Genomic DNA, 144,179 nt, shown 5'->3' on the forward strand with positions numbered 1-144,179 from the left:
TGGCAGAATGCTACCCAGGCCTTGGGACATACCTGCATGGACTACAAGACCTGACAGTTCCTACATGTGTTTCCATGCAGTCCAGGCTACTGCATCACAGGTCCTGCACAACAACATGGAATATGCCAGAGCCATGTGTATAGTTCAAAAGGTGGTCTGAGTGTATGGGTATGTGGCTAATCATGGCAGACAGGCAGCTGACAGTATGTATGCCCTCGTATAGGTTGGTGTGTAACATAGTGCTAGAGTTTGCATTCACAAATGAGTACTGTTGGGCATGTTTCCAGTCACGTGTTCTGAGGTGTGGCACAATTATGCAAACTATGTCATACAGTTTCTGTATTTTGGTGTCTGTCTCTTCCTGCTTGGGGGGTCACTTGTTTGGCCAGATACTTATACGCGTCTGTGAATGTGTGTGATTTCTGGTAGTATGTGCGGCTGTCCTTACTGTGTTCTGGTAAGGGTATGTGTTGGTTGTGTTGATGAGCTGCATGTGTTAACCTACACCTCATGACTGTCCAGTCCAGTCATGGCTGTAGACTGGGCTGTCTTCCAGCTTACCCCTGTAGCTGCATCGCAAACAATGTGTGGGGCATGGTGTTAAGTGGGTTTGGCAGTGTATCTGGCATAGAGATTACATTACCCCAGAATGGCCACATACACAAAGCTGACATTAGTAAACACCAGTAGCTGGCTAGTGGACATGCCTGTATGAGCATTCAGTACTACAAGTACCAAGTACTGTATTTCATTTATGTATTGCTTATGAAGATGTTTTAGACAGTGATGCTCACATGAAAATATCTGTTATGGACGTGGCAACACTGGCTATTACGGAAACATAGTAGCTACCTTTAGCAGCAATCCTCCTCTGAGGAACACATTACATCCTGTTAGTTGATTACAGATGATGCAAGTGTCTACAGGTCTGTTTCCTTCTCTGGGTATATACTCACATATCCACCAGGACCATGAGCTCTGTTGGGCACAGACACTCACTCTTCAAACAGTCATGTATCAGTAGACTCTGCTGCCACTATCAACATGATCAGGATATAATCAGATAGTGTCAGCCATCTCCTATGAAGTGGCTATTACACATGGGCAACTGTCTCCTACATCTTACACTCCTACTACAGATGTTACACTGGAGTTAAAGATGATATGTGACCTGTTTCATTACCAGTGCTGCGCACTACTTTACATACAGTATGTGCAATCAGCTGTTAGGTTGGCAATGAGAGGTTGGGCTACACAAACCTGGTAGTTCAACCAGTGTGTCTGTACTCTCAATATCCACTCTATGTAGGTGGGCACATAGACATTTAGCCCAGCTCTGTAACAAGGGTCACTACACATTTGCATAACATGTACACATGCACAGCTGTTATTGCTTGCAAATGATACTAGAGATGTGGATATAACATGTGTTATGTGCATGGATAGTTACCTGGCTCTTCCAATTATCTTTGCTATCATGCTGCTAAACTGTCAGATGAGTACAAATGATATGTATCCTGTCATTGAGTATTGTAATTGCCAATAGGCATAACTACTGCTTGCATAACATAACAGAACTGCTATGTAGAATAGAATACAGATCTGCCTAGAATACTATACATTACAAAGTTATTGGCACAATATCCCACAATGCACACCATATTTGCACAGTAAGCCCACCTTTAACATGTTCATCTTACTTATACACCCATACATATCTCAACTGTTACAATATATCGATATATACTATCCCCTGTTATAGCACATACTTGTTGTACCAATCCTGACACTGACAGTGGCTGGAAGTGAATTGGTGGGTTCCATGCCCATATTATCCCTTGTGGTGTATGCGGAGTTTATCGTGTGACCTACAGCAGTACACTCATAGAATACTACAAGCATTACTACTGCTCAACAATACATCGCTACAAGATAGCTATTTCCACTATAGGCATTGATTACACTGTAATACTTACAGTACAGGTACTACATACACAGACATACTACATGTTATACATACCTTCTTAGTAATCAGAGGTGTTATTGACTAGTATAATACTCATTTTCAGTTCGTCTTTCAGTGTTTTGTATTGTCCTACAGGTAGATACAGATGGTTTGAATGTGTGACAAGGCAACCTTTTATAGTTACAGATCAGTAATGTGCTATCCCGATGACCAATTGGTGTTCCTAAGTAGCTAATTACATGCACATCAGCTGCGCTGCTACTGCCTTAGCCAATACCATGGCTACAGTGGAGTATAATTGAGTACTCCACTTGGGCATTGTCCCTTTACCTTACTTGTGAGGAAGACAGCGTGGAAGTGTTGTTTGGAATCTATTGCAACAGCTATATGGAAATGAACAGCAATATATTAAGTGTAATGCCTAGAGGATTTGGTCTAAATGTGAGTACTGCTGTTATATTTTTGAACATTGGTACTTGTGCAGGGTTTGTCCATACCTAATATTTCTGCATATGTTTCAGTCTGGCCAGGATGTTTGACCGGCTCAGGGCTGAATAGCTATGCATATAATGTTAGGGGGTTTACAGTGTGCTTACCAGGCATATTTAGTTTGTTGTTACTGTGTATACTGTGTTGATAATCAGTACTTGGTAACACTTCCTGGTGTACGAACCTTTCACCCTTCTAAAACGGAATTAGTTCATACAAACCCTGTTACATCAGCAGCTGTTCAATTGTATAACGGCAACTATTTCACATAGGGCTATGTTAGTGTGTCTGTGTCCAGGTATTTTAAGGTTTCAGCAGATGTACGGTAGTTGAATAATTGGTTATGATATGACAGTATGTATTGATGTAATTATTTTAGTTGCTGGGTAGATGTTGGTGGGTGTACATAGCACATGCACCTATCCCTTAGTGGACTAATATGATGGCAGATGCAGGCTGATTCATTAAGGCACTATTAAATGCTTCCTGTATAGCATGCGGGTACTGTTAGTCCTTGAATCCTTTTGGCAATACATCGGAATGTAATAAAGTTTTGTAAAATGAAAGCTGTCTGTGTATTTCTGTCATGGATATTTGCAGTCATTGCAGTTGTGTTGGTGACTGTGTCCATAGAACATATTTGTAATAGTGTATTGGCATATACTCTTCGTATGTTATGTTCATATTGCTTGGGAGGGGGGCAGAATGTGTGATTGCTATGGTCCATGTTATACTCAGATATGACCACTTCGGATGCTGTCTACAGACATGTATGTATGTGTATATATACATATATAGATATATATATATATATATATATATATATATATATATATATATATATATATATATATATATGTGTGTGTGTGTGTGTGTGTGTGTGTGTGTGTGTGTGTATGCGTGTGTGTGTATGTGTGTGTGTGTATAGATATATATATTATTGTATACGTTTATCTGTACCTCCGTAGATGTGTAGATGTTTTTAACCTATCTATATATCTATATAAATGTAGACCTGTCTCTATGTATCTCTCTCTCTCTCTCTCTGTCTCTCTCTCTCTCTCTCTCTCTATATATATATATATATATATATATATATATATATATATATGGCGGGTTGTCCTATTTCAACACATCCCTCCCTTTTGTGTTTTAACCTGTCTGCATACTCAAATGGGATAGGTACATCCCAGGTAGCTTAGTGTTAGGTTTCTCTGAGGATGGAGTACATGATTGTGGGTACTACTCCTGGAAGGTGTTATTATTTTACCTCTCTGAGTCAGCACTGGTAGGGAAAGTGTGAATAACACACATTTACGTGGTTGTAAGCATGTTTGCCCCATGGTCTGAGCGACGATAAGCAAAGGTTAAACCTGTGAAGTGATTTTCTGTTTACCGTGTTTCAGCATCGCTTACCGTTGCGCAAACCCATGGAAACCCACGTACAACTGCTTAAGAGTGCTTTAATCCACCTGCATCCAACAGCCATTGTTCTGGCCCTCAAAATAAACTAACAGCTCTTGAACCTGGGACCATGAACACCACAGTCACTGACATTACCACTAAGGCATCTGAGATATGGACAAATGTTATGGTGTTTAGAATATACATTGTACTACAAACATTCCTCACTACTGAAAACAAATGTGGCAGTTAGTTGGTGTACATATGTCTGATACATGTTAATGTTCATATGTTTGTGAAATTAGGTGTTGCAATGTGACATGACAGGGTGTATTATGAATGAGAAAGATTCATGCTTTGTGTCCTTTTTATATTGTCCCCATACTCCATGTATACCCCTCCAGTTCACTTATTGTGCATCCAACCTAGGCCCTCCTTGACGCATGATTGCAATACCTATCATTCCTCCCCCACCCCAATCTTCACATACACAACATCTACCCCTTCTATGATGAATTAAGTTAATATTGATTGTTATAATACCAGAGCTGCATGTGTTTTGTGTACACTCCAAGTCCTTTGGAGTGCTTCTGTGTCAGGAAGTGTGTTCATAGCTGTTCATATATATGGCTATTGATGTAACTGTATAATATATATATATATATATATATATATATATATATATATATATATATATATATGTGTGTGTGTGTGTGTGTGTGTGTGTGTGTGTGTGTGTGTGTGTGTGTGTGTGTGTGTGTGTGTGTGCATGTGGAGACATCACTGACATGCATAGATATATATATATATATATATATATATATATATATATTTCACATTAGTTTGTAACAGTAATACATATATATATATATATATATATATATATTTCACATTAGTTTGTAACAGTAATACATATGTAGACTGGAATGTGTTGGCTCACAAACTACAGTACATTACAATGTACTATTCATATGCACACATAGTGACTGCCCCATTTGTGATTATTACAGTGAAATACATATGATATAAAGTGTAGTCTCAAGACCATGAAACATGCATACACGTCGGATGGCTAAGTGGTAAGTCCCATGACTATAGTGTCCATGGTCCAGGGTTCTACACCCACAATGTTTTACAAATGTTTTTTACTGCAGAATAAGGCTCATTTAAGCAGTTGTAAGCATGTTTAAAAGTGTTTGTGTGACATTATAGCAGAGGTTAAACACAGTTAAACAAACTTTGCAACGTATAACCTGTGCGCGCAATCATGGCCACATCCACTAACTACTCAGGATACATACATGTCAGTGAAGTAACATCTCACTATGTGCCAATATAACATTACATTCTCTGTTGACTGTACTCTCCAGCACACATGGGTTTATATTGGTGTTTCGAATGTTTATTATACAGACGATTGCTACCTATATATGCAAGCTGTGGTTAAGGTATTCTTTTGCACATGATAAACATCCCTGCCTTTATTGGGATTGTAACCTCGAATGTACAGATACTATGCAGATGCTGTAACCATTACACTGTTGACATTAATGTTGCTTCTGCCTATTTCCTATTTAAATGATTTCTATGTGTAAGCTAGAGTAAGCAAAGGGCGGAGGCCCCCAAACTCACTGAGCTTCACGTACTCTTGAAATAACATATAACAAATGTACTGTGAGACAATACATTACATTCCTAACTACATTAGGCATAGTCCCTCACTGACACACTTCAAGGGAAACCTTGTTGTGTCAGTGGGAACCATACTATACACCCCTGGGATCATGTGTCCCAGAACAATACAGCCAAGGGGTGGGGGAGCCTTTCCAGTTTGATACTGTGAGACCTGTTGGGGGAATTGAATGGTGTTGAATTGTCACATTAACATGCCCTCTTTAGATCACTAAGTGTCCCTATCATCCTCCACAACCCCAGTCTTCAACTGCTTCCATCAACTCTGCCTGGAATTGCTTCATAGGCTATGCTTGCCAGAGGCTCAGTTACTTCATCAATGGTGCGGGGAAAGCCAACTCACTGTAGCTATGCTTCTAATTGCCCTTGGGCAGATAGGTAGTAGGCTATCTGTGAACCTCTAACGTGGAGGCCATCACAGCCATAATATGTGAATAAACAGACATACAGATCACAATATACAGTGAGAACTCACTATGTAGTCAGGAAACAGTTGAGTACAGCAAGAACATACAAAACACTGATACTTAGTCATTCCAAAAGCCTATCTTGGAAGCTAGAAGACTTGTATACATTTAAGGCTTTCTATTCTTATCAGTAGGTTACCTACAGGGGAGATGAAAAACAAGCACAGATGGGGAACATGCATGCAATGATACCATACCGGCCTATGTGTCAGCCTTAGGCTTTGGAATACTGGCCAAGGCTGTTAGCGCCCCCATGGTGCCTTGTTTTGGAGAGTCTCGAAGGTGAATAACAGCTCTGTAAACAGCACAACAGCAGATTCAATGAGGGTTATGCTACTCAACACCAGGAGTTGTGATCACAACATGCGTGCACTCACAGCACTCCTCTGGATGGGCAACATCAACATCTGCACAGTAACTGACATCTGTCTTAAGACTCCTGAGAGCACACCAGCACTACCAGACTACAATCCATACCACACATTTTCAGCCACAGAACATGGACTGACAGACATGGAGGGGCTGCATCCATGTTCATCAGGGATACCTACACCTCCAGGTTAGTGGGGCAGCATGATACCTCTGAGCTCATCCATGTGAGCTAACATCAGCCACAACTGCAATGTAAACTGTGGCCTGTTTTGTATCACCCTCTATGACTCATGACCTCCACTCCACCTACCTGGAGACAGTAGAGAACATGACAGTCCTAATGCACACCCTGGCATTGGTCGATGTCACCTCCCATACCATTAACTGAGAAACTTACTCCGGTACTCACTTCCAGACCCAGTGCTTCCTGGAATTTATCACCTCATATGTCCTGTATCAGGTGGTAGTCTCCTTAACGTGGGGTGGAATCTACTAGAAGTGGTCATCACCAACATGGGCAACAGGTGCACCACAGCGCTGGTTAACCGGTCACTGGTTAGATCTGACCATGAACTATTCACTGTTTCCACAGCCAAGCATCTCCCCCACCCACGGATACCACAGTTTATACCTTTTCTACAGCTAAATTTACACTACTAGTGACAGGGGTGGGAGTTTTACAGCCCCCACACTCAGGAGAAACACTGCTCAAGATACAGACAGATTTACAAATGCAGTCTATAAGCACCTACACGGATATATGAATTGTGCCATCACTGGTAAACCAAGACTCACTCCTCCTAAACAAGGACACTGGTCTGGTGGACCTCTGCAATAAACAGGCTATACTACAGAAGTAGGACAGTGTTCCAGACACACAGCAAATCCCACAAAGGGCAGACATCCGTGACCACTATTAGTATGATACGTACGTCTCTCATGACATCATCCAAGGCTAACATCAGCAGGAGAATACGCAGGGATTCAAAAGATAACCACAAAGCCTTCTTTGGCTATGTCAAGGATCTATGTGGTGACACACAGATTTGCACTGTGCAGGTGAAATATAGCACACATTATGCTGACCCTACTGATATCACCAACAGTCTTGCATATACATACAGTGCATACTTCACCCCCTAAAGAGCCCACAACACTACCTGAAAGGTACAGTATCCCAAACATCAGAGACACACAGGTGGAAATGGCCCTCTCTAACAGCAGAACACAGCATCAATGGAGGCAGATGTTGTCCCAGACTGAATCTTGCAAACTGTACAAGACAACCTGCCACACCACCTAATTAAGCTTTCCTACCTCAGACTCTCCACAGGCTACATGCCCATGAAATGGTGCATGGCAATGGTTATTCCACTCCATCAAGGTGGAATCACAACTGATAATGGTAACTACCACGCCATAAGCCTGACTAGCCTGGTCTGCAATGGTATGGTTCACATCCTCATGGCACTCATTAACAAAGACATTGGTAACCTCCGAACACGTGACCCAACCCAGGTCAGCTTGGATGAGTGCAGTTCATGCCTACTGAACTTGTTTGATGTCTTATATACAGTCACCAAGACATTAGATGATGGGGGAGGTGGTTCACACATACTACCTGGACCCCACCAAGGCTTTTGACACCATGCCCCACTCAGATTTTATTGATAAACACACCAACCTGTACCTACACCCATACATCACAGGTTGGGCTGCCAATGGGCTTACACACAGAACCCACATGGTACAACTAGCAGTCTCTGGGTCCAACTCTTGACCAGTCATGACTTGTGTCCCACAAGACTCAGTCCTGGGAGCCCTACTGCTTGGCATATACATCTCAGAGGTACAGGTAAACACAGGTGGACTACAGCAGACCATGTTTGGCAATGACTGCGAACTGGGAGCCATGATTGATAGTCCAGCTGACACAGACATCCCTCAAGGGGCCTCACGGAGAACGTCACATGGTGCCAATGACACATAGCCTCCAGCCAAGTGCCACTAACTGCACGGTCATTCCATTGTGGAATTGGCACCCATATATTAACACATAAGTGGCAGGCACTCTAACACGGATGAGGTAATGGGGTATCTGGGGACTAAGGTAGATAGTGATCTCCCCTTTGACAATCATATCTTCACAGTAGTTAGGACATCCTTCTATGTAGGCCATCTGATTACTAAAGGATTCCCATCTAGACATACTGGGGTTATAGTGCCTCTTTACTCATCACTCATCAGTCCCATCATAGGGTATAATACCCATGTGGGATGTACCCCAGAAGACACTTCCAACAGCTGGGGGGTCCACAAATGCACCTCACCAAGGGGACTACTGGCCTCCAACATATGGCCTATGCAGCCAGACTGAATAAACTCCTGCTTTACTCAGTGGCATCTCGTTTACTCAGAGATGATCTCCACTGGCCAACACAGCCATGTTGATGTCAGGCTTGATGGATATGCTCCACCTATGGGAATCCATGTCATAGTGAGCCACACACTGTAGTGAGCTGAACCTTGCCACAACAATAACTGGGAGATGCTGGAGGTACAGCTTCCTGTCACAAACACTCCCCATACTTTGGAACAACATCCCTAACTACATTATACAGAGCACCTCATTAACACTCTGCAAGAGAAACCTTGAAGAGTGGATGGGGAACTGTAGATGCACCCCAGGGATCCCACCATTGGCTCTGCTTCACAGAGGGACAGTTAATGAATCAATGGGGTGGCAAAAGCAGACACATTTTGGCTGGGCTTATGAATGGCCTCTGGCAGTTGGCCAAGTACCTGCCTATGAATCTATATATATATATCTATATATATATATATATATATATATATATATATATATATATATATATATATATATATATATATATATATATATATATATATACAGTATCTGCATAGGCTGATAGCTTACTTTACTGTTCAGGGTTGACTTACCTTGTGCCAATGGCAGTTGTGTGTGCAATAGATGAGGGCTGCCTATGTTGGATGCACACAGTAGACTGCCTATACATGACAATTTACAGGTAGTCTTGTGTGTGTGCCATCCATTTTTACTGTGTGTGTGGGTGGAGAAAGGTCTCATTCCCTAGGTTCCTACACTTTCAGTGTGTGTGCTATACGTTCCCTCTTTGCCAAGGCATGGGCATACTGGGCACGCCTCCATTTGCCTACTGGGGCTGGCTCAGGGTGTTCGTGGTCTGAGTACCTCTGTGCCTGTGGCGCCCTTGGCAATGGTGGTGGGCTGTGAGGGCCTTCACCATTCTGTCCCTGCTGCAGCTGTTTCCGCAGGATTATATTGTGTAGCATGGCACACACTATGGAGATGTGGGCACATGTGCCTGGACAGTACTGCAAGGATCCACCAGATATGTCTAAGCAATGGAACCATGATTTCAGCATCCAAAACACATGCTCTGTGATGATTCTGGTTTGTTCATGTGCCTCATTGTGCCGTTCCTGCATGGGTGTGTGTGCATTTCTGATGGGAGTCATCATCCATGGTTCCAGTGCATAGCCAGCATCCCCCACCAGGTGGCCATTTGGGATGTCCCCCCTGGCAAATAACTGATACAGCTGTGAGGCATGCCAGATGTGGGAGTCATGATAGCTTCCAGGGCTGCCAGCACACGCATCCATGATAATACCCTGGGCACTGCACACAACCTGGCAGTTGATGGAGGGGTATCCCTTGCAGTTTATGCGCCTACCCTGCTCACCGGGTGGTGACTTGATGTGTATGTGCGTGCAGTCTATTGCACCCAGTACCTCCGGGTATTCTGCCACATGGTGGAAGAGACGCATATTGCTGGCCAACTCCTCCTGCATTCAGGGGAAGTATATGTGCTCATTGGCATGTGGTAACATGGCATCCAGGAGCTGGTGTGGTACCCTGGATGCTGATGCCTGTGAGATCCCCATGATATCCACAATTGGTCTTTGAAAGGCACCTGTAGCTAGTATTCTCAGGTTTACACATACTTTCGTATCCACTGGGATGGGTTCCCCTCTGTTTGTTCTGGCTCTGAGGTGTGGCCAGCACAGCTCCACAAGTTGCTGTAGGATGTCCCTGTCCACCCTATAACACTCTACTATCTCCAGATCATGTAGCCCCTGCTAGGTTACCCTGGGTATGAACACTCTCCTCCTTCTCTGGTGCCTGAAGTGGTCATGTGCATCATCCTTCACACCACCTTCAGTCTCCAACACATGCTGGTGGATCAAAGCTATGGCAGCCCCTAACATGTACATAATAAAAGTTGCCTGTCTGTATACACCAATGGTGCAGAGTGTATGGGAATACACAACTGTGTGTGAGGTGCTTTCACACTTTATAGTATTGTGCTATGGATGCTGCTGATGTCACTGGGTGTGTATGAGCTATTCCAGCTGCAGTGTGTCTTAATTATGGGTTTTGCAATGAGTACTGCAAGTGTGGGACCTTTACTGTGGAGATCTACTTGCCTGCCTTGATTAATCTGTTGCCCTTTAATTCACTTTTAGACCTGGATCCCCTCCCATTATTAGGCATGCATCCACCTGCCGTCTTTCTTGTTTTGTACTTTCCCTACCCAGTCATGGCAAAATGTGCCTTGTAGCTGATATACTGCATATCGGCTTTGTTCTGCTTTGACACTTTACTGTTTTCTTTGCAGTACAAACCCTCCCCTTCCCTGTTCTGCAGGTAGCTGCTTACAGCCTTGTTGGCTGTTGTCAATGGCCCACTGTAGGCTCCTAGGTGTTAATTAATCATTTGTACTCCAATTTCACTGATGCAGCATTTCCTTATTTCATTCTTATATCCTTCCTGTTTCAGCTGCAGTGCGCACTGCCCATACCTTTTTACCAGGTTTACACACCTTTTCATCTCTGTTCACATGCATACTCGGTTACCTTGTGTACTCTCAGCTAAGCACAGCTATGGCCAATTCGACACACCCCTATCCTGCAGCTTTGCCTAGCTAGGGGCAGACCGGTTTAGCAATGCTCCAATGTGCTTACAGCAATGGCGACACACCCCTCTCTTGATGTCATCTTTATCTCAAGGGCGCACCTTGGTGTTATAATGCTATGCTGTGAGGTGCATCCTTACACCAGCGGGGAATCTGTGATTCACTATTACTCCTCTCATTTGCATGGCATTGCCTACTAATTCCTAGTTACTGTGCATAACACTGTCACTGCCCCTTAGCAACCCTTGCGCCATAAGTATGGTGTAGCATGCCTGCCATTGACTATTATGGGGAAATTGTGATATGTGTTTCATTGCGGTTTTATTCTATATTTATATATATTCCTTGCGATCCCCTTTGCGCACCGCTGCCCTGCACTCCCACATCACAATAGTGCGACTATATAAATTAAATGTTAATTTTATATTTTGTACAAGTTTTTTTATGCCAGTGGCTATATATTTAGCCATTTGCATATATTAACATGTAACATCTTATATGTCTATAAAATGATTTCCTATGATGCTGACCATCTTTATATACATTTTTCTGATTTTATTTCATGCTATGTTTAACATGTCTTTCCAGATTGTTAATTTGAGTTTTCAAAGTTATACTTCAACTTCATTTCCATTTCTTACATAATTTATCTCTTATCTTAAACATCCTGACCTTATGGACATATAATCTCCTGACTGACTTTATGTGCCTAGATCGCTATTATAAATATGTGTTATTTTTATTTTATTATTATTATATATTATTTATTTATTTATTTTTGCATTCAGACAATTTCCATTTCAAAACATGACAAAGTCTGTCTGCAGTCTTTCCACTGAATGCATCACTCTAATTATTTTATGGAGTTATTATTTTGCTTCCATATAAACTGTTAGTACTCATCTGTGCACTGGTTTAGATTTCAGTTTAACAGCATTATGTATCAGTAATATAACCCTTATAATCCTTTGATCACTGTATATCAAAAGTGATAAAATCTGATATGAGGTAACAACCATCTCCTTAGGATTGCAGACAATTTTCAGTATGCTCTGCTTCCTGTTGGGTTTGTTTACAATCTGCAAAAATTATTATTCATAATATACATTGTAAATAATTTCCTTACTAGTGCTGAAGAATCAGTATTATTCCAATCTGTTTCTGGCAAGTTTAAGTCCCTAGCCCCTATTTTTCCCTGCAATGTTTCATGGAAGAAATGTATGAATTCCTATAGGTTATCAACACTCAACTTTGGTAGTCATATACTTCAACAATTGTAATCTGGTCAAGAACCAAATGAAATGCATCAGAGTCGCAGGCCACATGACCCACTCTCAAGAATTCTACAAAGTATTGAAATAACTAAGAAGTTTGTTAAGTTAAACATTTCATCTAAAAATCAGGACTTCATCAGAACTAATTTTACAGGACATCACTTGTTTAAATAATCCATTTACTAGTCATATGATTAAAACATTTTCTAGGTTTAAAGGGAACTTGCCCACTAAAATAAAACATAAATAAAAATGCATTTGTTTGTAATACAAATAAAACACTTAAGTTAATTATAAAAGTGACATTCTGACAGAAAAAAAATGCTTCTGTTTTTGTTAACAACCAATCATTGCAAAGAACTTAACATTTAAAATCAGGTAAGCATGTATTAAAAAAAACCTAAAAAATAAAAAACACACACACACCCACATAATGCAATACAAGTTCCACATTTGTTGAAATTAATAATTTGTCATAAATATTTTACATTTGTGCCTGCTAGAAAAAATTACATTGCTAACACCAAGCTTGAATTCACCAGGAAGTTGAATTTAGCTTTTTATTTTAAGAACAAAAAGGAAAAAAAAATACTAGTAACATACTGGGTATGGTACTTTTGTTAATTGCAGTACCTTTGTCCTCCCACCCCCACACTGTTGTCTTCCTGTTTGAAATGTTGTGTGAACTAGCACATACAAAAAGGAGTATTATAGTTACAACATAACTAAGGATGAAAGACAGCTGATCGGATTTACTAATCTTCCGTGCAGGACTAATGTAGTCCTGCATAGAAGTGGCAGTTTAAGAGGAGGATGTCAGTGCACCATGCATATCAATGAAGGCACGCTGCCTGAACTCCTAATGCTACATGGAGCGTGGACGAGTGCAGGGGGTGTGGCCGTGAGCAGAGCTCTCAGAATAAGTATGCCCCTGCAAAGTAGAACAGAAGAATGTGTAAATAAATGAGCGAGACCGTTCATACATGTTCGCATATCCTCAACAACAGCCCCCCATGTGTACAACAGGAACAGTACATAATAATAAAATGAAGAAACCCTTTTATTTTTTTTCTAAAACCCTGAGTACAGCTAACCATAGGTACGTGGGTTTGCCCATCACTCAGCTATGGTTAAAGCAGTTTAAAAGGCTGAAGAGGATAACAAGGAAGATATAGGCAACTAAAGCAGCATAGCAGTAGTGTAGTGGTCAGAGCATCCACCTACGGAGCAGACATTCCTGGTTTGAGTCCCACTGCCGCACATTCCATTTTCAATGTGAAATCTCTATATGAACATTCTTTGACATTCCTTTGCAGTATAACCTAGAAATAACATTTAAATGTGAACTGGAAGACTGCATTAAATGCACATGTGAAATGTAAGTGTCATAATGAATAAGGCACTAGTAAGCAGGTTTAAGCACAAATAAGCAGTAGTAAGCATATATAAGCACTACTAAATGTGTTTAACTGCATTTGCATGGGAATAAGCAGTGCCTATACAGATTAAGCAAAGTAAAAGCTAACTGAATGTAAGAAACTGTAACCGGAGGTTAGCATTGCTGAGCTCCACGCACACCCACTTACAACTGCTTTAAAGTGCCTTAATCACTCTGTACCCAACGGCCCGTGTTCTGCCCAGCAACAAGATAAACAGCTTCTGTGAGGCCCAAACTCAGGACCCTGTTCACCACAGTCACAGTAGTTAACCACTAAGCCATCATAATAATACATATACATGAGGTATCAGCAAACTAATCCTCACCACAGGAAAATCAAATCAAACATGTGAACTGAATCTATGTACAGTGTGATGTTTATAACCTGCCACAGAACATAAATATGTGAACTAGAGTACTGCAGTAAGCATAGATTTGAGGTGTTATTGTAATAAAGTGCAGAAGTCCCCAGGTTCACATACAGTGTTTGTACACATGAATCACGGATACCAGACACATATATAACCTGTAATGAATAATAAATCACTGCGAAAAGGCAAACATAGTACAAATTAACTATTAAGCAATGCTAACCGCAGCACATCTTAACTTAGTAAGTGTAAGCAATGTGTAGGGAAGCCAATTCAATCTACCCAGTGGTACACTTCTTTAAGCAGTGCCAACCTTAGGTAAGCAGGTGTGCCCATAGCTTAGCCTTTTCAAAACTGGCCAATCATGGAAAAGTGCAGGAAATTGGCCCTACTTAAACTCAAGAGGCGGGAATACAGCTCATAACTGGTTGTAGCTACCCCTTGCAGGCACTATGGCAGCAAGGGGAGAAGGAGTGTGCTTCCAGGCGCAGCGCTGGTGCATCCAGGAGTCCAAGTCATGGTTGCACTCCTAGTTAAAGACCATGCACAGTGACTGCTGCAGGGCCAGTACCAGGGCTCCCAATATAAGGTGGAGGCCTGGGACTGTCTCGCCCGCGACCTCACCAGTGCCACTGACATACCCCGAACTGGTGAGCAGGTGAGGCACCACTATGCTGACCTGAAGTGGTGGAAAGGGGACCTCTTGGAGGAGTGGCTCAGAAAGGCTAGAGCAGCAGGGGATGTCCCAGCCATGTGTAAGTATCAGTCCATGACCTGTGTAATAATTGCCATCTCAGGTATATCATGGATAGGTATGGCTAAATATTCTTCTTATGTCCCCCACAGCTGCAATGGAGTGGGCCGCGAACCAGGAGGCCCAAATCAGCTGCCTGGCATGGTTGCAATGTGAGGCAGGTCAGTAATAGGAAATAAAAAATAAAAGTAGTAGTAAAGTAATTGCTAATATAAAACCTGTATTGTTCAAGGCAAGTGCTCATACACTACAGAATATGGCAGGAAGAGTCTGATATCGTTAGTATGACAAAACAGGTCCAACTGCAGGACTATATATCTATACTCTGGTATCATATGGTAATATAGATTTGCAATCATGTAATAGTACTGTTGTATTAAGCACTGTTACCCACGCCATGCACCATAAATCAAATGTGTAGGAATGCCTGTATATGACAGATGCAATCCCCAAAGGCCAATTAGTACAACTGGGAGACACATAGACAGAAAACAGGTAAAAAAAAGACAAATAAAACAAAACAAAACATGACATGTATGTGAAGTGTGTTGTTTTGGTTTGAATTTTAGCAGTGGTGAATCCTGCCAGTGGTAGTAGTCTGCATAAAGAATCATACACCACAACTGTACAGATATGTCCAGAATGTCTATTAAAGTGGCCCATATCAATTGCCTATCTACCTGTCCCCTTGAGAAACCAGTGGGATAATCCCAGACGTATAAGCAGCAAATGGGAAATACAACTGATTGACGCACATCTATGACAAACATCTGGCACACTAGCAACTCCCAATACCTTATGTGACTAAGAAGCCAGGTATGTCCCATTCACACCCCAACTTGTTTAGCTGTGGTAAGAGTATGTACAGTAACAGAGTGAGTAGTATGTGTAGAATATTAATGTGTAATCTGAAACTTTGTGTGGCAACAGTCAGGTATTGCTAACAAGCATTGATCCCACAGGTATGTTGGATACGAACAATGTGATAATAAATACAGACCAATATAACCTTCAGTGGTACTGTCCACCCTGGTATTGTAGGGGATTGTAAGTGTTGCAGTTTCTCCGAATAAGAAAGTGTCACTGGTCACTGTCGCCCACACTGTGCTACATAATCTAACTGTGTAGGAAAGCATGTATATGTGTGTGTCAGGTCACTAAAGGTGGAAGAGGGCAATATTCTAGATATGTCCAGGCACACCAGCATGTGATCAACACATGGCCAGAGTCTGTGCAGAATGAGTTGGATAGCATAGTGCAAATCATCAACCCGGAAGCCGAGCGTATGTGTACAAACAGTTCGTCAGTGTTAACAAGCATTCCCTCCACAGGTATACCAGGTAAGAGGTGTATACCACAGGTAAGACCGGTTCGTGTGTAATGATGTTGACAGCCATATCAGTGTCCAGTACAGGTCTATAGGGTAGCGTAGTAAGACTTGTAAGGTACAGATAACAGAACTGATTAGGAAAGTACTGTTGAGTACAGGAATGTAAATTGACATCTTTCTCTCCCCCCACCTTATCTCCAACAATAATCACCATACCCACCCCAACTGGTATGTACTGACTGATAATGGCTAATCATTTGATAAATAATCTAATGGTTCCCATGCATGTGCCATATTGAATTATTCCAACATTGCTGGCATGGTGCCATCAACCTACCTGCTTGCTGTTCTTATTACCACTCTGGTCCCATATATGTATGTGTTCTGTTTTCTATGCAATTGTTCCATATCTGGTGTCTGGGTTAATGGGAATATCTATGCTTGCTGTTATACCTAACCCTGGAATGTGTTGACTATAACTACCCCATATATGATGATTGAATCTAAACACTATAGCACGCTTGGGAAGGCTGGTCCCAGTGGACCCACCTGTCCCACCTCTGCTGGCTGAGGCACCAGGCACCAGCATGTCTGGGGCCCAACCCCACACCTCCCTGTCCGTAGGTCTTACACCACCTTCGGGTAGAACTGCCCAAGGGGGATGTGGCTCACCCCTCTGGGAGTGGGCACGTGCAGGCACCTGTCACCCATGGGCAGGTCGGGGTCTGTGGTGCATAGAGCGATCAATGCCCATCTTGGTGATCTTCTACGCCAGCTTGAGGGCCGTGTGTCACAATTAGAGAGTCAGGCTGGCTCTGAGGCTTAACCCCCAGTGCAGCCACCTTCAGGGCTGTGAAGGTGCAGTGGTGACTGCCCATGGGTGGGGACCTCAGTCACACTGTTATCACTAGGGGGCTTATGGGCTTCTGATATCCTAACACACCTCTCCATCAAGGTGTTTACCCCCCACATGTGTCATATACCGCCCCTGTATGTGTCTGGTGTGTCTTGTCTGTTAACCTACCCAACCTCCCTCCCCAAATATACCCACTACCCCTCCCCAACATCCCACTCTCACCTGAAAAAAAGGGCAATCTGTTCCCAAAAAAAATCTCACCCCATACATAGCTGTCCATTTTGCACATGTGTCCACTGGACACATGTAATCTGGTCTAACTGGCATCACAATGAATATATGATGTCGTCACCCCTCTCCCAGGGGTTTGAGGGTCCAAATGTAGCTGCAAATATAGTGTATATGCACAGCTGTTGCTGTAGAAGAAATGGGCAGTTACGGACCTTTCCTATACCCTTCCAGCACATGCCTAGCTATTTTCCCAACTCTCTTTCCCTTTTTGTGCCCCATTTTTCACCATTTTCCTATCAACCCCTTTTTCTTTTCTTTTAAAGGAATTAGCATGGGGGTAAGCGGTAGTAAGCACTGTTAAGCAGGTTTGCATGAGGGTAAGCTATGCCTACATAGGTTGAGAAATCTGAAGCTAACTGACTGTAAGAAACCATAAGCGGAGGTTGGCAGTGCTTACTGTCACACAAATCCATGCAAACCCACTTACAATTGTTCAAACTGCCTTAATCACACTGTATCCAATGGCCCTTGTTCTGCCTAGCAACAACATAAGCAGCATCTGATAGGATCAAACCCAGGACCCTGCACACCATAGCCAAAGCAATTTACAACTAAGCCATCTCAGATATGCATACCCTTGATGTATTCACAAACATATCATCCAGCCCAGTCATTCAACAGTACAGAGAATGTATTCAAACATGTAGCTGTATGTGTGTGAGGAAATATCTTAATGTCTAAATGGTTAGAACATATTAATATATGTATATAGAAATATATCAATATATATGAACATACAGACATGCAAATGCCTACATCTATAGATGTATATGTCCACATCTACATGTCTCAATATATACAGCAGGTTATAGATATATGTCAGCATATCTCTCTCTCTCTCTCTATATATATATATCTATATATATATATATATATATATATATATATATATATATATATATATATATACATATAGGTATATACAGACATACATCTACAGATAATGGGGAAATAACAAAACATAAATATACTCATGCAACATTAATGGGGTAGGGAGGCCCCACACAATATATGTCTGGTACGAATAGGTATACCCCCCAGCCAAGCACAGCCCCCCTGTAATACAGTACCAAGTGTTGCAGATCCCATAACCAGGACCAGACACAACATGGCCATCCCTAGGATACATATACACAGACACATATATGCAGATACGGGTATATATATATATATATATATATATATATATATATATATATATATATATATATATATATATATATATATATATATATATATATATATATATATATATATATATATATATATATATATATATATATATATATCTCCCTACACATGCACACACAGAGATTTGTACAGTAATATACATATGTAGTACATGCACACAATATGGAGCAGCCAGTATTCCTACAGTCACCACCGTACCAAATGGAAACCTTATTAGCCACCCATACAAATGACATTCATAGCCTGCAACATATACCCACAGACATATCAAAGGGTATAACACCACACACAGGTGTGCCTAAATTAATGTGAAAGCTTTATTTGTGTACTAAGACAGTTGTATATGCCATGTCATATAGCTGTTTAGACACTGACATCCATATGAACAGTGTAATGCAACTGTGAAACAGTTATACTAAGACAGTAGTCTGGAAAGATTGACATATGTTGCTGTCCAGTCTGAGGCCTACAAGCAGTACATTAGTAATGACAGACTGGGCCACAGCATAACAGACAGCCAACAGTATGTAATGCAGACGTATAGGTCAGCAGCCTCTATCTACACTCTCTGCACAATCCCTACGAGGGACAGACCCCAGTTGATACAATGGGATGTATCCGTTACATAACAAGGCATACCTGACACCATCACAATCACACTGACAAACAGAACATCCCATATAGCCGGAGGCATTAGGCTTGCATTTACCCAAGGTGTATTGTATGGTAAATTACATCCAGATACCTTAAGGCAGCCTATCCCAGATACCCACTCATGTTGTAACAGGCTAGGTTAGTCATGGTGCACCCCCCCCCTACACTCACTAATACTGGGCCAAATGCCACTGTTACATACACTGGCCTCTGGAGTGCATTAGGGCACACATGTATTGTGTAGGTGAAACCCACACATATATGGCCCCAACCCCCCACTATGTGTGGGGAACACAACAGCAGTGGAGTGATGGCAGGAATGACAGCATGGCATACACACAGCCCACTACATAACAACCCCTGACAGCATGTCATATGTGCATAGCCTAGTATGTAGGTGGAGAACAGAGGCTGGAACATAGGCACATATGTGTAAAACTGTTGTCATACAGTAGGCAAGATATGTATATGTGTACATATATATATGGATATATCTATACTTATTTATACATATATGTTTGCCATATGTCCTACACATGGAGTGGAGCCCTACCTCAGCCCCAATAGTCCGAACCTCTCAGTGCAAGGGGATGTCACGTATGTAGTGCAGCTATATTTGTAGACTATTGCTACTGTAATAGGTTTTGTCTTCACAGAAATGGTGTGTGTGTGGGAGGCCAAATATGCTGTTAACATGTGCGCCATTGGCTACTTACAGAGATTCTAAGGTCATCATATTACAGTACCACTGCTAGCACAGTAACGTCCCTGTAGACTACAGCTGCAAAATGGCCAATATATGTGGACATTCTGACACACTCGGGTCAGTCCAGGGGTATACACAGAACCCCGTCATGCAAGACATGTGGACCAGGCCTGTCAATGTGGATATTAACAGCCATGTAAATGGGTATCACACATACATACTGGTATACATTTGCCCTCATAGGTTATGCTTTCATACACCCCTGTCTGTCCTGACACATATTAACCACTGGTACAGAGGTGCCATGGCAACATACTATCCACTAATTAGTGACATACATCTGAACAGCATCCCACTGCTTTGTCTGACAGACCTGACTTTTATGGTGGTCAGGCAGCAGTACATCTGGCAAGTATCTGGATATGACATCTCACTGGATAAGCACAGTAAGCTGCTAGGCATGTAACATAGCACAGTACAGGCTAAAGGCAGACTGACCTAACACTGGGCTACATCGCCTATGTGGGAATACACATGTATCTGCATAGATAGCAGGCTTTACAGGCATGTTACATCACAGAATAACAGACACCTTTGTAAAAGTGCATAACCGCAACCAATGTGAATACAGACACAGCCACATATGGTAAGCTAGCGTACTATTATAGTATATGGACTATCTAATGTACACCATCCTCATATGGGCCATCACACAACAACCCTAAATATACTGGGCTGCTACACAGTGTGGTCTGATGGCTGTATGTGGTTTGGGACATGTTTGTGTCCGCCCCTACAAACATGTTGATAGGGTGACATACAGTGGAGCAGCATGTAACATAAGAACAGGACCAATAACAATGACATCTACCACAGTCTCTGCACAGGCCAAGGTATATATGCACTATACACACACTGTCGACAATTACCAGACTTAAACATACCTTAGTACTGTACAAACAACCACAGAATGCCCAGGCTATGTCCTCAGATATAACGCCTACTATACATAACATGTATAGCAGTCTAATATCTCACTGGCTTATCAGATATGCTGTCATTGAATATGATGTACAGAACATATGCACCCCCTACTGCATGACATATGTACAAAGGTTGTGGCTGGAGGCACCAACACAGGCCCAATATTGACATGTCGCTGTGATTACCTCACACATTTCCTGTCGTAACAGGGTTTGATGCAACATATGTGCTATGAGGGATATGACTTCAGTAACTCTCCCGGCTGTCACCATCTACTGACTGCAATCCTCACACAACCTTCTGCAGTTGAGAGATAGGTGCTCTGTGGGTAACACAAGGCAGCACACACTGCCCAATCTGCAGATGACCCTACAGATGTGGATTCCTCATAAACCTAGCACTGGCATGGCAAGTATTAAAACATGTAGGACAGCCATATCCAACCATTAGTACCCCAACTACAGTATAGCAGCACTTACAGTCTCTAGTCATGACAGGCACATCCCCCTTCTGTGTGTTTGTCTGTTTTCACAGTGTATGTTGTCAGAGGTAAGTCTCCAATCCATCTGTGATGCTGTTTGCCAAACAACAGATCTAGTTCCTGCTCACAGTGAATGAAAAGGCTCAACACCAACAAGATGTTCCTAGATAATGGAGTTTGTTTCCATGCAATTGGCTATGGGAATGTTACCACAGCAGTTCCACATGCAATCAGCTAGAGGAGGGCTGTAACCTGTCCAGAGGCCATCAGCTGATCATGAACATCACTGACAATACACATGCTGCTGCCTAAGCAAAGCAGGTGTAAGTCTCCACATCCACCAGAGAGGGAGTGAGAGAGACAGACAGAGGCAAAGATAAGTCAGGGTGGGTTGAAAGAGTAAAATGTAAGCATGCTTGTGTCACACACCTACCAGTCCAGGGTATTGAACCCATGACCAACTATGTACTGATATCACATCTGTTATCCCTGCATGGTGGATATTGTGATTTATGCTAGGGGCACCATATGAGGCACTACTCAACATTGGGTCCAGTTGTTACACACTCACAACCACCTCCACACAGGACATGAATGACAAACATCAACACATTAAGACACACATGTACCTGTCACATCTGTGATTAGAACCCCTACCTAACTAGTTATTACACTACAGTACTATGCCATTGCAGCATGCACAATGGTGATTACTGTAGTATGCTTTCCCCAAAGGTTTGTCACAGTGAGTGACATCAGCAGGACTGGCAGAGTAGAGTGAATGAATTGTAGTGAGTGTGACTAGCCAAACATGCATTGCTCGGTGCAAAGGCATAGGAAAAGACACAAAAGCATCCACAACTCCCATGTTTGAGAATAGAACCCCTACCAGTGTTCTGTATCACACAAAAGGATTACGCTGTTATAGCATGCACCACAGAGATTGCCAGAATACTTTTTCCCAAAAGGTGTACTTCACAGTGATTGACATCAGCAGGATTGCCAAAGTATGGCATTTGAATTGTATTGAGTGTGACTAACCTAAATTTCCCTAATTAGTCTGTATGCATTAACTGCTGTCTGCCAGAACAAAAATATCCTGTCTTTGCAGGTCATGAACCCAGGACCCTGTCCGCTATAGTCACAGTAAGTAACCACTAAGCCATCACAACTGTACATGGGACTGCAGTTCCACCAAAGTAATCCCACCATAGGCTAATCCAACTGAACATGTGAAAGGAATGTATATACAGTTGACCATAGAATGTAAAAGACCTCTCCAAGGCCAACCTCATGCTACTCAAGGCAGAAGTGACAATGTTTGTAAAACCCATGGAGACAGGAGCTGACAGTTCAACTAATTAATCCTGCACTAAGGCACTGTATGAGCACAACCACTTGTGTATGATTCCTGACATCCCACATAGAACCACAACCCTAACCACCCAAATAATCAAGACAGTCTGGTGGTCTCCTGCTATTAACAGAGTATACAACAGATGGTAGACAATGTTGAAGAAAAAAGGATAATCCAGGGATGCAAACAACTCCCTTACCAGCCTCAGTAAAACCTTGAGATCCCTCATGGAATCCTCCAAGCTGACTATGTAACTAAAATCACCACAGATTCCACAGACAACCACACAGCATGCTATCTCCAAATTCTAACTGGCAATAGTCAGAAGTGCTCTAAGCTGCAACAGAATAGCATTACATAGATTGCTTCCACGGAATGTGCAAATATTCTGGCAGGTTGATTTAGTGCCACATTCACCCCCTCACACCCCCAAAAGGGCCCATGTCAATACGTAAAGGGTTCTATTGCCCAGTAATCATGGCCACACAGGCAGAAAATGCACTACCCACAACTAAGAAAACAGCATCCATGGGACCAGATGACATCCTGGGCTGTGTACTACATGAACTACAAAATGGAATGGTAACTCACCTACCTGTCAAGTGTAAGCATAGCCTTGCATCAGGCCTGGTGCCAACTGAGTGGTGCACAGCTGCAGTTATTCCATTCCACAAGGGAGGGATCCACCTGTGATCCCTGGAACTACCGTCACATCAGTCTAATGATTCTGATCTGCATGACCATGGAATGCATTATCAGGGGATGTTTTGAACGCAGACATTGGCAATCCTTAAACACTGGAGCCCACAAAGATTGGGTTCATGGAGGGCCAGTCTTGTCTACTGAAATTGATTGACTGCTTTAACTTAGTCTGCATAGCTGTTGAAGAGGGTAAGGCAGCCCACAAAGCCTATGTGGACCTCGCCAAGCCCTTCAACACCATCTCCCAGTCTGGAAACATAGATTAACATACTAATTCTGCCATACATCCCTATCCCACTCACTGGTTTGCCACATGGCTTACTGATAGAACCCATACTGTAGGTGTAGCTGATTCCAAATCCAACACCAGACAAGGGACAAGTGGAGCACCTCAGGGTTCAGTCCTGGGACCACTGCTGTTTGCCATCTACATCCCTGAAGTACAGGCCAACAGTACGGGACTCTGGCTAACAAAGGTAACAGATGACTGCAAAATGGGAGTCATCATGAGCCTGACTGTACTGCATGATATGGTACTGATACCAGCCTGACATCATAGAGGTGGGATGGAGTACTGTTAACATCTTGTGCCCTTGCCGTGTACAGTCCTGGTTATGGGATCTGCAACAGTTGGTAGTGTATTGCAGGGCAGATGTGTTTGTCTGTGTGGGGGATACCTATTCATGCATGATGTATGTAGTTTGTGCCTGTCACCCCATTAATGGAGCATGTGGACATATATGTTTCTGCTATGTTCCCACTTTATCTACAGATGTATGTCCATATATACCTATATATATATATATATATATATATATATATATATATATATATATATATATATATATCTGTTTACATATATGTGTATATATATATATAGAGAGAGAGAGAGAGAGAGAGATATGTTGTATCTGTTTAGACATTAATATATTTTCACACACACATACATTTGCATGTTGGAATATATTCTCTATACTGTTGTATGACTCGGCTGGATGATATGTTTGTGAATACAGCAGAGTTATGTATATCTGAGATGGATTAGAGGTAAATCATTTGGGCTATGGTGTGCATGGTCCTCGGTTTGAGCCTAGCAGAGGTTGTTTATTTTGTTGCTAGGCAGAACAAGGGCTGATGGATACAGAGTGATTAAGGCACTTTAAAGCAGTTGTACATGGGTTTGCATGGGTTTGCACGGAGGTAAGCACTGCTAAAGTCTGGTTACAGTTCCTTATACACAGCTGTTGAATTGCTTAACCTGTGTAGGCATTGAATAGCTCCACACAAACCTGCGCAAACCTGCTTACAACTGCTTTAACGTGCCTTAATCACATAGTATCCAATGGGCCATGTTCTGCTCAGCATCAAAATAAACAGCTCTTGCAAGGCTCAAACCAAGGACCCTGCATACCATAGACAAATTGATTTACCACTAAGCCATGACAGTTGCAAAAAAATTTGATGTATGCAGAAAAATATCATCCACTCCAGTCATACAACAGTACAGAGAATGTATACCAACATCTAGATGTATGTGTGTGTACCTATATTAATATCTAAACAGATACAACATATCTAGATATGTATATATATATATATATATATATATATATATATATATATATATATATAAATTTCTAAAGCTATGTACATATATATATATATATATATATATATATATATATATATCAATATATATGCACGTATATACATGCATATGCCTAAATCGACACATATATGTATCTACACCTATATGTCAACATATACACAGCTCATTACATATATGTATGCAGATATATATCTATGTAGGGGTATATGGACATAGTTATATATATTAGCAGTTGTATAAATCTATATAGGTATACATGGCCATACATTTGTAGATAGCAATGGGAGATTAACAAATACACATATGTCCACATGCACCGTTAATGGGGTTGAGAGGCCCCACACACTATATGTCTTGTACGAATAGGCATCCCCCCCACAGCCAAACAAGTAGCTGGCCTTGATATCACATGTATGGGTATGGCTTTGCACACCAGCCTCTCAGCTAATTTATATCTGTTATCCCTGTATGGTTGACATTGTGATATATAGTAGGGCCACCATAAAAGAAATAAGCAAAACCCCCTCCATATTGTCACACTCACAACCACCTCTACACACGATACGAGTTACAAACACACACACACACACACATTATGTCTGGGTGTTGAACCCCTACCTAATTAGTTTATTACGCTACAGCACTACACAGTTATAGTACATGCCATGGACATTACTGAAGTACTTCTTCCCCAAAGGTGTATTTCACATTGAATGACATCAGCAGGATTACCAAAGAAGGCCATTTCAACTGTACGGTGAGTGACTAGCCTAAAATGCATTGCTCCCTACACAGACAGTGAGACACACAAAACATCTACAACTGACATGTGGGTATAGAACCCCTGACCAAAGTCTATATCACACTACAGCATGGAGCTGTTATAGGACACACCACAGGGATTACTAAAGAAATCCTTCTCCAAAGGTGTATTTCACAATTAATGACACCAACAGTATTGCCAAAGTATGGCATTCGAAATGTACTGTGAGTGAGTAGCCTATAATGCATTCCTCCATACACAGACATTGGAACACACACATAACATCCAGAACTGCCATGGGTGGAGATGGAACCCTATCACAGTTCTCGATCACACTACAGCTGTACACAGTGACAGGATTCACTACAGAGATTACTGACCTACAACTTTCCCAGAGGTGTATTTTTAGGTGGGTGACATCAGCAGCCTTGCCAAAGTTGAGTATTTGAATTCTAAGGAGTGTGAGTACCCTAAAAAGCATTGTTCTGTACTCAGTTTAAGACAGACTGAGACACATACACACACAGTTGCTAAGTCTGGAGTTGGAACATCTACCTAACCACTTTATCACACTACAGCAGTACGCATTTACAGGATGTGCTATGGAGGTTACTGGGTTATGAATTTCCTAGAGGTGTATTTCTAGGTGAGTGACATCAGCAGCCTTGACAAAGTTGAGTATATAAGTTGTAGAGTGTGTGTAGCCTAAAAAGCATTGCTCTCTACTCAGTCTGACACACACACACACACACACACACACACACACACACACACACACACACACACACACACACACACACACACACATAAGCACAGTTGCCATCTCTGAGGTTAGAACATCTACCTAAACACTTTATCACACTACAGCAGTTACAGGATGCGCTATAAATTTCCCAGAGCTGTATTTCTAGGTGAGTGAAATCAGCAGCCTTGCCAGAGTTGAGTATATGAATTCTAAGGATTGTGAGTACCCTAAAAAGCATTGTTTTCGACTCAGTCTAAGACAGACAGAGACACCAGATTCACACATACACCAACACAGTTGCCTAGTCTGGGGTTAGAACACCTACCTAACCACTTTATCATAGTGCAACAGTATGCAGTTACAGAATGTGCTATGGAAATTACTGGGTTATGAATTTCCCAGAGGTGTCTTTCTAGGCGAGTGACATCAGCAGCCTTGCCAAAGTTGAGTATATGAGTTGTACGGTGTGTGAGTAGCCTAAAAAGCATTGCTCTCTACTCACTCAGACACACACACACACATTCACACAGACACAGTTGCCAAGTCCGGGGTTAGAATACCTACCAAACCACTTTATCACACTACAAAAGTACGCAGTTACAGGATGCACTATGGAGATTACTGGGTTATGAATTTCCCAGAGGTGTCTTTCTAGGTGAGTGACATCAGCAGCCTTGCCAAAGTTAAGTATATGAGTTGTACGGTGTGTGAGTTGCCTAAAAAGCATTGCTCTCTACTCAGTCAGGCACACACACACAAACACAGTTGCCAAGTCTGGGGTTAGAATACCTACCTAACCGCTTTATCACACTACAGCAGTACACAGTTATAGAACACTCTATGGAGATTACTGTGTAATGAATTTCCCAGAGGTGTATTTCATGGTGAGTGACATCAGCAGCCTTGCCAGAGTGGAATATATGAATTCTCAAAAGTGTGAGTACCCTAAAAAGACAGACACACACACATAAACACACACACAGACACACACACACACACACACACACACACACACACACACACACACACACACACGCCAAGTCTGGGGTTAAAACACCTACCTAACCACTTTATCACACCACAGCAGTACGCAGTTACAGGACGGGCTATGGAGATTACTGGGTTATGAATTTCCCAGAGGTGTCTTTCTAGGTGAGTGACATCAGCAGCCTTGCCGAAGTTGCTTATATGAATTGTACGGTGTGTGAGTAGCCTAAAAAGCATTGCTCTCTACTCACTCAGACACACACACATTCACACACAAACACAGTTGCCAAGTCTGGGGTTAGAATACCTACCAAACCACTTTATCACACTACAAAAGTACGCAGTTACGGGATGCGCAATGGAGATTACTGGGTTATGAATTTCCCAGAGGTGTCTTTCTAGGTGAGTGACATCAGCAGCCTTGCCAAAGTTGAGTATATGAGATGTACGGTGTGTGAGTAGCCTAAAAAGCATTGCTCTCTACTCAGTCAGGCAGATACACACAAACACAGTTGCCAAGTCTGGGGTTAGAATACCTACCTAACCGCTTTATCACACTACAGCAGTACACACTTACAGAACACGCTATGGAGATTACTGGGTTATGAATTTCCCAGAGGTGCATTTCTAGGTGAGGGACATCAGCAGCCTTGCCAGAGTTGAATATATGAATTCTCAAAAGTGTGAGTACCCTAAAACGACAGACAGACACACACAAACACACACACACACACACACACACACACACACACACACACACACACACACACACACACACACACACACACACACACACACACACACACACACACACACACACACACACACACACACACATGCCAAGTCTGGGATTAAAACACCTACCTAACCACTTTATCACACTACAGTAGTACGCAGTTACAGGACAAGCTATGGAGATTACTGGGTTCTGAATTTCCCAGAGGTGTATTTCTAGGAGAGTGACATCCGCAGCCTTGCCAAAGTTGAGAATATGAATTGTACAGAGTGTGAGTAGCCTAAAAAGCATTGCTCTCTCCACAGTCAGAGACAGACAGACACACACACACAAACACACACTCACACAATTGCCAAGTCTAGGGTTAGAACTGCTACCTAACTAGTTTATCACTACAGCAGTACACAGTTATGGGAGATTACTGAGCTACAGCTCTCCCAAAGATAAATTACACATTGGATGACCTCAGCAGGCTTGCCATAATACTGCTATGGGGAGGGCGGTGTATGCTTGGGCCATCACCCATTCATGTAAGGATTGACATGCCACATGCGGGCACACACGGGGTCATATGTCACAGGTATGTGTATACAGCTACTAGATGACTACTTCCTTGTACAGTCATGTTGCACAGCTGGCATGTGCACTGCATAGTCTGTCATGCTGACAGATACTGGGGGCTAGTATCTGCAGTGAGTGAGATCTGCACCTCATGTGCTTGCGGCCCTTTGGCTGCATGCTGGGTGGGATAGGTCCGGATGGCAACTTGTCACAGTCACCCTCTTCCACACATCTATGTCTGTCTATCTTTGGCTTATTATAGTGTGTTGTCCTTGCATATGTGTCTGTATTCCTATCCACTGTGTGTGAGAGGCAGGAGTGGTGCATACTGACATGTGTCTGCAGTAAGAACTGCGACTGCCAGATATGTCTGGTCCATTGGGGTTTGCAGACATGGCCTTCGTGTATTTAAGTGTGTGAGCATGCCCAGTACGACCTCTCAGTATGTTGTTGACTGACATTGCTTTCATTCCTCTGTGTGAGCATGCCCAGTATGGCCATCTGTATTTCATGTGTGGATCAAGTCATGGTAGTTTGTACTGCGGTGCTGACCTTTGTGTTGTACAGGAAGCATGCTGTGTCTGCAGGGTATCCATCGGTCATTTGGCATTGACTGTCTACATTTCTGCATAGCGGGGTGGGACACCTGACTGTTGCTACATTTCTACACAGGAGTGGGGGGGCACACCTGTTACTATAAGTGTACACAGGATGGGGAGGCACACCTGACACTTGTACACATTTGCTAGGGCTGTACTGGTATGGCAGGTACTCCATTTCAGTCTGTAGTCTTACCTATCATGCTGGCTAGAGGTATACCAGTGTACTATAGATCTTAGCTTTAATTACCTACATATTAGATTCTGACTTTCTAGCCTTCACAACTTACATCCAACTGCCTGGCCTGCTGTAGTCTGTCTGTGTAGGCCTGGGGCAGGGGTTACCCATAGGGCTCATTCAGAGGCCATAGTACAGCATTTGTTTGTGTTTGTCTACACCTGTCCTGCTGACTGATACTGTTGTTGGGTATGTTCACCTTCCTGACTGGCATGTATGGGTCTTATGGACACACATGTCACTCAGCCCATTTCCTGCAGTGGGTTTTGTCACCCTGTGTAGTACTGGCTACTATGGTGACTCCAGTATGTGTTACAGATGTCATGGTGCCACTATGGGTGTGTACTGTCTGCTGCCATAACATTCACCCACCCAATTCCCTTGCATGCTCACATCCATACCATAGCTACAGGTGACAACACATTTTACTCCATTTGGCAATTGGTAGGTTGATTGACTTACCTTGTGGATGTGCCAGTACTGGGGATGATGCTGGAGGGCTGCCTATGTCGGATGCGCATAGTACACTCCCTATACATGGTTGAGCACAGGTAGTGTCATGTCTGGCATCCCTTTTACTGTCTGTGAAAGTCAGAGAGAGAGGTGTCATTTCCTGGGTCCCTACTTTGTCAGTGCATATGCTATGCGTTGCCTCTTTGCCAAGGCCAGGTCATACTGGCCACACCTCCTTCTGCCTACTGGGGTAGGCTCAGGTTGTTCCTCCTCCGAGTCACTCTGTGCCTATACATGCCTTGGCATTGGTGGGGGGTTGTGTGGCCCAGCCCCATGCTGTTCCTGCTGCAGCTTTTCCGCAGGATCATATTGTGTAGTGGGCACACCTCCTTCTGCCTACAGGGGCAGGGTCAGATTGTTCCTCCTCTGAGTCACTTTGTGCCTGTACATGCCTTGGCATTGGTGGGGGGCTGTGTGGCCCTGCCCCATGCTGTTCCTGCTGCAGCTTTTCCGCAGGATCATATCGTGTAGCATAGCACATACCATAACTATTTGGGTACATGTAGCTGGTGAGTACTGCAAGGCTCCACCGGATGTGTCCAGACACTGGAACCGTGACCTGAGCATCTCAAACACACACTCTATTATATGTCTGGCCTGTGCGTGTGCCTCATTATGGCATTGTTGTTCAGGTGTGTGTGCATTTTTGATGGATGTCATCAGCCACGGCTCCACTGGGTACCCAGCATCCCCCACTACGTTACTGTAGGGGATGTCCACATTGGCAGATCTGTGGTACAGCTGTGTCAGATGCTATATGTGTGAATCGTCATAGCTTCCAGGGCAGCCAGCACGCACATTCATTATAATGCCCTAAATACGACCTGGCAGTTGATAGAGGGGCTCCCCCTGTGGTTGATGTAGGCCCTACCCTGCTCACCGGGTGGTGCTTTGATGCATATGTGCATGCAGTCTATAGCACCCACTACCCCAGGGTATTCTGCTATTTGGTGGAAGAGACACATATTGCTTCCATGGCAGCCAGCACACACATTCATTATAATGCCCTACATAAGACCTGGCAGTTGATGGAAGGGATGCCCCTGTAGTTGATGTAGGCCATACCCTGCTCACCAGGTGATGCTTTGATACATATGTGTGTGCAGTCTATAGCACCCACTACCCCAAGGTATTCTGCTATTTGGTGGAGGAAACGCATGTTGCTGGTCAACTCCTCACGTGTGTTGAGGAAATATACGTGCTCACTGGCATGTGCTGCCATGGCATCCAGGAACTGGTGGAATACTCTGGATGCTGATGACTGTGAGATGCACATAATATCCCCAGTTGTGCTTTGGGAGGTACCTGTGGCTAGTATACCTAGGCCTACACATATCTTGGTATCCACTGGGATGGGTTCCCTTCGGCCAGTTTGGTGTGTCAGGTGTGGCCGGCACAACTCAACAATTTGCTGTAGGAGGTCTCTGTCCACCCTATAGCGTTTCACTATCTCCAGCTCATGTAGCCCCTGGTAGGTTACCCTGGGACTGTACACTCTTCTCTGTCTCCTCACTATGGGTTGTTCGGTAGCATTCATATCCTCACCACCCTCAGCCTCTTGCACATGTTGTTCTATGTTGCCTGCTGTAGCCCTTCTCATTTTGTTGGTTTGTTTGTTAAAATTTCCCTGCTTGTTTACACCGGTGGTGTAGAGTGTGGATAAACCAAAGGGCAAGGTGTTTGCTTAGTTTATAGTAGTGTTCTGGGCTGGGCTGCTCTGCTGCCTGTGTAATTGGCTGATTCTGATACATTTCACCTGGCAGCTAAGCTAGTTCTCCTTGATTATCTTCCTACTGCTGTTTTCCCTTCCCATTGCCTTCCTGTTTAAGCCAGGGGGTGTGCCACACAAACAAAGTGCTCAAATGTGCACACAGCTGCTATTTCCTGGTTTAACTTCCTTTTTCTTCCTGTAAAACCAGGTGCACAACGCTCACACCCGCTTACACTTTGTAAAGAGTGCTAGGCAGATTTGGACACACCTCTAGCTTAGCTGTGCTAAGCTAGGAGCAATCCCGAGCCACAAGGCTCCAATCCACTTACAGTATGCTTGACACACACTCCCATGATGTCACCTATATCCTATTCTTGCACCCAGCTATTTATACTCTTACACTCTTGCGACCTGCCTCACACCCTGGGAAAATCTGGGATTCACTAACCTTTGCCTCATTTGCATAGGATTGCCTGCTAATGCATAGTTACATGTCCCACACTGAGCCCCCCCCCCCCCATAGCAGCCACCACTCACTGGCCAGGTTGTCTTTTGCCTGCCATTGACTTGCATGGCAGAATACTGAATTTTGTTAGAATGCTAATTTGCAGTTTATTCTGTTATTTTCCCCCCGATCCCCATTTGCTCACCGCTGCCCTATGCTTAAACAGATGAGTTCAGCGAAAAAAAAATACAGTTGTTTTATTTATTTTTAAAACAGTTTACAATGCCAATGGCCTTCTACTTGGCCATTAGCATGCTTCCACAATAATGTGCAGCCTTTATTTGGAGCTGTCATATCTCCATTTTGGAATTTGCAGAACTGTACTCTGTTACTAACCATGTACATTTCTGCAAATTGCACTTGTCTTGCACGGACTATTGCAAGCTTCCTGGATTGCAATATCACCTCATTTGCATGGATTTCTCCAGCAAATTAGGTGATTTGCATACCAGGGCTTAGTCCATGCAAGATTAGTGCTAGAGCTCTCGTGCACGCCCCCTGCCGGCTATTCCTGGATCGCATGGCAGACATATTGCCTGCGTGAGCTACTGCACTCATCTTGCACTCCATGCAGGCTTTTGAGAATCTGGGGGAGCATCTTTATTGTTTAGCAGGCAACAAAGATATCAGGATTATGAAGATCAATAAGGGGGGGGGGCTTGATAATCATGAGCAGCATAGACTACACATGTAAAATGTTTCAACCTGCTCAGTAACAGCAACTAGTATTATAGGGTGTCCAGGAATAAGGTTAATGTTGCTTATCACAAAATTGATAATTTATTAACTGACATTATGCTGCAAACTGCTATTATGTCAGACATATTAAAATCTATAGGTATTTAGCAGTAGAAAAACATGCAAGACTTTCAATTTTTGTTATACCTAAAGTGCATAAAAATATAAATAACTTCCCCTTTCATCCCATAGTGTCTGCAGTGGGATTTAAAGCACAACCTCTGGCAGTGTACCTTGGAATTATTCTCTGATAATCACGTATATATATATATATATATATATACACTGAAAGAGTTTTGTGGCATTTCAGGTATTTTAAATTAACAGTCATTATTAACTGAAGGGATTGTTGTCATCTTAGGTATGGTGGAATTTTCTGTCATCCAACATGAAAACAGGTTTGAAATAGTTCCATGATGTCCTCCTTACATATTATTTTATTTCCAATGTGGATATTAATGGTTTTATTACTCTTATGAAAACTGTCTTGGATAAGAATTGTATGTATTTTGATGGACGTTTTTAAACAAAATAGCAGAGTGGCTATGAGGAGGCATATGCCCCTGTATATCATTCTAATTATGTTGTACTGGGAACAGCAACATTTTTTCAGCTCTCCTTTTTACAAATGCTGCAAAATATATCTAAGATTTCTGGATAACATATTTAATTTTTGGAAAAGCTGTAAGAGGACACAATATGACTTTCACAAATACATAGATGAGACTACTTCTTGTTTAAAATTCACTAACAATATGTCTCATGCAAAAATAAACAGCCTAGATATAACTAACAGAAAGAACAGTGAAATGGGTATGTTTGTTTTAAGAATTCAAAGAAAGCTAAACTTCTCTAATTCATATCTACATTTTCAAAGTGACTACCCCTTTAGCAAAAGAAAGGTTTGGTTAAAGGCCTGATGGTGAGGCTTGTAAGGATAATTTCAGATGACACCACACTCAAGAATGAGCTGAAAATATGGTATGTTTTTAAAGAGAGGATACCCCTGCCAACTTTTGTCAACACTAAGAGATGAAATCCTGGAAGGCAGGAGAACCAAATGTAAATCAAATCTAGGTGAAGGGCTACCAGTTAACAGTTCTGTCATAGTTCTGTCATTTACAAAAAAGCACATATTAAGAGTTGTAACTTTAATAGAAGAATGGAAGAAGGGTATTTCAGTATGGGTCTGACCACACTATAAAGGTATCATGAAAAAGACATAGAAAATGTTATAGTCACTTTGAGGAGCCCTCAGATCATTGGGTGAAGGCCCAGATTTCACATATAAGAGGCATATAAATATAAAAGAAAATTTAGAAATATAGAAATCAAAAGCAATTGGTAATACAAGAAATAGAAAGGGTCTAGTGAAATGTGGCCATTGCAGACAGTGTGATGTCATGTATACAGGGCCAAATTTGAAGTTTAACACATTTAAAAATGAAGTAATATTTAATAAACAATATACACGTGACACAAAATGAGTGGCCTATTTATACTTTTTGTGATTAGTGCCACTATTTTTAAGGGGATAAATTAGAGAAAATTGTACACCAGCATATTAATGAATGTAATTATGATATAGAAAATAAAAATAATAATATACTTTTAAGCCACATTCTGCAGTATAAATAGTACTCCAAGTTTTTGTTTTTCTTCTTAAGCACATTCTTACCCAACCCAGTGGAGGGCCATGGGAACTGCAATTAAAGTATAGAGAATTGATATGACAGCTGCAGCTTAATTCAGGCCAATTCCCTTGGTTAAATAACACAAATATCTATTAATAGTGTATTAAAAGTTATGCACTGTGAAATTATGAACTTCAACAAATGTGAAACTTCTACTGCATTACGAGTGTATTTTTGTAAATGTTTACTTGTTTTTAATTGTTATGTTCTTTGGAATAATGGGTTGTTAACAAAAAACAAAAACATTTTTTCCTATAAGAATGCTATTTTATTTGTTTATTATTTGTTTATCGGGAAAGTCCAACTTGGAATGAAGCCAATTTTCAGTGGAGGCCCAGGGAGAAACACTCCAAACATGTCTTCGTAATATTTGTTATCATTATAACTAACTTAAAAAGTGGTTAATTTGTGTTATAAACAAATGAATTGTTATTTTGTTTTATCTTAGTGAGCAAGTGCACTTTAAACCTAGGTTATATTTTATTACGTGACTTCTGAATGGGTTATTTAAATTTGTAACATCTTGTAAAATCTGTTCTAATGAACTCCTGATTTTATTTATTTTTTTTTTTTGGAAGAAAGCTCTTGACTTTATTTTATTAAAGTTCGTTATTTATTTCACTACCTTGTGAAATTCTTGAGAGTTGAGTTGCATGGCTTGTGGCACTGATAAATTCCATTTTGGATCTTGGTTTATCAGCACTGGAAGTATCTCTGTGTCTGTGTTTGTTGTCTGTTTAAGGGTTGTCTTTACTGTCAGTTACACAAGCTACATTACTAGCATTGTTAAGCATGTAGTAATCACTGGTCTTATTAATCCCTATCATGATGCTTCTACCTGATTTTTTTTTGTTAGAATATCTGTTTCAGTAAAATCATTTATAACCTCTCAGAAATGCTTTCCAGTCATTGGTCTTTACATGTGTCTCACAAACAATTACAGCAGCAATCCTATGTGAACAAAGCAACTTTTCCAGTAAAAAAACATGTTACTAATGTTTCTAACATTAACAACCAGGGCATATAAATCAAAACTTGTTATCTATGAATGGTTACATTTCTGACCTGGCAAAAATCCTGTTTTTGTGTTAGCCAAATATTGCAATGTATCTGCTGTATAACATTTCTTTCCTTGTCTAAGCAAGTGAACTTCATCCTGCCTAAATACATGTGTACCCAAAATTAGGTTTGGATGTTCTACACATTTATATTTTTTAAAATGGTCCTTTTCTCATGCAGATGTTTACCCAAAAGCATATTTTCATTCACAGTGAAATGACTATTGATTCTATAAGGGATTTGAGAGAATATGTCCTACTACATGTACAAGCTATGCAACCTAATACAGATTTTAGTTCCTTTCTAATAGTTAATAAGTCATTGAAGATGAGATTATTTGAACAAACATGAATAAAAAGCAACACCATACTTCCTTACATTATGCATTTAAAGTCCCTATTAACATCTTGTATGTTTTTACCATGGTCATAACTCAGTTTGTCTGCTGAAACTTTCAGTCAAAAATGTGTTTACTTATCCTACTACTTATATGTTGCACTATGAAGGGACATTGCAGCATTCTGTATGGTATGAAAAACGGTATTGATAAAATATTCAGGATCTTCAGAACTTTCCCATCTTCTGAAAATGACACAGTCAGGCACAATACAAATGTGGGAGGGGGGGTGAGAGGGAATGGAATTATTGGATCACATATTATTCACTTGGTTTGCATCAATGGCAAGTGCAATGCAATATTTTGACAGATAATCCTAATGATGAAGATATTATAGCAATATCATATAAATAGCAACAATGCCGAATACTCATATTAGAAAGAGTACTGTGATTGGTATAGTTCAGATCAACTTACAAACAACCAAGTTTTTTTTTTTTTTTTTTTTTTTGACACAGCGACACCTGCAAGATTTTGACCTTTCAGAAACTATGTGCAAAATTGTCACTTGTATTATTTCTAAACTGTATATTAATTCACTTGAATATGAACATGTATATTTCTTCTGTAACCTGAATTTGAATTACTTATTTTGTACCCTTGCTTATTGCCCAAGCCATGGCTAAAAGAGTCTGTGAACCTGTCCACCTACCTATTTAGGAAACTGCAACTAACTAACAGTGCCTAGTAACTGACAAAGAATTCTGAGGTTGGCCCCAACCATGTAAGTATGATTTACCATCAACAAGAAAAAAATTACCAATGAAATAAAAATAAAATAAAATGGCAGGTTATTTGAAAAGATCAATCTGTGAAGGTCTTCCCCTTAGACACTGAAAGCCAGTGTTAGCCTCTGTTTCATGTCACCCCATTCAGTAAGTGCATGCTGAAATATTCACAGTTATATTCCCTTCTTTCCAGCTTACTTTTGAAATCTGTAACATCTGGGACTAGACTACCAATCACTGGAGATCTTGGGAACTGCTTTTCAAGAATCAGCTTGGGATTGGTGCTTGTGTGTTTCTCCTGGTGAGCGAAGTAGTAAAACATCATTATTTCATTTACTGCATTTGCACTTCATTATTTAACTGATCACTGCTGTTTTGCTGCATTTAAAGAACTTTTAAAGTACTTTTGGTGAAAAAAAAATCCCTGACTTCTCTAAGTGTTTCCTTCTAAACTGCATTTAAATCTCCTTACTGACGGGTGATCTATCTAGGTAATAAGCTGTTTTGTTCTTGCATTGTACTTGCGTGTCCTTTTTTGCTTTGTTTTTGCATGAAGAGGACAAGATATTCCAACTTGTGGCAGAAGTTGTTTGGGCAGCACTCCAGAAGAGAAGAGCTCAAAGTGTAATCATTTATTGGCCAGAATGATAAGGCATTAACTTTCAGTTTCTTTTATATTGTTATAAATTAGACACATTTGTGTGGAGCTGCTCACTGCACAGAGGTAGTTGGCAGTGCACTGTTCAGACACAAACTCCTGGGCAGTAAAGTTTACCAATATAACTAGTATTTGGACTTTAACTAAGTGAGGCATTGCACAGAGATAAGCTTAGAACAGCTAGCTTGTGCATCTAACAGTATGAATACCAAATCTTAGAACTATGTAACTCTAGTTTCTAACCCTAGAGACCACCTTAGGAGACCTCTGAATAACCAAGTCCTCATGCCATAATAGCCTACCATAATGGAGATTCAGAAAACACAGATATTCAATTTCCAAATGTCTCCATATACAGCTTGGTAGATTTGGATATCCTGAGACAATGTAGCAAATGCCTCATGTTCTCAGACAACGTTTTAATCTTTAATGAAACTAACACATTATACAAGAGATGTACATACACAATTTCTTTGGAGGCAGAGAGGATAATCCAGAGCATATCTAAACAGTTCTATCTTAGTTTGCAATTTATTGATATTTACTGTTAAAATAAAGAAGTGTGACTGCAAGCAATAGAGAAGAATTACAGCTTTTGTCTGAATTTCAGAACTTGTATAACCAGAGCAAGAACTTTACTGTACTTCTTTAGTATTTTGTTGTGTATTGCTTGTGTGATTTTTTTTTCATAGAATTTGATTTAAGTTCTCTTTGAATTCTGTGGTTACTGATTTGGATTATTGTTTTCTTTTATAATTTTAATTGTTTGAAGCTTAATATGGATTCTTTAAATGAGCATGTCATTAATGATTTGCTACACAACTATCTTGCACAATGCACAGTATAATAAATGTTGTGCATATTTAAAGGTACCACCTGATAACACTGGTGATCTGTGTTCCTCATGTATTCCTCATGTAAAAAGTTAGATGATTTGCTTACCATTGTTAGAAATAAATCTAGACTTACTGATGATGATTCCCATTGTCCAACTGGCACAGCTTGGAGAACTATTGTAACATATACAAACATGAATACTGGTGAGTTGAATAATGTTAGGTAAACAGCAAATAGAACACATTTAGGAAATTATGTGTCTATTGTCTGTAAAGATCATTCAACCATTATGAAACAAATGATGCCCCTGACAACTTTGGAATTCTGGATGCAAGTATTCAGAAATCTGAGGATTCCGAGTGTTTAGAAGAAAACAAAAAAAAAAAAATAAGAAAGAAAGGAAGAAATTCACAACAAATAACAAGGAAGAAAAAGAAACTTATACATGTCTATAAAGTAAAAACAGTACATACTAAAATGACACTGTTTTGTTATGTAACATAAATATCACAGGGAATGCTAACTTTTTTCTATCAGAAAATCTTCAGTCTAAGAAAAAAGGCATAATTTTTCCAAAAGAGAAGGTATAAAAAAACAGGCAATGGAGAGGTGAAAAGGAAGGAATCAAAACTGAATATGAAGGGATGATGAATATTACTGTAAGATAAAAGAAGAGAAAGACAAATGCTGAGTACATGGCTCAAGCTGTGGGTGTACAAAGCCAGCTGGATGAGAATTGCATGCTTGCAAATTTAATACGCAATGAAAACAGGGGGATTAATAAGACTAATGGTGAAGAAGATCATTCCTTTGTAACAATTGATAGAGCAGATATTATTGTATTAGAAATTGAAGACTTTTGGATCTGGTCAGAAAAATATTCTTGTAATTGGAGATTCTGTTATTAGAGAAACTGATACTTACATCTGTAGGTAGAGAAGATAAAAAACATCAAAAAGTATTATGCCTGCCAGGAGCAGAAATAGAAGATGTGAAACAAGCCTTGGAACGCCTTAATATAAGAAAGTACGGATCTGTTATTATTCATGTAAGTACAAATGATCTCATCTGCAAGGACTGTCTGACTGTTAGTAGGGAACTTACAGCCATCTTATATATTATGGCTTGTACTGATGGTAGGATATATTTTTCAAAAATCACATATAGAAAAGGAAGTCAGGTCACCATGAATGAAATAATTTTTCGGGTTAATACCTAAATGGAAAAATGCCAAATATGGAAATGTGTAGAGCAACCAAGATAGTTTTGGGCACACATATATTCAGACAGGAAGGCGTGGATTTGTCAAGATCAGGGAAGAACATTTTTTTTTATTGGAAAATTTGCTATTTTTCCACAAGATTGATGTTTGTATTGTTTGTGAAACATGGTTAAAGAGCAATGATTGGAAAACACTTCTGTCAGGATATAAATGTTTTTACTGTAACACACATTCTATCAAAAAATCAGGTGGCAGTATCATAGGGGTTAAAGATAGTTATGAGACCTGTGGTTATTACATGTTCATTGATAACACCAATACTATAAATTGTGTAACTGTGACAATAAAGACAACCCTGGAACATATAACGCTTGGAGTTTATAGACCACCAAAGTCAAGTGCTGATGACCTAGAAGAATTCATACATTTCTTGCAAGAAACATAGGAGGGAAGAATAATATTAGCTGGCGACTTAAATTTACCAGAAACAGATTGGAATAATATTGATTCAGCAACATTAATAAGGAAATTATTCACAACATATGTTAATGAACAACAATTGCTTCAGACTGTAAAAAAAAAAAAACTACCAAGGAACGGAACACACTAGACATTGTTTGTGTTCCTAAAGAAATTACTGTTACTTCAAGTCAAGTTTTACCACCATTGATGTGCCATGATCATCGAGTTATGAAGGTAAATTTGTTGCTAGATAATTCTGCAAAACTGAAATTTAAACCAATGCACACAAGGTTAGTGACAGATTATATGGAAGCAAAAGAGTCACTAAGTAAATTTAATTGGAGTGAGGTGTTCAGTGGAAAAACTGCAGAGGGAATGTGAAAAGTTTTGAAAGAGACATTGTTTGAGTGCAAAAAAATAAAAAAAAATGTTTAACATCAGGATTTAGGAATAAATCAGTATATATATATATATGTATATATATATATATATATATATATATATATATATATAAAGAACAAGATACCTGATTAAGATGAGAGACAAAAAATATAAGAAATTGAAGAGAGGTCAAACTACAACTTTAAAAACTGAAATAAAAAAGTTGGACAAACATATTAAGCATAGTGTGAGACCAAGATCAAGAAAAAAAAATGAAGAAAATGTATATAAAGATACTGAGTATAATAGGAAACCTTTTCATAGATACATAAGATGTGGAAGAAGTGAAGACATACAAATTGATAAATTGTATATAGATTCCTAAAATTAATTCACAGACACAACAGATAATAGATATATTTATAAAATCTTATGTAAAGCAGTTTCGTTCCACAAAGAGGTTGATAAGTTGTCCTGGTAGCATCCAGGTAACCACAGAAATTGGAATCAAATTAGATTATATTGAAAAAGAACTGCACAGACTGGATCCAAATAAAGCACAGGGAGGAGACGGAATTAGTAATACTGACCTGAGAACATTTCAGCAAGAACTTACAGTACCATTATATCTATTATTTACTAAGTCATATAAATATGGGTAGATTCCTCAAGATTGGAGACATGCACTTATTAAACATGTCTTTAAGGGAAAGGTGAATAGGACACACTCATATCCATATAGGTGATTGAGTCTATTTTGATGTTGTGGAAAAATAATGGAGAAGGCAATATTGGATAAGTTATTGTCAGAATTGGATAGTTTGGGACTTGAAACCATATTTCAGCATGCATATGTTGAAAATAGATCTATTACCACCTTTAACATGATGTTCTATAACAATACAATAACAGCTATGAAAGAAAAATTGTACTGTGATGTATTTTATATGGATTTAACTTCAGCATTTGACAGGGTCATACACAAAACACTGATCAATTTATTAGACCAACTGGGTATAGATGTACTCTTGATAAGATGGATAGCTGCATGGCTTACAAATGGGATGTGGCAAGTATCACGTAGCAATTGGATATGTAACATTTTTGATTATAGTTGGGGTGTCCCACAGGACTCTGTCCTAGGCCTTTACTTGTTTGTTGTATCTTTCAGACCAAACTTTTTCACCTGAGGTATTTTAAAGTCCATATGCAGATGATCTGAGACTGGATAAATTGATGTTACAGATAAGTCATGTCTGCAAAATAACTTGACTAAATTGACCATTAGAACACAGGAGAATAATATGCTGATACATACAGCAAAAACTAAGCATATGAAATTTGGGAAACATAAATTTAAAGGTGAATATTTAATACAGCAATACAGCACACAGTGATTGAAACTGTAGACTCCTTTAAGGACTGGGGTATATGGGTACATTCAGCTTTGAGTTTTTCTAATCATATCAACCAATTGGTTAATGATAGTTATATAATTATAGGTTATATAAAAAGATTTATAAAATATAGGAAATCAGAAATGATGCCATCGTTTGTTAGTTACATTAGACCCAAAGTTGATTACAGAACAACAATATGGAAACCCTATAAGAAAACAAGCATGAGTAAAATGGAAAAAGTGCAGCAGAAATATACCAAGGGCATCCATGGATGTAAAAATTTAAGTCATTATGAAAGACTAAAATACTGGAACTTGTACAGTATCTCTTATACATATATAGATATCACTTGTAGATATATAGACAAGAGGAAACCTTATTCATATATAGGGCATTTAGAGAAAAGTATCTCTGGAAATGTTTATGATTATCAACAAGTTCTAGAGAATCATCAGACAGCCTATGTAGAAGATTCTGTAGGAATGAGAAGTGTACTAATTGGTTCTCTGAGAGATCAGCTCATGCACTTTCGAATGAGTTCCTGACCAGAGGCTATAGCAATGTTGAAGTGGACACAATGACAAAAGAAGTCATGAATCTTAGGACGGGGAGGGCTAAGCCATACTTTTCTGAAGATGATGACTATTTTGATGGGAGAACATGTCCACAGAGAGGTGGATGTATTCCCCTGACCCTGTCATTTGCTAGTGACATTAAGCAGGTCAATGATGTTATCTATTCTAATTGGAGCATTCTAACCTCAGGCTCTTGTATTAGAGACTTGATAGGTGAGAAACCCCTTATTAGTTATAAAAATAAAAAATCTTTGAAACGACGTCTCTGTTATAGAGACAGTTACAATGAGTTCCCCCGATCACAGTCTTTAACAGGGACTCATCCCTGTGGCAGCTGTAGATATTGTGTTCATATAGATGGTACTAATGAATTTATACATCCTGTCTCTGGACAAACTTTTTTCTTTAAAGTTAATGTTAATTGTAAGACCAAAAACCTGGTTTATTTAGCTACCTGCAAAGATTGTAACAGTTACTATATAGGGAAAACTAATAGAATGCCCTTTGAGAGGATTCGTGAGCACCTTTATGCCATAAAAAAGTGTGATGCTACAAATGCTCTAGCTAAACATGTGTTAGAATCTTACTTGCAACATAGTTTTGTTTTTAAAGTAATGGAGATAGTGTTTAACAATCCCAGAGGTGGTGATTTAAAGAATTATACTGAACAGAGAGAAGGTCAGTGGATTTTGAGGTTTGGTGCTGAAAGGAAACCTGGCCTCAATGACAGGGTTTCTTTAAGACCCATTCTAAAATCAAGGGATTTAGTTAAGTGATAATTGCTCATTTTAATAATTGATGACTGCTGTTTTACTATATAAATGTGTTTTGCTGTGATGTTATTTTTCTGAAGAAGCACTTGGGTGTGAAAGCGCTCACCATTTGTTGTCAAGGTTTGTTTTTATTAAAAGAATTGTGCTACAGCTCTGTCTTCTGGGATTCCTTCTACTTTTTTACTTGAGAATTTTGCTAAAATACTTTCACCTTATTTTCACTGTTGGGCATTTCTGAAGTCTTAAGAACTGATAATGAACCTTCTGTTAGCCACATGCAGACTTTGCTAAATGTTTAGGTTTTTAACAAGGGAACTTACCAAATAATTTACATTTATCATAATCAAGGCTAGGAAGTTAGGTGATGACAAAGATGTGGTTTGGAAATGTTGCATACAGACAGCAGGACACTCTCATGCATAGACTTTAACAAATCTGTTTATATCTATTTAAAATTCAAATTTCCTTCATATAGAAGTCATGACTATTAGGTTAAATGAAGGAATATGCTGCTAAAATGATATGACATACCTTTAAAGAACAAGTTATGTACTTACCAAAGTATCACGGTTCCCAGAATGTGATCCTTATATATCTACTTAGCTGTATGATTAAGCAGTCCTGTTGCTAAAATGCACACAATGTGTACAGGTTGGCCTCATTTTTCTAAAGAGTCATTATTGGCAGTCAATTAATTATTGATTTTTTCATGAATTCTGACAGACAGAATGACAATCAGCTAGTATCTGAACAGAAATTCACTAGATTTGAAAAAGACAGTTGCATTTGAAAGACAGATGGTCAGATTTAAACAGAATGTCTATCCTGCAGATCAGGTGCTGGATGGAATGTGCCACATTCACAGAACAGCTGGGAATATGATTCATGAACAATATTCCTTGTATCATATTCTGCACTTTGTTAATCTGTATGAAGAATGTATAGCATACAAAGCATGCTCATTTCATTGTAGACTTCTAAAGCAGAGTGAATACTGCAATAAAAGTATCAGTGCTGGCCCAGCAGCCCACTCCTCTGTGTGTGCTGAACGTCAGCATCTGTGTAATATCATTTTAAGGTAGGAACATAATTTGGCTTTCAGATTGAATCATGATTATGCAATCAGATTCTCTTGTGTAATGACCGAAGACAAGATTGACCTATAAGGTTAATTTTTTTGTCCAGTTGTACTGAATGAGTGGATTCAATGATGTGTGATGAGATATAATGAGCTATAAGCTTATGCTCAAAGGAGCCATCGTTGTTAACGTAGTATCTATAGCATTTTCTAGTCATTAGGAAACATTTCACTAACTTCAAGAGACATAAAATTGCCTTTATTACCTTTGAATATTTTCCAACTAAAAATCTCTTCTTACTAGAAAATGTGCAGACCCATATGCTACTAAAGAGACCCATCATCAGCAACTTTCACAAAGAATTATTTCTAGTTTTTTCTTTTAAATTATGTGAATTGACTAGGTTTATCAGAAGATGACAGAATGGCATTTTAAAATTTTGAACTTGTGTGTTCCTGTTTAGCTTGTCTAATCCAAATTCAAGCAGACATTTTAACAGCAAAGATCATTTATAGCTTGAAAATTAGATCAATGCAGGTAAAAGAAAGCTATGTTCTGGAAAAAGTACGTGCAGATATTGTAAAGTCTACAGTTTAATTCCCTCTCATAAGGGAAATTATATTTCTGTCACACAGAAATTAGTTTTAATGAGCAGTGCTTTTATATTAGCTAGCATTGCACTCAACTTTCTTCCCCTTGGGAGTAGGCTGTGTTTTGTATATCATGTCTGTTTCTCAGTTTTTGAGTATTATTCCAAAAAGGAAGGGAATAAAAGAGGCCCCTTGGGTAGTGTCCTCACAGCTATTCCAGTAAATGCATAAATAATAATAATTTGTTAATTTCAGCTATCAGTTTTATTATCTGGGGCAGGGCTTCCATTTGAAAGAGTAGTATCAGAAGTTAACTCAGGTGGTGTTGCCTCTTTTTACTACTACCTAAGCAAGCTAAATTGTTTGCCATGCTAATTAGCTATGACTGTATTCCCTGCAGCATAACTTGTATATTTAGTATTTCTATCCTATTGTAGTGGTGCGTGTGTGTGTGTGTGTGTGTGTGTGTGTGTGTGTGTGTGTGTGTGTGAGAGAGAGAGAGAGAGAGAGAGAGAGAGAGGTGAGGGGCACTCATTTGCCATTTTTTATTACTTTCAAATATTATTATATGCAACTGATTGCTTACTTAAAGTGATAAGAAATGTTTAACATTTAGTATTAAAAGTCCAACTAGTGTATGAAAGCAGACTGGTTTCTAGCTTTGTCATTAAATTATTAGGACATTATCTATATTGTGGCACTGTTGTGACTACTACAGCTGCAGAAACAAGGGAAACATACTGCTGAGGGTTAAGTGACCTAACTACTAGTGTCAGATGGTGTATCAAGCAGTAAAGAAGATGCAGAATCACCGTGGGAGCAAATTTGGGAGTAGTTGCACATGGAGAGTATAAAGGACTACCAGTTCACCAAAGTGACAGATTCATAACTCTCTCTGATCTTGACTAAAAAAGAAATGTTAGAAGTTTCTTAAAGAAGATGCATTGGGAGGAAGGTACCAGCTTGAAGCCATCTTTGTAAAACTGGACAAGGCAAAACTTCTGCCCATTTTACATCTAAGCAAACATCTCCAGAAGATAAGGAAAATATGGCTTTGCACTCATAAAAAAAACAAATTTGAAATAAGACAAACTCAAAAGACAAGCCATGTAGGTAGAATGACAATATCAATCATTTATGCAACAAAAGAAAAAAAATATTGGCCAAGTGTAGGAGGAACAAAGCCCAGCATACTAAAAGACCCCTTATCAATCCAAACAAGTAGTTAAGCTAGTTAATTAATATTCAAAGGCTAAATTTGAAGAAAAAATAGCTTCCCAACAAAGGACAACCACAAAGCTTTCTACAGCTTTGTCTGTAACCTCAAAAGAAATATGCAACAATGCACAGATATTATTTTCAGTAGCATCAACCTCACTAAGCAGGAGGCCATCGCCAACGTTTTAACTAACAGGTTTAGCTCAAGTTTCTCCCCCAACTTCCCCCAGTAGTCGTAAGGAAAAAGAGCATACCTCAATCTTCCCAACCAGTACTTGGGATCATATCATCAATGCACTTTCCAAGGCCAAATACACTGTATTGATGGGTCCCAGTAACATCCCAGGATGCTTGCTGTATAGCATGAAACATGATCTCTTTGGTCCACTTGAATCACTTTTCAACTGGAACCTGTTACAGTAAGGTGTCCAAGGTATAGAAAATGGCTACAGTCATTCCCTTGCAAAAAGGAGGTCCAACCACCAATCAAGGTAACTACAGGCCCATAAGTCTGACCAGTCTTATATGTAAGGCCAGGGAAAGAATCATTATGGACATGATAAATGAGGACACAGGTAGTCTGCAAATGCTAGACCCATCACAGTTCGACTTTGTTAAAGAAAGGTCATACCTATTAAATCTGGTGGACTTCTTTGAGAGGATCACCAAAGCAATGGATGAGGGCAAGACTGTGCACACAGCTTATCTCAACATGGTGAAGGCTTTTGATGCAATACCCCACTCAGGCATTACAAACAAGCTAAGAAAATCTAGTATAAACCCTTTTATCACCCACCGGATAGGCAGCTGGCTCACTTATAGGACACAGAGGTCAAAACAGGTAAGGCCACCTCAATCCCTGTCACTAGCAGAGTCCCCCAGGCCTCCATACTATGCCTGCTCCTTTTTGTTATCTATTTCTGTGAAGGTTTATGGCTGACTAAGTTTGCAGATGATTGCAAGATAGGAGTTATCATCGACTTCCCTGTAGACACTAGCCTTCTTCAAAAAGGCTTGATACAGACTAACAAATGGTGCCAAAGCCATAATCTTAAACTCATTGCTAAGAAATGCATAATTGTACCCTTTGGGAATCAACCACCCTTTCTAATTACCATGTTGATAATACACCCCTAACAGTGGATCCAGTGGTTAGGGATATGGGTATACACATAGACAGCAGCCTTACCTTTGACCAGAATGTGACCACAGTGTTGAGAAAATCCTTTTATGTTGCGCAACTTATAAGTAAGGGCATGGCATCTAAGTCCAAAGAGGTCATTATCCCACTGTACTCTGTCCTTATCAGACTAGTTATAGAGAACAATGATCCCTTTGGTATGTATTTGATCAGGCATATATACCTGACCAGGCATAAGCAGCAACTGGAATGACTTCAAAGGACACTTACAAAAAGAATACAAGGCGTAACAAATGTGCCTTATTCAAAGTGCCTTAAAGCCCTTTGCCTCTATTCGGTCTCCTATAGATTGTTGAGGGGGTGAACTGTACCTGGCTTACAAGACATCAACAAACCCCACATTTATAAATCTGCTGCATATTCATAAGACAAACTACCAGAAATACAAGGTCTAAGGACCTAAATTTTCTCTGTGATTTAAACTGATAATAATAGGGAGACTGATATGTGTCACAGAGACTGCCTGTCTTATAGAACAGGCTCCCCATCCATGTGAAACTGAGCCGACTTAAGCACAACCTAGGCCAGTGGATGGGGAATAGGAAATTTACACCAGGCCTGGCATCCATGTCCCTTATGGACAGAGGTAGTTTATATATGCCTGGCTGTTAATGTCCTATTTGGATATAAGACATCATTATTCTTTCAGGATAACTTTAGCCAAGTAACAATTTGTGAACCTATGATATTGCTATGACAATCACTGTGTAGACAGTGGTCAAAATGTATTAAATTTATTTTTTTTTCTCTGGCCTTTAAAATGTTATGGTTTGCATTGCTAATTAATTCAATTTGTGCCTTTCTATTTTAGTGTTCATTTACATATTTGCAATTTAAACTATTATAGCGGATGATATTGTTTTCAGCATGGCCAAGAAAGGGATGGCAGTGAGGAGGACAGGCAGGTCTGATTGATGGGCCACTATGGGGGTTGAAAATTATCCTTCTTTGGTTTTCCTCCAGGTTTTCTGGCATTTTGGACTGGTTTAGAAGAGAGCATAAGCAGAGGCAGACATGATGCTCTCTAGAGTATAAGTACCAGTTGGGGTGCTTGAGTTGGATAAGGGGTCTGTGGCTGCAGTTGGTAAATCGCCTTGACAGGGTGGTCCTCAACTTGTTTATTTTTCTGTCATGAATTATTTGTGATATATTACAGTTATTGGTATGTTCAATAACATGTTGCAATAGCTACCTTTGTTTGTCTAGTCATTATTAGTGGAGCAGATACAAATCCCATTTACATAGATGGAGAAAGTTCTGGTTGATCACAGAAACTGAAGGCATGATTCCAAATATGTATGTGAATAATACAGATGGCGCTTTCACTCAGTGTCATTTAAATGGTTGGATTGTAACTCACCCACCTACCCTATAAAACAGGTTGGGGCCACTGTAGATCAGAGCATTACCTGCCATTTGTTTCTCCCCCTGCTTTCCTGGGCATTTTGAAATGTTTTAGAGATTAAAGGAGTGTGAATAGAGGCAGATGTAATGTTCCTAAGAGAATAAGAGCCAGTAAGGGTCCCTGTGGTGAATAAGGGCTCGGGGGGGGGGTATGCCAACTGGAGAAGGCAGTCCTAAAACTGTTTGTTACTCAGTTGTTGTATAAACTATTGGTGATATGTTACAATTATTGTTATATTCAATAAATGATTGCAATGGGTATCTTGGCCTGTCTGTTTATTATTAGCGGATCAATTTCACATGCTTGCAGTTAGGGATTTTAAAGAGAAAGTATCTCCAGTTTTAGATGACAGTCACAGAATAAATTGTTAGTTTATGGAAAGTTTATTAAATGAGGATGAGAAGTTACTGTCTTCCATTAGAAAAAAAACTGCTTTGTGCTGGACATTTCCTAGGAAAAAAAAACTTCTATTTTTCGGTCCTTTTTAACTTTTCTAGTTTCCCACTCATTTATTGATCATTGATAGGCACCATAGAAATACATTTTTAATTAAGACTTATCCTTATGTTTTCCAGGATGATCATAATAATTCAAACTTTTGACTAATGAAGAAGTTTTAATAATGTATATGTATGTATGGGTGTAATTCTTAATACCTAAATAGATAAATATCAGCTGTTTAAATATCTCAGTTCCTTAATATCGACAGTTAAAAATATCTAAGCACTAAATAGTGGCATAATTGAATTTACACCAGGGAAGAGTAACACTGTTGTGTAACCTCAGAGTTGGTATGTATAATTAGTACAGAGGGTGAAGGGAGGCTTACCCCTTTCAAAGCATTGCTTTTAGATGTGGTAAGGTTTTAACATTACTTGGCGATTTAATATTTTAGCTATCAATATTTAGGAGTTTAGATTTTTTTGTCAATATTTAGGCTGTCAGTACTTAAGTGTTTAGATATTTACAGCCACACACACACACACACACACACACACACACACACACACACACACACAGATGCACGCACACTCTGTATATATACACACACATACCCACACCCACACACAAGGCATACACACACACACACACACACACACACACACACACACACACACACACATGCACGCACGCACGCACACACACACACACACACACACACACACACACACACACACACACACACACACACACACACACACACACACACACACACACACACACACACACACACACACACACACACACACACACACACACATTTAGAGAGATATATGCTTTTAAATGTCTATAGATAGACTAATATATAAACATTTAATACAGAAACAAGAAATAAATATGATAGCAGCAAGTCAGTCTGTGATGTGTTAATCCTATACTACTGTAAATTATCAAAACTGTGACATGTCAGTCCTATACTCAGCCAAAAAAAGAAATAGCAGACTGTGAATGTAAATATGATGTACTATAACGTAGTATATGGTATGGCACTGCTACTATTATATAGCAAATGCACTGTGTTACTGTTAAGAAGAAAGTGTATCCTGAAATGTACAGTATGTCTGTGAACTGTTCATCCTTTTACTGTAAAGCTGATACTGTAAAATGACTTGTTCATTCTTTTTTGTCAGTATTCTAACACTTGACAATGTCAGACAGCAGCAGTACTGCTCTTTAAGAGAGTCATAACTCTGAGTGCTGTTCAAGGTTCTTAGAACCTCTCCCTAAATGTGATGTGGTGTGCTTTAACAAGGGGGCATTACATTTCTCTGGAAACAGGGGCCTATATGGAATAATATACATTATGACTGATACTTATACTCTAGAGGGCATCATGTCTGCCTCTGCCAATGCTCCCTTAAGCTCTAAACCACTCCAAAATGCCAGGAAATCAGGAGACAAACCAAAGATGGATAATGTTCAACCCCATAGTGGCCCATCTGGAAAAAAAATATTCTGATGAAGTATAGTAGCCATGTTATCCCAGCTCAAATAGGAGGAGAAAGGTCATTCCCTTGAAAGGGAGATAAATTAGAGGATTATCATCAGGTCATCAATCATAACCCACTTATTATGTGTTTGAGACATGGAGGCCAAGAAATTCACCTCAAGAGCCAGGCTCGAAAGGTGAATCTTGGCATCTATTTGAGGACACATAAGGGGTTATGATCAGTGATACAACCATAATTCAGTAGATGGAGCTATATCTGCTCCATGTACTACTAGTTAAAGGGGAAAACATTGATAAGTGTTTTCACAGCTTTCAAAGCCATAAAACACATAGGGAGCACTATCTGAGAGGTAGTGTAACACAACCTGTTACATTTACACTTACCTACATATACCTGAACTATCCAGATTTTCACAGGACATTCAGATTATTGCATCATGTTTTTGGTCTGTTCCTCATAAAATATGTGGTTTTCAGACAAACCACTGAGGCTTGACGTCACTAAATAATGACATACATTTGAGTTCCAGCATTTGCATTTTTCAGGTTATTCAGATGAGCACACATCCTGTTATTCTAGCAACTCTCAAGTTCTTTTTTTTTTTTTTTTTTTTTTTTACAGGAAGTTAGGGACTTATTAAAGGTATGGAAAACAGGCAGAAACAAATGTTTTACTCTGCCACTGTTATTTACTAGTCAACACCAGCAGATTTGACTGCCTAGCGTGGGATCTAACTTTAACAACTTTCGCCTTTAGTGCTTAACCTTTGTTAAAATTGGGTCATGCACCATTCTGGAGATAAACTTGTTTGTCTTTTTCCACATATCACAGTGTAATCAGCATGCTCCATGCACTACACTAATTTTGTAATTGATAATATATAATTCAAAGGCTATGGACATTTTGAAAACCTATAATCCCTTGTGTCACAGTGACGTACATGACACATTTGTGAAGTACATGATTTTAATCCAATGTAGCCTGATGGATCATGAATGTCTGGGGGAACTCCAGGTGCAGGCTAATGATTACCATGTGCATTAGTATCCCACCCAGGTGCACAATGAGAGCCCTCACAGGTACCAAGGTAACCCCTGTTTTTTGGCCTCGGTATGAGCATCACAGTACAGAAGAAAAGGGTCTATATTATATAAATGAAGAAGTAAAATCTTGACTCACCTTTGATCGACCCTTATTTCCCAAGGTTGCACAACATCAAACCATCAAATCACGATTTCTTTCCAAGGGAAAGAAATCGGTAGCCCACACACGTACACCACATTACAACAAACACTAAAAGTGGGGTGCTTTGCCCCCAGACCCCCCTAACTAAATATACTAACTATGAGATTGCACTACAGTCTGGAAAAGGGCAGATTTAACAGAAGGGCCAGCCAATTACTTTGCCTTGGAAAGAATCAGTGAGTTGGCCGTTCGATGTTATGTACCTTCGGGAAAAAGGGGTCGATCAAAGGTGAGTCAAAATTTTACTCCTTCATTTATATAATATAGACCCAAAGAAAGAAGCCTGTGTATAGCCACTATCTGCCAGTACTGAATATAAAATATCATATTCTTACTGCTCTCTTATGCTAATGATTTTATGTGCAACTTTAACGATGAAGGCCCTGCCTTGTGGTTGCAGAGTTAATGGAGCATAAATGATCGCTTTTTGGACTAGACATTAATTGAAACAATTATAATGACATTGGTTTGGATGGGTTCATTGCAGACATTATGTTCTTTTCTTGAAAATTAATGACTTTAGGGGTCTATTTGATTTGCTTGATACAGCCAAATGGGAATGGTGCAGTATTTTAGCTAGGATGGCACAAATGTCCAAGTGCACCTTATTACAAGTGCAAGACAAGACAGAAAAAGTCCTTATTCTGTGAAAAGAAATTCCAATTCAAGCACAAAAACATACATTTGTAAAACCCTCTGATGCACCATTCAATTAATTTTGCATCTCCCCAAACCTCTTTGCTGAGGGCTGTACTTGTAACAATCAAAAATAGTTATCCCACACTATTGCGACTTGTGAAAACATACTCAATAGGAAGATAAAAAATTATGACTGTCGCATTTCAGCTTCATCAGTGACTCCTGCAATATAGATAATGTTTTTATTTTACAGATAATCTGATGCCAGCAGACAAGAAGTTTTTAGAGGCAAAGTGTACTTAGTCATGCAGCAGGTTAGATCTGCTAAACTTGATAGCAATAGAAATGCATGCTACACCAATTATATAAACTTGCATAAAAAAAGGATGACCTAAAATCCAGAACTTCATGAAAAAGCACAGAATCCAAGTCATTACTGATGCCAGAAATTCTTCAGATGTAATTGTTCTTAACTTAACTAAATTTCAGTATTTGCATGACCAGACCCAGTGTGGTAGAGTGATAATACTAGTTCACAAGACTACTTTTGATTCAGTTGCTATTATTGAATTGGAGTATGAAATGTTAGTAGTTGATATTTATAAACTGACTAGCATGCCCATCTTCAGAAATACAGGGTGTTATGATCACCCAGGTACAAACATAAAAGATTATGATGGTGTCTCCAATTCTTAACCAAGTTGTTACGTGTTCAAGGCATGGACGACAAGGGCATTACTTATGGAACAGAGCACAGAAAAGGTAGAGAAGTGAATCTTGACATCCATTTTGAGAACACAACTACATAGTTATTACCAGGGAATCCTGACCATAATTCTTTACAGTCCATGGAACTTCAGCTGTTCTAATGTGCTGTTTGTTACAGAAAAGAAAGTATAGGAGTTTGAAGTGTTTCACAACTTTGAAGGAGGTAAAACAATTAGCATTGCCACATAGGCAGTGACCAGAAGAAGCTAAGTGTCTTCTGATGAGGGTTAATACATACATGTGCCTTTTGTGAGACATTGAGAAGTGTTTTACATCAGTTAAAAGCTGCTTTAGATTTCAGCACTTTTCTTCTGTGTCCACAGTGTATGACGAAGCAAAAAATCAAATCTAACAGTTTTAATCTGTGCATAACATAGACGATAACGATTAGATAGCCAGTCATACATAACCTGCTTATTGTGTGTTGAAGACATGGATCCCAGGACATGTGTGCAAGTGGTGACTCTTTACATTACTTTCAAGAATGCACAGTAAGCGTTATGAATGGAAGGGTCTGATCAAAATTATTTGTAGTGTATGAAGCGTCATCTGCTCCATATACTACCAGTTAAATGAAAAGGAAAAAGAGAAGGCATAAAAGTGTCATGTGGTTTACTGGCTGTAAAAAAGATGTAAAACACTTAGCTCTGTCAAACAGGCAACAGCACACTGGTCAACATTTTTGCTTAAGAATTCTGGACAAATACAAAAATAATAGGGGGACAAAAGATAACAATCAGGTTTTTAAATATTTCTCTGATTCACTTCAAAAGTTAATAGCACACGAGTTGCACCAGCATGCATTTCCTGAAGAATGAGAAGTACAAAACTTTAATGTCTATCATTATTAGCCGATTGTAAACCTCAGTCACTTTCCAGAAAATCCAAGATTTTATGAGGGACAGAGCAAGCATATGAATCAAAATCAGAAACAGTTGACAGATATGGCAGATACAAATGAAGTGACCCTCGGGCAGAATGTAAAACAACTTTTAAAATCTGTTGGACGTTTTGTTTAGCCATACTTTTTTTTTTAAATCAGTGTGAGACAGGGAAGTTTGACAGGTGTTAAAGGTTGTTTTACCTTCACTCACTGTTTTACAGTGGCCAACACTATTCTTAGCAAGAGACCTGATCACAACAGTGCTTAGGGGATGAATAATATAATTTTGTTATGCACTAGTAAGCCCTGTCATGATTGGGATTCACACTAGGGAAATGCTTAACAACTTTACCTTTTTCTGATATAGTGTAATCACAGTACTTGAGGCACTACAGCATCTGTTGTGCTTCTCTTTGATGTCACAGAGCTGTGTAACAAGATTGTATTTTCTCCCTGATTTGGAGTACAGCTAAAATGCTCCATGTGCTACATCATGATATGTGATTAAGGAAATGGTAGAGGTTTTAGGTAACAGACCAACTACAATAGTAGGTGACTTTAACTATCCCTTACCAGAAATGTGATGTCTTACAGTACTCATTTTGAAGCAGAATTCCTAGACATAGTCATCACCATGAATTATTATTTTGTTACCTTCCCAGCAAGAATTGTAATGTGCTGAAATTAATATTATACAACTACCCCCCCCCCCCATTAATATTCCAAAATGTGCACTCCGATTGGTCAGCGTGCCCATTGTAAATAAGACTTATACTAATGGAAAAATGTCCGGTCGCCCGGACTTTTTCCATTAGTATAAGTCTTTTTTTTTTGTTTTGTAAGTTGGACAGCAACGGAGAACGGAAAAGCTCCGTTGCTGTTATCTCGCTATGTTAAATTTATTTATTTTATTTATTTTATTTTACATTTGTTGACCGGGCTAGTCCAGCTGGATACATATCCATTTTCAGCAGAGGCCCGGGGAGAAAAGCTCCTCGAGTACAGAACAATATTTTACTTAAATCAAAAATAAAACAATTCAAAGTTTAACAGGTGGAAGTACCATATAAAGTTAAGCTATTTTATGCATGAAAGAACATATTGGAGTAAGTAGTTTAGTAAATAAGGAAATGTGTTCAGTTCAAAACACATTTGATTGTAGTATCTTATGTTAAGTATATAAGTTAACATAGTAGGGAGACTGAGAGTCATATTATGATATAAAAGAGAGTCCAATCAATTGAAAGGCAAGATATAATTCTGGTTTTCATTAGGCAGTTAGATTATACAGTCATTAAGATTTAGTAACTTAGTGAGAAGAAGACGTGAGAGGTCTAAATGAGTTTAACATAGTGAGATATCTTAAAAAAGAGCAACAGAGATCTTCCTTTCTACGTTGTTTTTTTTTTAAAGCTGTCTCCCTATGTTAAACTCGTTTAACATAGCGAGACAGCTTTAAAAAAAGCAACAGAGAAAGGAAAATCTCTGTTGCTATTTTTTAAGATATCTCACTATGTTAAACTCTTTTAACATAGCGAGACACTTTTAAAAAGCAAAGCAGATCTTCCTTTCTCCATTGCTTCCACACACAGTTCTGATGTACTGTGTAACCATACGCATGCGCAGTACATCAGAATTGCCACAGAATACTGGACAGCTGCGGAAGGGCAGCAAGGAGGCATTATACAATGCCATTATTTAAGAAAAGTAAGTTTTTTTTTCTTAAATAATGTAATTGTATAATAGCAATAACCCACTTCTGGGTGTGGGTAATGCTGGATTTACCCACAGTTGTCTTTGTTTGGCCACTCGGGCTTCGCCCTCGTGACCAAACCACACCAACTGTGGGTAAATTCAGCATTACCCACACCCAGGTGTGGGTTATTGCTTAATTAATTAATGCCCCCTGCTTAGTTACTGAAAAACAATCATTGCAACCTCTAGGACAATCAGACCATTTAGGCACGCATTTAAAATTACACGGATTACTGTATGATATTCACAAGTAAATGTACTTGAGTACAAAAAAAAAATGAACATCGTAGACGTCATATGCACTTTATAAATGCAGCCTAATTTAATTTTTATCAAAATTACCCTCTTGGCAAGTGGATGCCTTTAATGAATATCTTTGTGATGCATTTAAAGGAAACCTTTGCAATTTCTTTGGGAAAAATCTGTATTACACAATATAAGAGAAAATCTGGTGCTAGCAAACAATCGTTGTGGAATAAAAACCATGCAGCTCTTACTCAATATAAAAAAACATAAATACTATAAAGGAATTAATTGACCACAAAGCGGAATTGTTTTTAACATTGCCAAGAATAGCCTGAAAAGACAATTGAAGCTGCAAAACTAAAAATGAAAGAACAGCTTACCACATAAATTGGCAACAAAATATCTTTTTTAAAATGTATTTATTTTATGTTTATTTATTTTTATGTTTTATGTTTGTTTACCAGGATAGTCCGACTAGGTTAGTAACCCATTTTCAGTAGAGGCCTTGGGGGAAAAGCCCCACTAGCTACAGAGAATGCACAATCTAAGAAAATACAGACATGAGATGAGCAACCAAAGTAACCCCACAGAGAATACATAATATAAGAAAATACAAACTTAGGTTGAGACCTTCAAAAAAGTCCCATAATTTACAAAGAATACATATGTAATATGAGAAAAATAAAAAAACATATGATGAGATGATCAACGTTTGCACCTTTGGTTGATAATAATCATAAATGTGTTTTAAAAGACATCATACAATTAGAGAAACGGCATCATACTTATGTACAAAGAACATTATAATATTTAGAGAAACGCAGTTAGATATATGTATTAGTGGTTAAAAAGTGGGAGTAAGAGATTTAAGGGTATCTTTGTAAATTCAAGATCTTTTATTGGAATTTCTCAGGAAGGATTAAATAGAAAAAGTGTTCAGTTGGGATTTAAACAAGAGCAAAGCCAGGAGTTTGTTAGGTGGGACTTGAGAAGTGCTTTAAATTTTGGGGGTTAGCAGTGGTTAGTATATGTTGGGGAGTCAAATTCCATGTCCTGTAGATGCCATTGAAGTAGAGGCAATCTCCTCAGAAGTTGTTGGCATTAGTGACTTGTAACAGAAGCTTGTCAGAAGATCTGAGCTGCCTTGTATTGGAATGGAGTTTAAGTAAGTTTTATAGAGCTAGACATTTTTCAGGTTTATGTACTATGTTGTCGGCCATTATAAGTTGGGTGAGTGTAAGGAAGTTGGGTAAATATATTAACTTACTTCCTAAACTTACCTATAAAGTCAAACTTTTTTTATAGGAATTGAGGGTCATAGGAAGTTACTAGGCTATTGGCCTGAGGCAATTACAAGCCTAGCCAAGAAATTAGCCCTTGTTCCGACAAGTCAGCACCCATTGCCCCTGTCCAGCAGGGACACAGGTGGAATCCCAGGGGTGTATTTTCTGTTCCCCATCCAGTTATCCAGGTTGCACTTAAAAAGGGTTAATAAAGTACTCTGCTTGACGTGGAATGAGAGTCTATTCCACAGTCTATTCCACAGAAGGGGCAGTCTCGGGGCCACAAATCTCTCCCACCAACAAGTCCTATTGATGTCACAGACCAAGTTGCAGTCATGTGAGTGGGTTACTCAAGAGGAGCTTGATTGACATGCAGCAGTCCTCTCAAGGCAGGGTCTGAGATTGCTTTGCATGTCTGACAGAGGTCACCTCTGAGGAGTCTGTAGGAAGCTGAGTAGAGGGATAAGGCTTTTAGCCTATATGTGTAGGGTAGATGTCTGAGGCCCTGGATTCTCCTGGTGAGGAGCCCCTGTGGTCTCTCCAGCTGCTGCATGTGCTTTGTGAGGAACATGCCAAATGGGGCATTGTACTCAATAATGGGTCTTATAAGGGAAGAATACAGGGATGTTATGACCACCTTGTCCCTGGATGAGATACCCTTAATAATGAAGTGGGCCATGTAGAAAGCTTTCCATACAATGGAAGTAATATGGTGGTCAAAAGTCAGTTTGCTATCAACCCGGGTACCCAAGCCCCTCTTGACTGATTACATGATTAGAACCTTGTTATTAATGTGATAATTTGTGGGATGTCACTCTCCCCAAAGGGGATAATGATGCATTTTTTGGCACTCAGTTTGAGGCCATGTTTCTGGCACCAGTCATATGTTTGGGTGAGACCTTCTTGGAGGATGTCCACATCACTAGGGGAACTGATGACAGCACCCAGCTTGCAGTCATCTGCAAACCTGGTCAGCCATAGCCCACTGGTTGTGGCCTGCACCTCAGAAAAGTATATCCCAAACAACAAAGACCCCAAGACTGGTCTGTAGGGTACACAACTCATTATGGGTAGACTGCTTGAGGTGGCTTCCCTTATTTGACTAGGTGGGTTCTATCAGTGAGCCAGTTTGCCACCCATCTGGTAACATATGGATTGATGCCTAGTTGAGAGAGCTTATCTATTATACCCAAGTGGAGAATAGTATCAAAGGCTTTAGCCAGGTTAAGGTAGGAGGTGTGCACCATCTTCCCCTTATCCATGGTGTTGGTGATTACTCAAAGAAGTCGACCAAAATTTAACAGGTATGACCTCCCCTTGACAACACCAAACTGTGTGGGATCAAGTGTTTGGAGGATACCAGTGTCCTTGTTAATGAGGTCCATGATAATCCACTCTATGGCCTTGCAGATCAGGCTAATTAGGCTGATGGGTCTATAATCTCCTGAATCAGTGAACACTCCACCTTTGTGCAAAGGGATGACAGTGGCTGTCCTCCACTTGGCTGGTATGAAGCCGGTACTCAGGCTTTGGTTGAATAGGGTGCCTAATGCTGCTGCAAGTTCTTGTCTGAGTTCATGTAGGATGCAGCCTGGGATGTTATCTGGTACCATGGAGGCTGTATTTTTTGCCTTTGAGAGGGCAGCAATGACTTTCTCCCTAGAAATAAGGGGAGGGGGACAGGTGCTTGGGATGTCCTGATTTACTGATGGGGGCACAGAGGGGTGAAATTTTCACTGAACCTGTCTGCCAGCAGGTTGACTATATCTACAATATTTGTATGTGGTGCCCTTGACCACCGGTTCTGAGCAGATCTGCATACTTCCCTTAAGACTGCGGACATATGCAAAGAAAGCCTTGTGATTGTCTTTACTAGATGTGGCCAGTTTGGACTCGAAGTTTGCATTGGAGGATTTCACTAGTGCTCTTATTTGCTTGTTCAGACTGAGGAGAGATTGCTTCTAATTAGCCACCTGCTCTTTCTTGTTCCTGGAAAGCAGTTTTTTCCTTTTATTAGAGAGTTTATTTATTGCAGATGTCCACCAGACAGGTTTACTCTTCCTTGAGGAGGAGGATTTTGTCCTGTCGGGTATTCCTGATTCCATGCAGCTATATAAGTGCTTGTATAGTACTTTGGTGTAGGTTTGGACATATGTGCCAGTTCTTATGGTGGGAGAGGGAGTTATGAAGCTGTTTATACCTTCCCTCTGGAGGTGTAATCAGCTTTCAAGATTTTTTTTTGTTTGACCCTATCTAGGGGGTGGTCATGGGAGATGGTTACTTCAAAAGTGACCACTTTGTGATCAGATCTTACCAGGGATGATGACACTGTAAGGAGGCTGCAGTGGTTACTCATGTTGGTTAATACCAAGTCCAAGATATTTTCACCTCTTGTGGGAGTGTTAACCAGCTGGTCCAAGGTATTTGCATTGACAAAATCAAGGAATCCCTGGGCATTTGTGTTTTAGCATGAGTAGCTCTTCCAATCTAGGGTTGCATAGTTAAAGTCACCCAGGATCAGGGTAAAGGGTTGAATCTTGATAGTTTCCAAGAGGTTCAGATAGATGGATTAGGCATCTTGAGTCAAAGTTGGGGGCCTGTAGCTAGCTATGATTTGAATGGGGGTCTTGTCAATGGTTAAATGCACCTGGGGTGTCTCTTGTGTGTCATACTATTTGATGAGCCTGGAAGTGTGTATGTCTTTTATATATATTGCAACTCCACCTCCTTTTGCTCTGCTGGCCACAGTTTGGGGTCTGAATGTATGATAGGATGAGTAACCTGGTATGGATGGGGTGCTCACCGCAGCTTTGAACCAGGTTTCTGTAACTGCACAATTGTCAGCATCTTCTAGGGTTAAGAATGCTTACAGTGATTGCAGTTTCATGTTTAGGCTCCTGGAGTTTAGCAGCATGACCTTTACTTTGCGTTTTGATGAAATTTTCATGTTGGTAATTTTGACCTCATGGCATTGCCTAAAAAAGGCACTATGAGAGTTGCCAGAACCTTGGCCAGGAGCCTGAAGCCCAAGGTAGGCAGATACAGGCCATTTCTGGCAAAGCACCATGGTTGGTCAATCATGTCTTCCCGGACTGTCATGTACTGGATCCCTTTGGAATGACACCAGAAACTAAGCCAGTTGTTAAAGTCAATCATTTTCTGTTTGTATTGAGGCATTATTCTGGGTGACAGTAGAATGCTGCTTAAGGCTAGGAACCTACCTGCATGGGACACATATTCAGTGACCTCTATTATATCTCTCTTCATGTAGTCCAGGGAGGTACATCTCAAGTCATTCATGCCAACATGGATTATGATAGAGTCATAACAGTACCTGTTGTTGAGAGATTTGAGTGCCTGGGTGATATAGTGAATTTTGGCACCTGACAAACAACTAACCGTGGCTTTCTCCTTATGCAGCCTGGTGAGGCACCCATCTGTCTGTATATATAATATTGTAGTGCAGCATCAAAATATTTACTATTTTAACACAATATTCAGGTTTAAACACCACAGTATGTGACAAATATGACAGTCAATGTCAGCTGTTCAGTTGCAAATAATGACAAAATCTATGTAACATGGTGAATAGAAACACCAGTATGGCTCCAGATAATGTCTGGCTGCTTGATTCATGCAGTGAAAAATTCTTTGACTGATCCCCTGTGGTATATTCGCAATCCCTTATTACCACATGGAATGGAATTAAAGGAGTAGACATTGGCTAACATATTTCCAATTCATAATGGTTACTTATGGATCAAAAAAAGTGCTAAAAGACTGGAATCTGGTTAAAACCATTCCATTTCATAAAGATAGAACATTTCAAAATTACTGTTGTGGAGCTTTTCTCCCCCAGCATCTGCTGAAAAAGGACCTGCATCCAGTCGGAATTTCAAGGTAAACAAATGTAAATAAATAAATAAATGATGTCATATTAGGCTGATCTTTGTTCTTTGCAAGTGAATAGAAATGATGATAATCTTGTTGATGACATCCAGAAATGTATTCTTCAAGAAAAGTCACTGTTCAGCAAGTTTTTTTTTTTTTTTTTGGTAGAATGCTTAGTGGAATTTTATTTGCTAGAATATGCTGTACTCTATATGAGGTTACCAATCATAAACATATACTTGGATCTTTCAAAGACCTTCAATTGATTGTAAATGATGTCATCATTAACAGAATAATAACACTGAATGGCAAAATATTTATAGTGGACTTTATTAGAAATTATTAGGCTATAATTCATATTGGGTCTACATGGACAGCAGAGCTCCTCAAAGACTGGTTCTGGGGCCTACAGTTTTCAAACTCGTCTTTTCATTTATTCTAACATTTCAAAATGGTATTCTCTGTAAATATGTTGATGACATTATTATTGGAGCTACCATCTTCAATTTCTGATATTACTACACTGACTTGTTAATATAATCATAACAGAAATCTATAAATATCTGCAAGAGCAATTGTACTGAGGAACTGCAAATAAAAAGCTTAACAGAGTTACTATTAAATCAACTAAACAAAACAAGGACCTAAGGACTGGATTACCAGTAACCTGAGCTTAAAGAAAAGTCTTCATTAACACATAGGAAAACAATGCAGAGAGTTGGCTTTAGGTTTACATCTTTACTTTTCGGAATCTTACTCTACTTACCCATCTTTATAGGGCCATTATGAGACCTGGATTAGACTAGAACACAGGATTGTGCTGCTACAGAAAACATGATGTACATCTTCTTTAGCTGGTGTAAAGGAAATTTAGAAATCAGGTTCTTGCCCTTAGAGAAATAGATTATATTTTGGCTTTGGTGTTTAAAATGTTTAAAATTACATAAATATCTCAAGGCCATTAAATCTTACGACAGTTCATACCTTGCCAGTATCCTCTCTCATGCTGTACCACCTTTCTTCAGGAGGTCCACATCTGTGAATCCAGGAATACATTTGTGGCTATCCATCCAGTTATGAAGTTTATTTACAGAGGAGGTTTGTGAGTTGCATTGATTAATATGCAAGGGAAGATTATTCTGTAAAAATGCACTATCATACCCTTTGGGAAATAAAATAGCCCTGCATATTACATCATCAATAGCAAAACCCTAAGAGTAGACTCAGAGGTGAGAGATCTAGGAACACGGACAGTTAGTAACCTGAAATTTGACTGCCATGTGTCCACAGTGGTGAGGAAGTCATTTTATGTGGCACAACTTATAAGTAAAAGTATGCCATCTAGATCCAAAGAAATTAAAGTCCCGCTGTACTCAGCCCTCATTAGACCAATAATTGAGTACAATGCATCATTTAGCATGTACTTGACTAGGCACTTACAGTAGCTGGAGAGACTTCAGAAGTTGTTCACAAAGAAAATACAGGGTATAAACAGCATGAACTATGTGGACAGACTAAAAGCCATATCTCTTAACTCTGTCTCCTACCGACTATTAAAGGTTGAGCTATGCCTGATCTACAAGGTATTCACAAATCCAGCCCTGATGAAGCTGCTACACATCCCACAGTCAAACAGCACAAGGGTCGCCCAATCTAGGGATCTAAACTTAGTCAGTGACTAAAACAAAACATGTTGGAGAGACAGATATGTGACTCAGAGATTGACCCTTCTTTGGAACAAGCTTCCTATTCATGTTAAGCAGAGCCCTTTTCTGGCCCTCTTCAAAAGCAACTTGGATCAATGGATGGGAAATCGCAAATTCACACCTGGGGTAGTGTCTATGTCCCTTATGGATGGGGCAATCTGCAAGACACTCAATGCATAGGCACACATCCATACCATCCTTTTGCCCCTATGGGCCATATATTGGGTAAAATCAGGTGATATTGGCTAGGCTTGTAAAGGCCCTTAAGCCATTAGCCCAGTAATCTCCTATGAACCTATGAACCTATTCCAAATATTTCAGAGATGCTGTGTTATAAACTTGTCCTTCCTCTGTATTTTGTTTATGTGATGTGAAAATGTGGTTCCTGGTTGTGGTTCTGGTCAAATAACTGAAATTGTGGAGATATACTAAGTCCAGGACAAGTGGGTTTCTAATGGTACAGTGAGTAAGAGAGAAATATCACCTCAAAAGTCTATAAACACTGAATAAAGAGATAGAGCATGCAGCTTGTTTAGTATCTTTGTGACTGTAAACCTATCATATTTTTGGTTAGGAGATTTTGGGATGTTTCTAATTGTTTGACACGTAGTGAGACACATCCTAAAGGGGATGATGGGCTTTATAATTTGTCTGATGAATGCTGAGTATAATGGACTAGTTACTTCTTTGGAACCTGATGATTTTTCTTTGGCAATGAGCTACTTTAATGCAGCACAACTGGCCTGACATTTATGGTGAGAAGAAGAAGAGTTGAGAAGAAGCTACAGATGTGGAAATACTCCATCTGGGCATTCCTAGACTTGGTGAAGGCATATGACAAGATCCCAACAAAGGTGATTTGTGCAATCCTGTGGTGTTTTGAAGTCCCAGAAACATTGTTAGACAATGCAGGCTATGCACAAGGACTCAATGGCTCAAGCATGAACAGCATTTGGTCTTACAAAGGGATTGCCATGGGGAGTGAGTGTGGGCCAGGGTTAATCTCTCTGCCCACTGCTGTGCATAGTGCAAACAGGTGGAAAGGGACAGATCAACTAAATTGCTGTATGTGGACAGTGTTGCATTACAGACAGACTCTGAACAAGATGTTCAACAAAGGATAGAGGGATGAAATGCACAAAATGAAGGCATATGGGATGAAAATGAGTACAGATAAGATAGGTGTAATGACAGTAAATGGGGGAGTTCAGAAAATGCTGAATATGGAGATATAAGGACAAAAGTGGAACAAGTTACCAGCTTGAAGTAACTGGGAGAGATCTTTGAGGAGAAGGGAAATCTGAATGAGAAGGTCAAAGCTAGAATTAGAGGGGCTGCTGCCAACTGGTATAGAGTGTTAGTGGGTAGTATATGACAAAAGAATACCAAGGTATCTGAAAAGTAAGGTGTAAGAAGCGCAGTGTGACCATTGCTACTGTATGGTACAGAAACCTTGCCAGAAAAAGCAAAGCAGCTGAGTAAGCTAGAGGTGATGGAGATGATGCACCTGAGATAGGTACTAGGATGCATGCTGTAGGACAGGCAACATGAGGGGATAAGAGTAGAAGCCAAAGTAGTTCCAATTCAAAAATATCAGAGAGAACAGATTACAGTGGTCTGGCACATATGCAGAAAAGTGAAAACTGTCCAGTGAAGAAAATTTTGGACAGACAGGAAAAAGGCAAGAGGAACTGGGGGAATCCAGCAAAGATCAGCAAAGAGGTGGGCAGACTGTGTGAGAAAAGACCTGTGGTAGTTAGGCATGAGTGTCAAAGAAGGTAGGAACATGACACTCAATAAAGAGAGATGGTGACGGTTGGCACAGCACCCTGACATCATGTAAAAAATGGGAAAAGGGGTGGATGATAAATTAACTGTGCTAAATAAAAGGACTTCCTGATAGCCATTGTCACATGGTAGTCAAAAGAGAGGGAGTTATCAAACAAAGTTCCTAAGATCCTGACTTCAATTATTTTTGTAGTGGTATTGTGCCAATATATATGATGAGGGGGTTGATTGTCTACCATAAATGATGATAATGCAATTTTTAAAGTGTAGTTTGAGAACATTTTTATTATACCAAGAGTTTAATAGGGACAGTTCATTTTGGAGGGTTGGGTGTCAGAGGACAAATTAATAGCAACCTCTAATATGTAGATGTCTACAAACTTCATGAAGCAGAGGTATTGTCTATCTGACTGGACATATGAGAAGTTATTGCCAAAAAGAGGCAGCACCAAGCACTGACAGACACTGATGGTTGCATTCATATTTTCTGATGAGGCATCTGCAATTCTAAGTGTATGGGTACTTATATTAACATATATTGTACTATATATATATATATATATATATATATATATATATATATATATATATATATATATTATCATTATGCAAGTGGAACGTTATATCAAACATATTGCACCTTTAACTGTGAGATATTGAGAACAACTCTGAAATTCAAACTGTATACCTCCTCAAAAAAAAAAAAAAGCACACTTTGGCATGATCCACCTTATGTCTTATATTAGGATGTCACCTACATTAGCAGTCTTTAAAATGGATTTGATTCCTGAGTTGTTCTATGAGTGCACTGTGACTTGTGGGCCTGAACACAAGATCCTATGAACCTATGATGCCCAAGATATGCAGTAGGGGGTAATCTCTAAAATAATATGACCTCAGACATAATGCATACCCTACCACCATTCTTACATTTACTTCCATATTTTTGATAATCAGTTACATTCTTGAAATATTCAGCAGGTAATTTTGGTCCAGCTGTGCAGAATTTATAAAATCTGTTCCACAAGAGATTTATTTTTTGCTGAAGTCTTGTGCTTTAGATCTGGAAGCTTACCCAACAGGAGTTCATCTATTTTTCTTGAGATTGGAGAAGTGGAATGTGAAAATTTTACTTTTGGCATCATCTGCTGTATTGGAATGTAACCTAATAAAATGTGCTCACTATTCCTGATATACTTTTAATGGTGGGTTAAATATGATAGACAGAAAGAACAAAAATACTAAACAAAATATGATAATTCAAGTCCCTGTCATATGGTCAAACTGCCATATGATTGAATGACAAATGCTGAAAGTACAGAAGATTGAGTTAGCTTGTCATTGGAAAGCCAGTATTTCTTGGGATCGGGTATTTGCCTTCAGTGGAACAATTTTGGAGTTTGTATATGTAGTGCAGGAGTGGGCATGATCTTGATCCCTGCACAAACAATGTAGTTTGTGTTATTGGCTCTCTGCTGACATGCTGGTTTGATGTTCCACACTTCGACATTTTTCCATTTGATTATAAGGCAGGTCAACCATAAGATATCGATCCAGTGAGTCAGCATATATTAACAGGATCTTCACAGCATAATTTTATCTGTAGCTCCATGCAGTAAACATGTACTGTCATATAGTAATAGTTTGACTTCCTTTGCTAGGTCATTCCATCTCTAGCAAGAATTTGTAACACAACTACTTATTAATGATTACTCAAAATATGAATAAAGTGCCTATTTTTCATAATGACTGGCAGTCACATACTCATGGCTTTTTTATAATTCATGGTAGGTTCATAGGTTCATAGGTTCATACTAGGCTATCTGCCCTAGGGCATTTATAAGCCTAGCCAGAGTGTGTGTGGCTTTCACCACCCCTTAGGATGAGAATACTATGCCCTTTTTGGGTTTAGTTTACTGTGCCTCTGTCTAGTAGTGACACAGAGATGACCCCCGGGGTAAACCTACAATCTCCTATCCATTCGTCGAGATTTCTCTTGAATAGAGTCAGTGAGGGGCTCTGCCTAACATGGACTGGGATTCTGTTCCAGAGTGTAGGGAGCCTTTGGGTTATGAATCTGTCCCTCCAGCACGTCCTATTTATTTCTGTGTTGAGGTTTAAGTCTCTTGTTCTCGTGGCTCTGATGGATTTGGATTTTCTGAGGTGGAGCATGTCCATTAATTCCAGATTGGACATGGCCTTGTACGTCAGGCACAGATCACCTCTGAGTAGGCGGTATGCGACTGAATAGAGCTGGAGTTTTTCAGTCGGGCAGCATATGACATATGTTTAAGACCCTTTATCCTCTTGGTGAGGAACTTTTGGGGTCTTTCCAACTGCTGCAGGTGTCGGGTGAGATACATCCCAAATGGGGTATTGTGCTCAATCATTGGCCTGATAAGAGAAGTGTACAGGGGCACAATGACCTCTCTTGATCTAGATGTGAAACCCTTCATGATAAGGTGGGCAATATAGAAGGTCTTCCTAACCACTTTGGCAATGTGAGTGTCAAATGAGAGGTTACTGTCAACCTGAGTCCCTAGGTCCCTGATTACCTCTTCCGTACTTAATGGATTACCATCTATGTTGTTATTTGTCGGTACCTTGTTTTTCCCAAAGGGTATGACTATACATTTTTTGGCGTTCAGCTTAAGGCCATGGCTCTGGCACCAATTATCCGTTTCTATGAGGCCTCTCTGAAGGATGTTTGTGTCCGCTGGAGTATCAATTATGGCGCCCAGTTTGCAGTCATCTGCGAACTTTGTCAGCCACAATCCTCCTATGTTTGCCTGTACCTCGGAAAAATAAATGCCGAACAAGAGGGGTCCCAGGACTGAGCCCTGTGGGACACCACTTGTGACTGGCTTAGAGTCTGACATAGCTCCAGCAACTCTGACCCTGTGGGTTCTGTCCTTAAGCCAGTTTGCAACCCATCTTGTGACATATGGGTTTACATTTAAGCTGGTGAGTTTGTCTATGATGCCCGAGTGGGGTATTGTGTCAAAGGCTTTTGCAAGGTCAAGGTAGGCTGTGTGAACTGCCTTGCCCTCATCAATGGCCTTAGTGACTGTTTCAAAAAGTCGACCAAGTTCAAAAGGCAGGATCTGCCCTTGACAAAGCCAAATTGGGTAGGATCCAATGTCTGTAGGTCCCCAATGTCTTTGTTTATGAGTTCCATAATGATCCTCTCCATAGCTTTGCAGACCAGGCTCGTCAAGCTTATGGGGCGGTAATTTCCAGGGTCCGTAGAAGCACCGCCTTTGTGAAGTGGGACCACTGTTGCCGTACACCACTCTTTGGGTACGTATCCTGTAGTAAGGCTAAGATTAAACAGCAGCCTTATGTGTGGGTTTAGTTCCTCTTGAAGTTCATGTAGCACACAGCCCGGGACACCATCCGGTCCCATTGATGCTGTGTTTTTAGCTTTAGAGAGGGCGGCTCTCACCTGGGCATCTGAGATGTTAGGGAGGCTACACTCTGCTGGGATAGTTATTTCTCCTTTTGGGGAGGGGGAGGAGAAATTTGCACTGAACCTGTCTGCCAGAATGTTGGCAATGTCAGTGGGTTCAGTGTATTTTGTGTCATTTTGGACTAACTCTGAGCATATCTGGGAGTTTCCACCCAGGTTTCTAACATAGCTAAAGAAGGCCTTGTGATTGTCTTTTGTGTCTTTTGCGATTTTTCTCTCAAAGTTGGCCTTGGATGATTTTATGAGTGATCGTAGTTTTTTGCTAGTACTGATCAGAGATGCCTTTCCTTTTAGGGATTTTGCTCTGTCATGTAGTAGCTTCCTCCTCCTGTTGAAAAGTTTGTTTACGGCTGGAGTCCACCAGACAGGGCGCCTGCCTTTGGGGGAATGGGTCTTGCTTTTATTTGGGATTGCATTATCCATGCATTCTTGAAGGTGCCCATAGAAGGCATTTGCAAAGGATTCAGCAGTGTGGGTTGTGGTTTCCACAGGCCAAGGGGCCTTGAAGGATACCACTTCAGTCTTAAGAAGTGTGAAGTTTGCTTTTGAGAAGTTCTTCACTGTGGTCTTTTGTGCAGGGGGTGGGGGCGGGATGTGGATTTCCAGTGAGATTAATTTATGGTCTGATCTTACCAAAGAGGGATATACTTCCGGTGTGGAGCATTTTGTCCCCATGTTTGTGATGATCAGGTCTAGTATATTGTCTCCTCTTGTGGGAATGGTGACTAGTTGTTCCATTGCATTTGAGTTTATGAATTCTAGGAACCTTTGGGCTAGGGTGTTGGGGCTTGAGTAATGTTCCCAGTCTATGTTTGGGTAGTTGAAGTCTCCCAAAATGATGGTATTTGGAGAGACATTCATACTCTCCAGTGTTTTCAGGAAGGCTGTGTGGGGTTTCTGAGTTTGAGAGGGTGGTCTGTAGCATGCTACAAACTGTAAGGCAGTTTTGCCTATGGTTAGTTGCACCTGGATAGTCTCCGATGCTTCGTGCATTGCCACTAACCTGGAGGTGTGGGTATCTTTGATGAAAATGGATACTCCCCCTCCTTTTGTGGTTCGGTCCAAGTTTTGGGGCCGGAAAGCATGATATGAGGTAAAACCTGATAGTGCTGGGGAGCTCTCAGGAGCCTTGAACCAGGTTTCAGTCACTGCACAGACATCGATGTTCTCCATACTGAGGAGGGCTTCGAGGGCGTGCATCTTGAGGTTTAGACTTCTGGCACTGAGCAGCATTACCCTTAGTTTTTTCCACTTGTGTTTTCTAGGGAGGTAGGTTTGTCATTTGAGCCTTGCTTAAAAAGGCACTATGGAGGTGGCAAGAGCCTTGGCCAATATCCGGAAGCCCAGGGGTGACAGGTGCAAGCCATCCCTTGCGAAGCAGCGTGGCTTGTCAAGCATGTCTTCCCAAGCAGACAGACATTGGATCCCCTTAGAATGACACCAGTAATTAAGCCAATTGTTAAAACTGATCATTTTGTCTTTGTACTGTGGCATCATTCTTGGTGAGGGTAAGATGCTGCTCAGGGTCAGGGTCATACCGGCCTGGGCTACATAATCAGAGAGCTCCTCTATGTCTCTTTTCATGTAGTCCAGGGAGGTACGTCTCAGGTCGTTCACACCAGCATGTACAATGACTGAGTCATATTTGTACTTGCTGTGGAGTGACCTGAGTGCTTGTGTTTTGTGGATTCTAGCTCCCGACAGGCAGCTTACTGTGACCTTTTCCTTGTTCAGTCTGGTGAGCGGGACGCCAGTGTGTCTGACTATGGAGTCACCTATTACAAGTGTGTCTGGCATGTTGTTTGGCCTTAAGGGCTGTGACTGTTTAGCACACTGACTTTGTGAACTATGTGTTGCATGTGCTATGTCTTGAGGTGGTGGTTGCTTGGGTGTCTGCTTTGGAGGCCTCTGTTGTTTTGGTAGATTTTAATCAGCCTCCAGTATGTTTTGTGTGTTTATGTGTTTGGTTTGCAGTTGTGATAGTTCTATGTGAGACTGGGTTTGTGGTGTGCGTGGTTACCTTCTCCTCCTGACTGGTCTTGCCAGTACTGAATTGAGAGAGCTCAGCCTCCAGTTTGGCTATATAGTTGCATCTCTCATATATTTGTATTTGTTGGGAGGAGGAGAGGGTTGTCTGTGTACATGAGGCAATTGTAACATTGCCTCAAGATTCCCAGATTCACCAGCTGAACAGGAGAGGACGCCAGCAACTGACCCTTCGACATGCTAGAAATAGTGAAAAAGATTGCTGTGTAACTGAGTCAGAAAGGACCTATAGGGAAATGGGTGCTCAACAGAATTTAGGTGAATGAAGTACTTTCTTTTTTTTAAGAGTGCTTTACCTGTGTAAAAAATGCTTTAGGAGCAAGTGCTGAGCTTTTCAGATAGAGTATAGGCTGTTTAGATTGCAAGTAGAACAGTTCTAAGGGAAAAATTGAAGAGCAGACTTGGTGGACCCAGAAAAAGTTTAACCTTGTTTAACCAAGTTTAACCTTTTTTAACCTGTGCTGCGCTATGCGCACGACCGCGCAAAGCCGTGCAAATGCGGATTTTAAGCAGTGAACTACAAAAGAGCTAGGAATGGTCGAAAACAACCAATTACTACAGCTTCTTGTGCTGAGGTCACTTCCCCCAAGGACAGGTAGGCTGCTCAAGGCTCCCCACTCCCACTAGTGAGCAAAGAAACTTCCTTCTATCCAAGTAAGGTAATGGGCAACACAGGAACTACACCATAGCCCAGAATACAGCAATGCCTGTATACTGGTCTAAAATAGTCGAGAAAGGCGGGAAAACAAGGATTTTTTTTGTTTTTTTGTTTTTTTTGTAGGTGCATAGATGATCCTTCTGTTGTTTTATTTCTGCTTTGCAACTGTTTTTCAAAATGCCAACCATTAATTACTAACTCATTTATTAATGAGAATATCATGAAAATTGAAATAGTAGTGGATATTTTCATAAAAAAATAACAGAATGCTCAACCAGAATTCTCATTTCTTAAATCTACTTCCTTTGATTATGTTATATATTCACAATTCATAGGATGACTTGCAGTAACGAGCAACTCACTCACTTATGGAAATACCAAATAAGACATGAAAATGCTGTTTATTTTCCACACAGCTTATGGTAAAATGTTAACATCTCCAGCATTCTGCATGCCTCATGTGCAACCTATCACTTTCGGTAATTCAGTAAGATTCACTAAAATTTTGACTTCTCTTCTCAAAACCAGATCATGCTGAAACTATCTGACAGGAAAACACACATGATTTTCTTTGGAAAACTCCAGCCAGCATAATATTGGCCTGCCGATAATCCACATTTGTTACAATATATTATACAACAACCCCCCATTAATATTCAAAAACGTGAACGCTGATTGGTCAGCGTGCACATTGTACACCAGGCTTATACTAATGGAAAAAGGTCCGGTCACTCGGACTTTTTCCATTAGTATGTCTTTTTTTTACAGCAATGGAGAACGCAAGATCTCCCTTGCTGTTTAAACACTGTCTCACTATGTTAAAGGAGTTAGAGACTACTGCAGGACCCTTACCATGGCTCACAGTATAAAATGGAGGCCTGGGACAGTCTCGCCCATGACCTCACCAGTGCCACAGGTTTCCCCCGGACTGGTGAGCAGGTCAGGCACCACCATGCTGACCTGAAGCAGCGGAGCGGGATGTACTAGAACAGTGGATCCAGGAGTCTCAGCAGATGGCTAATGCCCCAGTACTGAGTAAGTATCATTCCACTAAGTAGTTAAGAATTGCCTAGCTTGTGTATACTATGGATAGGTTTGGATAAATATCACTGTATTCCTCCAACAGCTGCAGATGAGTGGGCTGTGAACCAGAAAGCCCATGATGCTAGGTTGCAAAGGCTGCATTGTGAGGCAGGTTAGTAATTATTCTGCATGTACTGTCCTAACAAATGAAATTAAGAGCCTCAGAAAGTATTGTACCAGTAGAAATAAATGTGTAATAGTCTGTGAATAAATGTATAACCCTTGGAGTGCTTCTGTTTACTCTTCTGTCATATGTTGGTGAACTCTTGCATACTATAAATAGTACTGTTGTATTTTAAGCAGTGTCACCCACACTGTGGTATGCAGATAAAATGTGCATGAAGTCCTGCATAACAATGTTGGAAGTGCCAAGAGGTCAGTCATATTGTATAAGTGAGGGAGACTTAGATGGAAAACAGTAGAAAACTTTACATCAATTCCCTGACAGCATAGTGTACTGTGATGTTATCTCTAATTTTTTGTCACACGCAGCGGGGGTTTGAATCCTGGGAGTGTTACTAAGTTGAATGCATAATCATACCCCACAACTGTACAGATTTTGTAACAGTGTTCAGATAGAAAGTTGTATGCATAATTACACCCAACAACTGTAAAGAATTTGCTAGAATGTTCAAATTGAAAGTTGTATGCATATTCGTACCCCACAACTGTTCCAATCTGTCCATCATGTTCAGATAAATGGCCCATATCAGCAGCCTGGTACCCCGTTCCCCAGAAAAATTAGTGTGATGATCCAAGGAATGTAGGCAGCCATTAATGACATATAACTGCTAGTCAAACGTGCACATAATCTTAGAATGCATATGAAAAAAAAACTGTCATTCTAGCACCTCAGCCAAAGTGTATGACAGCAATTCTCAACATATGTTGCATTAGCACCTGCATCTTGTCACGCCTATATATAAACATAACAGTGTACAATATAAGGCCATTGGGTAGTGTAATAATACATGTAAGGGAAAGATCACTGCAGTGACTAAGAATGTTGTGAAAACTACAAGGATATATTAGTTGTTAATTGGACTCTCTCTCTCACCCCTACCATATGTGCAAAATAACCCAATGACACTCCTCAACTGGTATGTGTACACTCCAAATGTTTATATAGTCACAAAAACTAAGGTTTCAAGCAAGGCTCACAGGAATAATAAATAATCCTTAGGAAAACTGAGAAATCCTTTATTCTGTTGTGAACAGTTCAACAGAATAAAGGATTTCTCAGTTTTCCTAATGATTATGTATTATTCATGTGAGCCTTGCTTGAAACCTTAGTTTTTGTGATTATATTTTCATTTTTTGCTTTGTGGTTTCTTCATCAACAACGAGGTATATATATTCTCTCTATATTGTACACTCCAAATGTTTGTTGGGACATATGTCCTAATGGTTTATAAATATTTACATGTGTTTCTCTGTATGTGCCATGTTAAAATACACCCATATTGGTGGCATGTAGCCATCAATGAATCCTGCATGCTCTTGTAATGGCCACTGTTGTTCCATATATGCATGTATTCTGCTTGCTCTGCAACTGTGTTAAATCTGGTGTTTTGGGTTAATCAGAATGCTATGCATGCTGTTATAACTAATCCTGAATGCTGTTGACTGTTACTAACCCATATCTGTCATAAACCTGCTACAACATAGCTCGTATGGGAAGGCCGGTCACAGAAGACCCACCTGTCCCAACTCAGCTGGCCATGGTACCAGGCACCAGCATATCTGGGGCCCAGCCTGGGACCTCTCCTCCTTGGGCCCTGCACCACCTTTGGATGGAACCGCTGCAGGGGATAGGGCTCCCCCCCTTGGAGCAGGTGCTAAGGGGAACCTGTCACCCATCAACATGTCTGGGCTGTGGTTGGTAGGGAGCTCGATCTGGAGTTCCAAAACCAGCTATGCCAGCCTGAGGGCTGATTGGCACAATTAGAGGGTGAGCATGCCCCTCCTACACAGCCCCCAGCACAGCCACCTTTGGGGCCATGAAGGTGCAGTGGTGACTGCCCATGGGTAGGGACCTCAGTCCCACTGTTTCCATTTGGGGGCTCATGGGCTTCTGACTTCCAAACATCCCTCCCCATCCAAGGTGTTTACCCCCCACATGTGTCATATACCGCCCCTGTATGCATCTTGTTTGTCTTGTCTGTTAACCTACCCAACCTACCTCTCCAAATATACCTACTACCCCTCCCCAACATCCCACTCTCACCTGAAAAAAAGGGCAATCTGTTCACATAAAAAAAATCTCATCCCATACATAGCTGTCCATTTTGCACACGTGTTCACTGGACACAAGTAATCTGGTCTAATTGGCATCACAATGAACATATGTTGTCCTCACCCCTCTCCCAGGGGTTTGATGGTCCAAATGTACCTCCAAATTCAGTGTATATGCACAGCTGTTGCTGTAGAAGAAATGGACAGCTATGGACCTTTCCTATACCCTTCCTGCACATGCCTAGCTATTTTCCCTACTGTCTTTCCCTCTTTGTGCCCCTTTTCTCAGCACTTTCCTATCAACCCCTTTTTCTTTTCTTTTAAAGAAATTAGCGCAGGGGTAAACAGTAGCAAACATTTTTAAGCAGCAGTAAGCGAGTTTGAGTGGGTTTGCGCGGGGGTAAGCTATGCCTACACAGGTTGAGCAATTCCGAAGCTGAGTGTGAGAAAGCATAAGCGGAGGTCAGCAGTGCTTACCATTGTGCAAACCCGTGCAAACCAGCTTACAACTGCTTAAAAGTGTCTTAATCACTCTGTATACAATGGCCCTTGTTCTGCCCAGCAACAAAATAAACTGCTTATGCAAGATTCTAACCCAGGGCCCTGCTGTTCTCACAATCATATCATCCAGCACAATCAGTCAACAGTGCAGGAAATGTATTAATATAAAACAGTGTAAGAAACTTCTCTGTGTGGAAGATTTTCAGTCCATATATTTCTAGTTAATCACTGTATATTAATCAGATCAGACAATAATAGTAGAAGTAGCGAACATAAACTCGTCTTAAGTCAAAACAAAACAAAAAGTAATAATAGAAAATATATAATTGTACAGCATTACTAAGTATTCGAAAGTAATCCAAGCAAGGCAGGCAGTCTGTTTCCTGTTGAAAATCCTTTATTAAGTACACAGACAAGCGATCCAAGTAAAACGAAAATAGAGTAATAATTTCCTCACAAGCTTTCTAAATATATATATACTTTTTATCAGGCATGGGAGTGGTTTATTGTGCTGCAAAACAAAGTGTTATTGGTACACATGTTAAATTCACATCCCTTCCCCCATCAGTGTGACATTCGAGCTGGTCCTGCCCTACCTAGCAGCTGTCATAATAATATATAACCCTTATGTACTTTAAATAAAATTTATAATGATGTGGTACCTCTTATTTAACCAAATTATTAAGTAGATTATTAAGTCTGTGATTTTATCCAAGACAATATGCTACATGGCTGGAAATATATCAATCTTAGTTCATTTGGCAATCAAAAATATATATAAATATATAAATATACATTTTGCATGTAAAAATCAATTTCTATTTTCATAACCTATTGTTAACAAAGGTTTCGTCCTTCTAGACTTCTTCAGGTCTGTGTACAAGAACCCTAAAAACCTATATAATTGTATAATTAGTTAGTATTGTTATTACACATCATTTTGAATAAAGTGGAAAAAAGAACCAGAAAAAAATAAAAATAAGAAAAAATGTATGTATGATGATGGAAACAAAATATACACTTAAATTTCAACAGATTTAAAATGGTATTTGAAACCAATATGTAGAATAAAATAAAATAAAATACAATTAGTCGTGTAAACAATGTGGCAATTTTCTAAGTTCTAGTGCACTTTTAATTGAACAGTAGTAGTTTAGTCCAGGCTTCCTAAAAGAGTTCAGCTTTAATTGCCACAGGAGTTCATATTCTCCAGAATATTCGGGATGTTTCCTTCAAGATCACCCATGTCTATGCGATCCAGGATCTGGAACTTAAAACATGTGTGTCTTTTATAAAGAGAAATGTGTTTGGCTAGTGCATTATTTTTACATCCAGAGCAGGTACAGCTCGAATGTCACACTGATGGGGGAAGGGATGTGAATTTAACATGTGTACCAATAACACTTTGTTTTACAGCACTCCCATGCCTGATAAAAAGTATATATATTTAGAAAGCTTGTGAGGACATTATTACTTTATTTTTATTTGTTCCCACTACACTTTAGTGGGTTGTTTTTGAGACTTTGGGGATACCACGGAGATTGCTTGTTTTGTGAAATGTATTAATATCATACCACACAACCTGTTACTGCAAGAAGTCTGGACAAAGTATGCCACACTGTGGGTACAAATAGGGATATATGTCAACTACTGCTTTAATACACATAAAATGTTGCTAGTTACACAGTTATATGTATTAGAACACATATGTAGAAGGAGATGAAGTCTAAAACACAAAAGTGTCGGCACTAGTTAATGACTTCAGTGCTGTGATCATCCATGTCAATTGCCAAGAAAATGAGGTACAGGCCAAAATATGAGCCGAACACGCATGGACATATGGACAGATATATATATATATATATATATATATATATATATACACACACACACACACACACACACACAAACAGACACATACACCCATATATATATATATATATATATATAATACTGACACGTGTGTATATATATATATATATATATATATATATATATATATATATATATATGTCAATACATGTTCCCTGCCATGACATGTGAAAGAGAACATCACACATCAATACACAACATATCTACACACCAGTACATGGCTGAAAAATGGAGTGTAGAGTGTGGTGTGTAACCCATGTTGGGAACACATCGCAATTGTTTGAGAAGGTGGGATATATATGTTGGTGAAGGTTATATGTCACATATTGGTATGTAGGTTTGATTGGGTGACAAACAAGACAGCATATAGGGCTGGTATATGAAACATGTGGTGGCTAAACACTGTGGATGGGTAGTTCCATTTGGAATGTGGAGGCCATTGAGCCCCCATATGGGAACAAAGGGAACATGGTGCCCACCCATGGACAGTCACAACAGCATCTACTTGGTAATAAAGGTGCCTGGGCTGGGGCTGAGCAGGAGGAACATGCATGTCGAACCTTGTGTATGTGTATTGCATGCCTCCAGGTGATGTAGCACATGCCCCATGTCTCTGTGGAGCTCCCTATGCACAAAACCCTGGACTTAACTGGTTGACAGATATATGTCTGTGTGTGCTCCATGGGGGGGGGGACACCACCCCTTGAGGTGGTTCCACATGAAGGTAGTACTGGAACAGTAGATAATGAGGTTCCATGGTGGGTCATGGATGTGAGAAGACTGATAACATTGTGCACATTAGGTGGGAATGGTTTTCCTGCTGGAAAATAACCCCTACACATACTGTTGTGTAACTGTCATGGAATATATGTGGGTTGTAATAGTCCACACAATCCCAGAACATGTCCAACAGCATGCATAGATAGCCCCAATAACACAGAATGGCAGATGTGTAGCAATCACATAGCAAGCATACCACATGCATATGTGGAAACATAGTGGAAGTGACAATGTCATGCTGGTGAAATACTCTGTAACAGCCCAGCAACTCTAGTGTCCCCACAGGGAGCATGTCTGTACACACATAGTAGAAAGTGTTGTACAATACAATATATGTCCCAATGGTAGATAAACCAGAGACATACCACTTGCGTTGTGTGAATATTAAGTTGGAGATGATATGTTAGTTGGAGACTGATATGTGTATTGTATTATGGTAAACATGCCATATGAGTTGCTCAGACTTATTTCCATCTTTATGTCTTTCAGGGATTATAGCACACCCGTGGAATCCTGCTTACAGTGCTGCTGAGGATGACATAATACTCACCAGCATCATCCAGAACTACCAGCTGCTCTTCTCAAGGACAAGCCAGGACGACCATGAGTGGACCGCCATGCGGAATGATGCGGTCTGCAGGATGAATGAGGTGGGTATGTACAGCTGTACGTATGACCAGATTTGCCATCATTGTAGTGACCTGCTCTGCCAAGTATGTCGCTGCGCCGCTGTTGTGCGGGCTGACCACCTTGCAGCAGGGGGGGGGGCATAACATCCACCCCCCCTCACCAGAGTGGAGGAGCTGCTCATGAGCCTGGTAGCACCTGCCCGCCCACAAAAGCTACAGACACATACAGTCATGGAGGTGGGTGCTACCCACGCACCAGACATGGAGCATGCAGGTAAGGTTCCAGGGCATATCAGTAGACCACTGTTGTGTATGCATCTGTACAGGTAGATCATGCATATGTGAGATATGGATTCTGTTGCTGAGTAGTACTGATAAGCAGTTATACATAATCTGTAGTACTGTGGACTTCAGCTGTTGTTTTACTGTAATATTGCAGCCACCCTGTAGCAATGCCACAGACATTATCTCTATCTCATCTCAATGTAGGTATCTCTGGGATAACAGCAAGACAGTGGCCAAATGACGTTGAGTATGGTTTAAGGTTATGCTTGGCAATTCACTGTGCATGTCATAGCTAAGTTGTAGGCCATGCACACATCTAACCCACCTACCCATAATGCATGCTGTGCATTTTCACTGACAGAGCACACACCTCACTAATGGGATTACCAACCTCAAACACATGCAATACACAGACCATCTCAGACAACTGTGGATACACTCCAGTGCACATTGCCCAGGTACAGCTGACATCTGCCTAACATACACAGCTATGCCATACACAGAACAGTTGACCATGATTCAAATAAAGAAATCCCACTCCCTCTACAAACACACTCTCCAGGGTTCTAAACCTCATCAACATATTACACAGAACATACTGGAGGGATAGGGCCTTGTCCTGGGGAATTCCAACACTCTGGAACAGACTACCCATTCATGTCAGGCAATGCTACTCATTGACCCTCTTTACAAAAACACTTGATAACTGGATGGGAAATCTGGAATTCACCATGGGTAGTACATATTTGCCACAGCCTGACAGGGGCACAGGGGAATAACATTGTTGGGTGGTGCATGGCTGGGAACTCCTGTGGCTAGGCTTATGTAGGCCCCAGGACCAATAGACTAGTACTCACCTATGAACCTATGTGCACCACCGGCAACATCAGCCAGGGCTCAATACAGATATGACCTGCATAATGGTGGGACATTGCCAAAGCCATGTGTTGCAATGTGATCGGATGTACCAGCACCATGTTGGAGAAGTCCAGGAAGTTGCAGTTATGGTGTATGTGCTGCACAATCTACACCTCACACCAACCCAGGGATGACATCCCCATTTGTACAATGCTGGTGCCACTGTACACTTGCATGTTTGCCCTGCATTGGCAGGGAATATGCCAGTACACATGGTTTTCCTAGTTTGGGATACTGCAATATGGCACACATGTGTAGGCCACAGATGTTGAGCATTTGCAATGTAGCAGAAAATGGTGAGGGTGTGTCATCCTGAAACACAACAGTGCACTGGAGGGGAGAGACAAACCCACTGTGAATGACTCTATCTGCACATAGTCAAGGTCAGGAAGTGTGGCAGACATAATCCTGACTCCATGGCACTAATGATGGTACTGTATGACCTCCAAGGGCTGTGAACATGTTTAGCATGCAAACGTGCAGGTTTTGGGAACATTTTCAGGCCTGACTGACCAACTACTGGCTCATGATAATGACCCATGCTACTATACCCCTGCCAGGTATAGTGACCACAGTAGTACACATAGCAGTTATTGCTACACACCATCAGGATATGTGTTCACACATATGCACCCACAAATGGTATGCATCCCAACCAGCATCTGCACAACTGACACATATGGCCTGTAATGCAATTGACTGCCTAGGTCATATGTCACATATCAGGTATGTGTAGTGTTGCCATATGCACTAGTGTTGTGCCATGGCATGTCATGAAAGCAAGTGCTATGTCAATAATGGTCTCTACACTCACCATAGGTACAGTACATTGTGTCTGTGGTTGGTCTAATGGTATTCTATCACTCATACATGCACCACTGATGATGACATCTGTGAATACACATCAAGCGTTCACTAAACACATGTGCCCACATATAATCCAGAAATACACAGAGGCTGTGAGCAGTAGACGAAACATAACTGACACACAGATACACATCCTGCAATTTTGTGTACACCTGTGAGATATGGTGCACAGTACATGCCAGGGTGCTGAACAGATGCACAGCAATGTTGTGGACATGGGTGCAGTGTTTTCCAGGGGGAGGGACATCACCTACTAACAGAAGCCATGTATCACAGCCATGTATAATGTTGGTAATGGGGATTGACTACAGTTGCACTGCATGCTGTTGAGCACCACATGTCCTGCATGCTGACATGTGTGTAATTACAGGTTTAAGTGTGATACTGTACTGCACCATCACCTGCTATTGTGTGTGTTATGGGGGTGCTGGAACTGTCTGTAGGTGCTGTCTGGCGGAGTGTATGGGTTGTCATGTATGTCAACTGCATGTGTGTATGTCTGTGTGGCCATGTCTGCACACGTGTGTGTGTGTTTGTGTGTGTGTGTGTGTGTGTGTGTGTGTGTGTGTGTGTGTGTGTGTGTATGTGTGTGTATTGTTTAGCAGGGATGTACAGGTCTTACAGTCTGTTCCCTGTTTTCCTCTCACAGGTGGCGAGGTGGGGCTGGGTCCCTCCCGCAGGGAATCTGATGTCACTTATACAGACAGTGACCATGAGGATAGGTGTATTGAGGCACAGGCAGGGTCATCAGGGGCTGCCGCCGGGTCACCAATTGACATACCACAAGTATCCACCCCATCCACAAACACAGTCACACTGCCTCTATATACCTCATTAACATTGGCCTTAGCTGAGGGACAGTCTATGGTTGGCATTGGCCAGGACAGTGTGGAATCTATGGTACATGTGTCAGGACACAGCAGCCATAGCCAGATGTCTGGTGGGGTACCCCATAGGCAGATGTTCAGGGGTGCTCGTTGGAGCACTGCTGGTCATCATGCCCCTGGCAGATGTGCCACATCTATATCAACCACATGCATGTTCCAGATTGTCATGGAGGCACAGGCACGAATGGAACGGTACACCAGACAGGGTATAAGGGTGCAGTGGGCTCATCACACCTCTGTAACTGGCAGCATCCATGACCTAGCAGGTGCCATTCGTAATTACACCAAGGTTATGGATAGACAATGGGGTGAGACATTGGATCTCATGCACAATGTCATGTCCATGCATCAGCACAGGGTGGGATGGTTGCAATGGCTACATGGACATATGCCAGCAACACCAGCAGATGGAGGTTGCCGTGGACATCCCACCAGTCACAGCCACTACCGTAGTGGCAGTACCAGCCCCAGCACTGTGGGGGGGGTGCTGTCTACAGACCATCATGACATGGTTGGGTACAACACACAGAGCCTTTGGTTTGGATGCAGTACAGATACAAGACTGCACAGATGGAGGTATATCCCTGTGCAGGAACACATCTGTTGCCCATGTAATCCCACCATGACAGGATAGGCACAACCACACATTTATATATGCAGTCTGCAATGTTGATGACATTAAACATGCCAATAGCAGGGTGTATGTCCCTTTCCCCACCATACTGTAGTCCTCACCTCAGTGACATGAGTGTGCCAATGCCGGTGGCATAGCCCTATCCTTAGGAGAGTGTGAGGTGCTCAACTACTGTGAATGGTGTAAACAACAACTAACAACCTGATAGCATACATTGTACAGTATTACAGACAGCTATGTGGGGGATAGACACAATAGTAACTGTAATGATGGCAGATGTGTCCAGAACAGCCACACCCAGTGAGTTATAGCAACACTAGTAGTGCTGCACACCTCTACAGTGTGGAGGAGGGCATTAACACATCTATGACCTGTGAAGGACTGTATGTCCATGGGATGGCACCTGTGGAATGTTGGCATTTGCCAAGCAGTCATGGTGGAAACATATTCTGTGAACGGAGGTAGATCTCTTAACATCTAAACATTCCTACATGTGGGATGGTGTACAAAAGCCTGCTATGATCTACATAGGCACTATGCACCTCCTAACCCTCATCTACACCTGTCATGATTGCATCAAAGAGGTATACCAGGTTCAGGTTGCATTCTCCGCCTTTGACAAGTCCAACATTAGTGGGGTTCCATGTGTTAAGATTACCAGTGACATTGACCATGGGTTCATTGTTGATATGTTCCATGTCCCTGCAGATCAGGCTCATCAGACTACTGGGTGGTAGTTCCCAGCTGACATGGTGGATTGGTGGTCATCCTTGCCAACATTGGTGAATCCATTGTCAGGTGTAGGCCTGTTGGATCGTATGAGAGATCCCAGTTACTTACTACGCCTGCCTAGGGGGTTCCCTCAAGCATGACACTTCACTTGACTGTACTGCATGATATGTTTTTAATGCCAGCCTGACATCCTACAGGTGGGATGGAGTACTGTTAACATGTGCTGCCCTTGTCGTGTAGGCTCCTGGTTATGGGATCTGCTAAGATTGGTTGGGTATTGCAGGCCAGATGTGTTTGGCTGTGGGGGGGGGGAATACCTATCCATGCCAGATGTATGCTGTTTGGGTCTCTCAAACCCATCAATGATGCATGTGGACATATATGTTGTGGTTATGTTCCTAATTTTATCTATGCCCATATGGTTTACTATCATATGTTCAAATCGAACTCTGTCGACTGCACTTTTGTCGAACACGGAAATTCTAAAAATGTAATGTCAAACACCAAATGCTAACCTAGGAACGGGTTTTAACATGGGTCGAGATAGGGGAGAGGTTTGTAGTTAGGCAATAGCAGTGAACACCTATATCGACCCATGTTGAAACCGTTCCTAGGTTGGCTTTTGGTGTTCAACATTACCATTTTTGAATTTCTGTGTTCGACAAAAGTGCAGTCGACGGAGTTCAATTCGAACATATGATAGTAAACCATATATATCTGTATAGATATATATGTGTTTACCTTTGAAAGGGAGACAATCATTTCTTCAAACGGCCCTTTCTGAAAACCAAAATGACCAATCCGTCATTTCTAATTGCACCACAGTTCAAAACTCAGCAAATCTAAAAGCAGCTTTGCTGATTCTCGAACTACAAGTTAGAATACTTATCATTATGCAGGGGGCAAGCCCCCCTGCACCCCCTATCTTGGGGGCTGGGCCCCCCACAATCCCCCTTCTGTAATATACTAACTCTAAGTTAGCACTACAGTGGAGAAAGGCAAATTTTCCCCATCCCCACTATAGTGCCATCCACAGCCAAATTGTCAAATCTGCAATGAGCGAATGCATAGTGACATTGCCTCATTCCACATTCGATGCTTTTCATACAAGACTGGGCAATGTTGGAAACATACTTTCGGCCTTCCAACTTTCAGAGACATGATTTTCTCCCTTTGAAAGGTGAACCATATATATGCTTACATATATGTATTTTTAGTGCTGTATATATATGTGGACATATGGATGTATACATATATATTTATAGGTGTATGCATATCTATGTATATATGTATACATTGACATATATATATATATATATATATATATATATATATATATATATATATATATATAGCTATAACTACATATGTAGATATGTTATATCCATTTAAATTTTAATATATATACAAACACACATACATCTACATGGTGGAATACATTCCCTATAGTGTTGAATACCTGGGCTGGATGATATGTATGTGAAACCATCATGATTATGCATATCTGCCATGGTTTAGTGGTAAATCACTTTATGTATGGTGTGCAGGGTCCTGGTTTCAAGCCTAGCAGGAGCTGTTTATTTTGTTGCTGGGCAGAACACGGCCCGTTGGATACAGAGTGATTAAGGCACTTTAAAGCAGTTGTAAGCGGGTTTGCGCGACGGTAAGCACCGCTAACCTCCGCTTAAGTTTACATACACTCAGCTTCTAAATTGCTTAACCTTTGTAGGTAATGCTTAGCTCCACACAAACCTGCTTACAACTGCTTTAAAGTGCCTTAATCACTCTGTATCCAACGGGCCATGTTCTGCCCAGCAACAAAATAAAGAGCTCTTGCAAGGCTCAAACCAAGGACCCTGCACACCGTGATGTACCACTAAGCCATGACAGATACACAGAAATTCATTGTTTTCAGAAACATATCATCCATTCCTGTCATGCAACAGTACAGAAAATGTATACCAACACCTAGATGTCAGTGTGTGTAATTATATTCAAATCTAAACAGATACAACATATCTATATATGTATATATATATATATATATATATATATATATATATATATATATATTTTTTTTTTTTGCTAATTCTATATACATATATATCACTATATATGCACATATATACATGCGTATGCCTAAATCGACACATATATGTGTCTACACCTATATGTCTACATATACACAGCACTTTACATATGTGTACGCAGATATATATCTATGTAGGTATATACAGACATAGTTATATATATGTTAGCAGATATATATATATATATATATATATATATATATATATATATATATATATATATATATATATATATATATCAATATAGGTATATATGGCCATACATCTGTAGATAGCAATGGCAGATTACCAAATACACATATGTCCACATGCACCGTTAATGGGGTTGAAAGGCCCCAAACCCTATACATTTTGTACGAATAGGCATCCCCCCACAGCCAAACACATGCACCCTGCAATACATTACCAAGTACAGTCTGCCTTCCATAGGACATGTAATATGTGGAAGCCATCAACATCCCCAGGATACAGATACACAGACACAGATATGCAGATACAGATATACACACACACACACACACACACATATATATATATATATATATATATATATATATATATATATATATATATATATATATATATATATATATATATATATATATATATATATATATATATATAGATATATGGGATCTGGACACATGCTCGATTAGCATATGTCCAAATCACAAAACATCGAACACACATACACGAAAGCGCTTAACATCGACAAGTGCTTCTGTGTATGTGTGCCTGTTTTGTAGATTGGACTACAGTGCGGATAAGGAAAAATTATTTTTCCCCACTGTAGTGCGATCTCAGAGTGAGAATAATAAAGTAGTGGGGTGTGGTGGTTGCAGGGGGGCAAAGCCCCCCTGCAGAAATGTAGATTTTTTTTTGAACTACACATACACGGAAGTGCTTTTCGATGTTAAGCACTTTTGTGTATGTGTGTTCGATGTTTTGTGATTCGGACATATGCTAGTCGAGCATGTGTCCTAGACCCATATATATATATATATATATATATATATATATATATATATATATATATATATATATATATACATACGCATGCAGATATATGTACAGTAAGATACATATGTAGACGGTGCACCCAATATGGAACAGCCAATATGCCTACAGTTAACACCTGAACAACTGAACACTGTATGGACCATCCATACAAATGTCAATCGTTGCCTGCAACATATACCCATAGAAAGGTCATAGGAAAGACACCACACACAGGTTTGCAGAAATGGGAATCCTTTAATTGTGTACAATAACAGTTCTATATGCCATGTCATATAGCTGTTCAGATACTGACAACCATATAAACAGAGTACTGCAACTGTGAAACAGTTACACTAATACAGCAGTCTGGAAAGGTTCATAACTGTTGCTGTCCAGGCCAAGCCCTTCAGATTGTACAATAGTGAAGACAGACCGGGCCATAGGATACCAAACAATCAACAGTATGTACTGCAGGTGTGTAGTTCAGCAGCCTCTATCTACACTCTGTACAAACTCAATAGGGGGTAAGGATGTTTTGTGATCAAATGGGTTGTAACTGGTACAAATTAAGTTATAACTGACACCATCATGAGCACACCGACAAACAGAACAGTCTGTATGGCAGGAGGCAGTAGGCTTGCAGTACTCCAATTCATGCAAGTAATGTCAATATAGGTGAAGTATACGGTACTGTACAGCCAGATACCTTGTGGCAGCTCACCCCTGATACCCCCACATTTTGTAACAGCCTAGGTCATTTATGGTGCTCCCCACCTAGACTCAATAATACAGGCCCATATACCACTGTTACATACACTGGCCTCTGCAGTGCGTAAGGGCACACATGTATTGTGTAGGTGACGCCCACACATATATGGCCCCAGCCGCACTGTATGTGTGGGGAATACAACAGCAGTGGACTAATGGCAGCAATGGCAGTGTGATATACTCACAGCCTACTACAGAACAACCCCCAACAGCATGACATATGTGCAAAGCTTGGTATGTAGACGGAGGACAGAGGCTGGTACACAGGCACATATGTGGAACACTGTTGCCGTACACTAAGCAAGGTGCTGGTGTTACAGGATAGTCTGCAACATACCCTTATTCAGGGAATTGAGGTTAGAAACAGAAATGGATGTAGCCATATACTGATAGCACGCAACACACACACTACCAGTGTAATATCTGACACAGGACCTGTGTGGTGGACGGACATCACATGATAGGCATACCTCTGTCCAGCAAGAGGATAGGCCCACAGTAGTGAACTATGCAGACAGACTGCATTCCAAAGTAGACTACTATGTACACACACACACACCCTTAACACCAGTACTATACAAAGCATAACTCAACTCTACTCACAGTCTGTCTGTAGTTCCTGATCCTTCTACAAATATGTGGCCGCTCTGCATGAGCAGGTTCTCATGTAAGAGGTATTGCTACCTGCTGTCTGTAACACTGATGCCCACATACAGGAAAGATGTCCATCACACAGGAAATGTAAAGGGACCATGCCCACATGATGTAGGGATTTATAGTTGGTGATTGCCATGACAGTGGTAATTGGAAGTAGTACACATGTGTAATTATATATATATATGGCTATCTGGATAAGTATATGTACATATATTTCCACCATATGTCCTGGACATGGAGTGTATCCCTATCCCAGCCCCTATAGTCCCAAAGTCAGAGTGCAAGGAGATACCAGGTATGTATAGCAGGTATATTATTAGACTACTGCTACTGTCATTGGGATTGTCTTCACAGACATGGTGTGCGTGGAAGGTGACATCTGCTTATAACATGTGTGTCATTGGCTACTGACAGACATCTTAAGGAAATCATTGCAAAGTACTGCCGCTGGCATGTAATGCCCCTGTGGAGTGCAGCAGAGATATTGGCCAATATATGTGGCACTTCAGACACACCCTGTACAGTCCAGAGATATACACATAATCCCTTAGTGCACAACATGTATACCAGGTCTGAAAATATGGCTGTAGACAGCCATGTAGATGGGTATAACACATAACGACTGGTATACATTTGCCATCATAGGTTTTGGATTCACACACTCCTGTCTGGCCTGACACATAATGACTGCTGTTACAGGGGTACCATGGACACATACTACCCACTAGATATTGACATACATCTGTACAGCATCCCACTGCTCTCTCTGACATACATGACTTTTAAGGGATGCCCAGCAGCAGTGCATCTAGCAAGTATCTGCACATGACATCTCACTGGGTAAGTACACTAGGCTGCTAGGCATGTAACAATGTACTGGCCTACGTCTCATATGGGGGAATGCACATGTACCTGCATATATAGCAGGCTCAACAGCCAGGTCACAGCACAGGGTAAGATACACCTATGTGAAAGTGCATAACCAAAACCAATGTGAACACAGCCACAGCCAGATATGATTAGCTAGCATATTATTACAGTATATGGACTATCTGTTCTACACCATCCTCATATGTGCCACTCACAGAATGACCATACATATACTGGGCTGCTGCACAGTTTGGTTTGATGGCTGTCTGTGGTATGGGACATGTGTGTGTATGCCCCTACAAACATGTACAGCAAAATGGTACCATAGAGTGGGGCAGCATGTAACATCAGATAGAAGGGGAGCTAGAACAATGACATCTACCACAGTCTGTACACAGGCTAATGTACATATTAACAATACACACACTGCCAATATCACCATCACTACACAGACCTCAGTACTGTAAAAACATCCACCGAATGTCCAGGTTTTGTCATGAAATATAACCCCTACTGTACATGACATGTGTAGCAATCTGATATATCACTGGCTTGTTATCAGATATAATACTATTTATGGTGTACAGCACATATGCACCACTTCATGCACGACATATGTACAAAGGTTGACAGAGGTGTGGCTGACAGCACATACACAGGGCCAGTATAGACATGTTGCTCTGATAACCTCATAAATTTACCATTGTAACAGGGTTTGCTGTAATATATCTGCTATGAGGGATATGAAGTCAGTAACTGTCATGGCCTTCACCATCTACAGACTGCAATCCTCACACTACCTTCTGCATTCCACAGATAGATGCACCATGGCTAACACATGAAAGCAAAGGCACAACACTGCCCAGTCTGCAGATGACCCTGCAGATGGGGATTCCTCATATACATGGACCTGACATGGCAGGTATTGCAACATATATGACAGGCATATCCAGGCAAACACTGTTAAACCAAAATTACTCCAAATGCAGTATAGCAGCACTTACAGTCTGTAGTCAGGTCAGGCACATTCCCCACCTGTTTGTTGCCCTCTTTCCACAGTGTATGTTGTTAGAGGTAAATCCCCAATCCATCTGAGATTCTGTTTGCCAAACAAAAGATCTAGTTCCTGCTCACAGTGACTGAAAAGGGCCAACACCACCATGATGTTCCTAGGTATTGGAGTGTGTTTTCATGCATTTGGCTATGGGAATGTTACCACAGCTGTTCCACATTCAATCAGCTAGGGGAGGGCTGCAATGTGTGTAGAGGCCATCAGCTGATCATGAGCATCACTTAAAATACACATGCTGCTGACTAAGCAAACCAGTTGTGGGCCTCCACATCCACCAGAGAGGGGTTGGAGGAGGCAGACAGAAGCAAATACATGTCAGGGAGGGGTGGGAGAGTAAAACTGAAGCATGTTTGCATCACACACCTACCAGCACAAGGTATCAAACCCCTGACAACTATGTAGTGCTATCCCAGTTCGATGCAGTTATTGGATGCACCACATGGGTTACCTGCTGTGGGATGCTCAGAACATATATGTGATGGTGGGTGACATCTGCAGCAGGGATATGGTAGATATACTGTAGGTGACGTACACAAGCCTGTCTGCATGAACAGGTGCCAGCAGCAACACAGGCACACTCACACAAGGACACACACACACACACACACACACACACACACACACACACACACATTGACACATTTGGCAGACCCAGGAGTGCAACTCATCACTAGTGGGATTGCCTCAACACATCAGTGTGCAGGTATCACATGCACCACACGGGTCATACGGAGGTCCTATCGGCAAAGAGTATGAGGAGGTGTCAGACTTCAGACAGGATGCTTCAGTATGCTCTGGGGGTTGTAGTGAGTGTGGATGTGGACATACACACCATAGAACACATACACGAGCACACAGGGTGCCAGCTCTGACATGCACGGGTGCATGTCTGCACAGGTGTGTAGTGGTCAACTGTGCCAGCAGGCTGTACAAAGGTAGGCGATGGGTAAATCTTGGCATCAGGCCACATGACAATGGTCTGCATTGTGGCTCAGGCTTGTAGTTTCTGCATTTGCCCACACAGGTGGGTATTGCATCCCCATCCATTCACCTGGGTGACTATTGTGTGTGGCCAATGCTGTGCATCAATTGCCATGTATGTATTCCTTAGTCCATAACATGGATGGTGTCTGGGATGTGCACACCTCCCACATGTATGTACAGTGACATGTGCTACTGTACCTGGGATGCCTGGCCCATGTTGTGAACACAGATTATCATCAGATGTGCCAGTCTTGCCCACCTGTGGCAGGAACTGGTAATGGGCAGAAGGTTTACCCTGCACCTACACTGATAACATGCTAACAGCATTCCCTGATGTCAGTGTCATCTGTCCATAGAGGGCATGTTGTCAGGCATGGTATGTCCATTGTGAGTCACATGTGAAGGCACCATAGGTGGTGCAGGTGTTCATTAGGGCACAGGGTGGAGGGGCACTGTCTGCATGTGCATGCATATTTGACAGATGGGCAGAGTGACATGCCCTCTGTAGCCCACTGCTATCACTGCATAGCTACTATCAGTGGCCAATATGCAGTGTACTACTCAGATATTGGCTGCTGCCTAGGCATGTGTGTGTGTATGACACATGGGTTGAGTGTGTGTTCTGGGTAATAGTGGGGTTGCTAACTGTGATTGGCTGGCCTTGATGTCACATGTATGGGTATGGCTTTGTACTCTAGTCTCTCAGCTAATTTACATCTGTTATCCCTGTATGGTTGACATTGGGATATATAGTAGGGCCACCATAAAAAAATAAGCAAAACCACCTTTTCACAGGATAAGAGTTACACACACACACACACACACACACACACACACACACACACACACACACACACACACACACACACACACACATATGCACACACCTGTCATGTCTGGGAGTAGACCCCCTACCTAACTAGTTTATTAAACTACAGCACTACGCAGTTATAGTACACACCACGGACATTACTGAAGTAGTTTTTCCCCAAAGGTGTATTTCACAATGGATGACTACAGCAGGATTACCAAAGAAGGGCATTTCAACTGTACTGTGAGTGACTAGCCTAAAATGCATGGCTCCCTACACAGGCAGTGAGACACACACAAAACATCCACAACTGATATGTGTGGGTATAGAAACCCTGACCGGGGTCTATATCACACTACAGCATTGAGCTGTTATAGGACACAACACAGGGATTACTAGAGAACCCCTTCCCCAACGGTGTATTTCACAATGAATGCCATCAGCAGGATTACCAAACTAGGGCATGTCAACTGTACTGTGAGTGACTAGCCTAAAATGCACTGCTCCCTACACAGACAGCGAGACACACACAAAAACATCCAAAACTGACATGTGTCAGTATAAAACCCCTGACCAAGGTCTAGATCATAGCCTGGAGCTGTTATAAGACAGACCACAGGGATTACTAGTGAAATCCTTCCCCAAAGATGTATTTCACAATGAATGACATCAGAAGGATTACCAAAGAAGGGCATTTCAACTTTACTGCGAGTGACTAGCCTAAAATACATTGCTCCCTACACAGACAGTGAGACACACACAAAACATCCACAACTGACATGTGGGGGTATTGAACCTCTGACCAAAGTCTATATCACACTACAGCATGGAGTAGTTATAGGTCGCACCAGAGGGATTACTACAGAACTTTTTCCACAAAGTTGTATTTCACAATGAATTACATCAGCAGGATTGCCAAAGTAGGGCATTTGAAATGTACTGCAAGTGAGTAGCCTATAATACATTGCTCCATACACATACATTGAAACACACACAAAACACCCAGAACTGCCATGGGTGGAGATGGAACCTTACCACAGTTCTAAATCACACTACAGCAATACGCAGATACAGTACACACTACAGAGATTACTAAGCTACAACCTTCCCAGAGGTGTATTTCTAGGTGGGTGACATCAGCAGCCTTGCCAAAGTTGAGTATATGAATTCTAAGGGGTGTGAGTACCCTAAAAAGCATTGTCTTCTACTCAGTCAAAGACACACGGTGACACACATTCACACACACAGTTGCCAAAACTGGGGTTGGAATATCTATCTATCTACATTATTACACTACCGCAGTACGCAGTTACAGGACACGCTATGGAAATTACTGGGCTGCACCCTTCCCAGAGTTGTATGTCTAGGTGAGTGACATCAGCAGCTTTGCCAAAGTTGAGTATATGAATTGTACAGAGTGTCAGTAGCCTAAAAAGCATTGCTTTCTACTCAGTCAGACACACACACACACACAGATTCACACACAAACACACACAGTTTCCATGTCTGGGGTTAAAACACCTACCTAACTACTTTATCACACTACAACAGTACGCAGTTATAGGACATGCTATGGAGATTACTGAGTTATGACTTTCCCAGAGGTGTATTTCTAGGTGAGTGACATCAACAGTCTTGCCAGAGTTGAGTATATGAATTGTATGGAGTGTGAGTAGCCTAAAAAGCATTGTTCTCTATTCAGTCAGACACACACATTCACCCACAAACACAGTTGGCAAGTCTGGGGTTAAAACACCTAACTAACTACTTCATCATACTACAGCAATACAGAGTTACAGGACGCACTGTAGAAATTACTGGGTTAAGACTTTCCCAGAGGTATATATCTAAGTGAGTGACATCAGCAGCCTTGCCAAAGTTGAGTATATGAAGAGTATGGAGTGTGAGTAGCCTAAAAAGCATTGCTCTCTACTCAGACACAAACACACACACACTTGCCAGGTCTGGGGTTAGAACACCTAAATAACTACTTCATTACACTACAGCAGTGCACAGTTACAGGATGCACTACAGAGATTACTGGGCAATAACTTTCCCAGAGGTGTATTTCTAGGTGAGTGACATTAGCAGCCTTGCCAAAGTTGAGTATATGAATTGTACGGAGTGTGAGTAGCCTAAAAAGCATTTCTTTCTACACAGTCAGAGACAGACAGACACTCACACAAACACAATGTCCAAGTCTGGGGTTAGAACTACTACCTAACTAGTTTATCACTACAGCAGTACGCAGTTATGGGACGCGCGATGGAGATTACTGACATGCATCTCTCTCAAACATGTATTTCACATTGGATGACCTCAACAGGCTTGTCATAATACTGCTATGGGGAGGGCGGTGTGTGCATGGGCAATGACCCATTTATGTAGGGGTTGACATGCCACATGCAGGCACACACGAGGTCATAAATCACAGGTACGTGTATACAGCTACTAGATGACTACTTCCTTGTACAGTCATGTTGCACAGCTGGCACGTGCACCACATAGTCTGTCATGATGACAGATACTGGTGGCTAGTATCTGCAGTGAGTGACATCTGCACCTCATGTCTTTGGGTCCCTTTGGTTGTGGGCTGGGTGGGAAAGGCCCGGATGGCTCCTTGTCACGGTCACTCTCTTCCACACATCCATGTCCTCCTACCTTTAGGATCATAGGTTCATAGGTTCATACTAGGCTATCTGCCCGGGGGCATTTACAAGCCTAGCCCATCGTTTTGTGGCTTAGGCCACCCCTTTAGTATGGGGAACTATACCCATTATTTTTCTGTGCCTCTGTCGAGCAGTGACACTGAGGTAATCCCTGGGGTATATCTGCGATCTCCCATCCATTGGTCAAGATTTCTCTTGAACAAGGCCAGCGAGGTGCTCTGCCTCACATGTACCGGGATTTTGTTCCACAGCATAGGGAGTCTTTGGGTGATGAATCTATCCCTCCAGCACGTCCTATTAATAGCCGTGTCAAGGTTTAAGTCTCCCGCCTTGTGCCACTGATGGATCTAGATTTTTGAGGTGAAGCATATTCATCAAATCTGGGTTTGACATGGCCTTGTATGTTAGGCAAAGGTCACCTCTGAGCAAGCGTAAGTGACTGAATAGAGCTGGAGTTCTTTCAGTCGGGCAGCATAGGACAGATTTTTGAGACCCTTTATCCTTTTGGTGAGGAACTTTGTGGCCTCTCCAGCTGCTGCAAGTGTCGGGTCAGATACATTCGAATGGGGCATTGTACTCAATCATTGGTCTGATGAGTGATGAGTAAAGGGAGACTATGACCTCCCTTGATCTAGATGAGAATCCCTTCATGATAAGGTGGGCAATGTAGAAGGTCTTCCTAACTACTTTAGCTACATGGGTGTCGAATGACAGACTACTATCAACCTGGGTCCCCAGGTCCCTGATAACTTCTTCTGTGCTCAGTGGATTGCCACCTATTTGGTAGCTAGGGGTAACCTTGTTTTTCCCGAAGGGTATGACTATGCATTTTTTGGCATTTAACTTTAGGCCGTGGCTCTGGCACCAGTTATCCGCTTCTGTGAGACCCTTCTGAAGGATATCTGTGTCAGATGTGTTTTCTACTATGGCCCAGTTTGCAGTCATCTGCAAACTTTGTCAGCCATAACCCTCCTGTGTTTGCTTGTACTGAAAAGTAGATGCCAAACAAGAGTGGGCCCAGGACTGAGCCCTGTGGGACACCACTTGTGACAGGCTTTGAGTCTGACATGGCGCCAGCAGCTCTGACCCTGTGGGTTCTGTCACTCAGCCAGTTTGCAACCCATCTTGTGATGTATGGGTTGACATTTAAGCTGATGAGTTTTTCAATGATACCCGAATGGGGTATTGTATCGAAGGCCTTAGCCAGATCGAGGTAGGCTGTATGGACTGCCTTTCCTCATCAATGGCTTTGGTGACTGTTTCAAAAAGTCAACCAAGTTTAAAAGGCATGATCTGCCTTTGACAAAGCCAAACTGGGTTGGATCCAAAGTCTGCAAATTCCCTATGTCTTTATTTATGAGGTCCATTATGATCCTCTCCATGGCTTTGCAGATAAGGCTTGTCAAGCTAATGGGCCGGTAATTTCCAGGGTCGGTGGAGGCACCGCCTTTGTGAAGTGGTACCACAGTTGCAGTGCGCCACCCCTGGCACGTATCCAGAGGTAAGACTTTGATTAAACAGCTGTCCTAGCTGTGGGTTTAATTCCTCATTGAGTTCATGGAGCACACAGCCGGGGACACCATCAGGTCCCATGGATGCTGTGTTTTTTGCTTTGGAGAGAGCAGTTCTCACTTGGGCGCTGGAGATGTTTGGGGGGCTGCAATCGTTTGGTATAGATATCTCTCCTTTGGGGGGGGAGGGAGGGGAGAAGTTTGCACTGAACCTGTCAGCCAGTATGTTGGCAATGTCTGTAGGATCAGTAATCTTCACATCATTTTGAACTAGCTCTGAGCATATCTGGGAGTTTCCTCCCAGGTTTCTAACATAGCTAAAGAAGGCCTTATGATTGTCTTTTGAGTCTTTAGCTATTTTTCTCTCGAAATTTGCTTTGGATGATTTTATGAGAGCTCTTAGTTTTTACTTATAGTGATCAAGGGTGTCTTACCTTTTAAGGATTTTGCTCTATCTTGTAGTAGCTTCCTCCTTTTGTTGTAGAGTTTGTTTATGGCTGGGGTCCACCAGACTGGATGCTTGCCTTTGGTACAAAGAGTCTTTGTTTTGCTTGGGATTGCCTTATCCATGCAGTCCTGCAGGTGCTGGTAGAAGGCATTTGTAAGTGATTCAGCTGCTTGAGTACTGTTTTCCGCCGGCTCGGGGCCTTAAAGGAGACCACACTAGTCTTTAGAAGTGTGAAGTCGGCTTTTGAGAAGTTCTTTACTGTGGTCTTTTTATTTCAGGTGGGGTGGGATGAGGACCTCCAGCGAGATTAGTTTGTGGTCTGATCTCACCAGTGAGGGTACACCTCGGTGTTGAACATTGTGCTCCCATGTTCGTGATGATGAGATCAAGTATGTTATCTCCTCTTGTGGGGATGGTGACTAGTTGTTCCATGGCATTTGAGTTTATGAATTCCAGGAACTTTTGGGCTAGGGTGTTTGGGCTTGAGTAGTGTTCCCAGTCTATATTAGGGTAATTGAAGTCACCTAGTATGATGGTGTTTGGTGATACATTTATCCTCTAGTGTTTTCAGGAAGGCCATGTGAGGTTCCTGAGTTTGTGAGGGTGGCCTGTAACATGCTACAATTTGCAGAGCAGTCTTGCCTATGGTTAATTGCACCTGGATGGTCTCCGATGCATCGTATGCGTTGCCACCAGTCTTGAGGTGTGGGTGTCCTTGATGAATATGGATACCCTCCTTTCTTGGTATTGTCCAGATTTTGGGGCCGGAACGCATGATATGAGGTAAAACCTGATAGCGGGGTGCTCTCAGGAGCCTTGAACCAGGTTTCTGTCACAGCACAGACATCGATGTTCTCCATACTGAGAAGGGCCTCGAAAAGTGCATTTTGAGATTTAGACTTCTGGCATTGAGCAGCATTACCCTTAGTTTTTTTCCTTTTTGTGTTCTAGGGTGGTATGTTTAGAATTTGAGCCTTGCCTAAAAAGGCACTATGGGGTGGCAAGAGCCTTTGCCAATATCCGGAATCCCAGGGTGACAGGTGCAAGCCGTCCTTCGAAGCAGCGTGGCTTGTCCAGCATGTCATCCCAGGCAGACAGACACTGGATCCCCTTTGAATGACACCAGTGTTTAAGCCAATTGTTAAAGCTGATCATCTTATCTCTGTATTGTGGCATCATTCTTGGTGAAGGTAGGATACTGCTCAAGGTCAGGGTCATACCTGTCTGGGCTACATAATCAGAGAGCTCCTCAATGTCTCTTTTCATGTAGTCCAAGGAGGTACGCCTCAGGTCGCTTACACCAGCGTGGACAATGACTGAATCATATTTGTACCTGCTGTTGAGAGACCTGAGTGCTTGCGTTATGTGGCGGATTCTAGCCCGACAGGCAGCTTACTGTGACCTTCTCCTTACTCAGTCTGGTGAGCGGGACGGCAGTGTGTCTGACTATGGAGTCACCAATGACTAGTGTGTCTGGCATTGTGTTTGGCCTTAAGGGCTGTGACTGTTTGACACTCTGACTGTGAGGTCTATGTGTTGCAGGTGTTGTGTTCTGAGGTGGTGGTTGTTTGGGTGTCTGCTTTGGTGGCCTCTGCTGTTTTGGTAGATTTTTGATCAGAGCCTCCGAGTATGTCTTTGTGTGTTTATGTGTATGATTTGAGGTTGTAATGGTAATATGTGAGACTGGGTCTATAGTGTGTGTGGTAACCTTCTCCTCCTGACTGGTCTTGCCAGTCCTATGTTGAGAGCTCAGCCTCCAGTTTGGCCGTAGTTGCATCTCTCGCATGTATTTGTGTTTTGTGGGAGGAGGAGAGGGTTGTCTGTGTACATGAGGCAATTGTAACATTGCCTCAATATTCCCAGGTTCACCAGCTGAGCAGGAGAGGACACTAGCAACTGATCCCTCGACATGCTAGAAGGAATAGACAAAAAACTTTAAAAAGATTCGGGGACGTGGGTGACCGAGAAATGGGGGTTGCCTTTTGGGGTACTATCTATGACAAGAGTGCCGTATCAAGGTAATAAGTACTGTAGGAGCAAGTGCTACGTTTAACAGATAGAGAATAGTCTACTTGGAGTCAAGTAGAGATGATCTTTTTAATTATAGGATACGCTGATTAGATCAGTAGTATAGTTCGAGGAAGGTAGTTTTAAGGTAAAATTTGATGGGTGGACTTTAGGTAGCCCGAATAGTTTAAACCTGCTTAACCGGGCGCTGCCCTAGTGTGCAACAGTAGCAACTCCGCTTAAATCCGGCTAAATCGCGCTAAAGCGTGCTTTATAGCAGGGGGCCGGATAAGACAGGAAATGACCCAAATTGGCCAACAAACCACAAGTCACTGCCCTAAACCACTCCTCCGAGGACAAATGAAGGAGTTATGGAAATGACCCCTAGTGGCCAATAAAACTACAGTTTCAAGTCAGTAACCACCTCTCCGGGGCAGGGAAGCTGCTCAATGTTAGTCACTCCCACTGATAAACACAGAGACCTTCCTTCAGCCCAAGCAAAATGGCCTCACAGAAACTTTCAAACAGTTCAGGAACAGCAAGCCTGTAACTGAACTTTTTAACTCTCAGAAAAGTGGGAAAAAGCAAGATTTTTTTTTTTGTTTTGTTTTTACAGAGATAGCAGAGGTTCACAAGTAATATCAAGTTATAACAGTGCAGTAAATGACCCCACACAAGAGTGCTAGGTCAAGGACAGAAAATATGCAAGTTTTAAGAAAAACGATTTAAAATTAAGTGCAAACAGGAAATTCAGCAAACAGCTTTTGGTTGTGCTCTAAATACAGCTACTAATACAGAAATCAAGTTTAACAAGCCAGAAAATGCTCAAGCTAGGCAGCTATGCAGAAAAACTTAGCAAATAAACAGAGAAAAATACTTAAAATCTCAAAAGTGGCTCCTTCTTCTCTCAGCGTTTTTCCTCTTGGAGGGTGCTTCACCAACAGCCAACAAGCCTGAAAAGACGCTCAAACCACGAGGCAACTAGGTTTTAAGAGAGGAAGATGAAGGAGTTATGGAAATGACCCCTAGTGGCCAATAAAACTACAGTTTCAAGTCAGTAACCACCTCTCCGGGGCAGGGAAGCTGCTCAATGTTAGTCACTCCCACTGATAAACACAGAGACCTTCCTTCAGCCCAAGCAAAAATGGCCTCACAGAAACTTTCAAACAGTTCAGGAACAGCAAGCCTGTAACTGAACTTTTAACTCTCAGAAAAGTGGGAAAAAAGCAAGATTTTTTTTTTTGTTTTGTTTTTACAGAGATAGCAGAGGTTCACAAGTAATATCAAGTTATAACAGTGCAGTAAATGACCCCACACAAGAGTGCTAGGTCAAGGACAGAAAATATGCAAGTTTTAAGAAAAACGATTTAAAATTAAGTGCAAACAGGAAATTCAGCAAACAGCTTTTGGTTGTGCTCTAAATACAGCTACTAATACAGAAATCAAGTTTAACAAGCCAGAAAATGCTCAAGCTAGGCAGCTATGCAGAAAAACTTAGCAAATAAACAGAGAAAAATACTTAAAATCTCAAAGTGGCTCCTTCTTCTCTCAGCGTTTTTTCCTCTTGGAGGGTGCTTCACCAACAGCCAACAAGCCTGAAAAGACGCTCAAACCACGAGGCAACTAGGTTTTAAGAGAGGAAGATGAAGGAGTTATGGAAATGACCCCTAGTGGCCAATAAAACTACAGTTTCAAGTCAGTAACCACCTCTCCGGGGGGCAGGGAAGCTGCTCAATGTTAGTCACTCCCACTGATAAACACAGAGACCTTCCTTCAGCCCAAGCAAAAATGGCCTCACAGAAACTTTCAAACAGTTCAGGAACAGCAAGCCTGTAACTGAACTTTTTTAACTCTCAGAAAAGTGGGAAAAAAGCAAGATTTTTTTTTTGTTTTTGTTTTTTACAGAGATAGCAGAGGTTCACAAGTAATATCAAGTTATAACAGTGCAGTAAATGACCCCACACAAGAGTGCTAGGTCAAGGACAGAAAATATGGCTTATTATAGTGTGTTGTCCTTACAAATATGTTTGTATTCCTATGTGGGCTGAGTGGGAAAGGCCCAGATGGCTCCTTGTCACGGTCACTCTCTTCCACACATCCATGTCCTCCTACCTTTGGCTTATTATAGTGTGTTGTCCTTACAAATATGTTTGTATTCCTATCCACTGTTTGTGCAAGGCAGGAGTGGTGCATACTGACGTGTCTGCACTAAGAACTGCTACTGCTAGATATGTCTGGTCCACTGGTGTTTGCAGACATGGCCTTCATGTGTTTAAGTGTGTGAGTATGCCTAGTATGACCTTTCAGTATGTTGTTGCCTGACCTTGCCTTCATTCCTCTAAGTGTGTGAGCATGCCTAGTATGGCCATCTGTATTGCATGTGTGGATCAAGTCCAGATAGTTTGTATTGTGTTGCTGACCTTTGTGTTGTACACCGACAGGTAGCATGCTATGTCTGCAGGGTATCCATAGGTCATTTTGGCATTGACTGTTGCTACATTTCTGCATAGCGGGGGGCACCTGACTGTTTCTACATTTCAACACAGGAGTGGGGGGGGCACACCTGACTGTTACTATAAGTGTACATAGGATGGGGGCACACCTGAGACTTGTACACATTTGTTAGGACTGTACTGGTATGTCAGGTACCCCATTTCAGTCTGTAGTCTTACCTATTGTGCTGGCTAGAGGCATACCAGTGTACTACAGATCTTAGTTTTAATTACCTACATATTACTTTCTGACTTCCTAGCCTTCACAACTTACATCCAACTGCCTGACCTGCTGTAGTCTGTCTGTGTAGGCCTGGGGGAGTGTTTACCCATAGGGCTCATTCAAGGGCCATAATACAGCATTTGTTTGTGTTTGTCTACACCTGTCCTACTGGCTGAGACTGTTGCTGGGTATGTGAACCTTCCTTACTTGCATGTGTGGGTCTTATGGACACACATGTTGCTAAGCCCATTTACTGCAGTGGGTTTTGTCACCCTGTGTAGTACTGGCTACTAGCGTGACTCCAGTATGTGTTACAGATGTCATGGTGCCACTATGGGTGTCTACTGTCTGCTGCCTTAACATTCGGCCACCCAGTTCCCTTGCATGCTCACATCCATACCATAGCTACAGGTAACAACACTTTCTACTCCATTTGGCAATTGGTAGGTTGATTGACTTACCTTGAGGGTGTGCCAGACTTGAGGATAGTGCTGTAGGGCTGCCTATGTTGGATGCACATAGTACACTCCCTATACATGGTTGAGCACAGGCAGTGTCATGTTTGGCATCCTTGTTACTGTCTGTGCAAGTCAGAGAGAGATGTCATTCCCTGGGTCACTACTGTGTCAGTGCATATGCTATACATTGCCTCTGTGCCAAGGCCAGGGCATACTGGGCACGTTTCCTTCTGCCTACTGAGGCAGGCTCAGGTTGTTCCTCCTCTGAGTCACTCTGTGCCTGTACAGGCCTTGGCAGTGGTGTGGGGGCTGTGTGGCCCTGCCCCATGCTGTTCCTGCTGCAGCTGCTTCTGCAGGATCATATTGTGAAACATAGCACATACCATAACAATTTGGGTATATGTAGCCTGTGAATACTGCAAGGCTCCACCGGATGTGTACAGACACCAGAACCATGACCTGAGCATCCCAAACACACTCTCTATTATATGTCTAGCCTCTGCGTGTGCCTCATTATGGCGTTGTTGTTCAAGTGTGTGTGCATTTCTGATGGGTGTCGTCAGCCACGGCTCCAGTAGGTGCCCAGCATCCCCCACTAGGTGACCATAGGGGATGTCCACACTGGCAAATCTGTGGTCCAGCTGAGTCAGATGCCATATGTGTGAATCGTCATAGCTTCCAGGGCAGCCAGCACACACATTCATTCTAATGCCCTGGGCATCCCATATGACCTGGCAGTTGATGAAGGGGATGCCCATGTGGTTGATGTAGGCCCTAACCTGCTCACCAGGTGGTGCTTTGATGCATATTGGCATGCAGTCTATAGCATCCAGTACCCCAGGGTATTCTGCTATTTGGTGGAAGAGATGCATATTGCTGGTCAATATCTCACGTGTGTTGAGGAAATATACATGCTCACTGGCATGTGCTGACATGGCATCCAGGAACTGGTGGAATACTCTGGATGCTGATGCCTGTGAGATCCCCATGATATCCCCAGTTGTGCTTTGGGAGGTACCTGTGGTTAGTATACCTAGGCCTACACATACCTTGGTATCCACTGGGATGGGTTCCCCTCGGCCAGTTTGGTGTGTCAGGTGTGGCCAGCACACCTCAACAATTTGCTGTAGGAGGTCTCTGTCCACCCTGTAGCGCTCCACTATCTCCAGCTCATGTAGCCCTTGGTAGGTTATCCTGTATCTGTACACTCTTCTCTGTCTCCTCACTGTGAGTTGTTCGGCAGCATTCACTACCTCACCACCCTCAGCCTCTTGCATATGCTGTTCTATATTACCTGCTGCAGCCCTTCTCATGTTTTAGGTTTGTTTGTTAAAATTTCCCCACTTGTATACACCGGTGGCGTAGAGTGTGGGAAAAACCAGAGGGGAAGGTGTTTGCTTAGTTTATAGTAAAGTTCTGGGCTGGGCTGGTCTGCTGTCTGTTTAATTGGCTGATTCTGATACATTTCACCTGCCAGCTAAGCTAGTTCTCCTTGATTACCTTCCTACTGCTGTTTTCCCTTCCTATTGCCTTCCTGTTTTAGCCTGGGGGTGCGTTGTGCAAACACAGTGCTCAGATGTGAATGGAGCTGCTATTTCCTGTTTTTTGTTTTTTGTTTTTTATACCTGGTGCATGCTGCGCAAACACACATACAGTGTGAACAGGTTTTACAGGATTTTGGCTTGTTCTACCTGTGTACACCATGATTTTCTTGGTGTAAGATAGGACAGCCCTAGACACACACCCTGCCTTAACTTAGCTTAGCTAAGGGCAAACACGAGCCACAGAGCTCCAATTAGCTTACAGCATACCTGACACACACCCTTCTGATGTCAGCTATGTCTAGGGCTTACACTCATGGTTTTCCTAGTCCTACACTCTTGGTGCAGGATTGCACTGACAGGGAATCTGGAATTCTCTATCCCTCCCCTCATTTGCATAGGATTGCCTGCTAATGCATAGTTACATGTCCCACACTGAGCCTCCCCCCTTAGCAACCATTACTCACTGGCCAGGTTGTCGTCTGCCTGCTATTGACTTGCATGGCAGAATACTGCTTTTAGTTAGAATGCTTATTTTAGGTTTATTTTATTATTTTTCCTCGATCCCATTTGTGCGCCGCTGCCCTATGCTTAAACAGGCGAGATTGTTGAAAAAAAATAAATAAAAGTTGTTTTCTTTTATTTTTAAAACAGTTTGCAATGCCAATGGCCTTCTACTTGGCCATTGGCATGCTTCCTCAATGATATGCAGCCTTTATTTGGCGCTGTCATAGATCTGTTTAGTAGTTTGCAGAAATGTACTCGGTTACTAACCGAGTACATTTCTGCAGACTGCACTCATCCTGCATGGACTGCTGCTAGCTTTCTGGATTGCACATTACCCTCATTTGCATGGTTTTCGCCTGCAAATGAGGGTAATTTGCATACAGGAGCTTGGTCCGTGCAGGGTTAGTCTAAGAGTTCACGTGCACATCCCGGGAGCTTGTTCCTGGATCGCATGTCGGCCATATTGCCGAAATTAGCTCTTAGACTAATCCTGCACGCTATAAAGGGCTTCGTAAATCTGGGGAATGTCTAATATGTTCCATTTCCAGGTATGCTTTTTCACAATCTGAAGCAATTGTTGTTCCTGAACATACATTGCAAATAATTTCCTTACTGTTGTTGTTGAATCAATATGATCCCAGTGTCTTTCTGGTAAATTTAAATCCCCAACCACTATTCTTTCTTCCTGTGTTTCATGCAATAAATGTATGAATGCCTCTAGGTCACTGGTACTTAACTTTGGAGGTCTATAAACTTCAAAAATTGTTATATGTTCCATGGTTGTCAGTGATATTATCTTGTTCAGTGGGGGTTGAATGATGTTTACTGACAATAAATACATCCTTTCCTAAATATGTTCAATTTGCACTTTGTCTAACATTATTTATCTCACCAATACACTCATTAATATATGTAACAGTTCTCCAAGCCATGCCAATTGCACAAGTGCAATCATCATCAGTAAGTCTAGATTTACTGCTAATAACGGTAAGCAAATCATCCAACTTTTGACATGAGGAACGCAGAGGACTAGTGTTATCAGCTGTTACCTTTAAATATATACATTTGTTATTACACTGTACAAGATACTTGTGCTTTAGCAAATCATTAATCCCATAGTCATTTAAGGAATCTATTTACAGCTGCAAATGAATAGAGAATTCTGTAAAAAATGGATGAACAAAATCAGTTACAACAGAATTCAAAGACATTTTAAATCAACTTCCACACAAACAATATACAAATAAATATTGAATTCAGTAGAATAATGTTATTGCTCTGAATGTACAGGTTGTGAAAGTTGCAAAAAAGCTGGAATTCTTTTACATCAAATGCAAATGTGTACAGTAGCTTCTGTTCACTACCACTCATAGTGACACCTATTTTTAACAGTAAAGATCAATAAATTACAAACCAACATAAGTTTGGTTCAGATGAGCTCTGTATTGTCTTCTCATAAGTCTGTGTGACTTTATTGCTGACTAGGCCCTTGGGATGGCTTGAGTTTGCCTGCCTAAAATCTATCCGTTTATAGCAACAAAAAGTGAAAAGTACAGGTAAAATAAAATATAAATCAAATTGAATTTTCTTGTCTACAAGCTATCCCTTTCTTCCTACAAAGAAAACAGTGGTAAAAAAATAAAATAAAAATAAAAATAAATCTTCTGTTATCAGGCAACTGTATAGTCAATGACATACTAATACAGGATTGTTACATAAACTCAGGATTGTCCTCTCTGCAGTCTGTGTGAATTTATAACTGACTAAGCCCCTTATATTGAATAAGGTTTGCCTGTCTAAAACCAATCCCTTTCTAACAAGTGAAAATTAGAGGGAATACAACAAAATATAAATAAAAGTAAACCTTCTTGTCTACATAGGTTCATAAGTTCAAAGGTGTTTACTACGAAAACAACCACGAGGGCCTTTTTAAGCCTAGCCATGCATCCCAAATCTCTGAGAAGTTCTGGTAGCCTCAATACGTGCAAGCAGGGCCTTGCAAGATGAAACATTTACAAGCAGGGTCCTGGGAGATAACCCATTTACAGGCTATATGTGCCCACAGGTGCCAAACCAGGGATGAATGTTTTGTTCCTCATCCAATTTTCCAAGTTAAACTTGAATTGGGTTAGGAAGGAACTCTGTTTCACATGGATGAGGACCCTATTCCATCGATGGGGTAGTCTCTGGAATACATATCTGTCTCTTCAGCAGGTCCTATTTATATCACAGGTAAGGTTTAAGTCTAAGTCTTTAGAATGGGCAATTCTGGTGCTGTTTGTTTTTTTTTTTTAATAAATGTCCAGGAGGTCCATCAGAGTGGGTTCTGAGAATGCCTTGATCTCCCCTCAACATCCTATAGGAGACAAAATACAGGGATAGGGCCTTGAGGTGGTCTGCATAGGACATGTTACTTATGTCCTGTATCCTTGTATAGAAGAACTTCTGTGGATATTCCAATTGTTGATATGCCTGGCTAGGTACATACCAAAGGGGGCATTGTACTCAATGATAGGTCTGAGGAATGCTGAATACAGTGGAACAATGACTTCCCTGGCCTGGGTGTCATACCTTTGTTTAGAAGTTGCACAACATGGAATAATTTCCTCACTACTGTAGACACATGATGGTCAAATGCTAGATTACTGTCTACATGTGTCTCCAAGTCCCTGACTACTGGTTGAACACTTAGAGGTGTGTTGTCAATATGATGGTTACTAGGGGTGGATGACTTCCCGATGGATATTATTATGCATTTCTTGTCATTTAGTTTTAATCCATGACTCTGACACCCATTGTTTATCTGTGCCAGCCCTTCCTGGAGAACATTTGTGTCAGTGTGGGATTCAATGACATCTTCTAATTTGCAATCATCTGCAAATTTACTGAGTCAGAGGCCATTGACATTGGGGGGAGGGCATCTCCCAGTAAATGCCAAAAAGGAGTAGTCGCAGGACCAGTCCCTGAGGGACTCTGTTTGTGACTGGTCTCTTTGTAGAGGTGGACTCCCCAGTTCTAACTTCCTGGGTCCTGCTTGTGAGCCAGTTGACTATCCACCAGGTGACATAAGGGTTTGTACCTAACCTCTTGAGTTTGTCAACAATATCTGAGTGGGGTATTGTGTCAAATGCCTTGGCCAGGTCAAGATAGACAGTATGAACTATTTTGCCCTCATCCATTGCTTTGGTGACCTTCTCAAAGAAGTCCACCAGGTTGAGTAGACATGACAGGCCATCCCTTTCGTCCTACAAGCAGTGAAAACAATGGTAAAAATAAATTATAAATCAAAATAAATCTCTTAACAGCCTACTGCACAGTCAATCACAAACCAACACAGGATTGTTTAGATAAGCTTTGTAGTGTTGTTGGCAGCAGGGCAGTTTCAAGGACTATAGCTCCTGTCCATTGGACGCCACAAAGTGTGCATTCATTGAACCAATAAAGGTAGAATATCATATCAGTAATGTAACACCTGGCACATCATCCTAATCAGGATTAGATGAGCCATAATGCTAAGTGAGAACAGCATACATGTTTTTTAATGACTGTTGATAGTTAGCATGATATCATGTACTACAAGCAAGATATTAGCATCATTATCTTATTTCTTAGGATTGCATCATTTGACAGAGCACTCTAAAGGAAAATGGTTGCCTTTACCAAAATATTCCTCAACCAAGAACATCTAAAACTTGGAATCCTAAGGAGTCCTGTCACTGCCTTTGCCACTGTCAAACATACAAATCATCTAAACTGCTTTTCTAACACAAATAGTACAGATTACTTGGTGAAACTTTATTTTCATCTGAATGGTATGAAAACTGAATGGAAATTCCACACAGAAGGAAGGTGCATATGCTACTCAGTCTATACTATGTGCACTTTTCATGACTGCACAGTAGTTTTTAACTAAATGCATAGCACAGCAAGTGAAGAAAAAAATGTTATCATGGCATGACCTAAACTTTTGTAATGTCAGGAGGGACTATAATTTTAAAATGAAAAATTATAACAAAGGTATTGAGTGCAAATAGTGCAGAATATTTACAAATACTCTGCTCTTGAAACAGGAATCAAAGATAGCACAATCGCACACACACACACACACACACACACACACACACACACACACACACACACACACACACACACACACACACACACACGCACACACATGCACACTCACACACACACACACACACACACACACACACACACACACACACACACACACACACACACACACACACACAAGCTGTCTACCACCACAGTCACACACATGCAGAAATGTATGTATGTATGTGTATGTTCATGATTATAAGCACTTCTTCTGATGACTATATGGGTTGAATATCAGAACATTTGAACAAGGACAAAAGCGTTACAAATATAATGAATATGAGGGCAGAATAATCAAAATGCATGTAAAGTTAGAATAAAGTGTAGGCATCATGGTAACAAGCAAGTCTGTAGAAACCAAAAAGCAATAAAACATGGTTGCTGAGTAACTACGCACTGATGGAACATGTCAGACTATTTAATACTAATTTGGGATATTTTAGTAGATTCATTGTAAAGTGCATGATGAAATGGCACCGAGTGTCACAGCTTTTGAAATTCTATTTGTTTTGACAGTATAAGTGAGTGAGCTCCTTTCACTGACTGATGCAAAATGCAGTTTTTAAACATTTCAATTTTGAAATACATTATGATGGATATTGCAGGCCATCTTTGCTAACATAGCCTATAATATGTTGGTAACTATATGATTATACAAGTGTAGTAACTATAGCCGAATAAAGGAGTTCACCAACCTACACCGCGTATTACTACTACTACGGTGAGCAATTGTCAATGCAAATATGACAAAAAAATCATAAAATAAAATGGCACATTATTACATCACTCTTTGTTATATTAAACATTTATTAATGGGAAACACAGGCCCTATAAACCTTATTTATAATACTTGCACTGTGCACCATTGCCATGGTTGAAAGGAATCAGTGGGACCAAATGGGTAATAAGTTATTTGATAGAAGAGTTATAGGAAGAGCAGATGATTTTTTTTTTTCAAGTTACTTCAGAGTGGATATGGCAATGCAATTCAGCATTCTGCTGATGTCCTAGGAATGTGATTAATACATGGGAGGAAGTGAGACATCCTGTAGAATATGAAATGTTAATCTGTGAATTAGTCTTTTAACTATAAATGGTTACTTGGACTATGAAGTCTGTGGGAAAGAATAAAAATGTAAACTCTATGAACATGTAGTGGAGTGAAGCATCTTTTCTAGGTGATGTCTTGAAGATAAAAGTGTTACCAACCTCAGAGCAGTAGTTTGAAAATAAAACAAAGTTAGCTGAACTGACCTTTCAGCAATGAGTAGTCCATTTATTCTCTAAAGAAGGACACAGCAGTGTTCATGAGGAGGGCACTGTAGACTATATTAGAAAAAAACCCTGAAATCTGCATGCATTAGAGATGGTTCATAGGTTCATAGGTGCATAGTGTTCATAATCAGTAGTGAAGAAGGAGCGAGAGGAACACATCAGAGCAGAGGAGGGCATATGTCATAGTGAAAGAGAAGGTTATGCATGTGTATCACAGAAACAATGAGCCGTGTTTGTTCTAGCTCTGCATATAGCAGTACTGTGATACTGACAACGTCAAAACTGGATCAATGCTATAAAAAGAGTTAAATTCACAACTTAGCTTTACAGTAGAACACACCATTGTTTTGCCATCAGGAAACTTCATTGGCTAGAATTTTCCAATTTCTTGAAGTACATTCATCTATCTATTTATCCATCTATCCGTCTGTCCATCTGTCTACCTATCTGCGTTTCTGTCTAAATTTACAGCAAATTAGTAAATATCGAGAAATAAATGATCATATAAAATAACTTTACAAATAGTTCTCAGCAGCATTTTTGTGGGGGATGGCAGCTACCACCTATAGCCTCCACACTCCCATCTCTCAAAATATACTAACTGTGAGATTAAACAATGTTGGGAATAAAGAGGTAATTATTTACCCCCCCCCAACAATACATCAATTTTTGTGAACTCAGTGATAACTGCAACTGCTCTTCTAATACATAGGAGATGCTCAGTTTTAAACAACAAGTCTCATTTAGAGGATAAACTGCAGTAATCAAATCCAGGTATCCGGACTGTCTGCATGTCTATCTCTCTGTCTGTCTAGCCATCTAACAGTCTGTCTAATAACGACATTAATGAGCTAATCTTTAAGTATGCACTTCACTGCTGTTTTCTAACTTTCCTTACACAAATCACAAGGGTACTGTAACTAATGCATTTCACTGTTGTGCCATGGCCTTTGTCCTGCCCGAATCATATGTGCAGTTACTAATGGACTTCATTGATGTGCTATGGCCTTTGTCCTGCCCGAATCATATGTGCAGTTATTAATGGACTTCACTGTTGTGCTATGGCCTTTGTCCTGCCCAAATTATATGTGCAGTTACTAATATACTTCACTGTTTTGCTATGGCCTTTGCCTTTATGAATCATACGTGAACTATAGTTAATGCGTTTCATTGTTGTGCTCTGGTCTTTGCCCTGGATGAATCTCACATACACATACACACACACACACACACACACACACACACACACACACACACACACACACACACAGTATTTAGTGCACTTTGTTGTGCAATTGCCTGTGCTGACCATACATAACACTTGGAATGTAACTAATGGACTTCGCAGATTTGGTTTGGCATCAGACTATAACTAATGGACTTCGCAGATATGGTTTGGCATCAGACTATAACTAATGGACTTCGCGGATATGCTTCAGCCTCGGCCATATATGAACCAGTTGTGTACTTTAAGTAATGCAGGTCACTACTGCTCTTTTTCCTTTATCCTGCATGAATCTCATTGCGTACTGTAACAATGTCAAAATGCTCTTGTATTCATGAACTAATGCTCCATGTGCACCCCTATATTCAATATGATTTGTACTTCAGCAGATAGACATGGGGTCACTGTCTAGTTTTTGAGGAGTTTCCTGAGTCAGACTCTGCTTAAAATATCCCATGAAAAGGGTCAATAATAATTAGTACTCTTACTGATAATTAAGGAGAACACAATTATTTAAAAAGAAAGTATTTGTTTAGTCAGAGCTGTTTGAAAAATACTCAAAGTGCAGTACTTGTTAAAAGTACATACATAACCTTGAAGCAGCTGTGTAAAGAGGCCACTGATCTGCAACAAAAAAGACCAGATATACTCAGTAAGAGTAAGTGAATTGCTTGTTTCAGTTTTGCTCATACACATTTCATTTATTAAGCCCATCTGATAGAGACACGAGGATTGTTAAGCTGACTCACTCTATTTAAGCATATCAACGTTGTTGCCTCACGGTCCCGTGATGGTGCTGCGGTAGCGTTGTCGCCTCAGAGTAAGATGCTGTCTGGTTTGATTCTCAGCTAAAGCGTCTTCTGCGTGGAGATATGCGTGAAAGGGCGTACCGTCATTGAAGGTTGTGTGTCCTGGGATGGTAACTCGACACGTAAAATCAACTACCAATCATTAGCAGACCGGAGTTCCGCTGTGGCAACCCCTAACCGGGAAAAGCTGAAAGACACAAACAAACGTTGTCACCTCACAGTAAGATGCTGTCTGGTTCGATTCTCAGCTAGAGCGTCTTCTGCTTGGAGACATGCGTGAATGGGCATACCTTTGTTGCAGGTTGTGCATCAGGCTTGGCAAACCGGTACGTAAAAATCAACTGCCAATCATTAGCGGACCAGAGTTCCGCTGTGGCAACCCCTAACCGGGAAAAGCCGAACGACACAAACAGACCTTTGTTAACTGCAATAAAATGTGTTTCATGTCTATATAGTGCTCCTGACCTGCTGTTTTATTTTGTAGTGGGTGGCTGTTACTAGCAGTTATTAAAGAGAGAGGGAGAGAGAGAGGAAGTTTTATGCAGCCTAAACGACATGATAATGTATTATAAGGATGTACAATACTTTGAAACGATACCAGTACAGAATTTGTTACACTGCTAGACCAACTATAATTGGATTAGCTGCAGTAGCTTACATTAGACAATTAGAAAATTAAGCGTATTTCTCTCGAGGTAAATAATAGTATGAGATCAGTAAGAATTAAATAGTGTGGAGGCAGTGCAGATGTTAATATGACAATGAATTGCAGCACTGAATTAAAGGTATCAGAAGAATCATAGAGCAGAATAAGGTATTATTCCATCAGGAAAGCATAAGGAAAATTTCCTTGGGATTCAACACCAGCATTCACATTAAGGGCTACAGTAAAAAGGGCTTGTTTTTGTAATGCAGTATTTTGTGATTCAAAGATACCTTAGCTGTAATGAGGAAATGCCTTATTATTGGTGAACTTACATATTTCTGTATCACTGTAACTATGGTGACTGCAGATTAATACTTTCTTGTGGTATTTACAGTGAAGACTGATGCAGTGTGTTAGCCCAAGCACCCCACCCAATTCACTATATACTACATACTCTGTACCTCTTCCTTTGTTGTCAGAATGTCCCCAATGTCTCATTTTCCTGCCATCAGACATCAGAAATAATTACAGTCAGTTTCACACTAAATATCCTTTATTAAATGCATCTTGTACAAAAATTGTTATTCAAGAGACTTTCTAAGTTTGTAAGAAAATTAGTGTTTGTCTTTCTCCCATCACTGATCTGCTTTTCTACATTTCTTGGGATATGCGGCTGAAAGTTATGCTTTATAGTCCCACTCCTTAATAACTCATGAACTGTTGCAGGCATTCGGTAAAGACCAAGAACAAAATCCTTGCACTAATTTGCCAGTTTAGGACAGCAGGTTAATGCAGATGTTTGCTTTGGCAAGAGTAGAAGATTCAAAGTCGTTGCAATTTTTTCTTTTTCCAACATGCTATGTTGCAGGCAAATTACGTCCATAGTGTGTAGTGTTGCTGAAGAGAACTAATGCCATGTCTGAGCAGTGGGAGGGAAAAGGACAGAAACCTTTTTCACTAACTTTAAGGGTAATTGTTTATAGATCCCCATAATTTTCTTTTTTTTTTTTTTTTTTATGAAGTGTCTTTAAGCATTGCTGGAGGCTAATATTCCCTCCTCTTACCCAAACTGTCTTGTTTTGCTTTAAGTTCCCTTAAGGCATATTATTTAGTATCTTCCCTCTGATCATCATTATGTTTAAATACAATAAGACCACAAGATGACAGTGTAATCCCTGGTGTGTTGTGTTTCTCCCATTATTCTCAAATGACAAACTAGTCTCCTGCCTATTTCTAGACCTCTCAAGAGCCTTTGACACAGTGTCCCCACAACAAACTCCTGACTAAACCATCTAATCTCAATCTCTCCAGCTCTGCTCTATCCTCATTCTCTAGCTACCTCTCCAACAGGCTTCAGTCAGTCAAGTGGCTCACCGCTTGCTCCCCTTTTCTCCCAGTCCAAACTGACATCCTTCAAAGCTCCATGCTTGGACTACTACTATTTGATATATTCACTAATAACCTCAACAAAACCTTCTGTCACTCCTCCCTTATACAATATGCAGATGACTATACAATTATCTCTACTTCTATCAATCTCTTCCAACTCCTCACTCCCAAAAATTATTTCATTCTGTTGAAAGATGGCTAACTAAAAGCCAACTCTTCCTGAACCCCAAGAAATGCAAACTTCTCTTACTCCCCAAATCGCTTTCACATCACAAATTTACTTTTGCCATCTCTTCCCTCAATAACACAACCATCAAGGCAGAATCACAAACAATATGCACATACCACACTTTTCGGCCATGTAACCTGGGTTGCCTGCACACACATTGAGGATGATCCCTCGGGCTTTACAGACAACCTGACAAATGACTGAGTGGAACCCCTTCCTGTTGATATATGTCCTTTCCTGTTCACCAGGTGGTGCTTTTATTTCTATTTGGGTGCAGTCTATGGTCCCCCAAATCTTCAGACAAGTGTGCTACAGCATAACATTCCTGCATTGTTCTTGCCATCTCCTCTTGGGTGTAGGGAATATAAGTGTACTCCATTGCATGCTCAAGTATAGCATTAAGACATTGGTGGAATATTTTGGTGGCTGAGGCCTTTGACATCCTTAGTATATCCCATGTGGGTCTCTGGAATGTACCAGTAGCTAATTTCCTTAATGCTTCTTATGCCTTAGTTTCCACTGGTATATGTTCTTCTCAATTTCCCCTGTGCCTGAGATGGGGGTGGCAGAGGTTGCAGAGTCCCTGCACTTTTTCTCTGTACATCCTGTATCACTGTAATATTTCAATATCATGCTGTCCATGACATGTTAAACAGGGTCTGAACACTCTTCATCTCCTTGTCCAAGGTCTAGCAGAAGCAGCAATTGCAAAGATTTGAGCCTGTTGCACATATGCATGCAAGAGAGCAGCAGCAGCCCTTAACATTGCTGAGCAGCCCATGACATTGCTTTTTTTCTAAGTGTGATGGTGCCTGTCTTCCAATAAGTTTGGGAGTCCATGGTAAAGAGCTAACATCAAGTGCACATGATTATTTTATAGCTTCCTGAATGGTTCAACCATCTTGGATTGGTTAATTAGCATGTAATTCAGCTAGTTATACTTTCTTTAGCATACTCTGCTTCTTACCTTTATTTTGTGGCTATACACATAGTGTAGTGCCATTTAATGACTACAAAATAGAGTGCTATTGTGTGTGTATCACACCATGATGAATATATGATAGCAGCCTGATGTGTAGCTGTTCATGAATCTGGCCCATAGAGAAAAAAACACATCCACTCATGCATGAATCGTGCCATCCCAAATAGAACCAAGATGCTCTCCTCCAGAAAAGGGAAACCAATCTGGTGGTCCCCTGCCATAAACAAACTTTACAACAAAAGGAAAAAACTGTTGCAGAAAAGAGGAAAATCCCAGGATGCAAAAAACTCCCTTACCAGCCTCAGTAAGAAGCTGAGATCCCTCATAAAATCCTCCAAAGCTTCCAAAGACAACCACAAGGCATTCTATAACTATGTCAAGAATCTAAATGGCAATGCTCAGATCTGCTTTGTGCTACAACAGAATGGCATTAAATATACTGATCCCAAGGATATTGCCAATATCCTGGCAGATCGATTCAGTGCCAACTTCATCCACCTCTCATCCCCTAAATGGTCCATCTCAATACTGGAAGATTGCCAAATTCTGGTAATAATGGCTACATAGGTAAAAAACGCACTCTCCAAAGCTAAGAATACAGCATCCATGGGACCAGATGACATCCCGGGCTGTGTACTCCATGAACTATAAAATGAACTGGCACCTCACCTAAGTGTCATGTTTAATCATACCCTCACCTCAGGCTCTGTGCCCACTGAGTGGTGCACAGCCACAGTTATCCCATGCCCCATCAGTCTGATGAGCCTGATCTGCAAGGCCATGGAACGTATTATCATGTAACTTATAAACAAAGACATTGGCAACCTTAAAACACTGGACCCCACCCAGTCTGAGTTCGTGAAGGCCCAATCTTGTCTCCTGAACCTTATTGACTTCTTCAAATCAGTCTCCAGAGCCGTGGATGAGGGTAAGGCAGTCCACACAGCCTATCTGGACCTCACCAAGGCCTTTGACACCATCCCCCACTCTGGAATCATAGATAAACTTACTAAGCTAGGCATTAATCCCTATATCACTCGATGGGTTGTCAACTGGCTTACTGACAGATCCCACACTGTAAAAGTAGCTGGCTCCAAATCCAGCTCCAGACAAGTGACAAGTGGAGTACCTCAGGGTTCAGTCCTGGAACCTCTCTTGTTTGGCATCTACTTCTCTGAAGTACAGGCCAACACTAAGGGACTCTGGCTAACAAAGTTCACAGATGACTGCAAACTGGGAGCCATTATTGAATCACCAAATGATGTGGATACTCTACAAAAGGGCCTTACAGAAACAGATGCTTGATGCCAGAGCCATGGACTCAAGCTCAATGTCAAGAAATGTATAGTTATCCCCTTTGGGAAAAAACAAGTGCCCATGAATTATCACATAGGTGGCAGTACACTAAACACCAAAAGTTTGATAAGAGACTTAGGGACACAGGTGGACAGTGGTCTCATCTCCAATAACCACATTGCCACAACAGTCACAAAATGCTTCTATGTGGCACACCTCATCACTAAGGGCTTTTCATCCAGAAAAAAGGAGGTCATTGCCCCACTGTACTCATCCCTCATTAGACCCATTATAGAATACAACTCCCCATTTGGTATGTACCTCTCAAGACACTGCAACAACTGGAAGGGCTGCAGAAATATCTCAGTAAAAGAATCACAGGCCTAAAGCAGATGCCCTATGCTGACCACCTTAAAAAACTCCAGCTATACTCTGTCGCATATCGTCTACTGGAGGCGATCTCTGCTTAACATACAAGGTCATGTCAAACCATGAGCTGTTGGACATGCTACATCTAAAGAAATCCCAATCCCTCAGTGCCACATGCTCCAGGGATCTAAATCTTGGCATCACAATAAACAAAACATGCTGGAGGGATAGGTTCCTGACCCAGGGACTCCCCAGACTCTGGAATAAACTGCCCATACATGTCAAGCAGAGTGCCTCTTTGGCCCTCTTCAAAGGGAACCTTGATGATTGGATGGGAGAAAGGAAATTCACCCTGGGGATCACATCAGTCACCCTGCTAGACAAGTATCCAGGGAAGTAAATAGTGTGGGAAGAAATAACCAGGTAATTGTTATGGCTTGGCTTGTATAGGCCCTAGGGCTAATAGCCTAGTACCAACCTATGAACCTAAGAAAATGTATAGACAGATTGAAGAACCTTATGAAAAATGGAACAAAATGAGAAATAATGTTTTATGAAAAAAAGACAATTATTTGAGAAGAATGTGCAGAAAGTGAATAATATAGTTAACTGTGAGAAATACTATATGAATGAAATTAAAAAAAAAGATTTAAACCTATTATTGGCAAAAAAAGTGACTGAGAATATTTAGCAAAGAATTTTAAATGTGGAGGGAGATGTGGTACATGAACTGCATTTAATTATAGGAAGTACTAGCAAATTGGGATGGGAAGTAAGAGGGGGAAATACAACTAGAACAAAGATGGACAGAAAGAAACAAACATTGAAAAAAGGCAGGCAAAAGACTGAAGCAGGGATAATAAGAGAAGAACTGAATACTGTTCTAAGAATTGTCAATAAAAATTCTGCATGGAAAAAATGGACTAGGTTATCATTTTTACAAGTAGATGTTTGTGTCTAAACATGTAAAATGTTAAGTGGAGTGTTTGTTGAATGAAAGGGACAGAACTGATAGAAATGATGGTGTTTATCAAAGAAAATATAGATTATTATAAGAGAAGGTAAATGAGGCAGAGTACACCATTTATGGCACAGAGAAGCCATACAATAGAATTTCTCATAAACAGTCCTTGAATATTTTAGCACTTTTAGGGGTGGGAAGAAAATAAATGCACTGAAAACTGTATGTGTCCCTTCCGATTTGCAAATTTTGTTAAACAGTTGCATTTGTAGTAGGTAAAAATATGTAAAGAATTATGGAAGGGATGCTTGAAGAGTGCTTTTTATTTGGCTTTGTGATTAATGTTATCATTGAATTAATAAGAATCTAGTAGAAGGAATGAGGAAAAGGGATGAAAATATAAGTTTAACAGTTATGTTAGCTTATGCTGATGATTTTGTGCCAATGAGAAATAATATATGTTTAATAGATTTTTATACACATGTAGATGGTAAAAACTGTAAAAGTGGGATTATATTGAAAAAGAAATAAAAATATACTCATATATGTGGAGAAAATAGGTAAGGATAGATGACATCAGCTTACTGTGCTGTGAATAGTATCTGGTAAGAAAAAAAAAGAAAATGTAAAAAAGTTTTTTGTCAGATCTCATTTGCAAGAAAAAAAAATATTCCAGATAGAAAAGAAAAAAACCCAGCACCAATGCTATGCAGATTTATATAGTAGTATAGGTTAATACTGGTTAAAAGAGAGATTGTTATATTGAAAAGCAGAAAGTCTGTCCATATTGCATTCCAGATACACTTCATATAACATTAAATTCATTGCTTCATGAAAAAATGTTTTTGTGAAAAATATAGTATTTAATAACAAAATTAACATACAATAAGTAAAAAGGTGTGCTGGAATTTTATATAAGGAAAAATAGGAGACATAACAGAAATCAATGACATACTTAACTCAAAAACATTTTTTTTTTTTGCATTTGAAAATTCAAGTTGAAATTCTGGAAGTGGCATGAAAAGCTTTACATTAGGATACTATCCAAATATCTCCCACAGCAGATGACAAATTCAGACTCCTATATGAACAAAATAGACAAAAAAACAAATTATCTGTTTGAAATTGCAAATTATATCTTTATTCAACAAACAAGCACTGCTGACTAAAACTATTGGTCATGGTTTTCAGTCAGATCATTTGATTTTTATTAGGATATTGTGGAAAAATGTATTATGTGCATGAACAGGAACACTTGGATACAATTAGAATAAAGAGGATTTGCAGATGCTTAGAATGAAGAAAGTGAATGGGGAGACTAATTCCTAATGTAATTGTCATCAGATAAATTATAAGAAAGTTAATATGTGATGTAAATAAAGAAGAAAGATTCTATAAGAATAGTTGATGTGGAGTAGAAAAAAGCTAAATCTCATGTTAATGATTTGGGACAAATAATTGTGATGATTTTCTAAATAATCCCCCGGATTCATGAATCCTTCGTGTAAGACTTAATAAGTCTTACTCGGAGGCTGCAGTTGAATGGTATGACGTCAGTGTGCCATGAATATTCATGAGGGCACGCTGACTCAACCATAAGTCTTACACGGACAGTGTAGGAAAGCAGGGGGCGTGTCCGACTGCTGAGCAGTCTAAATGTCCACGCCCCTGCAAGGGTTGGAAAAGTAAAATGAAAACACACAAGAGCGAGTCTGCTCAAATGTCCTTGCACCCAACACCACACTCCCTGACATTGTAAACCACCATCACAGTTATAAAAAGTAAAACATTAATTTTATTTTTTTTAAATTCCCGAAATAGCTGCCCGTATTTGCAAGTGAGTGCGCGGGTGTGCCCATTGCTTAGCTGTAGTTAGCAATTCTGACATGGAAGAGCATAAGAAAGAATGTTTATGCAAATCACACCAGCTAGCAGTAGCGTAATGGTAGCGCGTTTGCACAAAGAGGAGGCATTCATGGTTCGATTTCCACCACTCCCCTTCTTATTTATGTTTTAAATCAGTATATGAAATAATATATTATATCACAACCAAAAAAATAAAAAATATAATCCAAATGTAACAACCGAAAACAGGATCCAACACAGATTTATTGGACAGTCTCTCTCTTTCGCCTTCAAGGAGAATACTATCAAATACATTCACACATATTTATACCATAAAAAATAATTAATTAAACAATTTAACAATTAATTACAAGAAAACTTTCCAATTACAATCTACATTAATTCCACTAGGTGTCATAGTACCATATTTTAATATAAAAACTGTCTCTTTATATAAAAGTTTCTTTTTAACTATTTCATCATGTTTATCTACATTAATGTGTTCTAGAATAGTAGCAGACATGCCTTGTGGGTCACTATTATGATAATCCTTAAAATGCATTGCAAGAGGACTTTCTATTTTTTTTATTTTTAATGTCTCTTACATGCTCCTGCAACCTTACTTTAAAGGCACGTTTGCTTTCCCCTATATAAAATAGTCCACACGGACACTTCAATGCATATACAACTACTTCTGTGTTGCATGAAAATTTTCCAGAAGATTTAAAACATTTCCCATTTATATACTCAAATGTTTTACTTACATATTGACAAGAAATACATTTCCCACATTGATACGTTCCCATTAACTTCACAACTATATTTAAATTCACCTTTGGTGTAAAAAATCTAGCATGAACCAACATGTCTTTAAGGTTTCTACCTCTCTTGTAGGAAAAAATAATATTTGTTGGAAACATATCTATCAAATCTTTATACTTAAATAATGAAGTCCAATAAAATTGAATTGCCTGTCTGACTTCTTCCAATAATAAATCATAAGTCATTACCATATACACTTTTCCTAAATATTTAGATTTTTGTTTCTTATTAAAATATTTATTTCTTTTCCTACCCCCCCCTTCCATACATTACTTTCTTTAACCTTATTTAAAGACAATTCTACTTTTTTTACATCATAACCTCTTCTAATAAATAGCTGTGAAGTTTTTTTCTAATTCTATATCAACTTCATTTGTATTATTACATAGTCTCATAACTCTTATAAATTCTCCATATGGTAGAGATTTCATTAGATGTGGCGGATGGTAACTATGTCCATCCAAAAAATGTAAACTTTCTTCAAATTTACGATATACTTTAGTAACAATTTTACCATTCTCCTCTCCCTCTAAAGTTACATACACAAAATTCACTTTTTTATCTAACTGGAAACCATCAAACTTCAGTTCAAATTCATTCTTTTGTAAATTAGCCATAAAACTATGTACTTCCTGTTTTCCTCCCTTACAAATAAAAATTAAGTCATCAATGTAACAATAATATTTAACTACATATTTTTTAAAAAATTCCATTTGATATAAAAATTCCATCTCAAAAAAATACATCATTATATTTGCATACATGGGGGCAAATACTACCCTCATGGCTGTGCCTTTCAACTGATGGAACAACTTCCCATCAAAATAAAAGTAGTTGTTTTTAAGGCAGAATTCTACCAATTCAATAATATAGAAAGATTGTGGACTATCTCCTAAAATTTTTTCCAATGCTTTTAAACCATACTCATGTTTGATACTTGTGTATAGACTTTTTACATCTGCCGTTAACCAATAGATATCCTTGGTCCATACAATCGGTAATATTTTTTCAAGAAAATCAAAACTATCTTTAATAAAAGATGCCTGTTTGATAACATGTGGATATAAAAAACTATGTAAAAATGTACCCATGTTATGTAAAAAATAATTACATGCTGACACAATAGGACGCACTGGGGGATGATGAATATTCTTATACACTTTCGGTAAGCAATAAAATGTAGCTATTTCACAGTTATCTTTCTTAAATTTCTTACATATATCATCCTTTGAAAAATAACCCAACCGGTATCCTTTCTGAAGTAAAACATCAAATTGTTTTACAGCTTCTTCATATTCTTTAATTTCACATCTACTATAGATCTCACTGTCATTTAAATGTTCTAAACACATTTGAGCATATTGTGTATAATGCATCAATACAACTTTATTGCCCTTATCTGCTGGTTTTATTATTAATTCATGGTTTTTAATTAATCCCTGTAGTGCCTGCCATTCCAGTTTGGTCAAATTGTAATTGATACTATGTTTATTAACCTCAAAATTACTGTAAATTGACTCAATTACAAAATCAATCATTGGTGAAAAATTCTTAATCCCCTCATGTGAAAAAGGTGGAACAAAATGACTTTTAGCCATCACCTTAGATGTATCTAACTGACTATATGCATTATTATTTACAGAAGCTTCATCTTCTGACATGCAAGAATAAAAACTGTCATTTGAATCATCTAAAAAAGAAGACATATTATTACTTTCATCATTAACAAACATACTATTATCCTTGTTTTGAAAAAAACAGGTTAAATGTAACTTACGTATAAAACGATATATGTCACTTTTTAAAACATGTAATCTAGGTAATACCGTTGGAATAAATTTCAAACCACGATTAAGCATAGAAATTGTTGCATCATCCAAATTCATACCACATAGATTTATTATATATGCTTTGTCCACATTATGTCTATTTACCTCTTTATCAAAACAAATTGAGTCAGTTCCTTCTAACTCGTTTGTACCTTTGCGCAGATGTTTGGGCTTCTGCATATTGTCTCTGTCCATTTTCCACTGTGGAGTCATTTTCTCTATATTTATCTCTCTCCCCATCTTCGACTCGCTTGCCTCTACGAAAAGGCTGCTGGAAATAATGTGGGTTCTGCGCTGCTGGAAGTTCCGGAAAATCCCCTGTTTCTCCTGATTCACTCTCCCATTCTGTTGATGCATCCGAATACGCATTAGAACCACCATTAAGCCTTTGTCCCTCCTGATCCACAAACCTGATGCCTCGACGTCGTCTCTTGCTGTTGATTGGGCGAGAGAAGGCTGAATCTCCAGCATAGTCTTTAATGTCACGATTAAGCTTGTATTTTTTAACATTCAATCGTTCTTTCTCCAACTCAAACAATTTACTCTGAATATCTTTAAGACACTGCTCCATTCGAGCCGAACCAATTGCACCTGATAGTGTCTCACAAGCAGTAGAAATGTCTGTTTTTAATTTAGCTTGTTTCACCTTGTCCCGTTCAATTAAAATACTAACCCATTCAATGGAACAACGATGGGCAGCTGTTACCCATCTTTTGTGAAATACTTTATCAGTTCACTCTTGTAAATCAAATGGGGTAGTAGGATTTTTAAAGGCTCGTAAGCCCCTCGATGTGATATCAAGTTCCAAATATCTTTGTAAACTCAGACAATTTAAATATACCGCCAGTTCTTTAGCCATGAGTTTATCCAATTTATCAAACATTTCTTTCATATCTGCAGGTAAAGAATTACCTACTCATTGAACAACATTGGAAAAAGGATTATCCGTTCTTCTCAGTTGTTCCTTTTGTAAAAATTTCTGCCAAAAAACAACCTGTCTTCTTGGGTTACTCGGACATTCGTTCGTTCACCCACTGATGTAGTAAATTGCTCCATAGTAGTTCGACTCATGTCTATCGAGTCTTGCCTAAAGATTCTAGTCACATTAAGTGAAGGATCACTGGACATAAAATAAATATTATATCACAACCAAAAAAATAAAAAATATAATCCAAATGTAACAACCGAAAACAGGATCCAACACAGATTTATTGGATAGTCTCTCTCTAGCGCCTCGGCTTTCGCCTTCAAGGAGAATACTATCAAATACATTCACACATATTTATACCATAAAAAATTAATTAATTAAACAATTTAACAATTAATTACAAGAAAACTTTCCAATTACAATCTACATTAATTCCACTAGGTGTCATAGTACCATATTTTAATATAAAAACTGTCTCTTTATATAAAAGTTTCTTTTTAACTATGTCATCATTTTTATCTACATTAATGTGTTCTAGAATAGTAGCAGACATGCCTTGTGGGTCACTATTATGATAATCCTTAAAATGCATTGCAAGAGGACTTTCTATTTTTTTATTTTTAATGTCTCTTACATGCTCCTGCAACCTTACTTTAAAGGCACGTTTGCTTTCCCCTATATAAAATAGTCCACACGGACACTTCAATGCATATACAACTACTTCTGTGTTGCATGAAAATTTTCCAGAAGATTTAAAACATTTCCCATTTATATACTCAAATGTTTTACTTACATATTGACAAGAAATACATTTCCCACATTGATAAGTTCCCATTAACTTCACATCTATATTTAAATTCACCTTTGGTGTAAAAAATCTAGCATGAACCAACATGTCTTTAAGGTTTCTACCTCTCTTGTAGGAAAAAATAATATTTTTTGGAAACATATCTATCAAATCTTTATACTTAAATAATGAAGTCCAATAAAATTGAATTGCCTGTCTGACTTCTTCCGATAATAAATCATAAGTCATTACCATATACACTTTTTCTAAATATTTAGATTTTTGTTTCTTATCAAAATATTTATTTCTTTTCCTACCCCCCTTCCATACATTACTTTCTTTAACCTTATTTAAAGACAATTCTACTTCTTTTACATCATAACCTCTTCTAATAAATAGCTGTGAAGTTTTTTCTAATTCTATATAAACTTCATTTGTATTATTACATAATCTCATAACTCTTATAAATTCTCCATATCGTAGAGATTTCATTAGCATTTCATTAGATGTGGCGGATGGTAACGATGACTTAATTTTTATTTGTAAGGGAGGAAAACAGGAAGTACATAGTTTTATGGCTAATTTACAAAAGAATGAATTTGAACTGAAGTTTGATGGTTTCCAGTTAGATAAAAAAAGTGTTTTTTTTGCATGTAACTTTAGAGGGAGAGGAGAATGGTAAAATTGTTACTAAAGTATATCGTAAATTTGAAGAAAGTTTACATTTTTTGGATGGACATAGTTACCATCCGCCACGTCTAATGAAATATCTACCATATGGAGAATTTATAAGAGTTATGAGACTATGTAATAATACAAATGAAGTTGATATAGAATTAGAAAAAACTTCACAGCTATTTATTAGAAGAGGTTATGATGTAAAAGAAATAGAATTGTCTTTAAATAAGGTTAAAGAAAGTAATGTATGGAAGGGGGGTAGGAAAAGACATAAATATTTTAATAAGAAACAAAAATCTAAATATTTAGGAAAAGTGTATATGGTAATGACTTATGATTTATTATTGGAAGAAGTCAGACAGGCAATTCAATTTTATTGGACTTCATTATTTAAGTATAAAGATTTGATAGATATGTTTCCAAAAAATATTATTTTTTCCTACAAGAGAGGTAGAAACCTTAAAGACATGTTGGTTCATGCTAGATTTTTTACACCAAAGGTGAATTTAAATATAGTTGTGAAGTTAATGGGAACTTATCAATGTGGGAAATGTATTTCTTGTCAATATGTAAGTAAAACATTTGAGTATATGAATGGGAAATGTTTTAAATCTTCTGGAAAATTTTCATGCAACACAGAAGTAGTTGTATATGCATTGAAGTGTCCCTGTGGACTATTTTATATAGGGGAAAGCAAACGTGCCTTTAAAGTAAGGTTGCAGGAGCATGTAAGAGACATTAAAAATAAAAAAAATAGAAAGTCCTCTTGCAATGCATTTTAAGGATTATCATAATAGTGACCCACAAGGCATGTCTGCTACTATTCTAGAACACATTAATGTAGATAAAAATGATGAAATAGTTAAAAAGAAACTTTTATATAAAGAGACAGTTTTTATATTAAAATATGGTACTATGACACCTAGTGGAATTAATGTAGCTTGTAATTGGAAAGTTTTCTTGTAATCAATTGTTAAATTGTTTAATTAATTATTTTTTTATGGTATAAATATGTGTGAATGTATTTGATAGTATTCTCCTTGAAGGCGAAAGCCGAGGCGCTAGAGAGAGACTGTCCAATAAATCTGTGTTGGATCCTGTTTTCGGTTGTTACATTTGGAGTATATGAAATAATACCTGACATATATGATTAAAATATTAGTAAAAAGCAGTGAAATGGCCAATGTATCAGTGAACAAAATATATATTTTTAAAGGATCCTGATATATAATTGCCCACAGTTAAGCAGTGCTTTACCCAGCACAATAGAGTTGTCCATAGTTTAATAGCGCTCTACCCAGCACAATAGAGTTGCCCAAAGTTTGAGAGTGCTTTACCCAGCGCAATAGAGGTGCCCATAGTTTAATAGCACTTTACCCAGTGCAATAGAGTTGCCCAAAGTTTAAAAGCGGTTTACTCAGCGCAATAGAGGTGCCCATAGCGAAATAGCACTATAACCAGCGCAATGTGTTTGCGTGGACGTGCGTGCTGGGCCAACCAGGGCACCATAGGGCACCATGGAGCAACGTAGAGCAAAGTTGCTTAAATGCAGCCACACAACCTAGCCTGTCTGGACAGTATTAAAATAAAATGAATGACAAGGTTTGAACCGAGGACTCTGTGCATCATAATCAAAGTACAGAACCACTAAGCCATGACAGCTTAGGAGAAACAGCCACTGTTAACATACATATACTTAGAAATGGTAGATTAACCATTACTAAGCAGGTCTGCAGTCAGCCAAGAATTTCCAAAAACGGCCAATCACAAAAAAAGTGCGGGAAATGCGGCATATTTAAGCCCCATAGGTGGGAATACTCACCATAACTTATTGTAGCTCACATCTGCAGTTAGAATGGCTGGTGCTGGAGAGGGTACATGCTTCCGAGCGCAACATTGGGGTATCGAGGAGTCGAAATACATGGTTTGGCTCCTTGTCCACCGTCATGAGTCAAGACTCCTGCAGGGCCAGTTCCAAGGGATGGAGTACAAGGCAGAGGCTTGGAACCGGTTAGCTCATGACCTCACCAGTGTCACAGGCATTCCTCAGACTGGTGAGCAGGTCCGTCACCACCATGCAGACCTGAAGAGATGGAAGCAGGACCTCCTGAACCAATGGATACAGGAGGCCCGTGGGATGCAAGATGCCCCACAACTGAGTAGGTAGCCATGGAATGCAGTATGTAAGAATTGATAATTGATTCTGTATAACGGATAGGTATGTCTCAATATCCCTTCATTTACTTTACAGCTGCAGGTGACTGTGCTGTGAATCAGCAAGCCTATGCAGATAGGCTACTAAGGCTATGCCACCAGGCAGGTTAGGGATTATTCTGCATGTATTGTTATATAAAATAGGGGAGAGAGCATGAAATAGTGTTGTAGTCAAATAATACAGCCATAAAATGGCCTGAATAAGTCCTCTGCATGTACTGTCAAATAAAAAAGTCAGAGAGCCAGAAAAAGAGTGTAGTAACCCATTAAGAAAGGTAAAATATGTCCGGAATAATATCTCTGCAGGTACTGTCATATAAAATAAGTGAGTGAGCCTGACAAAAGAGTGTTCTAACCTATTAATAAAGGTATAATATGTCTTGAATATGTCTTCCACATGCACTGTTATGACAAATAAAGGAGTGAGCCTGTGGAAAAGTGTGTAATGTCATTAATAAAGGTCTAAAACATGGAGTGTGTCTGTGTCACTTAGTTTGAAATGTTGTTGTACCCTTGCATTATACAAATAGTACTGTTTTAAAAAGTGCTGGCAACCCAGAGTTGTGCAGTCCCATCTAAAGTGGGTGATGGAAGTGCTAGTAGCTGTGAAGCATATATACAGTCCTCAACAGTCAGTTACTGGCTGGCATGCATAAGTAAATCTGGCACACGAGTAGCATGTTAATTTGTTCCCCAGAAATGTGAGTGTGCTTCAAGAAATGCAGGGTTCTGTACAAATTGAAGTGAAAATGTCATGTGAAAACATCCAGATATGTAGATAAAGAAATATAAATGCAATCAAGAAATATGTAGCAGTAACATCTGCATCTTGGATAGTTAGTATGTCAGATATAGGTCAAGTATATATTGAACTAGCCAAACCCTTTACACAACCTAATTCATGGTGGCAAGTGTAATAATATATGTAGGGGATATACACTTGCAGTCACTAGGAATGTGGTGTAGACTAAAAGTAATTATAAGATGTTAATTGAGGTTTTTTTCTACACCCTACTGTATGTGCATAAACCATGCAATTCCACACTTCAATGGGTATGTGTAATCTTAAATATTTGTTGGGACATATGTCCTATTGTTCTATAAATATTTGCATTCACGTTGATGCATGTGCCCTGTTCAAACACCACAATCATGGTGGCCTGATCCTACCAAACATCCCTGCATGCTGTTGGAATATGCACTGTCGTTCAATATATGCATGTGTTATGCTTGCTGTTCAACTGTTGGAACCTTGGTGTGTTGGGTTAATGGGAATATTACTGCATGCTGTTACAACTAATCTGGAATGCTGTTATGTTGTAATTAAACACACCTAATCACAGAACATATGGGAAGGCCTATCCCAGCGGACCCACCTGTCCCTTCTCAGCTGGCGAGTGCACCTGGCACCAGCAGGTCCATTGCCCAGCCCGGGCTCCCCTCCTCCATTGGTCCTGTGCCACCTTCGGGTGGAAGTGCTGCAGGGGATGGGGCTCATCCCCCTCATGCAAGTGTGGGCAGAGAAGGGCCACCTGTCACCCTTCGAAGGGTCCAGGCTGTGGTGCGTAGGGAGATCCAGCGTTCAGTCGCTGATCCCCTATGCCAGCTCAAGGCGAGAGTGGCACATGTCACGGGTGAGCCTGCCTGTCCTATGCAGCCCCCAGCACAGCCACCCTCGGGGCTGTGAAGGTGCAGTGGTGACTGCCCATGGGTGGGGATCTCAGTTCCACTGTTACCATCTGTGGGCTCATGGGCTTGCGATTTCCAAACATCCGTCCCCGTCATTTGTGTTCACCCACCCCATGTGTCATACACCGCCCCTGTATGCATCTTGTCTGTCTTATCTGTTTACCTCCCCAACCTACCTCCCCGAACATACCTACTTCCGCTACCTCACTTTCCAATCTCACCTGAAAAAAAAAAAAAAAAAAGGGCAATCTGTACCCACAAAAAAATTACGCCCCGTACATAGCTGCCCATTTTGCACACATGTCCACTGGATATGTAAACTGATAATTATAATTGGCAGTACAACATGCTTTGTTGTCCTCACCCCTCTCCCAGGGGTGGAAGGTTTCAAATTTCACTCCAAATTTATTGCATATGCACAGCTGTTGCTGGTAAAAAAATGGGCAGCTATGGACCTTCCCTACACCCGTCCTGCACATCCCGAGCTTGTTTGCCTATTGTCTGTCCCTCTTTGTGCCCCCTTTTTCACCACTTTCCTATCTCCCCATTTTCTTTTCTTTCAAAGAAATTAGCGTGGGGTTAGCGGGAGTAAGCACTTTTATGCAGTAGTTAGCGGGTTGTAAGCGTGTGTGCGCATGTGTGCACTTAGCTAAGTGTCACTAAGCATCGCACAAACCTATGTAAACCTGCTTACAACTGCTTAAAAGTACCTTAGTCACTCTATGTCAGGGCCCTTGTTCTGCTCAGCAGCAAAAGAAAAAATCTCTGCCACTCTCGAACCCCAGCCCATTGACACAATAGACTGCATGAATTACCACAAAGCCACAGCAGATATACAAATAACTTGGTGCTGAAATAAATATATCATGCATTACAATGAGGGAATGTAAATAGAAATTAGGAATGGCATAACACAAATCCTGTTCTGTGGGTCTTTACCAGCAGTTGTTGCGGAATTGCATGACATGACTGTGAAAAGAGAACCAGCCATCCTAGCAGGGAATACTGTTACAGTAGCACCTTACAAACACCAGACAGTATCAGACCAGGATAAACACTGGCAAAGTTGAATAGGGCAGAGGCCAGACTCTCTAACACTGACTGCTTTACAGGGATGTCCCTGATTTGTAAACAAATGTTAGCTGTGCCCCACTGAATCACTCTGAAAAGTACTAACTTTAGGCAGGGAAGTGTGGAATCACACGTAATGAATAATGTCAATAGGTGAGAGTAGACACTGCTTGCACATCAGAAAAGGTGTAGTTATACATATGCTCTGATTCCCAAGAAATTCTCAACTGCAATATGTCTGTAATATATTGCAGGTGTATCTCACGTATATATACCTTTCACTGAGGCCATTCAAATATATACCTGAGAGTATCTGAGGCCTTGCAGAGGCAGAAACACACAGGCATATCAGCATTACTGCTGTTACACCCTCTGCAAATAGCTTTGGAAGGAGCTCCACAAGCATGGCCTTATGTAGGAGTACAACACAGAAATATCACAGGATGTAGCCATGTACTGCTAGCAACCAACTATGACAATGCCAATGTGCCAGTGCTGAAAATACTGGTGTGGTGCACAGACAAAGTATAATAGGCTAACCTCTAGCTACCATCTGGATATGTCCACAGGTGGAAGCTACGCAGACAGACTACTTGCCGTGATAGTCTAACAGGTACACAGCAACCCTGTATGTTCAGCAAGATAAACCTCATATGATAATAAAACATTCTCTTTGGAGTTCTGCACCCCTACCCAAAGGTACAACACACCTGTGTATTCAGGCAAAAACAAGGGTGTAGGTACGCATACTCAGTACTGAAATATGTCCAGTTGTGTTGAGCAGCCTGTGCTAATGTCAACACAAACAAACCACAAACTGTTCAGAAGTGAGTAACATAATAATTACAGTATAGCAGTTCACAAACACTGCATGTGCCACAGGAATACAGTGCAATAACCACATTTGTATGGCAGTTAATTGTCTAATTCAGAAAGAACGTACATACTCCCATGTATCCTGTGTTAGCATTTGGAGGGGTGAGTACATGTCTACACTGAGAAGTGTGTACTGGAAGCAGCAACATTCAGGTTTGAGTACAACATGCATATCACTGGCTACAACCCTAGCTTCAGATAAGAGACATATACCAACCTTCTGACTGACACAACGGTGTCCAGTGCAAACAAGCATGGGCCCCACCTTGGAAAGCTGAAAGGGCTACGCCTACCTAACCTAGCATTTTATAGCAGTGGGCTGCAATCACAGTGAGTACTGCAATCACCACACAGCAGGCTGCATGCAATTACTGAATGGTGGGCAACAATTGGTGCAGAGGCTGTCACATGCACATGTGCAGATACCTAGAAAAGCAGGCTGTACCTGCTGTCCACACATGCAATAATATCATTGCAGGTACAGGGAGATAGAGAGCAAGAGCAAGAGAGAGACACAGACACAGACAACAGAGACAGAAACAGAGAAAGAAACAGAAACAGAGGGAGAAAACCCAAAACAAACAACCAAAAAAAAAAAAAAAAAAACAACAAAACAACAAAACTGTAACAACAGACGGAGCAGGGAAATACAAAGGTAAGGTATGTAACTCATATGTATGTGCTTGCATGTAGTAGATGTTCCTGAAGAGTACTCTACACACTGCAAATCATCCATGTGTGGCAGCAGTACGTATCTATCTGTATCTGCACATGTACATAGGGCAAGGGACATACTGCAACTATTAGTGAAGGGTGGACAGATATCTGTCGTTGAAGGTTGTTATGTGCATATATCTATGTATACTGACAACCAAACAAAACAAAAAAATGAACTGCAGAACTGCTGGCAAAAAAACAAGTAAACCAGACGCCAAAAATTTTGCGCTTTCATCCACTGTTTAATACGTGAACTTCCTCAGAAACATTTTCAAATGATTTCCAGTTCCTTAAATAACTTACTAAATAGGAAATGACATCATGACCATCAAACTGAAAAAATAACAAATGTGATTTTCTACAAAAATGAAGTATAATCATAATGATAACAAATAAAAAAAAAAAAAATATATATATATATATATATATATATATATATATATATATATATATATATATATACATATACACAAATGAATGTATATACACATATATACACATACATATGTATAAATGCAAAAATACGGTCATAAAAATGCAATGTAAATTCATGCTGTGTGAATAGCATAATAATCAACTTGAGCATATGAAATGCATATCCAAAGACCTCTCCCACGTAGACACAACAATCACATGCATACACACACACACACACATATGGACATATAGACATGTACGCCCCCCCCCACACACACACACACAAGCACACACACACACACACACACACACACACACACACACACACACACACACACACACACACACACACACACACACACACACAAACATAGAACCAAACAGTCACTATGGAAATATAAAATACACATGTGAAAAAATATGTATATATAAATATCGTAAAAAATATATGACAATATAAAAATAATGATGATATGTACACACAAGTACACACACCAACATGTATATAATATAATATATATAAAATGTAATATATGTATAAAACAAAAAAATATGTATATATATATATATATATATATATATATATATATGAATAATGTAAATCATATCATGTCTCTATCTGAAGGGAATCAGAGTGATATGAACATGTATGTGTGCACACATGTACAACTCACACAAAACACACATGGATCACATGCATATGGTCTCGAACACCTATCTATATTCCAAAAAACATTTTATCTATGTAGGTCGTAGTCTGTGGCATAGAAAACAGCATGCAGTGCTGATATATGTCATGTGGTGGTTAAACACTGTGGGACTGATTTGTCAGATCTGCTGTGTTACAGCCAGTGAGGCCTGTTAAAGCTACATGGGCTGAGGACACCAAAATGCATTCTGCACAACATTGTGCAATATAATCATAGATTCATAGATTAGTACTAGGCTAACTGCCCTTGCGAGCCATTTTAAACCTAGCCAATTATCCCCTGTGAGATTCAAACCTTGTACCTTGTGCTTGTAAGGCAAACACCTTAACCATTAGGCCACCCTCCCAACCCTGTACATCCCACAACCGTCGCATAACTGATATCCCCACCATGAAAGGTGGACTGTACATGTGCCTATATGTACATCTATGTGTACAGCAATGGATGTGCACATTTATGTGTATAGATATGTATATGTATATATATATATATATATATATATATATATATATATATATATATATATATATATATATATATATATATATACATATATATATAGGGAGAGAGAGAGACATGGGGTCATATGTACTGCAACAGGTGTGTGGTGACCAAGGCATGGACTGTAGACAAGTATCGATACTGCAGGGCTATTCCACCTTTCCAAAACACTGTACCCATTAACTACCACATAGGTAGAGATCTACCTAATGCTGAAGGTGTGATAAGGGAACATGGGACACAGGTGGACAGTAGCCTCCTCTTTGATAAAGACAGTGCCACACTAGACCTGTAATCTGTCTGTGTGGTATGTGTCATGACAAAAGGTGTGTCATCTAGGGAAATATAGGTCAGTGTTCCCCTCTACTCATCACAATGCCCTGTGTGGTATGTACCTCACATGACAACTACAGCAGGTGGAAAGGCCACAGACATACCTCACAAAGGGTAATACTGGCTGCAAACAGATGCCCTATGCAGACTGACTCACAAAACTACATCTAGACTGTATTGCATACCGGCCACACAGAGGTGACCTCTGCCGGACATACAGAGGTATGTCAGACCCATAGCTGGGTGACAACCACCATGGCAACATATCACAATCCCTCCGGGATACACGCTCTAGGGCCCTAAACCTTGTCAGCTCACTAAACAGCACATGCTGGAGGGATAGGTTCCTATCTCAGAGATATGCCATACACTATAATAGACCACCTAGCAATAGCAAACAAGGCTCCTCCTTAGCAGTTGTCATAAATACCCCTGATGATTGTTTGGGAGATTGGTAATACACCCCAGGAATCCCCTCTGTAGTTCTGGTTGACAGGGGCAAGTGAAATCAAAGTACATGTGTGTCAAAGGCCAGGGTAGCATATGGCTAGGCTGCTGTAGGCCCTAGGGCCAATAGCATATTACCTACCTATGAAACTATGCACTCACACATGTACTCAATGCAATACCTGCTATGTGAGGTTGAATAAGTGTAACGCTGAATGTGTTCAAGGTCTGTAAAGGTGTGATAGGTTAGTGTGAAGTTGTATCTGACATGGTAGTGTCTATCCTAGTTGTGAGGCCAGCAAAATATGTGTATTGTACTGTTAGGCAGACATAGTAGTATGGCATACGATGTGACGTAGTTCCTTGTTGATGACCGTGGTGTCTCATTGTAGGCTAAAGCAATACATGTATGCTTACTGAGTGGTACTGCTGGTGACTCCAACTCCCATATGAACTGTAGTACTACCTGAAGCTGTAGGCCTAAACAGCACAGTATGGTGTGTGTTCACATTGCTTGAAAACACTGTCTTGTGTGTTTCCTGTAGTCTGCACAGAGGACATAACTCAGGCATAAGGGTTTGTAAGTAGTGGCACACAGTACTGTATAGTACACAGGTAAAGCTCATCTGTGTTGGCATACAGTGGTGTGTTGTATGTTTGTCTGATGTGTGTGCAATTATGCCTGTACCATGGCTGCAATCATATGTGTGTTACAGGGTATACATGTGTATCTAGCAACATATATACTCTGTTACAGCAGTATGCCACCTATAGTAACAACTGTGCACATATATTAGGCAGGGCTATGGCATCAACGACTAGGGTGGTTGACTGGTACTACTGTAAATGTACTTTACATTCATTGCAATGGATGACATCTCTGTTCGTGCATTGGTGTGATATATACCCCTGTGGTGAGGTTGTGCATTGTGTCAAAAACAATGTGCCGGGTACTGTTGTATAGTGGTTTGATATATAGAGTGTGCCAGGCACTGTTAGTCAGTTGTAGCCTGAGAACCAATAAGTGGTATTGAACGTGTGTATCCTCTGACAGACAAATGGATGGTATATATGTCAGTAAAGTGATATCTCGGTTAAAGGTGTAAAGTGTGCCACAGGACTCGCTCACACATATTGTTCATATCTCTTTCAGCCAGATGGCCCACCAACATAACCCATCTTACACAGCAGCGGAGGAAGAGGAGATTCTGCAAAGCCTGGTGCAGCACTACAAAATGCTGTTTTCCAGAAGCAGCTAGCACCAGCAGGAGTGCACTGCACTGTGGCAGGATCTTGTTCATCGGGTAAATGACATAGGCATGCATAACCAGACATATGAGCAGGTACGCCATCACTGCAGTGATTTAATTAGAAATATCCAGTGGCGTGCGTCTGATATCCAAAGACAACAGCTTGCCACAGGTGGTGGGGTGGCCATTCATCCCCCCCTCACCAGAGTGGAGGAGCTGCTCCTAAGCGGGGTGGCTCCTGGACAACAGCAGTAACTCCCACTGACATGTGTTGTCATGGAGGCCGGAGCCACCCAGCATGTTCACATGGAGCGAGCAGGTAACATGCCCTATCTGTAGACTACAGTCAACTGTATTGTTAGATTATGTCTACGTGAGATGTGTACTGTGTGTTTAGCAGTTGTGCTGCCTAGTGTTGTGCAATACTGGTATTTGGAATATTATCTGTACACCTGTGACTGTTGACTGTTGTTCTACTGTAGTTTAGCATACCCACAGTAGCAATGCCACAGTTGTGGCCACTGACGAACTCTCTCATATTCCCGTAGGTCCCTCTGGTGTGACAGCAGGGCAGACAATCCATGCTGGTGAGTGTAGTATAACTGCAATGTTGGTAATGAAATGTGCATGTCATAGGTGATGTGTAGGCCATGTACACATAACACACCTATGCATAATGCATGCCGTGCATGTTTGCTGTAAGATGTTGCACAGCTCAGTAATGTCAGTAGCTGCCTCAATGACATGCAATACACAGAGCATCAGACACAGTTGTGGCAACACCGTACTGCACATTGGATAGGCATAGTTGCTACAGCTGTACACAACATAACACGTTTATCATATGCAGTACACAAAAACATGCTACATATGGCATTACCACACACCCACTGTAAGGTCACACTTCAGTATCCCACATGTCATCCACACACACATGATGTACTTCAGGGGTAGAGGCCTATCATGGGGCTGTGCAGCACTCTTCAACACATAACACAGTCATGTTAGGCAATACTCACTATGGGGCACCTCACACACCCATGTACAAAGTGGCTGTATAATTGTGAACGTAGCCACGGCACTGCAGTTCAGGTACAGCATGCTAAACGGTGGTCTGTCACACATTAGTAGCCGTGAGTGACCACAAGATGCATGATGATGATGGCACATGGTACTACACCCCATCCAGTTACAGTGACCACAGTACTACACATAGCAGTCATTGCTTTGCACCTCAATGTTTTGTGTGTGTGTGTGTGTGTGTGTGTGTGTGTGTGTGTGTGTGTGTGTGTGTGTGTGTGTGTGTGTGTGTGCAAACATATGCACCTATACATAATATGCATAGCATGCTGTGTGTGTGCTTACATATGCCAGTATACACAATATGCACAGCAGTCGCCATCTGTACAAAGTGTCACATATATGTCCTGGAATGCTATTGGGTGTATAGATCACATGACACACATGGGTATGTGTGGTGTTTAATGTTGCAGTCGTGTAGCATGCCATGTCATGGCTGGCACCGACATATCTGCAATATGTCCCACACTCACCATAAGCACTGTACAATGGCCATGTCGAGCATTGGGATTCCTTCATGTCTATATGCACCACTCATCCTGAGTGTGTACATAGCATGCATGTGCTACACCTGTGCCCACTATTATCTGCTATGGACACAGACACTGTAATCAGACATGGAAATCTATGTGTCACACAGATAACACATGCAGCCATGGTATGTATACCTGTGAGTGATGGTGCACAGGACATTGCAGAGCTGATAATACTTGCACAGCAATGTTGTGTCCATGTACACATTGTGTTCCAGGGTGCAGCCAATCACTGAACAACTACACACACATGCATCAAAGCCATGTATACTGTCATTAAATAGGGCCATCTACACTTGCACTGCATGGTCTTGAGCAACACATATTCTGCATGCTGACACGTGTGAGGTGACTGTTTGCCTTGTGATACTGTCACCCACCTTTACCCACTATTGAGTATGTGTTGGATTGCTGGTGTGTGTATGTGCTGTAGTGAGGAGTGTATCTGTGTGCATGTGTGCATGTGTGCATTTCTTCATGTGTGCTTGTGTGCATGTGTTCATGTGTGCATGTGTGCATGTGTTCATGTGTTCATGTGTGCATGTGTGCATGTGTTCATGTGTGCATGTGTGCATGCGTGCATGCATGCATGTGTTCATGTGTTCATGTGTGCATGTGTGCATGTGTGCTAACATCATGTACAAATTGTAAAGTGTTTCCTGTCTTCCTTTCACAGGTGCTGAGTTTGGGGTGGCTGAAAGCAGCAGAGAACCTGAAGTCACTGCCACAAATAGTGGAGATGATGAGACATGTATTCTGGCACAGGAAGGTTTGACAGGGTCTGTTGTTGGTCCGCCAAGTGACAGTACACAGCGTTCAACCCCATCTATGCGCACACTCATACTGCCAATACATCCCTCATCACCAATGGCCTTAGCAGAGGGACAGCATACAGTTGGCATTGACCAGAAGAGTGTGGTACCTATGGCACTTGCATCCCCTCACAGCAGCCATAGCTGGATTCCAGGAATGGTACCACATAGGCGGATGTCCAGGGGTTCTCGGGGGAGCACCATTGGTCGTATTGCCCCTGGCAGACGTGCCCTCACAGGTCTTACAACCTCCAGTATGTTCCGGGCTGTAATGCAGGCACAGGCACGTATGGAATGGTACACCAGACAGGGACTAAGGGAGCAGAGGGCCCATTACACCACTATCAATGACAGCATCCGTGACCTTGCCGGTGCCATCTGGAATTACACTGAGGTCATTGATAGACGTTTGGGGGGAGACATTAGATGCCCTCCATAATGTATTTTCCATGAGCCAGAACCATGCGGGACGGTTGAGACATTGACACGGATGCATGCCAGCAACAGCAACAGCTGGCAGTCGTCGGGGACAGCCCACAGATCACAGCCACTCCCGTAGTGGCAGTACCAGCCCAGCAATGCTGGGGCTGGCCTGTCCATTGACCATCCTAGTAGACCACGTGCACATGGCTCTGGCCAGTCCCAGCAGGGACATGGGTCCAGTCATCATACCTCTGCCTCTGATGATAGTACCCAGACAGGGTTGGTACCCGATACTGTCTGTAGCACCCCTGCCAGGCACAGGTACCATGTCCATGGCCAGAAACAGTGATCTGTACAGCCTAGCAGGTACAGTCTGTGGCTGTCCCACAACCTCCCGTATATAGCAGCCACATGGTGGAGCTGTGTGCATGCAGACACACACACATTAACCAAACAACTAGGGCTCACACATACACACACATATTACATCAACATTGGCCCATGCTGTACTGTTGTCCCTCACACACACACACACACACACACACACACACACACACACACACACACACACACACACACACACACACACACACACACACACACACACACACATGTTGATTGGATGGGTCAATGTCGGGCTCTGGCAAACCAACAACACACCCTGTGCATATGATGACACCTGTGCCACCTCCTGTCATCTGTAACATTGATGCAGGAACAGGCTAACATGGTGCTGATGCACAGGGTTACATTATAGCAGTGTAGCAATATTAGCAAGTTGTCAACAGGAAAGTGTAATGATATCCTTGTAGGTATATCTGAGCAGGCATTATGCATCAAAGCTCTGATTGTCAATGTAGCATTGTTTACACCAGTGTTAGGTCTGAGTATGTATTGTCCACCCATGTGCCACTTGGCTGAAGTGTAAAGTGTTGCCAGCATGTGTTAGTGAGTGGACAGTACATGTGTGATGTGTGCAGTACAGATTAGCAGGTGTACATCTGTGAACATGGTGAGTGCGCACTGTCTGCATGTATGTGCATAGTGGACACATGGGACATGTGACATAGCCTGTTGTACACATTGTTAACATATCATAGTATCTTTCGATGGCCAGTATGCATTCAACTACAGATATGTACTAACATGGGTACACATGTGTGTATGACATGGGTTGACACTATGCTGTGGGTGATACTGTTAATATCTGTCAATGATTTGCAGTCTGGTAGTATACACAACCTCAACAGCATGACTATAACAAATCATTAGATGATGCCCTGACAAATGACACACAGTTGTAGGGAACTCAGTAACAGTTGGATCCTTCCAGTACTATACTATAACAGTAACCAGTGGTATTGACCACCACCCATTACTGGGACCACACCTGTTTGGCATATGGCCCTCTTAGGTACATGCAAACACACTAGGGATATGTCCATCCACATCTGGAAATGCATGCATTGGCCTACAATGCATTTCCTGGATGGGACGCATATCCTACACAAGGGTATCATACAGACAGATACCTGTTGTCCGATACATGCTGTATAGCAGTAAGCCAACTATGGCATAGTCATCCACATTTACTATACATACTATCCCGACAGTACCACATAGGTGGTAGCCCACAACATGTATGTTGGGTACCAATGTGTACATACAGCTATGTGTTATGTCATCTGTCCCTTGGTATCCACATATCCATAGGTATTGTGGAGTCACTCGGTATATCACATAAGACATTAGGGGCCTGAATGCATATTCACAAGGCTGTTGTACACCTATAATGACTGTCCATTATTGCCAGTAATTGTTGTGTATGAACATGTCTGACATATACCCCAGGCATGTGCCCTCACTAACACTACTCTATAGTAACTGTCATGGGTGTGTGTGGCACAGATGACCTTGGCCACAGATCACTACTGTGGCCAGCCTTGTCACTTACAAACATATGTGCCTACGATCTGAAAAGCAGTGGCACAATCTGTCAAAGGAAACAAATGTATTCATGTAGTATGCAGGCTTCACACCTATGCACTGATTGAGGTCACATGTACACATATTTATTTGCCAGGCAGATACCTGATGTGTGCAATGCACATACTGTTTTAATCATGATATGTCGTACCATAGTAAAAGCAAAACCCACACCACATTGGCCAACTGTGTCACACACACTCAGCACTTGTAGGATTCAACCCCCTACCTAGCTATGCCATGAAACTAGTGAGATACGCATTAACACGGCACGTTATACGCTTTACTGGGTAATTGCTCTTCTCCTGCTATATTTGTAGGATGCTGACATCATCAGACTTTCCAAAGAGGAATGTGCCTCTTTTAATGTGTTTTCCCAGTCTCCAAAAAGGGAATTCCTCTCAAAGAAAATCATACCACACAACCCCCTGCAAACACCCAAACACACACTATCAGCATTTGCAGGATTCAACCCCCTACCTATCTTAGAATACTAGAGAGATACTCATTAACACGGCGCACTATATACTTTATTGGGTGGTTTTGCTTATCCTGCTATATTTGTAGGATGCTGACATCTTCAGACTTTCCAAAGAGGAATGTACCTCTTTTAATGTGTTTTCCCAGTCTCCAAAAAAGGCACTCCTCTCAAAGGAAATCACACACATACACTGTCAGCGTTTGCAGTATTCAAACCCCTACCTAACTATGTTATAATACTAAAGAAATACACATTAACACGGCACGCGTTATATGCTTTACTGGGTGGTTTCTCTTCTCCTGCTATATTTGTAGGATGTTGACATCATCAGACATTCCAAAGAGGAATGTACCTCTTTTAATGTGTTTTCCCAGTCTCCAAAAAGGGTACTCCTCTCAAAGGAAATTGCACACATATACACACCCCCACCACACACTCACTGTCAGCATTTGCAGGATTCAAACCCCTACCTCACTATGTTATGATACTAGAGAGATACGCATTAATATGGCGTGCAACATGCTTTACTGGGTGGTTTTCCTTCTCCTGCTGTATTTGTAGGATGCTGACATCATCAGACTTTCCAAAGAGGAATGTACCTCTTTTAATGTGTTTTCCCAGTCTCCAAAAAGGGCACTTTTCTCAAAATAAATCATACACACTAACAGCATTTGCAGGATTTAAACCCCTACCTTAATATGTTATGATACTAGAGAAATATGCATTAACATGGCGCTCTATATGCTTGACTGGGTGTCTTTTTTTCTCCTGCTGTATTTGTAGGATGTTGACATCATCAGACTTTCCAAAGAGGAAAGTGCCTCTTTTAATGTGTTTTCCCAGTCTCCAAAAAGGGCACTCCTCTCAAAGGAAATCACACCCATACACACTACCCCCTGCAAACACACAAACACACACTGTCAGCATTTACAGGATTCAAACCCACTATCGATGTTAGAATACTAGAGAGATACACATTAAAATGGCGCGCTATATGCTTTATTGGGTGGTTTTGCTTCTCCTGCTGTATTTTTAGGATGGTGACATCATCAGACTTTCCAAAGAGGAATGTACCTCTTTTAAAGTGTTTTCCCAGTATCCAAAAAAGAAACTCCTCTCAAAGGAAATCACAAACATACACTGTCAGCATTTGCAGGATTCAAACCCCTACCTAATTATGTTATAATACTAAAGAGATACACATTTACACGGCAAGCATTATATGCTTTACTGGGTGGTTTCTCTTCTCCTGCTATATTTGTAGGATGCTGACATCATCAGACTTTCCAAAGAGGAATGTACCTCTTTTAATGTGTTTTCCCAGTCTCCAAAAAAGGCACTCCTCTCAAAGGAAATCGCACACATACACACACCCCCACCACACACTGTCAGTATTTGCAGGATTCAAATCCCTACCTCACTATGTTATGATACTAGAGAGATAAGCATTAACACGGCATGCAACATGCTTTACTGGGTGGTTTCCCTTCTCCTGCTATAGTTGTAGGATGCTGACATCATCAGACTTTCCAAAGAGGAATGTACCTCTTTTAATGTGTTTTTCCAGTCTCCAAAAAAGGCACTCCTCTCAAAGGAAATGGCAAACACACACACACCCCCACCACACACTGTCAGTATTTGCAGGATTCAAATCCCTACCTCACTATGTTATGATACTAGAGAGATAAGCATTAACACGGCATGCAACATGCTTTACTGGGTGGTTTCCCTTCTCCTGCTATAGTTGTAGGATGCTGACATCATCAGACTTTCCAAAGAGGAATGTACCTCTTTTAATGTGTTTTCCCAGTCTCCAAAAAGGCACTCCTCTCAAAGGAAATCACACACACTATCAGCATTTGCAGGATTCAAACCCCTACCTAAATATGTTTTAATATTAGAGAAATATGCATTAACATGGTGCGCTATATGCTTTACTGGGTGGCTTTTTTTCTCCTGCTATATTTGTAGGATGCTGACATCATCAGACTTTCCAAAGAGGAATGTGCCTCTTTTAATGTGTTTTCCCAGTCTCCAAAAAGGGAAATCCTCTCAAAGGAAATCACACCAATGCACACAACCCCCTGCAAACACCCAAACACACACTGTCAGCATTTGCAGGATTCAAACCCCTACCAATGTTAGAATACTAGAAAAATATGCATTAACACGGCACACTACATGCTGTATTGGGTGGTTTTGCTTCTCCTGCTATATTTGTAGGATGCTGACATCATCAGACTTTCCAAAGAGGAATGTACTTCTTTTAATGTGTTTTCCCAGTCTCTAAAAAGGGCACTCCTCTCAAAGGAAATCACACACATACACTGTCAGCGTTTGCAGGATTCTAACCCCTACCTGACTATGTTATAATACTAAAGAGATACACATTAACACGGCACGAGTTATATGCTTTACTGGGTGGTTTCTCTTCTCCTGCTATATTTGTAGGATGCTGACATCATCAGACTTTCCAAAGAGGAACGAACCTCTTTTAATGTCTTTTCCCAGTCTCCAAAAAGGGTACTCTTCTCAAAGGAAATCGCACACATACACACACCGCCACCACACACACACTGTCAGCATTTGCAGGTTACAAACCCCTACCTCACTATGTTTTGACACTAGAAAGATACGCATTAACACGGCGTGCAACATGCTTTACTGGGTGGTTTCCTTTCTCCTGCTATATTTGTAGGATGCTGACATCATCAGACTTTCCAAAGAGGAATGTACCTCTTTTAATGTGTTTTCCCAGTCTCCAAAAGGGACACTCCTCTCAAAGGAAATTGCACACATACACACCCCGTCAGCACTTGCAAGATTCAAATCCCTACCTAGCTATGTTATGATATTAGAGAGATACGCATTAACACAGTGTGCTATATACTTTACTGGGTGGTTTCTCTTCTCCTGCTATATTTGTAGGATGCTGACATCATCAGACTTTCCAAAGAGGAATGTACATCTTTTAACGTGTTTTCCCAGTCTCCAAAAAGGGCACTCCTCTCAAAAGAAATTGCACACATACACACACACACACACCCAACACACACTGTCAGTGTTTGCAGGATTCAAGCCCCTACCTAACTATGTTATAATACTAGAGAGATACCCATTAACACAGCACACTATATACTTTACAGAGTGGTTTATTTTCTCCTGCTATATTTGTAGGATGCTGACATCAGCAGACTGGACATGGTAATGTGTGTACACTTTGTTTTATGCAATTCCAGGAATGAGCCATGTGGGTCGGCAGGTGTCAACAGCTTGAACAGGACCCCATAATTCTTACCTTGTGTGATCTATCTGTGGACACATTGACATTCCTTCATATGTCAGCACATATTTATGCACAGATTGTTGGTTTTGTGGATACGACATGTGTCTGGGATGTTAATAAAGGGCTATTCAAAGTCTATGTGGGACATGTGTAGCTCTGTTCAGTGATGTATGTCCTGTGTGGCTGCCTTGAAAACAGTCTAGCATGTTTGGGAACCATGATCTGCACATGAACATACCACAGTTGGTAGGGTTGTGTGTTTGTCAGCTTCCAATAGCTCTGTTTATGACTTCAACCGTGATGGACTCCATGGCCTTGCAGATCAGACTTCATAGGCTTATTGGACTATACTTCCCATGGTGTGTTGTGCACCAACACTTGTGGGGAGTGCCATATGTTGCAGTAACACATTCATCGGTTCCAGATCCTGTGGAGAGGATGAGGCTCAACAGACTGTTCAGGTGCAGGATCTGTTTGTTCTGTAGTTCATGCATGACACATATTGGGAAACAATGTAATCCAATTGCTGCCATGCTTTTGGCTTTGGGGGGAGCTGTTCAGCCATTCTACATGTGATAACTCCTGGTATGATGATAGGGACTATCATCAGTGGGAGGTACGTATGTATATATGGGCCTGTCTGACAGGATGTTGGCATTGTCAGTCAGGTACAGTTGGCCCTGACTCAGGACATATATGAGTGCACATTGCTATTTATGACATAGCTGAAGGAGGTGTCATGATTCAGTCTGGACTCCATCTCAGCTACTCTTTACAAAACACCAACAAACCTGAGCACTAATCCCTGTTATACTCTTTTACACACTTAACACCCTACTGATCCTTTGTGATCAGGCTATGGAGTATGTCATCATAATATCCTGGCATGTCCAGGGGTCGGTTTCGTGTGTACTCTCCAGTACAGCTGGTGAATATTGTGATTTTGACACAATGTCACATCTGCCTCATGTACACAGACAACCCTCTCCTCCTCCTAACAAACTCAGATATATGTGAGAGATGCAACTATATAGACATACAGGAGGCTGAGCTCTCTCGACCCATGACTGGCACAGTCTATCAGGTGGTGAAGGTAACCACACACACCACATATCAGTCTCACATAAACCTATAGCGACAGCAATCAAACCACATTATCACACATAAACATACTCAGAGGCTCTAAATAAACTCTGCCTAAGCAGCAGAGACCTCCAAAGCAGACACACAAACAACTTCTACCCCACTACAATACCCACATATCACATAGTTCACAATGTCAGTGTGCCGCACAGTCACTGTCCTTCGGGCTAAACAACACACCTAATACACTTGTAATAGGTGACACTTATTGTCAGACACACTGACGTCCCACTCACCAGGCCAAATAAGGGAATAGTCACTTTGAGCTGTCTGTCGGGTGCCAGGATCTGCCACATAACACATGCACTTAGGTCACTCCAAAGCAAGTACAGGACTGGCTACATCATTGTCCATGCTGGTGCGTAAAACCTCAGAAGTTCCTCCCTGGACCACATGACATGATACGTAGAGGAACTCTCTGATCATGTAGCCCAGGCCAGTATGACCCTGACCTTGTCTAGCATCTTACACTTACCAAGTATGATGTTGCAGTATACCAACAAACTGATCACGTTTAACAGTTGGCTAACATATTGGTGTCATTCAAAGGGGATCCAGTGTCTGTCAGCCTGGGGTGACATGCTCGACATGCCACGTAGCTTCCCAATGGACAGCTTGCACCTGTCAGCCTTAGACTTTCGAATACTGGCTAAGGCACTTGATACCACCATAGTGCCTTTTTTAAGTGGGGCCCAAAAGACAAACCCACCTCCATAGACATTACAGAGTACATGAAACTAAGGGTAATGCTGCTCAACACCAGATGTGTTACCCTCACATTGCGCCCACTCAGGACTCTCCTCAGTATGGAGAATAGTGATATCTGTGCACTAACAGACACCTGGTTCAGGCTCCCAAATGCACACCAGCACTACCAGGTTATATTTCATACCATGCTTTCTGACCACAAAACTCGGAATGGCCAACACAAATAGGGGGAGTATCCATATACATCACAGATACACATACCTCTGGGTTAGTAGCACTGCACAAAGCATAACAGACCATACATATGCAACTAAC

This window comes from Protopterus annectens, chromosome 4.part1 (genome assembly GCF_019279795.1).
Source record: "Protopterus annectens isolate FY-2018-M chromosome 4.part1, PAN1.0, whole genome shotgun sequence".
Lineage (NCBI taxonomy): Eukaryota > Metazoa > Chordata > Ceratodontiformes > Protopteridae > Protopterus > Protopterus annectens.